Source organism: Lycorma delicatula, chromosome 6, assembly GCF_047948215.1.
Source record: "Lycorma delicatula isolate Av1 chromosome 6, ASM4794821v1, whole genome shotgun sequence".
In the NCBI taxonomy this organism is placed as follows: domain Eukaryota; kingdom Metazoa; phylum Arthropoda; class Insecta; order Hemiptera; family Fulgoridae; genus Lycorma; species Lycorma delicatula.
Genome location: NC_134460.1, coordinates 165617518 through 165761696, shown reverse-complemented (window position 1 = coordinate 165761696; position 144179 = coordinate 165617518). Strand labels below are relative to the sequence as shown.

The following is a 144179-nucleotide window of genomic DNA, read 5'->3' as shown; positions in this document are numbered from 1 at the left end:
ACATGATGCCTGGACTGCAATGAATTGCTTCAATAATAATTTTATCAATAACAGCATCGTGTCGGTTAGATCATTTGTAGCTGATACGAATAATAGGTAGTGAACCAGTTTCCTGAAGATTCCGAAAATTCATGTTAATTGTTTTGATACTGCAATCCTGTGATTCAGAAAACGTATTTCATATTCTACAACAGCAGCTGTAGCATTACCATTACATTCACCCCATATCAGCGTATTTCTCTATTGTAAATAAGTATGGCATTACTTCAATGACAGACCGATTACATTCAAAGTGAAATTCACAGAAAGACTTCGATAACGATAGCGCAGTTTGCTGTACCCGATATACTTAATGTACCTCAAGAATGATTTAAAATCCAGTGTTGCATAATGTTGAACAGTTATTTTATTGGCAACTTTGAAATAATCTTTTAAATTTATTTTATTTCTGTCAATAGTTGTGTAATTTCCACTTTTTTTTTTATTTTTTAACAGCAAATTTTATTTTTACAAATTTTTCACATGCCCAAAAAATAATTTTTCTTTTTTGTTTATATTATGTAAAAACTTTTCTAAGAAATATAGTAATTCTATTACTTAGTAATAGTAGTAATTCTATTACTTATAAATACCTTCCAAGCAAATGAACGTTCATAAATCCAGGAGAATGCTAATGTTGCATCTGAATACAAATGTATTTCATGAATATGTTTATTCAGAGCATTTATTACCTTCTCTAATAAATGTGAGAGTAGTAAAGAACCAGATAATTCAAACCTTGGTAGTGTTATTTGCTTTAAAGAAGTAGGTCTTGATTTGGAACAAAGTAAATTACACAAAATTGTTTGATTAGAAAATAAGAGTTTGAATGTACGACTGTAATCCTTTATGGAGGCATCTGAAAATCCATGTATTTAGATTGAATTAACCTCAGCACCATCGATGAATTTAATTGGACGAATCATCTTAATTAAATCAATTAAGTGCAACTGATTGTATAATTTACATCGTTGAGGTAACATCATTGTGAGTAATCTATCATCCCAATCAATTTTAAGTTGCATTAAAGATAGCATAAAACATTTATGATAGAAAACAATAGGACCAATTAGACCTAATGGGTCAAATATTCCTGCAATAATAGTGAGAATAATTCTTTTAGTATCAATAGATTGAGTAATTGTGTCTGTAGAATTGTTCCATAAAATGCCTAAGATATGTAACTCATGTTCATGGGCTAAAGGAATAGAACAGTTGTGCTCAGGAGTAGCAATATTATGATTACACTGATAGGCAAAAAAAAAAATTTTTTAATGTTTCTCCAAGTGTAATACCATTTCTTGAATTTCATTTTTGCATACAATACAGATCTGTAAATAGAATTTTTCTATCGCCCTTAGTTTTAAGTAAATTACGCTTCAAAAAAAAATGAAAGGAAAATAGAGTTAAAATCTGTAAAATTTATAATTTTGCATGGCCATACCTATGTTAGAATGATTTCACTGATGTTTTTCTGTTATAAATAGCCTCAAGCACATCCCAAATTAATATCCAACAGTAATCGACTAGCATGTTAGTATTCCATTTCCCTTTATAGACAGCTTTCCATCACCAAAATGTCTCTAGAAACATTCACTGTGTTCATCACTATCTGCAAGGTTGTCTGGGAAAAATTCCAAATATTAGTGGAGGAAATGTATTTTCAGACATATTATATACCATAGCTCTTATGAAGTAAAAGTTGATTAACAATATCATGGTAATTGTTGGATTTTTGTTTGCCGAGAAAAATTTTGCAAACGTCTTTAAATGAAGCCCAAGCTACACGTTCTACATTATTTAACATTGTGTTAAATACATCATCTTTGACCTCTCTCTTATTTGAGGACCAACAAATATTCCTTCTTTAAGTTTTCCTTCACTTGCATTCAGAAATTTCTGAATGCAACTATCCTTCTTCATTGCTTTTACAAAATTTTTCATTAGTCCTAGCTTGATTGGGTAGGAGGCAAAAATATTTTTTGGGGTTCAACTAAGGGCTCATGAATAATATTTTTCCCTTTTGGAGTTAAGTTATCTCATTTCTTCTACTCTTTAGTAACTAAATGTTTATCCCTAGCTTGGCTGTCCCGATCGCAAAGAAAACACATGTACTTGGTATAGTCTAACAAAATAGCTATAACTTTCAAATCACCACATATGTTCCAGCTATGTTTTTTATAATTTATTTGTTCAAGGACGTCTTCATCACATCGTATATCTCTTTCAAATTAATATCATAAGTGATTGGTATTGAAGGATATTTGTTACCGTTGTGTAGTAGAACCGCTTTTAAACTATACTTGTTTGACAAATCTATCAAAAGGTGCCAGTCCTCAGGTTTATGAGCTTGTCCTAAGTGCAACATAAGCTCATATATTTTTGCAATAAATCAAATTATTTTCATCAATAAGTACTGAAAATTTCTTTTTGCCGGCTTCAAAAGGCTGAAATTTTGTATTTTTTTGAAGTAAATTCCAACCTTGCAGTCTTAATCCTAACAGTTCAGCTTTTTTTTTTATCTAATCCATTTTAAGAATCTTCAGCTTTATTAGATATTAATATACTTTAAACGATTCAAGTCTCTATCTTCATTAAAAAATAAAACATGTTGTTCTTTACTTTCAAAACATAGAACTAAAATGATTAAAGCCTATGAAAGTGTTAAAAAATTTATATATCTGCACCAAGAAAGTTCAGTTTCCCCCCATAATTATATGATATTTTTACAGTGTACTGATCTTGTATGTTCCAGCACATAACAGATTTTAAAATAAGAATGAAAAAACGATTTGGATCTTCATTCTATGGTAAACTCACATCTAATTTTTTTTTTCATAATCTGTATTATTCAAATACGATTACTAATTAAAATATTTGAATATGGAAAATAAACATTTTTGAATACTTATAATATAATAAACATTTAATGAATCATTACTTCCTTCTCTGAACACAATTCCATGCCTATTTTTGACAAGTAATCTTAAGGTATGTATACTGATAATGGTATATAATATAATAATGATCGTAATTCACCTTCTTTTTTTTGGCTTTTTTAAATATATTATTATAGATAAACACATCAATAATTTTGTATTAATTTCTCAAGCATGATTACTGCTGATATGTTTAATAAATTATTAAAAAAGTGAAATCCACCTTAACAGCAAATTAAATGTGTCTCTAGATCTTTCAGTTCCTTAGAACATCGTCAGGAAAATAAAATAATTTTATAAAATAGTCAAAAATTAAAATGATTAAGCAGTCATTATTCTCCTGACAGTGGTCTAAGGTAAAGATCTAGAAAAACACATTTAATTTGCTGGTAAGGTGGATTTTCACTTTTTTAATAATTTTTTAGTACTAATGGATACAATCAATAAATAAAAAAGGTAATAAAATAAATCTTACTAAGGTGTCAGATTTTTTAACTGTTGATTGTTAAGGCACTCTGTTAATGTTATTAATTTGTTGTCGTCAATGGTTGATATATAAAATTTCGCTTCAATTTTATTCAAGTGACAGTTAGAGTAGGCTGTTGATACATATACAAATGCCTAAAATGAAAATAAAAAAGAATTTGGTTTAATTAACAGCATTTGTTTAATTTGAAATGTAATTAACTTTTGCTATTTATATTTGCATGATAGTCATTGATGAAAATAGATTTTAAAAAATACACAGAATTAAATAAAATATGATTTCAAAACTCATTCTGGAACAGTTTAAGTTTTTTGTAGTAATCTTTGGTGAACAGGAGCATATTTAAAACAGTAGGTTTTATTTTCTCATGATTTTAAACAACTGATTTTATTTTTCTTATATCTGTTTCCTACAAGTATTTTTATACAGTTATATAGTAATAATTTTTGTTAGTTGTTTTTTCATAGTTTGGAGTAAGGCCAGAAAAAGGTATTCATACAACTTTGGTAACGTTTCAAAATGCATTAATTTCCTCTTAAAAACAGGTAGAAATCTGTGCTATAAATCAAATTCGATTATTTATTAAATCAAGAATCTTCTCTGAAAAATGTTTAATAACATATCACCCTTGAAATTGACACAGCCTGACGACATGCTATCCTAAACACCCTCAAAGAATGGGGACTCAAGGGCATTATACTTGCTTTTATTAGGGGTTTCTTAAATGGTCGAACTCTCCATGTTTGTGTGGAGATTCTCTCTCAGGTAGCGTCAACGTGGAGAATGGAGTACCAATGAAGTGTATTAAGTGCCACGTTATTTTCTATAGCCATCAACAGTATTATTAAATGTGTGCAGACGCCTGTTTCATCTTCTTTATTTGTTGATGTTTTTGCTATATATATTGCGTCCTGTTCTACAGCCACAGCGAAGAGACTACTACAGAACACTGTATCTCGCCTTTACATTTTCACCTTAGAAAACAAAATGTGTAGTCTTTTCTTGTTTGCAGGACTCCTTTATTCTGCAAGTCTTTCTCTGTGGAGAGCTAATTGCTATCTCAACTGATGTCGGATTTTTAGGTTTATTTTTGATAGCCGCCTTATGCGGGTCAAGCACATCAAAGAATTAAAAACGAGATGTTCCAAACTTTTAAATATGCTGGCAAGTCCTTAGGAATACCAATCGGGGTGCCATTCAGTCATGTATGTTGTGTTTTTATTATTCCTTAGTTAGTTCCCATTTTGATTACGGGTGTGTCGCTTACTCTTCAGTGCGTAATACCATGTTTAAAATGGTGGATGCTGTACATCATGCTTTCCTTCACTTGCTACAAGCGACTTTAGTTCAAGCCCTGTCATAAGCATCCATGTTGACTGTGGTGAGCCTTCACTTTGGGATAGACAGAACCAGGTTCTAGCATCTTATTTTACCCGTCTTAAGGGACAGCCAAATCACCCGACTTTAGACACAGTCCTTGGAAATCCTTATTTTCAATTAATTCAATTAATGTTGCCAACCTAGCTTTCCAACGGTCTAAACTTATTGTTCTAAAAAGAACTGTTTTTAATTTTTTAATTCCTAGTTCCGCGTAAAGGAAGTTTTGTAATAGCGAAAAATTTCCTTTTCCAGATTTCAACGGAAATATCCATTTTGACTAGTTTCGGCGTGACGTCTGTACGTCTGTATCTCGCATAACTCAAAAACGATTAGCCGTAGATTGTTGAAATTTTGTATTTAGGACTGTTGTAACATCTAGTTGTGCACCTCCCCTCTTGACTGCAATCGACATTTAGAATAATCGAATGTTATATTGGTATTAACCATGTATATTATATCTGATTATGTAATATTAATTAAAAATTATAATATAGAATTGTATTATGTTTGGATTTTCTTAGCAAAATCTCCTAAAAATGTTGTATATTTTTTTTATCGTTTTATTTAATTATTTGACAAAACAATACAATGCGGGTACTAACTGTACATTTTTGAATCGTATTCAATTTAAAGCGATTTTTGGAAATTATTTTATTAATTACCGTTGACATTTGAATTAAAATAATATATATTTTTTTAAATATTTGTATTTACTAGAAAAATTGTTTTCATTAATAATAAGAACGACTTGCAAATTATTAATTTCAAAATACTTACTTTATCCTTCAAATTTATATTTCTGTTTAAGGAAAATGTATGTATATTTCAAATGACATCTTTTTCTTTATGTTACGGGTAAGTGATTCTGGTCGTAGGAAAAGTATAGTACATAATTCGACTTGCAACACGTATTACGCACTCGTGAAAATACGTAAATTGTTTCACTAGTGCATAATATGCTTCTTATAACTCTTGTTACGTAATATACTGTTCTAGATCCGGTATTATTCGTATCTTCGTGAGTTGCTGATTAACAAAAGTTTCAGATTTCTGGTGTGTCGTATAAATAAAAGTTAATAATAATTAAACTATTCCATTTAGTGAATTCCTGTATACCGGTTAAAAATGTTATTTTTGAACTTCCGGTATAAAATATTCAATTTTTATTATCGGATTATTATTTGTCGAATAATAAAATGAAAAAGAAACAATCATATAGGAAAAAGAAAGATAACATGGAAAAATATATCAAAAAAAAAAAATGACTAGATATAATGTCTGTGTTACGACTAATATAATGAGAAAGTAAATGTTGCAAATAAAGAAAGAATAAAAACATTAAGAGAAGATGATAAATATAAAGAGGAAGAAAATGTTAAAACCAAATTTTTGTTTTATTTTGTTGTCGGTTACATCATAATAATTTAAAAACAAGTATTGGATAGACACAAGGTTACATTTATTTAAAGGGTAATAAAGGAACTCTATCCTAATATTTGAGCAAGATTGTCGAATTAATAATCGTATAGATATTTGATGTTAATAAAAACTAATATTTTACCAACTATGTAACTGTCCACTTTATTAAAGAATTGGAGGACCGATTCTCACTTTCAAATGAAATAAGTTTAAATGACGAGCAGCAAAAAATGTATGCATTTAATTTAATAGGCATACAAGGAAGTCGTATTAAATTTTTTAAATTCATGTACATATATATACAAAATAACATTCGCGAGTCATTCATATTCAACGTCCAGCAAAAACTACTGAAGATAAATTGACGAAAATGTTTATACACGTTCTTCTTACGTAAGTGCACATGATTTATTGAAATTTTGATTTTAAAGGATTAAAATCGAGTAGAAATGAAGGGTACTAATTTTGTTTTTTTTTTCTCTAACAAATAAAGATATCAACTTGATTTTTGGTGTGTATAATTTTCATGTGAGTATCCAAAAACCAGTTTCTACATGTTTTGAAATTTCGAGTTTTTAGGGGTTAAAATGGATTTTTGAATTTTTTTTAACCCGACTATTTTTCACATTCTCTATAATAAATGAAGATATCAACTTAATTGTTTGTGTATAAAATCTTCATATGAATATCTAAAAACAAATTTTCTAAAATTCGACCTTGAGAGAGGTGAAGAAAGACAAACAGATTTTGAACTACGATTGCAAATTTTCATCATTTCCAACTATATTAAACGAGATATTCAGTAGATTTGGGTTTGCAGATCCTGTTCAGTTAAATATTTAAAAACCATTTTTGGATTTCTTTGAATTTCTATTTTTTAAGGGTATGGCTGCTATTACTCTATGTGCGAAGCAACTGGCTGTTCTGTATTAAAAATATATAAAATAAAACAAATTATTAAAAAAAAGTGAGAAAAGAAGTGCGGTCACCTCCTAGTGGTGTTTGTCGGGTAACTCTAATAAACGGCAAAATACAGATTTACCCGTACAAAAGAACGGATAAGCAACTACTATAACTAATATTTAATTTTAAGATGGAGGCCGGCTATTTTAAAACTCGCATTCTTCAGGTCACTATCACTCAAAGTTTCGGTTCCTGCACAGCCAAACTGTTGTTCTGAAGGAATTATAATACACTGATATTTTTTATAAATTGAACAGACTTTAATTTTTATTTATCATTATTATTCTCACAAGCATGTGCTTAACGAACACATGGGAACCCAGGGAGCAGAGTCCCCTGGCTAGAAGGGATGGGCTCGCTCTGACCTGCTAAATATTCCCTGACCGCGACGGGAAACGCAAATAATCACATAACAAAATCACGCACAAAAAAATGGGCACACAAGTTACTAAAAATTAGAGGGAACACTGCTTACAATGTGAAATTCAAACGTTACAATACGGTTACAAAAAACCTCAAAGTTTTTACGCTGTAGAAACTTTAAATAATCAGGGAAGACTAAAGAATATTTTGAATAAGGCAAAAATAATTAAAAAAAAATATTAGACCCGAAAATAGTGAAAAATAATAAAATTGTTTTAATATCAAACGAGTAAATTTACAGAAAATTTGAAAACATAATCGGCATTTATTAAAGTAGAAGAATAATGTTTTACACAGAGTTATATTTCTTCCTTAACCTAAAATTTACTTTTTTTTTAACCGAACGTTAAAATTAAAAATTAATACAAATAATAAAAATTTTTATACGATATTAAAATTCAACTCGATGTAAAATGTTTAATTTATTAATATATAATAGAAATATATTAAAAAATAATATAATATTATATATTTTATTATTATATAATAATACATTAATAAATAAAAATATATTTTTAAATTTATTACTGTATTTCTCTAAAACGATATGAAAGAGCGGGCATCAACATCTAAGGTCATTAGCCGGATGGAAATCGGTAACATGTTGAAAGATGCCATGCCTGACCGGGATTCGAACCCAGGACCTCCGCACGGAGGTCAGCAAGATTCAGTCAAGTCTCCCAAGATTCAGTACAAGTCTTATTGACATTGAAGACAACATACTGTGAACGAATCGTAATCAATGTTAAGCTAAAACTATTGAATATAAATCGATGAAAATTTGTATACGTGTTCTTCTTACGGTGTAACTGCACACTAAGAAAGGTTTTTTTTAAATTACTAGTTTAAAGGGTTAAAATGAATGCGGGAATTTTTTTGAAACCCTGCAAATGTTTTTATTTCTCTGTAACAAATGAAGAAATCAACCTGATTTTTGACGAGTGTAATCTTCATGTTGATAAACCGATTTCTAGATTTTTGAAATTCCACCTTGAAAAGCGATAAAGAAAGGTAAAAAAATGTTGAACAACGATTGTAAATTTTCCCAATCCGTGCTGTAATAAACAAAATATTCAGTAGATTTGGGCTTGCAAAACCATTTTCAGATTTTTTAGATTCCGATATTTTTAAGGGGTGAGAAGTTATACAGCGCTGTGACAGCCGTTGCCACTTGTTACTGTATGTGTGACTGGCTGAACCTGCCTCTGGTTATTCGACTAAAAAACATAAAATAAAAATATTGACCGCTACGGAAAACACAAGTAAGCATATAGGACGGACGAAGCTGCGACAGGGAGCTAGTATCTGTTTAAAACTAATAAGTGGGAAATTGGATCGCATCTTACTCCCTTGTCTATAGGGGTGCAGACTGGAAATTATATAGTCTTGCTAAAGACTGTCGAGCGGTGTGGCTGGCCGTCCCGTCCTGTTGAAATCACCGTCTATCTATCCAAAGATTCCTGCCAGGACGACCTTCTTAAATCCTGAATAAATAGCGGGACCGTCATGTTCCTATAACGTTTCTGGGTAACAGTAAGAGGTATACCGTTATCATTCTCGATGAAATACGGACCGAGCACACCGTGTGCTGACACAGCACACCATATCGTCACACGCTCACTATATAACGTTTTCTCGACGATAACATCTGGCCTCTCGAAACCACGGAAGCGAGTTGTTTGGCGATCCAAGTGAATGTGAATTTCGTCGGAGAACCACACAATGAGCAAGAAATCCGGATCTTCGTACACCGTGAACAAAAATCTTCCACAATGCACAATAGATGCCTTCCTGGCATCCATATCTTGGTTCGTGAATCGTTTTCCGACCTGAATTCGGTACAATCCACCTATGTCTTTAAAAACAATCGCCGAAACAACGTATTGCTGATGTTCATTTTCAATGTGTCTAAGATTTTGTTTAGGTGACTCCAAAACCTGATCGAGGACACGTTAATCGTTCTTATGTGTGGACAGTTACTGGCCTACCAGATCTTTCCTTCCGTTGATACGATACACTACCGGTACGACGAAATTTCGTAACGATAGACAGCATAATTGTATAGCTCGGTGCTACCTTATTAAAATACTAAGCTACCACTAGACCAGATTAGGTTTTCTTGTGTTCTTATCAACAGATAAAATGTTTGGCTTGTAAATAGCAGTAGGTCGACTTATAAATCGTTAACAGTATCCATTATCTGTCGTGTAACTGAAAATATGTTTCCAATAATCGATTCAAAAATAATTTACGTACTTATATGGTGTATAAACACGTATCAAAATCTTTTAGTTTTTTCTTTATGATCCTAAACTGTTAATTACAGAGAAAAGATGTCCCCTGATAAAAAAGTATTGATAAATTTTATCAAATTTACTCGATCCTGCAAGACGTAATGTTGTTTTACTAGAAAAAAATGTGAAAAATGTGCACCCTTTTAATCCCTGCATTAAAATAATGTTCAGAAAAATTTTTATCTTAATTTGCCTCCTTTTTTGTAATTCCTTCAAGATTGTAAACAATAAAAAATGAATTTTCAATTTTTAGTTCATATACAAAAAATACTGACTTGCAGTTGGCAGTAACTTGTTCTACGTTCTCGTTGTCGGGGCTGTACACCGATGGGTGCCGGTTAGTCAACCTACATCGCTGCAGAGTGTTACACAAAACAGCGGCGTAGTGTGTTGCAGTAGTGCCACCATCGGCTAAATAAGGACATTTCCTTTGCGTGTGAAGAGTCCCTATTTCATAGTTAATGAGGCCAAGGAAACTTCAGCTCCTCTGGAAGCAATTTCACTCTGACCTTGGCAGTGGTCATATATCGAGGGCATTTTAGCGTTTGACTGTTCGAGCAGGTTTGTGTAAGAACAGACAGCCTTGCTCGGACTACATTTGAAGACAGTCACCTGGTTTTGGGCTCCGGCTATGGATCCCGTGGTCTGCGCAGGGGAGGTACCCCTACCCCATCGTGATCAGGGGCATTGTACAAAAAACCTGCGGTAGCCTCTGCTTCGAGTTGTGGAGGGTAGGCGGTGGCTGGAACTGCACAAGGAAATCACGGTGGCAAGGGGCGAGCCAAGTCGGAAGGTCGTCCGCCTGTAAAGGTGAACTACGGGTCCAACAGTTCAGACGGTCCAAAATCTCCTCCAAGGAGTCGCGTATTTCGGTCGAGTTTCGGCAGCTTGTCGACTCGTACCTGTCTGAATGTAGCTCGATGGCTGCTGAGCCGGCGTTAAAATCTGAGGGCCTCCAGGACGCTAACCGTGCCTTAGATTCAGTCGTTGATCGGCTGTCGGGCAAGTTGCACCAGACGGTGGAAAGAGTCAGGGACTTCAAACCGGCAACGGGAAGAGTCCTCGGTGAGATCCACACTTCTTTGAAACGGGTGGAGGAGAAGGTAAAAAAGCCTGTCTCCTTCGCTGCGGTAACAGCCGCACCTAGGCCTAAACGAGTTAGTCCCCCGCCGCCAGTCCAGGCGCCGGCAAACAAAATTAAGTGGGCCACCGTTAAGGTGGTCCCAGTAACCCTGGTCCGGGGGGACTTGGTCTGCGGTGACGGAGCCGACTCTGAAAAATGTCCTGGACCCGCGGAGCGAAAAGTCCGGGTGAAAGTTCGGGCAGCGATGTGGAAATTGCGAAGAGGCAAGGAGGCCGAGGTATTTGGGATGCGGTTTCGAGCCGGGCCTGTACCAAAGCGGAATGGTGATCACAATGCACCGGTTCTAAATTTCATTCTTTTACCCATCTTCCGCCTGCAGAAGAGGGTTTACAGCCTCACGATGGATGCACGGCAGCAAGAATGGCATACCACGACTAAGGGAAGGTCCTTTCTTGTATGGATTTATACATACAAGGAAGATGGTATGCCTCTCCATTTTTAAGGGCAAAGTTGCCCAAGTGCTCTCCAACCGCATGAACTTGAACCGATATTTGTTTTGGTTCTGCCTGGCAGCTGATGAGCTGTGCGTCTGCGGGAAGGTCCAGTCGAACGAACATGTGATGTTCGTCAACCGCCCAGCTTTTAGGGGGGCCAGAACTCAGGCCACCCTGAAAGTTAGAGGTCAAGGGGAAAATTGGCCACTCAAAAGCAGCGAGTCAATGTGACGTGAGCCGCATTGTCAGACCTTGATTCCGTTGCTTTGTTCAACCGGCATCCGCAGTTTATTTAAGGGAAAGACTCCTACCTTGCTGCTATGGAAGCTACCCGAGAGGTATGGCTGGCGATCAGCCAATTATAGCTCCAAGCGCTTTAATATTGGTGGGCAGGTACTTGCTGGCATTCAGCGACCTAGGCGTGGCAGCGAATTGCTATCATTGATAAGATAAATTTAATTACCGATAGTCGTATATATTTTAGTAGTTGACGGGGTGCGCCTACCCATTTTAGAATAATGACAAGTGAGCAGTGGGACATGAAGCAAGTGGTGTGTGGCACCATGCTTAGTTTGCTAACGCAATTAGGTTAGCTCTAGGAACTATTTAGTTCACCGGTCGCTAAACTGATTTGAAGCTCAGTAGCTGTTTGTAGCACAACCGTTCAGTCTTATGCTTTAAGGCGACCGAATGGGATGGTGGCGGAATAAATGCCGTGTAAATCAATCACAGTTTGCACATATAGAATACCTCTTGAAGGGGAATGCATGGAGAGGGAAAGTTTTGCATGTCAGTTGCATGAAAGTTTTGCATCAGTGCACACCGTGCAATATTTTTATTTTCTTAAAACGATTCTGAATTTCATTTAATCTATTGTAAGATTTCTTACTCTTTCTTATACGGCTAAATCTTTTCTTATAAGGCTGAAATAAAGAAGAAATAAATTATCAAATGTTCACCTGACATACAGTCTTACAAACAGTTTTGTATTGAAAAGGTCACTGACTCATGCCCAACAGATTTTTTCCCTGATGCTTTTCTTACACATTTTCATGTGTTTAGGTGTGTGTAGAATATGAATCCTACATAACCTGAATTTGTCAAAAATTCTAAGCGATGCCCTTTTCACAACAATCGATTCGATTTGAATATATGTTTTGGGAAAATTACAAGATTTATGACAAAGTTTCATAACATAAAATTAAGCTTTTATTTTTATAAAAGCATTTTTGTAGTTTTTTTTATTAAATTACAGGAATACCAGTCGGTAACAGTGAATGTGATATTTCTTTTAATAACCAAATGTTATAAACAAGAGTGGATGATGAAACTTTGCACAAGGATTTTTTCAATTAAAGTACATTGTTAAGGTGATACAAAAGAGATTATATTAATTTATAGTCACAGCAAAGAAATTATATTTAATAAAATATACAAAGATAGAAAATCGCTATATCGTCATTTACTTGTTAAACGCATGATATATGAATTATGTAGTTAAGATTGAATATTAAATCATGTTGGCAGGTTGTGTTTCCTTGTTTTTATATGCAAGAATATTAATAAAATTTTTACATGTAAGATCCTTCTCCTAAAAAACAATGTGTAATTGTCATACAAGGAATAAAAAAATAGTCGTACTTAAGTTAAAAATTATTATAAAGGTATCTGCAGCTGATATACATATTTAATAGATATATATGTTTAACAGTTCAATTTTAAATAACTTTTAATGTAATAAAAATTAAAATTAAAAATACAAATGTACGTTCTATTTTATTTACTGTTCTAAAATCAGAACAAAAATTGGCAGCTCTAAACTGAAAACCAGCAACTGGGCCGCATAAGTTGATATTACTTTTAATTCGATTCAACCAGTTACTTAGAACTGTTCATCTACTGTTACCTTCTAATCTTGTAAATGATACATTGTAAACTTTCTCATGGCGAAATACAACAAACATATAAATGTAATAACCTGCTTTCCTGCTCGGTGGATTTGGAGCCTGGTATTCTGAAAAAATTAACGGTAATATCAGTATGAAAATTTAATGTCAAATTAACAATAAATACTAAGTTATAATGAAAACAAAAAAAATTTACTTACTTCCCACAACTGAATTCGCAGGTAATTTTCCAGCCAGATCATCAATCTATTTTAAATAAAGATAATAACATATTTATAATATTTTTGTATTAGAAATATTAAAAATTTAATAAAATTATAACGGTTATTAAAATAAATATATTAAAACATTTTTATACATTAAATTCAATTTTTTGTAAATTTCTAAGAAAAAAAATACTCAATTTAAGAAATATTACTGCCACCATATTGAAATGGGAAATTTGATCAAAAACTGTTATGCATTCATTGTTTCACCTAACAGCTAAGAACTCCAATTCAGAATTTCATATCAAATCCACATTTGGCTGTAACTGGCTCAAAATCAATGAAATAGTGAAAGTCAAGTCAAGAATCTCAATTTATTTGATCAAATAATTGCTGTAGTGAGCTTCTTATGTAGACTTATCATTGCTACTTTGTAATAAGTGAAAAATGCCACGCCTGACTGCGATTCAAACCAAGAACCTTTTACATCAAAGGCAGCAATGCTTTTATATTCTACTAAAGAAGTCAGTTAAATAAGGGCTCCAAGGAGGTTTCTTGTCTTCTTGGCGCTTTAATAATTTTATACTTATTACTATAGTTGAAATAGACTTGTTTGAACCGTTCAACTGCAGTGTTCATTTATAACAGGCACTTGGAAGTCATTTCCAGTCGTCAGGGAAATTCATGTTGCAACATGCTCATTTATGCTTATTGCATCATTTGGCTTTGCAGTTACAGACTGGTCAGTTTGACGTCAGTCAGTGACCTGTTCACATCTTACTGAATGTCTCAAATTTCATCCTGTGCTTGGAAGTGTTTATTAAATAAATAAGTTTTACTTAATATTATTATAATCTTAAAATCAGTTAAATTTTTACATTATTTTCAAGTAATTTCAATAACAAGGGAAGAACAACATACCATAGGAATTTATGTGAATGAAGAGTGTTAAAAAACATGTATGGTACAGTGTCAAAAGAACTGATTAAAATTTGTGAATTTGGTGATGAAAACCAACAACTTACTTTTTTCCATGTTAATTCAGATGTCACTAGTGTTTGTAAATATTATGAAAAAAGCTTATGTAAAAATTCAGTCACCTGTATGGACACTTCTGTTGTGACCCTTTGAGAACTCATAAAAACAATTAAGAAAAACTTAAGAACAAATAACATTAAAGCAAGCTCTTAAAAAACACATTTTTCCAAATTTAAATTTAGTTCCTGGAATGTCTCTTTGTGTTAACTGTTTCAAAAGGTTTTTTTTTTCAGCAGAACAAACAACTACATGAACGCAAAGACCAAGAAAATTGCATTGTCCCGCATCACAATACTGAACAATTGAATGCTGCTTAAATTATGCGACATATCATTAATAATTAAAAAAAAAAAGCTATTTTAAAAATATTGTGAACATCAACTTCAACAACATAGGGGCTAAATATAAAAAATGTAAAGTGTAAAGAAGACAAGAAACCCCCCCCCTTGGAGCACTTATTTAGCAAATCAAAATGGTATCGCTTTTAACAGGTTTTTCATGAGTTTTGAGAGAGATAATGTTTTTAATAGTACAATACACAAGAAATTTTTTTATTTACCATAAGCATCTACACAAAAACACTGCAAGTTGTGCAAATTTGAGATTTTTATCACCAGCCCCATCAGAGTTATTTAAAGACAAAATTTTAAGTTTTTAATAAAAATTATTTTCAAAAATTCATGAAAATTTAGGGGCAAGTATATCACCATTGATATTACTTATGGTAATAATACTAACATATACCTACACATAAAAAAATAATTCAAACTGTGTTTGCCATCCCTGCATCTTGAAAAATAATTAACAAAAGTGAAATTTCACAATCTTTCATGTTCAAATTTATTTGTAATTTTTTCATAGAAAAAAGGGAGATAGGTAAATAAACCACTGAATCAGTATTTTACCTTGAAAAAATATGAATAAATTGCCTTTTTTCATCCTTCCAGGACCAATAGTTTTTTAGTTATAATTTTTTCTGTAAACCCTTAAAATCACAAAAATAGGTGTGCACACCATAACAAAAATGGCCACCACAGGTAAACTGCTTAAATAAAAAATTTTAAAAAGTAATTTTAAGGTCCTGAAACGTGTAGAAAACAAGTGGGTATTTTGAATTGAATTGAAAGTGGCTTTTTTTTTTAATCGGTGAAGCAACCAGCTTATGTTTTTTTGGGACACTTAAAATGGATTGACCCATACACAAACACTGTGGGTTCTACTCGCAACTGCAAGAACACAGTACTTAGGCCTGAGTTCACAGAACTTTGAAAATCCTAATTTCAGCAACAGATATCTCTGTTTAAACGATGCAAAAGCTTCACGGAGATAACACAAAATTAATTTATTTCTGAACATGCTCAATCTTCCATTTATCTAAAGTGAAATAAAATCTTTTTTCCAGGCATCGATCGATTCTTCACCCTCATACAATTATTTCTTCACTCTCATACAGATTAGTTACTTTTTATGCTCTTATTATCTGCAGTATTACATTTTTCTTTCAATCGGTTGATAATTTCACAGTCAGATGAGAGGAACAGCTTCTTGTTCAGAATCTGAATCGATGTTCAATATTTTGCTTTTCAACATTACTGCTGCTTTCTTAACCTTTTCCTGAGAGTATTTTCTCTCACATAGTCCTTTTTTTCTGAATAGGTGATTCATTTAAAACAATCAAACTTTTGATGAGAGCATTTACAGCTTCATTTTTTCTGGGGTATACAAAGGATCTAATTGTTGAAATTCTTCATCAGAAGTAGTTTCTTCAGCATTATTTTTAGCAGAAGCTTTAATCTGTTTGCGGCAAGTACTACAAATTTTGTAACCTTGTTTAAGAAAAGTAAATGTACGCACCAAATTCTTGCTTGCACTTCTCAGGTTTTTCTTACAGGATTTATGACTTTGACTTTTCAAATGGATTGCAACAGTACATTTTACTTGAAGCTATAGAAGTTGATGGTTCCATGCTGGTCACTGTATTCTGGTCCAAGACTATGATGAATTAGTCATAAAACTGCAAATATGTAGAGAAAAGCAAGCTTAGTAACAAAGAGCGACTGAAGTCTGAAAAAAATATTTTTTTGTTTCACATTATAGATATGATCAATTCTCTTGGGAGTGCACCACCAAACCTTCTTTTCCAAGAGATGATCTAGACTGAATATTACTTTACTTATCTCAACAGGAAGAAACATATACATTCTTTTGTTGGCACTAGGAGTGCATGCTACTCTTCTGTCTATCAAGTGACCCAGTCTGAAAGAGTGGAAGGGTTTTCATTGACTGTATATCAATTAGCAACTGCCACAGAGGAGGAAAAATTGGAATATTCTGGTGTACCTAATTATTTTTTAACATGATCCCATTGCAACCCTATTATGAAATGTACATGTACATGAACAACACAATTGGAAGCAAAAAATATGGTACTTTTAAAGACGCCCCCAGCCGATCTGTAGATAGTCAGTTGTTGTTGTAGTTAGTTGTTAGATAGTGTCACTGAAAGGAGAAAATAAATAAATGGTACATATTTTTTTCTTTATAAATACATACATTGTACTGTAATATCACTAAAATAGTGGTACATTGACACTGTAATAGTAAAATAAAGTACAGTAATTTACTGTATAATTTACAAAGAACCTGATCTGTATTTCTGCAAATTTCTTAAATGTGAGTCAATTTTATCTAGCAATGATCTATAATATATATATATATATAGAGAGAGAGAGAGAGAGAGTTAAAATTTAGAAAAAAATAATTATATCACACTAAAAAGCAGATTTTAAATAATCAATAAATGACACAAAAAATTATTTTTTTTTAACAAAAAAAATAATATTTTAGTAGTCAAAATATGGGTTTACTTACCCCCTTAAGACAAAATAATGGTGACGAAAATCCCACTTTTCGACTCAATTTTTTCTATTTACCCCAGATTCCTCGAAAATTATTAAAAATAAAGTTCTGGGACCTATTTTTTTGTTTAATTTTTCACGTCAGATTTTTTATAAAACTTCTATATTTTCCTTTTAACTGGGTTCCAAAAATTACCATAGGTGCAAAAATCTGGGCGAAATCTTTTGCCAGTTAATGAAGCGTTTCCGAACCTATTATGAACTGAACTCCCTTCTTTATTTTCACCGGTTGATCATGTCCTGAAAGTTTATCACATTCTTCACAAATCACTCTGTGGAAAAAGCCAATAATGATACTCATTCATAATATGCCAAACTACCCGACCTCACATATAATATCTACGTTTAGAAATACGATACACAGATTGTTCAAAAAGCAGTGTCACCTGTAAACCATACAAAAGAATTCAGCATTATAAAATACTTAATACACACTGACATCTCTTACAAAAAATAAATAAAAACAAAAGTAAGCGAAACAAAAAAATATGTCAAATTAACAAACATAAACAATTCTCAGTTAACATTTGCCAGAAATCTAATAGAAACAAACCAGAAGCTCACCAAATGTGGATTTGTCATTTAAAATTTTAGTTTTAAATAATTATAATAATTAGAAAAAATATGGTAACATCACATGATCACTACGGTACAATAAGATCAAATAACTGTTTATTGAATTTATTTATTAATTGTATTTTTAAAAGAATACTTATAATAGAAATGAGAAATAGCATGAGCTTCATTTTTAATGAAACTATTAAGAACCGACTGACATTGTGACAAATTTATATTTTTGTCAAACAGGTTACTATTAACATTAATTTTAATATTTATAATTATATTGAATATTAATAAATGCAGTAATTAACTTACACTTAAATTGTAAACAATCCAATGAATCGTTATCGGGTAATGTGATTTTGTTGTTAAAGAATCTCTCCGTATTGTTCTGTCTGTAATACAATAATTAATTATTTTCATAAAATATAAATACAAAAATTTATTTAAAAAAAAATCCATTTAAGATAAAATAAATTCATCATAGCTTCCAAATCTATGGTTCTAAAGAAAAAATTTCCCCAAAGGATTTTGAATAGACTGAGGATGCTATGATAATCCACTAATCTTTTAAATAGCAAGAAAACAGAAATTGTAGAACCGATTAGATCGCAAGTTGAACAAATCCAACCGTCTATGTTTCACTGACGCAATCCAAAGCAAATCAAATTGCGGAGCGTGAGCATGATTAATTCTTCATACCCAAGTAGATACTTTCTAAAAAGAGCCTCTATAAAAAAAAGGCCTTGATAACTATAGTTGATCTGCCCTTCTTAAAACTGCGATAGGGGTTTAAAAATAAACCGTTCTCCTCAAATAATTAAGCCGGAAATTCATGATATATCCAAGTTTATTTATTATTAGTGTTGTTTTAAATACTATCATGTCATGATATAAATATCAGGACTGTTCAAGTCCTTAAAATGAAAATCCTTAAAAAATATCTAGGAAGAACCCTCTTATCAGTTTAAAAACTGGATATCTACAATAGCCTCGACACTGTTAGCAGTTATTTTGTCTTTATTACACATCCGATTTACAATTTCATTATTGGTATAGCATTGGTAAAATTTTTTAAATGTATTATTGGGAATATTATTTAAATTTCATAAGACTTGCAAGAATTATATGATCCTCAATAAATTTGGCGCTAGTAGTTTTCTTGGCTAATCGCTCAACCGATAGAGTGAATAAGAGTAAACCGGTTCGATATAAACTAAAAGAGTAAAAAATGAATTTCTACTTTCATTAATTTCACTCCTATTTAATCACTCCTCCAGGTTTATAAACTATGAAATTTATAAATTTATTTGGTAAAACTGTTTACCGTAAATGATTTCAAATGATTTAATAATGTTATAGGGATAAAGGAAGATTTTTTCAAACACACCACTGCCACCAAAATAACAAACAGATAAAAATTTTAGGAGGCTAAAGATAAAAATCGATATTTTAGCGTAAATGATGACCACATTTTTACAAAATTTTATCAGAGTTATAGAGCTTGAAAAATATGTTAGCAAAAAAAATAAAAATAAAAATAACGGAATTCAGTTTTCCTGTGATTTCTACATAATGTTGGGTTTCTTACAGTATAAATAATTATTTTTAAAATAATGTAAAATAGAAGTAGCTTTCATTTGGTATAAACTGTTCTAAACTTATAAGGTTGTAAATTTATAATCGCAGAAAGTCAGATGATGCCTTCTTTTGTCGACTAAACAAGTCAAATGAAAGTTAAAACAATGCAACAGTGTAGGCGACTTAAAAATTCCGTGATAGGAAATCTGATACGAACATTAAAATCATATCCCAAATATAAGACTGATGTTTAAGAGTGATCAGAAAAACGAGTTAAAAAAACCATTAATAAAACAGAACAAGTTGATCAAAACAGTACATTGACAATATAGCCAAGGAGGAGCATGCTAGAAACTGGATCTCTAAGTATGGCACATTGCACGTGCAGTATGACATGATTAGTTGGAGCGCCTTAAATATTTTCTTAGTAAAAATTTCTCTTCCGCCAAAATTAAATCAAGTTTTTAATTTTACCTATTACTTTTTTTTTGGAAAGCACATTGTGAATCGATAAAGCCCTAAATCTGTTTTTCTTAGAGGGCACATCGGTAATTTTAACCCGTAAGTGTCAGACCCCACATCTCAGGAATATAGTAACCGTGCCAATTCCCTTTGGTCTAGGCCACTACCTCCTCCTAACCTTTTACTCTCAGTACCGACTTTAATATCGTGCAAGGTCGTTTCTGTTGTGCGTTCTGGTGAGTGAACATCTTTATTTGAGTTTGTCTAGCGATCCCGTAGATGAACGATAGTGATTATGTAACTTTTTTTATGTATTGCGACAGAATTAATCATTTTGATTCGTCTAACTAATTCCTTTTAACTTTTGAAGACGTTCTTTCGATTATTATTTTCATAGAATTACTATAATTATTATTTTCTTTTACGTCATGGACGAAGCGACAGCAGGTACCTTATTGATTTCTTTTATCTTTATCTTGTATTTCTTGTTACATTAGACATCAAATGAGTGTTTGTTATTTTAGATGATATCAAATCGAAAAGAAGAATCACTGGAAGATCCATCTACACAGACTCCTTCCATGCGGTCTGCTGATGGCCCCAAATGTGATATGTTGAACAGATATCGGGTGAAAATAATGAAACGCTACATCCCCTACAGACAGCAACAATGACCCCGACTTTGAAATCCGAAGTGAACACGAATCTGATGATTTAGTTGACAATGAAGGGGAAATCATCGATGACCTAGAAGTTGAACAAGACTTTGGAGAAAAAGGAGGCGAGCCTTAAAATTTATTTTATTTTGGAAAAAAACGTTGCTTCAAATGGAGGAAAGGACAGCCAGGCAGCACAATATAATAACACAATTACCAGGGCCATGGCCTCCAGTAAAAATATTTGGAGAGTCTCCCCGTATGAAAAAATACGGTCACTTTATTTTACCGAGAACATTTTGGAAGAGATTTTGAAATGGACCGACGTGAAAATTGAAAAAGCTCGATACTCGAGGAAAACATCGAACCGGTTTCAAGACCTGAATATCATTGAAGTAAAGGCATTCCTTGGTTTCCTTATTTTCACATCTGCTTTCAAATCAGAAGACGAGTCGGTTCACAGTTTATATGCAACGGATGGTACTGTACAGAACATTTTCAGATATACCATGTCAAAACAAAGATTATTGTTTATTTTGACATGTTTACGGTTTGATAACCCCCGTGATTGTGAAGAAAACCCACCGGGTCGGTCTAGTGGTAAACGCGTCTACCCAAATCAGTCGATTTGGAAGTCGAGAGTTCCAGCGTTCAAGTCCTAATAAAACCAGTTATTTTTACACGGATCGTGGATACCGGTGTTCTTTGGTGGTCGGGTTTCAATTAACCGCACATCTCAGAAACGATCGAACTGAGAATGTATAAGACTACACTTCATTTATACTCATACATATCATCTTCATTCATCCTCTGAAGTATTATCTAAACGGTAGTTACCGGAGGCTAAACAGGAAAAAGAAAGAAAGAAAGTGATTGTGAAGAAAGGAAAATACAAGACCCAACCGCACCGATTTCCAATATTTTTTCTACGCTCATAGAAAATAGCAAACGTTTATATTTCATGGCTGCCTATGTCTTCATAGACGAAAAGTTGGTTTCATTCGGGCGGTGCCGATTTCGGATGTACATGCCGAGCAAGCCGGCCATAATCGGCATAAAAGTGCAACGCCTCACAGATGCAAGGACGAATTATCTATATAATGTTTACATATACGCCTGAAATGATAGTGACGGGATTACCTTGGAAGAGAGAAATGGAAAAAAAATTTCAATACCTACTCAGTCCGTTTTACAATCTATCCCGCCTATTGAGAATACCCGACGAAATCTAACTTCCGTAGATTTAATCGCAGAATTGTTAAAAAGAGGTATTACGTAAGCCGGGTCTACGAAGAAAAATAAAAGGAAGATTCCCCTTCGGTTTTTATCAAACAAAGTCTGTACGGGTTCACAGAAGACATGACGCTGTTATTTGTTTCGGATAGGAATAAAGCGGTCGTGCTGATATCTTCAATGCACCACAAGACTTGTACACACCCGTCGACCGGAAAATAAGAGATAGTGGAATTATAATGTCACGAAAGGTGGAGTCGACAGTCGACAAAAAATTCGCCGACTACTCATCAAGCCGGAAAACACGAAGGTGGCCGATGGCTACTTTTTTCACGTTGCTTGACGCAATGACTGGGGTCAACTCTTATATTTTGTACAGCCGGTACAAATTCACTCCTGAAAATCATACTACTTTCTACAGAAAGCGATTTAATTAAAGATTCAAAATATTGCTACAAGATAAATGACATTGTAAAAGAAGACGTGAACCGTAACTTATTTTACAAACCTAAAAAAAGGTAACTCTTAAGCTTCACTACCGATCCTAGTAATGTAATTTGTGAAAACAGTGAAAGAAAAAATTTTAATCGGTCAAGCGGTTTTTTCATTTTTAATAATATAAATTCAAATAAACAAATATTTTGACATTATCAAAATGACTTTAATATTAAGTGTTGTTACCTCATTAGCATTTAATATGTTTATTTAAAATGCGCTTTATTCACTATTTTATTACACTTTGAACTATTGAAATTAATATTATCAAACGTTAGTAAAACTATATTTTGAAAAGGGCATGCAGATTTGAAAGTAGTGTTTTTCAAACATTCTCCTTTAATCGCGGTTAAGATGATTAAAGTCATACTCAAAGTACGTAAAATATTTTTTAACATTTTCTAATCGATCAAATAACATAACATGTAGGTTTAGTTCCGATCGGAATAATTTGTGGAAAAACTGTATATACTCAGTACGTGTGTGCAGTAAGCAAATGATTACTTTTCAGAATATATTTATGTGCTTTCAGTATTTTATTTACTTGTTTGAAAGGTAATCATTTACATAATTATGTTACGTTTATTAGTTAAATTGAAATCTGTCTTAAGAAGATTTATCGGTAAATTTACAATACAACCGGTACCAGTATTTGTTTACTTTCTGTCAAACTTTTGAACACAGTGTTTATGTTATTCTTAATCAATACATTGTTGAACTATTGCTTTGTCTAACTGCCATTATTTTTTAAAGTGATAATAATATTAACTGTAGTTTTATTTATACAAATCTAGTAACAACTGTTGTTCGAATTTTATAATTAATGAAGATAATTTTGTTTGATATAAAATAACAAAATATACATATATATATTTTACTGATAAATAAAATTCTGCAAAACTTTATTAATAACGAAATAAATTGAGATCTGGGTGAAAACCAAATTTTATTTAAAATTATCAGTTTTGTGTTAATCCTAACATACTGAGGTAATTATTTATCATATATCGTTACAATTCTCACTATATCTGATATTTTCCAATCTGCCACCCGGGTAGTTATCCAAAGGGAAAAGTGTAACACTTTTACAAAACATGAGATTACAAAACACGATTAAAATTTACTAATACACATTCGTAAAAGGAATAAATTACTTTAAAATTTAAAGAATATTTTATCTGTAATTTAAAATAAAAAAAATTAAAATCGTTTTCTTTCTTTCTTCAAGTTTATATCTCTATTAAATATAGTATTGTATTAGAAAAAATCTGTTAGCTAGAAATGCAAGACAAGACATTTTTTATGATGAAAAAAAAAATCTCAACAAAATGTCGAGAGCTCATCACTGACAGTAAATTAAAGTCTTGAGTACGTCTGGAATATGGAATTGTGTTTTATTTGGCCTAAATTTTATAACTATTTTCTTCAAGTTTCATGCGACTATACTTAGAATATCAAATGACATTATCCTTTTGCTGTATATATATTTATAAAATTTGTCGGCTGTCTGTTAAAACCGCTCCGTGGTTTTAAATTAAATTTTTCTTTATCACATTTAATTACAAATGTACCTATTTTATTACATGAAAGTACAAAGTAAAGATTTTTTTTAACCTCTAAATGTAATTCAACATGAGCACCATTTACAGCCTTGCAGACGTCGGGATAATCCAGGTGGATTATCCCGATAATCCACTCTGGCAAGCAAGTATGCAGGAAACGGTTCCACGGCTGCTGTCATTCTTCGGCTCAGATAATCGAGCGACTGAGTTTTTTTGGTGTACAATGTATTTTACGTATATCAAAAAAAAAGAAAAAAGAAAGACCTTGCCGTCAAAACGGAACTTCGTGGTTGCAACCGATGACAACATCTCTTCAGATCCGATCTTCTGGGATCGGATTTTTGTCGATTCATTTTGTCGTTGAGCGCAGTCTGCAAACTTTTTGCTTAATATGGAGAGGTTCTATGTTATTGGAAAATTAGGCCTTCCAAATTATCAGTTTGTCGAAACAAAAAGTTCTCTTAATATGCTCGTAATAGTCTGATCGTGGAAAAATGACCCAAAAATTCGATTATGCATGATACCGTACCAGACATTCACTTTCGGACAGTTGCGGGCGAATTTCACAGATTTGTATGTATATTCTGAGCGCATGCTCACACAGATTCACACGACTCGATGAATATGAAATGATCCTTCATCAAAAAATAAAATGCGCAACAGAAATAAACTAAAACAAGGTCGTTACAAATTGAACTGTTCGTGGCTTATCGTTAGGTTTAACTTCACGAAGTAGCTGCGGTTTATAAGCTCGAAGTTTCAATTCCTTGCAAATACCGTACGCAGCGCTTACGGATGTTTAGTTGACGGACTGACACTACGAACTGAAAGTTTTGGACTTGGCCTCTCTGTCTTTGGCACTTTTTTTACAAAACGCTTTTCCTTTACAAATGACTGTCCTTTCAAAAGGCTTCCTACTTCCGAAAACTGTTCTCGCCACTTACGGTGGCGCCACTTACTAGGCTCATAACAGCTTGGTCCGTGCAACAGTCTAATTCAGCAGCTACATGACAGACAATGCGTAAATTAAATTAAAACCTAACTGTTGTCCACGTAAAACTATATTCGTTCTTGAAACCCCGGATTTCTTTTTCGTACACTCATTATACGAGTATAAAAATAAGATATACGTATGATTAAAAAAAAAGTTGTGTACACACACACACACACACACACACACACAAGTATATACACATAATACACTCACCTAAGTTATCTGGGAAATTTCCTCTACAATATAAAAGAAAAATCAATAAAATCAGGCCAGCATGTGAATCGAATCGAGAAAATCTTTTTGTTAGTCGTGTAAAAGCATCGGTATTTTAAATAAGTTTTCTTCTTATTTTGTCTGTGTATTTAGAATAGGTTAAAAATTCTGGATTTGTAATTTGTTATACCTGTTTGTGTTGATTTAAAGCGAGAATCAAAGAGCAAGGAGGACAGTTTTAGTTGCGCGCATGGCCGTAAATTGATTACCTACTGATTTGAGTGTTATTTTCTGCCTTTTCCAGTTTTGTCACTACTTTTAGTACTACTTTGGATTACTACTTTTAGCACTACAGAGTGCTAAAAGTACGTAGTTTTGAGAATTGAGGTACTCCGAAACGCGTGAACTACGAATGTTGGAGTAACAATACTAGGAAAGGGGGAAAATAATTTACAAATAAATTTTAATAATCTTAACTGAAATATAACATATTTTGAAAAAAGTTTGATTCTCTCTCTATCTTTTCACTCGATAGCTCCTGAACAGAAAGCCTTCTGTCCTTTGCAGTCGGCTAAATGTAAATCTGTAGTTACCGTTCAGCATGCGTTGCGTAGAAAGTTTAATTGTGATCCTTCGAATGATAATAACACTCGCCGATGGCAAAATCGGTTTGAAATGACCTGATGTTTCTTAAAGGGACGATCGACGGTGTCTGAATAAAATATTGAACTTATAAGGGAGTTATTCCTACGTAGTCCTAAAAAACGTCTGTTTTGGAAGGCCGGCCGTGAACCAGCAATGCCGGTGATAATATTGTATAATGTTTCACGCCGTTTGCAGCTGTTACAGGCTCTGAGGCCTATCTATTACGCGTGTCGACTTCGCGTTCGAAATGTTGTAGCATAAAACGATGACTTTCTTGATCGTTACGTGTTTAATAATGCGTCATTTCATCTTAGTGGAAACGTTAACGCTCATAATGTACGTAGGTGTAGGTCAGAAATTCCCCGTCAAGTGTTACAATGCCAAAGGGATTCTCCAAATTAAATGTTTTCCGTGGCATATCCCGATGGCAAGTTCGCCCGGACCGTTCTTTTTCGCTGAGAGAACAGGAGTTGTGTATCTAGATATGCTCCGTACATACCTTTTTCCTCGACCGCAATATGGACCGAAGAATTTAATTTGGCAACAAGATAGTCGTGATCGGTCGAATGATATTTTCTCCGACCGCTGCATCGGTATACATAGACCCGATGACAAAGACCTCTAAGTTACCCGATCTGACCCCGTGAAATCTTTTTCTTTAAGATTTTATAAAAGCTATCTCGTATTTGGCTTCGCTACCTGCTAATCTACTCCGTTTGAGGTAAGGATAGAAGCCGCTGTCGCTTTTGTTACTCCAGATATGCCAGTTAAAGCACGTGACGAACTCTCGTATCGGTTTGATGTTAGCCGCGGGAAAAAGGTGCTCAGACTGAACATATTTGTGATTCGTTACTGCGATAATTTTATCAAACGATTATACAATAATAATAATTTATAAAAACCACTTACCGACAAACTTTTTTTATATATGTTCAAGTACTTTCGGATACCAAATCCATCTTCAGAAACTCAAAATACTTTTATATTATTCTTAAAATGAAAAAACTAAAACTCATTCGTCGTATGTAAGTCGTTATTAAGTAGTATTAAGTCGTTACTAAGGAAAAAACTTGCGAAATGTGTTGTGTGGAGTGTAGCCCTTTACGGGGCAGAGACATGGACTATTAGGAAGGGAGAGGACAGAAGACTGGAGGCCTTTGGAATGTGGATTTGGAAGAGGATGGAAAAGATCGGCTGGTCGGAGAAAGTTCGGAATGAGGAGGTGCTTCGTAGAATGGTAGAAGAGATGGCGATTATTGAAATAATAAAAAGAAGAAAATTCAGTCGGTTGGGACTTTGGCTGAGACGTGACTGTCTGTTGGTGACGGCATTGGAAGGATTTGTAACGGAGAGGAAAGCAAGAGGGCGGAGAAGAATGAAAACGGTAGACGATATAAAAAGGGAAGAAGTTACTATAAAATGAAACGGATGGCACAGAATCGAGCAGAATGGAGGGCGGCCATGTGAAAACCTGCCTTTCGGCAGAACACTTATTATTATTATTATTACTTCAAAATAAAAAAATTTTCCAATTTTCTTTTCTCTTCTGATTGTGTGTAGGATTGCATCGCCTCAACAATCTTTCTAAGCACCTCCTCATTTTTCACTTGATCCAGCAGTTTTATATCTCCATTCTTTTCCAAGATAGAAATTAATTAAAAATGTCTATCTTAACCTCTCTCTCTCTCTCTCTCTCTCTCTCACACACACACACACACAAAATATGTAATTTATATAAAATACCACTTTTATATTCTATTTTATTCCATGTATTTCCTAATGGAATTAATGTTTAAAAAAAGTTTTATGGTTAAGATTTAACTCCTTAACATTTAGTGTTAGAATTTGTTTAACCATTACACCAATACAGTAACGCATAGTAGAATGAGGTACTTTATATAGTACTCAATGTTGTATTTAATCAGTATGTACTGTACAATGTCCTAGGTACACATTAATATACCAAAATTATACATCTAATTTGAACACTCTATAAATTTTCTAACCTACCAACTTTTTTAGACTCAACATTCCACGCTCCTACTCGTAGAATGTTATTTTTTAATTTTCTGGTGACCTCTTCCTTAGTAGTTCCCACCCGGAGATCCGAACCGGGGACTTGTTTACCTCCGGAATATTTTACCAAGGAAGGCGCCTCCATTTTTGTTACGTGAAAATGCAGAGCTACATTTTTTTTGGAAAAAAGACAACAGCAGTTATCCATTGCTTTCAGCTGCGCAGTACTCAGAAGATTGAGTGATGTTTATACGGCCTTTAAGTTATGACCTACGCCCTTAACAACTACTGAAAGAGGTACTCGATCGTGGTAGGACCCCAAGCGGGTAGGGTTCCGGCTTAGGTATTGGATCGGTTGGAGGTAGACGCATTGGCATCGTGCCGCGGTTATATTGGTGTTGTTTATGATTCGATTTGGGGCTCTCGCCGGTGGGGGTGGCCGCGCCGCCGGGGTATGGTAGCCCGTGCTACCGGGGGCGTGGTTTCGTTCCGCCGGTGGCGGTGCTGATGGTGACTTGTCCCACACGAGACTCCATGATGGGACCGGTTGGACGTACGGGGTTTGTCCCCGGCTCCTGCGCGGACCGTAATGAGGTTACGTATCCCTTGTTAGGTGACCTTAAACCGGTTGACTTATTAGGGTGTATGTCTGAATTTCTATGTTGCGCGAGACATAATTTTGCGAGTGTAGCACTGATTTACCTTTCAACTCGTTTGTTTTTTCAGGCGTTCACAGTCACGAAAGGTGCTGTCAAATCTGGACTAGGCGCGGGGTTCGCGCTTCCGAGGTTTCGGTCGGTTAGTTTGAGGGAATCATGTCAAGTTGGATGTGAAGATGTCCGTTTGAGGCCTATGCGAAGGCAAAATTTGATTTGTATTTTACCGATGCAAATGTCTGCCGAGGTATTTACATCGGTGGGATCCCGATCGAGGCCTGGCTGACGGCTGTGAGCTGCAATCAGTTAGAGGGTCTAAAGACGACCTCCGGTAAAGCCCCTCAGGGCTCGCAACAGAAGGGGCGGTGTGGCGACCGGTAACTTTACAAAGTGAATGTCTTCCCCCTACGGGGTTGGGATGCCTTCTTTCAGCAATCATTCCTTAATCTGGCTCTCAACAGATACCTCTCCGATACGGTTGCACCTTCGGTCCAGCTACTCTGTATCACCGAGTGCTCAAGCCCTCTCGCCATCGGCAAAGTTTCGCGATTCATAGAGTAAGATTACACACTTGTAGACAATTTTATTGCGATACTATCGTTCATAATCGATTTCTTTCGACCTATTGATTATATACCTCGATGTCAAACTATAATGTTGTTTTCGTGTTTTTAATGAGCGACGTAGGTTAATAGTTTTACATTTATCTTCGGTTTTTTTGTCTACTACTTAAGTATTGTGTCCGTTAGTCTATAACTAAGAAACACACTAGTTAATTTTTCAATATTTATAAAATCTTTGTAATTTTTTTAGCGTTAGCAATACCGGTATTTTTATTTTTCGTTTTATAGGAACGTTCTGTGTAAAATGCAGTTTGTGCTTATTTTTTATAGGTTAGTGTCGGAATAAAACTAATTTATAAGTTTGTTATTTACTTTGTGATTTGTATTTTTTTTGTACTCTTTTTTATTTTATAATATGGCAAGTACATGCAAAAAACTTACTGAAGCAGAAATTTCTGCATTTTTTGGTACTAGTATGTCTGGTTATAGTAGCTTTAGTTCTTCAGACAGTGATTTTGTATTACCTGCTCTTAAGAATATTTCTGATTCAGAAAACGAATCTGACGATTCTAATGCTGTTTCAATTGTTGTTCCTGCAGCAGGCGGTAATCATGCCCCTGTTTTTATGCGGAACATATATAAACGTAACGGTTCTAATTTTGATATTCTTCTTTACTCATGCGGCAGGGCTATAAAGACCGCAACATTATGAGCCACAATCTTCTCTTGAGTTTATTTAGTAATTTTTCACAGATTAACTTCTGACAGGAGCAGTAAATGAAACTAACCGTTACGCTCAAGAAAAATTAGTTAGAGGCCTGGGAAAGAACCTTCAAGTAATCGATCTGTATGGTATTCTTGGAGTAACGTTACATTCCCTGAAATAAAAGCTTTTCTTGATATTATTTTGAATACGGCATCGAATAATAAACTACATATTGAAGAGTATTTTTCTATAAAATGACTTTATAAACAGAATCGTTTTACTGATGTTTTTTCAAGCGAACGGTTCCGGCAGATATTCTGGGCTTTCCATATCTGTCCTGCAAACCCCATAAATCAAGGGCGTACCAGAAGCGGCAAGATAAAAAATTTAGTCGCTCTCCTTCAGAATAAATTACAACAGTATTTTACGCTTCATATCGTATTTCAATCGATGAAAGTACAGCGGGTTTCAATGGGCAAATTTATTTAAAATCTTATAATAAAAATAAACCGACTAAGCGGGGGTCTTATCAGATGCATGTTCTGGTTATATATTTGCGTTTCTACCACAACTTTGTAGACCAGATCCGGATGTAACTTAAAACTTAAAGTTTATCTCAAAGTTTTCCTGGATGTGGTTTTCACATGTACACGGACCGGTATTACACAAGTTTACCGCTGGCTATGGCTCTGAAAGGAATGAAAATTCATTTCACTGGCGTAGTAACGAGTAATCGTATTGACTTATCGGAAGAAGTAAAAGGTAAAAATTTGAAAGCGCTCCAAAAACTAAAAAAAAAAACATTTCAAAGTCCAGAGGATGACGTTCTTGTTTTTGCATGGCGGGATAAAAGAAACATCATTATTTTGTCTTCTTTTCATAATAATAAATCAAAAATAATTAAAAGAAAGGTAAAAGATAAAGGAGAAGATAAAATATTGAAACCTTACGTAATTTGTGACTATAACATGTACACGGGTGTTGTAGACAAACTTGATCGTTACGTTTCATCGTACAATTTTTCTCGAAAATCACTCGAGTGGTGGAGGTAGTTATGTTTTTGGTTCTTGGATGTGTCCATTGTAAATAGCTAACTGCTGCTTAACATGAATTTACAGAAGCAAGCAAAATCAATGATGGTTCGTAAAGAATATGAAAAATAGCGATAGAGGAACTCATTGACCAACACCGATGTAGAATTAAACAACCTGGTTGTCCATCAAGCCTCGACCGAGAAGAAAGATTGAATCGGCAACCTCCCTTATAAATTTATAAAACACCAGCAAGGACTACAGTCCTTGCAGCAACAAAGCTGTTGCTTATGGGTTATACGGGTCCCTCGTCTGATTAAACGGATTTCAACGCATTATCGCAGGTTTATAGAGGGAGATTTTAGCTATCGTGTGCTGCCACGCCTAACTCGAAAGTACCTTTTGTCTTCGTGTAGCACCCTAGTGTGCAAAATTTAACAGCCGAGCTCCTATTTAGTATCTTCGTGTCTATACGTTTCTATTTCAAATAGTTATTTTGAACTTAAACCGTATATATATTTTACCATCCTCATCCGTCACGGATCAGGCTCATCGGCCTGTTCCGGCATCCATCGCTTTCCTGGGCATCCAATATCTCTTCTTCTCCTCGGTTTGTACCTCCATACTTGAGAAGGAAGTCTACAAAGCGATATACGCATCAAATGGTCGCTCCATTTTTTACGACGGATAAACATATACTTTATTATTAATTGTACATTTTGTGATGCTGCTTTGATTAAGGTTTATCGTTATCTATTTATGACAAAATCTTGCCTTACTTTATTTTTACAAAGGTCTAAAGTAATGTCTAAAGTAATTTTTTATAATAATCTTTGACATCAAAGAAAGAATCAGGAGAGGTATTGGTGATTCCGGTGTTGAAAAATTCTGCTGCTAGCAATCAGCGGTGAGAATTTGGTGGATGTCAAGATTAATCTGGATGTTCTTTCCACTCAAAAATTCCTTTTTAATCTCGGGAAAAAAATTAAATTTAAATGAAAGATATAAATTGCTGTAAGATCATCTTTATATATTTTAATTTTTATAAAAAACTACATTTAAAAAGTCAAATTTATAGTAAGCGAAGAAAATTATTATTGTTGCTATTTAATTAAAAAAGTTATATTTTCCTTCTCCCAATAATTTCAGAATGAAATTATTAAGAAAAAAAGCGGTTTTAAATATACGAGTATGTACTGATTTTTTGCTTGTATGTACTAACAAAATTGCTTAATGTATTCCCTTAACAAATCAATATTTTGTTTAAGTTTAAATAAATAATGGAATTAGCACCATATAATATATTTTTGTTTTTTAATTAGCAAAGCGATGAAGTAAATTGTTATTTTTCATAATACTGTAACTCTTTAAATGTTTTTAGGTAGATTTCATAAGAAAGCTATACATAAATAAAGCTTTATTATATATATATATATATATATTTCACTTTCTTGTGTACACGATAACTGCCGTAATTTTCCACTAATCACTTTCAAATTGTTCCTTAAAAATAACTCGTCCGAAAATCTCGTTCGAGTTCGTTAACGGCCAAAATCGGACCGTGGGAGTAGCAATGGGGAGGCTTTTTCGAAAAAAAAAATATCGCTATAACTTTCTTATTAAGTAAAATATCGAATTCGTTTAAAGTTACTACTATTCTTTGGATAAGAGCCTAAAATTTCTCAAAGTAAATTGTCTTTATATCACCAACCACTGGCCCAGGGGATTGAAAAAATGGGATTTCGAAGACAAAAAGAATCATACCTCCCTTAATAGGCACAGTATCGAATCTGTTTAAAGCGGTCGTTAGTCGTATGAACAACATTACCTAAAACTTATATTTTAAACAATTTTTGATATGACCAACCCTTACGGCAAGGGATGACCAAAATGTTGCTGGAATTGTAAGATGCGCCTTGTCGTATGATAAACATGTGAAATTTTTTTAACATGCAACCGTTGTCGTATCGAGTAAATTTGAAGTTTTTCTTAACTTTAAGGTGGAAATCTTTTTTATCCCCTATTTAGCACCGGTGAAATCTACCTCCGCCTTCCGGCGTGCCGAAAGGAATTATTTTCTTTGTGACTAATATTTATTTGAAAATAAAGTTGCTGTTAGATGTGTAAATAATATTTTATTAAAGATTTTAAGGGGAAAACAGGAATAGGTGTAAACAGGTTTAAATCTACACGAATCGTCATAATCAGCTGAATTAAGCGGAAACAATACCAATTACAACAGATTGTTGAAACGCCTTCCAAAGGATTAATGTAAAAGAACTAAACTATTATTTAGAACTCTTTGATGACAAATTTACGATACAAATGTTAAAAGTTTTAATATTAGATCTCTGATGATATATGATTATACCGCAAAACATGTGTATACACATAGTATTGACTTTTGTAAGTACGATTTATAATACAATACTATTTTGCAATTTAAATGTACTATGCGGTTATTATTAAATTTAAAAATCATGGTTGTTGCATAATTAACATTCTTCATCGCTTATTATTTTCCACTCTGAAAAAATAAAACCGATATGTGTACAGGTATATTTATGTTACAGACATATTATTATCGATTAGTTACACTAAATAGCTTAAAAATAAATAAAACGTTGTTTGTACCAAAAGTAATTTAAAGCAAACTTGTACAAAGGAAAGCTCAATGAAAGAAAAAATTTTTACACTTTTTACCAAGTAATAAGTGACAAAACAGTAAGGAAATTTTGTTACTGTTTTAGTACATTAATGTTTTTTTAATGGCATTTTTTTCTCATAAGTAAACTACTTCTTCCTCTAACCAGTCCCATATTTGCATTGTAATAGCACTTATTGTCTTAGTAAGTGACCTTGTCGGACGCCTTGGCAAAGGCGAGTTCGCAAACAGGTTTCGCAAGATGTTATTAAATACGTATGTGTTCCTGCGCACTACCGACTAAACCTCCACCCCTGGTACAGCTGGTGTGCACTACTTCTGGAAGGGGGGAATGCGCCCTCACACACATTCAGACACCACAGTCAACAGACACTGACCTCACACGACCACAAGTTACCTCACATCAGACTAAAATCACACCACATACTCCACGACATCCAATCATCGCTCCAGAATGCCTCACGCCTCACAGTCCACACATCGTGCCACAATCGATCGGTCGCATCCGATCGCATAAACAAACACCTCACAGGCAATCGAACACTACAGCGTACTTAACTCACGGGTAACTAATCGGACGCGGGAGCGGGGTGCCCACGACCTCATCACACCCAGGCGACTCCCACACGTACGGGGAACCCCCTAGGCTCTCAGCCGCGTGCCTGTCCACCTCCGAACCCTCTGACGACCACTTCTTCTACCCCTGCGAGACTCCTTCCAGATGTACAGCTCCCCCATGATTTTCCTAACAAACCTTGCTACAGCCGTCCAGTTTTCCGCGGTTTCCAACATGATCTGCTGCAATTCCCTTCTATCTATGGTGTCCAATATTTCTCTCCTCGCATCCTCAAATCGGGGACAACAAAGGAAGACGAAATACGCTGTCTCTTCCTCGTTTACTCACACCGGACGACTAGCGGAATGATCAAGCTTAAACCAAAAACTATATTCTCTTAACCCAGCGTGGCTCGCTAGAAACTGTATGAGACTGTAATCCGACGAGCCGTGAGACCTCTCGCACCAACTTCTTAGGTCCCCGTTAATGCGGTATGTCCATCGGTCTGTATCGCTAGTGTCCCACCGCATCTCCCATTCTCTCCTCGTTTCTTCCATAATGGAGTTAGCCACTCTCCTTTTTTCCGCAGGTGTTGACACCCGTTGCTCTTTAAACTTCTTCCTGCGGGTGATCTCCAGGTCGGTAATATTCCCGCCAACACTTGGACTGCCTCTCGAGAAAATGTGCGAAGTGCAGCTGTAATACGGAGGCAGCTCCTTCTGTGTACCGACTCAAAAGTACCCCTGTATACGCCGTATCTAGTGATCCCTCCCCGTATCTCGGCACCGTACAGTAACGTGGAGTATATCACTCCAGACAGAAGCTTCCTCCTCTGCTGCCTCAGTCCCCCGCAGTCCGGTAGTAATCTGGCAACCAGACGCATCACCTTTTCATGCCACAGACCTGCTAAAAAAAATTAAACGTTGAAATTTAAAGCGAATGAAAATTCTTACCTCGATTGTAGTTGAAATGCGGTGATGCTACGCTCCGCTTTAGAGATGGGTGTTTTTTAGATATTTCCGTTCGACAAAGTTTTGTGTATATAAATAATGTACTACAATCTATAAATCTTTAAATATTGTATTCCTTATATAGAAGTTAGAAACTGAAATTAATGCATCATTAAAACACCCTCACAGTGTATCCTTACAGTGTAATCCTCACAGTGTAATTACTTATGAGACTTATGAGACAGAGCGTTTCTAAAACGGTGGGCTGGCTGCACTTTTTAGAATTCTAATCGTAAAACCAAACAAAAAATACCGTTAGGAAAAATGGCAATTTCTCCTTCGTTCTCCCACGGTCCGCCATCTTGTGATTTTTATATAAAAATGTATATCTCAAGTTCGGAAAAACGAACCATATTAATATTTGGTAAGCGTCTTGGTAATAAAGTATTAAAATTAGCGAAAAACAGGTCTTAAATACCTTCGCAAATTACAAAATGGCGGCCATGTTTATTTTCCAATCCGTTTTATCTCAATAAATATTAGTTTTATCAAAATTTATATTATTTGCTAAAATATTAAGCCTTTGAACAAAATGATGTTTTATTTTTTTTTTTAAATCGGTTAACAAATAGTCGAGTTACGGGAAAAAAACTTTTGTGTATAATTATTAGGTGTATTATTGTGAGAAAATTATTACTTATTTGATATAAATTTACAGTACTAGAATTAACAATAAATAGAAACAATATTTCATCGAATTGAACGTAAAGTGGAGGTCATGAAAACACACATAATTACAACATCAATTTTCTCTAGTAACTCGGCTATTTGTCAACCGATTTTAAAAATTAAAATGTCATTTTGTTTAAAATAAAAGGCTTAATATTTTAGAAAATAACATAAATTTTGATAAAACTAATATTTACTGAGATATAAAGAATTGAAAAATAAACATGGCCTCCATTTTGTAATTTGCGAAGGTATTTAAGTCCTGTTTTTCGCTAATTTTAATACTTTATTACCAAGACGCTTACCAAATATTAATATGATTCGTTTTTCCGAACTTGAGATATAAATTTTTATACAAAATTAGTTTTACAAGTAGAATCCGAAAAAGTAAGCCAGCCCACCGTTTTAGAATGCAAAAAATCAAACAAAAAATTTAAAGAACAAAACTCAGTAGATGACTTTTAGAGATGCATTTTTTTTAAAAGGTAACTTTACGATTATTAAAGCAATTATATAGTATATATACATACAAAAAGTGAAATGCGTAATGGCTGCCATGTACAGTCGGCAGCACTACTTTACGCAAAGGCAAACTTGCCACTCCGTCTTCATGGAGCAGTGGAAAGTCGAGGGCTTTTGCCGTAAAAATGTTTTACAAAACTAATGAGAGTTTGGAGGGTACACAGAGGGAATTGTAAAGTTCCCATTCTTTTTTGTGTCATCTGAATTAACGCATAACGTTTTACAGTCAGCATTATTCATCGCGTTAAGGCTATACAATCGTGAAATTGTCTAACTTACTTTGTGATCCAAATAGCTTGCAATTTTTCAGCAACATGTCACAAAGAGAGTCAAAAGTTTTATACGTCATAGTTTTGTCTCCGTTGTATGCGCAAATCGGTTGACATACAAAATAAAGAGGACACTGAAAATCTTTATCGGTGCAGTTTACTTCATACGTTAAATAAGTTTCACTTGTTTCTATATTTAAAATTAACGAAAGTGAAACTAATAAAAAATATTAGTAATTTATCTTTGTTTTATTTCTACTTTACTAGTAAAAAAAGACCTAGGATAAATTTTCTCACTACTTGGGAAATATAATTTTTTTTAGGGAGGGACAGATACCCGACTAACCCACACTTGCATGCTTTGGTGATAAAGTAACAATCAACACTGGAAACTACCAACAATATGTTGTTAAAATTAACCTAATTCGGACGTATATATACGTCCATTTCTCGATTATACAAAAGATATGAAAAAATAAAGTTTAACTTTTGAAAATGACGTCATCCAGAAGACGTATATTTTTCATTAGACATACTTCAAGCCTTTCACCAAATCTCTCATAAAACACAACCGTTTGCGTTACGGTAGCATTTTCCTTTCTTATAGTCTTCTGAAGTTCATCCAAATTAGGGGTCTATTTACGTACACTTTGGATTTAGGAACTTCCTTAGGAAAAAATAACATCTACTGAGGTTACGAGAACGAGTAGGCATTGTTTGGCATTTTTGTTACATTTTGGTGTAACACCAAAATGGTATTAAGGGAACGCTGTTCAAATTCGTTTGTTTTCTTTGTTCTCCTGTCATCTTCTTTCTTCCTTACGACATGATCACTCGAGCGGATAGCCTTGATTAATACTTTTTTATTATCCTTAATCGTTAACGTAGTGCTAATAGTTAAGTGATAGGTGATAAATAAAACCGTATCATTTTCTTACCGTTTCGTTGTAGGGTAATTGCAGTAAAATATTTTACTATTATAATAAAATTTATGAAATAGTTGATAATAGTTGTAATTAATCGGCAGAAAATATGTTTTTAAATATTACACTACCTAATTATTTTGTTTTCTATTACAATAACGTACTTAGTCATCGTACTTTATTAATTAATTTCGCATTTTATCGGATAAATTTGGATTTTAAGTAATACGTGTAGTTTATGCTATAGATAAAGTACCTTATTTTAAGATCGTATTTTGATTTTAATATCAACTAAATATATTAATTAACGAATTCATAATAATTATTTCTAAATTACGTATTAATGAGGTGTATTACGAAATAGTTTAATTTTGACGAATGTTAGTTCTGCAGTTTACATTAGCCGTACTACAGGTGTCAGCCAAGCACGATATTTTCGGTTAGGTTGGTAACGACATGGCTGCAGATATTTTGGCTCAATACTATATACAAGCCACCCACCGGGTTGGTCTAGCGGCATCGCAAATCAGCCGATTTCCAAGTCGAGAGTTCCAACGTTCAAATCCTAGTAAAGGTAGTTACATAATTTTATATGGATTTGAATACTACTAGATCGTGGATACCGGTGTTCTTTGACGGTCGGGTTTCAATTAACCACACATCTCAGGAACGGTCGACCTGAGAGCGTACACGACTACGTTTCATTTATTTTAACACATATACCTTACGGTGGCTCCGGAGACAGAAAAAATCTGATGTGGGAACCACATGACTTCCTTGTACGCCTATTAAATTTCATATACACATTTTTTTTTAATGAAAATGTACATAAAATTTTATTTTATAAATAACTTGTGATATTTTTTCATCCTTTTTTTTGTTATTGTTATTATTAAATTATATTTATCGTATCGATTATTTTTTACAATCAGAGGTTAATAATTATTAATGAATCGATATATTTAAATTAAAAAAAAGAAGAAAAAGTCTGATTTAAACCGCCTTCCCCGTGTAAGATCCAAATATTTCATTAATTAACATTTTACTTGTCTATAACTTTGAACCGATGAAAATAAGTACCGCTTATGATATATCGCTGAAAAGCTCTCTCTGAATGAGGGTTTATTACTGCGGTTAAGAAAAAGTCCAAAATCCAGTTTTTTTTTGTAGTTTGAGCTTTTTTGGACACTTTTGGTCCAGTCGATTGCAATCAAAAGAGAGGTGCACAAATAGATGTTACAACAGTCCTAAATCAAACATTTCAATACCCTACGGCTAATCGTTTTTGAGTTATGCGAGATACATACGTACGTACGTACATACATACATACATACATACATACTTACATACGTGCGTACAGACGTCACGCCGAACTAGTCAAAATGGATTCAGGGATGGTCAAAGTGTATATTTCCGTTGAAATTTGAAAAACGAAATTTTTCGTCATCGCAATACTCCTTTACGTTCCAACGCGATGCAGTCGAAGTGGAAAATTGACTTATTCATTATTTACGGAGATATAAACCGAAAAACGATTCGTAAACTGTTAAAGATGCGACCTGAAGTTTAAGAGGTGATAAATTAATTGTACGGGCTTGTATAAAACTTTGAGCGAGATTCGTAAGAGTAGTTTTTTACGACAAGCGATTGAAATCAAGCTACGCGACAGAAGACTAAAAAACCGGTGCCCTTTTCCATTATGACAGCAAAAATATACATTTAAAAATGAATTTTAAAGTACGTTTAACATCATCAAACGCAGAATGAAATTACGTTAATTTTGATTCGGCTTGTTTTCGAAAATCGGACGGGGAGTTTTGTGTTTTTATAAGGTTTGAAATTCGAATAGTCGAGCGTAGAATGTACTTTCTGATTCCGTCGAATAAAATATTTCCTTTTTGTAAGAGGGTTAAGGTACAACAGTCTACATAGATCACAGGTCTGTCAAGTAATTCTATTTACCGAAAACCATCAAACCGATATAAAATGTTTTTGGTATTTCATTACTTTTACCCTAGTTACAATTTTAGAGAAATTTAATTGTATAAATAAAAAATGCAAAACGCAAATTAAAATTTCGTTTTTTTACGGCTTTAAATTCTGTATGCCTTCACCAACCCGGTAGGGGGAAGACATCCACCTTGTGACGTTACCGGTCGCCGCACCACCCCCTCCGTTTCGAGCCCTGAGATCCTCTAACCGATTACTTCTCTCAGTCGTCAGCCAGGCCTCGGTCGGGATCCCACCGATGTAAATGCCTCGGCAGACATCGTATCGGTAAAATACAAATCAAATTTTGCCTTCACGTAGGCCTCAAACGGACATCTTCACATCCGACCTAGCATGATTTCCTCAGACTAACTAACCGAAACCGCGAATCCCGCGCCTAGTCTAACTTTGACAACACCGTTCGTGACTGTGCACGCCTCAGAAAACAAACGAGTTTTAAGATAAATCAGTGTTACACTCGTACCGATCAAAACGCCTTCACCGACCGGTTCAAGTTACCTCTTTTACGTCGCATTTATGAATTATAATTTTAAAAAAATTTATATTATCTGTACATTGAATTTTTCCTATCCTATCAAAAAATGTTTTTATAATGCGATTCGTTTAGATAAATTTGTTGTTCGCGTTCATATACCGCAAATAATTTTTTTTTTTCACAAAAATAACTTAATTTAAAAACTATATCTAATTACCTGACACATCATTCAACGTTTTTCCTTTAGCCAAATACTCTTTTTTATATAAATTTTTTATCGAAGTAAGAATTAAAAGCAAAAATCATATATCTAATAAAATCGTTTCCGAATGCCGATCGGCTGGTCGGTTGGTGACGATAATTTTTTTAAATCTATATTTAAAAATATACTGTCGTTTAGAATTATTTACATAATTATACTGAAACATGGCGAATGATGATTACTTACAAATTAGTGTTGGATTTAAAAATCCTGATTTTGGCATATTTCTTTTAATAAAAAAATTTACCCGTTTCTGCTTATTTTTAAGAATTAATTGGTAGTACGGCCAACGTATTTATGCGGTACATTAATAAACTGAAATGATAGTTAAGCAAATAACCGATAAGTCACGTACTACACATTACGATTGTTATTTAAATGCCTCTTAAATAATTTTAAACATTACTAATTATTAAACTGAAAACTTTAAATAAAAATGTTATTTTTTTTACTAAAAACTTTACTAAAGCCTTTTACTTAATTTTACTTTTTTAATACAGGTATACGAGTACGAAACAGTTTTTCCCTTATTCACAGCCTGGGTGGTTAGTACTGATAAGATAGATCTGAATCTCTTAACCGGCTTCGCCAACCGCTCTTCACATTTTCATTATCAGTAGCGGCTCGTAGCTAAAATCAGCGGGGATCAGTCCTTTTCAAGGCAACGGTTGAAGTTCTATACGTACGTACGTACAGACGTCATGCCGAAACTAGTCAAAATGGATTTAGGGATGGTAAAATGAATATTTCCGTTGAAATCTGAAAACCGAAATTTTTCTCCATCACAATACTTCCTATACTTTGTACAAGTAAGTAAAAACCTACTTTTATTGCAAATTATAAAATAATTTTTTTAAATATATGTACTGTATTAATAAAATAAATCATTTTTATTTATTTTTAACTTGCAAAATCTCACAATATATAATAATTTAGGTGACAAAAATCAGCGATCAAAATTTGCATTATTATATTACATTATTATCTTTACAAAATTAAAAATACATAAATTATTTTGCCGATTTTGCTACAAAATAATTCCCGGCGATTGGTTTTCCAAGTTTATATTTTTTCACAAATGCGCTCGTTTTGAAACTCTTTCTTTCCGCCATATCACTGAAAAGAGAAAAATACATAAGTAATAAATTATAAACCTTTTCACGCTTCAACCGGTAGACCTGTCTAAAAATCACATAAAAGTATTACATCCCACTATGTAGGTTTGAAAATACAGTTTTAAGATGTTGCGATAGCAGAAGCAATAAATGCGCTGCTATTACACGTCAATAAATGTTTTATTCTCTTTGTATTTCTATATTTGAGCCGACAGTGCCCGACGATTAACATATTACTAATTAAGGTATGCTTTTTTTTCGATAGTTTTATTAAATAAAAAGGAATCTAAAGTTAGGTTCGGCTAAATAATTTTCTTTTACATTTGTTTTACTTATGTAAACAGACAAAAAATTGTTTGTTTTATGATTCACATAAAATATCTATACGGTTTTTAACTTCCAAATTAAAAAATATCGTTTATTATTAGATCGCCTGTTAAAAAATCAACACCCGTATTGGTAGTAACTATTTACGGGATAGAATTATCATAAACATCGCAAGAAGGTCGACACTGTTCTGAAAAAAATTATAAAGCTACAGGGGTTAACTTGTAATAACAAAAATATCTTTTCTTCTTTTTCTTTGATCCCTAGCTGGCGACTGGAGGAAGAGACTGGCCGCGCAACCGGTACGATGCTGTGAGTGCCGCACTTTTCCGAACTTTGTTCACAACACTTTTCCGTGCTTTCCCGTCTATAGCGATGATCCTGGCCTGGTCGAGATCAACTCGCCGATTCCTCAGGTCATCTGCAATTTGTTTTATCCAGATTTTCTTTGGTGCAGCTCTTTGAATTGTAGCAAGTCGCCTACAGAGGAGTCTGTGCGGCAAGCGATCTGGATCCATCCGGTACGCAGTTGACCAAGCCGTCTCAGCCTCCGCAATTGGATCTGCTCTTCGACTGTCGGTTCCTGCCCGCATCTGGTGATCTGATGACTTCATTTCGGATGCGGTCGTAAAGCTAGACCCGTATGATCAGATGCAGGCACCGCATTTGGAAACCCTGTAGCCGGTTCAAGTCTGTTTGGAAGAGGGTCTAAATTTCTGATCCGTAGAGCAGAATTAGGATGATAAGCGTGCAGAAGAGGCGGATTTTTGTCTGCATGGTAATCTTTGCTCGCTTTCGTAGGCACCATTTTAGCGAGACGAAAGCTGTAGCTGCCTGCCCGATCCTGGCGTGGATTTCAGCTGTAGATGCCGCTTTGTTTTACTGGACCGGCGATCCGAGATATGTGAATTATTGTATCTGTTCGATCTCAGCTCCTCCGAGGTAAACGATGGACTTTGAGCCGTCAGTTTTTAGTACCTTCGTTTCGTCAACATTGATCCTCGGTCCAAAGGACTCTGCTACACTGGAGATCTCATACGAAATATCTCGGCATCACTGGCAGCAAATATGGCGCTGCCGACTGCAAACATCAGGTCGGTTAGATAGTTATCCTTATCATACTGTACTCCACACCTCTCTGCAAATGCTTTTTTCATTATAGCGTCGATTAAAATGTTTAATAGTAGCGGAGAGATGACATCCCCCTGGCAAACTCCTGTTTGAATGGAAAACGAATTAGATAATTCGTTTCGGATTCGCACACAGCCGGTTGATCCGTTGCATGATGCTTGGAATAAAGCGAACGGTTTCCTGGGGTACGTGTTCGGCTTTCAGTGCATTCCACAGTGCAGACCGGTCGAATGCTGACTTGAAGTCGATGAACGCAACAACTGTTCGTATTCCGCACTTGATTTTTTTCTTCCATCAGCTGGCGGATGGCGAAGAACTCATCACATCAGCCACGATGCGGCCGAAATCCAGTTTCCTCTTCACGGCTCGTCTGTTCACGATTTTTCTGCAGTCCCACTTGAATGACTTTCATAAAGACTTTGCCGATGATTGAAAGGAGACTGATGTCACGGTAGTTTTTGCAATTTTGACTGTCCCGCTTTTTACGGATCGGTATGATGAAGGCTTTCTTCCATGTGGAAGGTACATACTCTATGAGCCGGATCGACTGAAATAGCGTGTGGAGTCGGTAAAACAGAATGTCTCCTACAGCTTTGATCGCCTCCGCTGTGACGTCATCCACTCCCGGTACTTTTCCATTCTTCAATGTCCTTATTGCTGCTTTAACTTCTTCAATCGTTGGTTGATCACGACCAGTTCAGTCTGGCTATGGGTAGTGACTTGCGCATGGCGCGATGAAGGCGAACATGTATTTTGGGCCGAATTAGGTAGTGTTCAGATCCACAGTCTAGTCCTCGCATGGCACGCATATCCTGAAGCGATTACCGGAATCGAGAACTTTTCAGAACATAGCCCGACGCTGCAGAGTCAATGCCAGATTGATTTTGCCAAGTGATTTGGTGCTTGAGTGGATGTTGGAAGATCCTATTTCCTACAACCAGATTATTTTATGCTGCGAAGGGCAATAAGCGAAGGCCATTGTTGTCGATTTCATGCCTGAAGTTGCCCTTTGTTAGCTTCCATCCAAGCCTATTCGTACCGACGCGGGCATTGAAATCGCCGGCCAGAATGATCATCTCAATTGTTTGGATTAAATCCAGCGTGTGTTGGGGCTGAGTATAGAATTCATTCTTGGCTGGATCGAAGCTTGTTTCAGCAGGGGCACGGACTGACAGGATGTGGGTCCTGATAGAGCCATCAATGCTGAGGACTGCTAGCCGACATGATATTGGCTGGAAGGTGACTACGTTTTAGCCGCTCCTAAAATATATTTTTTTAAATATTAAATCAAACATTAAAAAAGTACATTCATCAGGAAATACACGCAATATTTATTTTAATAGTAGTCTAAAGCACGATAATTGCGGCAGTTCAGTTGTGGCACAACGTTGTTTTTTGCCAGCAAGCATATGAAGTCAGTAAATGAACGATTGCCTTATACGTAAATCTGTTGAGGAGGACGGCAGCAAGCGAAGTACGAGTACGGCCGTGGCGAGCGCTCAAGTCTGTCGTCTGTTGAAGCTGACAGTCAGGTATCTGGTGTCTTGTTGCGCCATGGCGATTTTCCTGCCATTCTGCTGTTTCAGTGAAAGTTCTTTTATGTAAAACGTTTACATTAATTTTTTTAAAAATGTAACTTGCTTTAGTTAAAATCCTAGGATATTCTAGCGCATTTATTTTCTAAGTACTTAGTTCAGTTAGTATACTTTTGGTCTAAAGTTAAGTTTGGTTATGTTATTTTAACCAAAAAAAATGGATGGACGCAAAAGGCTTAGCGGTGCAAAATACCGAAAAGTAGCGGACCAGAAGATAATTAATTTTAATGAAATAGTAAGTAAAACCGTAAAATTAGATAATTAGAAAAAATATTAATCCAGGGTAGACTTCTTCCCTACCTGATTCGATTAAAGAGTATCTACGATCATCGATTGAACGCAGCGATGCTATATTGAACGCACCGTCGAACGCAGCGTTGAACGCAGCGATGCTATATTGAACGCGAATAGATTATTTGTTTCAGTTTTTAATTTTTTTATATATAGAACAACGTATAAGAAGGAGAAACAAATGATGGAAATTGATAGATTGAATAAAGATTTTAAACGTAAACGTGCGGCTTTCATGTTGGGTTTAGCCGAAGAGGAAGCTTTATTTGCTAAACGTTTCAAACCGATAATCGAACCGATCCAACAAATTAGAGAAAAAATAGATAAACCAAAACCGTCTCCTCTACCTCTGACCGATGGAGAAATTGATATAGATAGAGTAGGACGCGAATTGGGCGATAGACTGATGAGTAATTTAGACAGACATGAAGAGAGATGTGAACAGAGTTTATTGGAACAAGATTTAGAACATTCAGATGATGAAGAAGATGTAGCTTCTTCTACAATGTTATCTCAACAAACAACCCTACCATGTGAACAAACTCAAACTGCGTATGAAGGTGACAAAGAGCTTGTTAAATATATACATATTTTGCCAGACACTCCATCTACACAAATTTCTGAGACGCAAGAAACAATTACAGGTGAAGATTATTCAGAAGCTATAAAACCATACAAACAAATGTTGAAGACCGGTCCAAAAGTATCTCTAGATCATGTAAACGGTGTGAAATACGATAAAAATACAGATACGGCTACATCGGGCGATATTAAAATTGAATTTGTCGGTGATAAAATCCATTTGGGAGAGATGATATATTCGGCCACACCGGGCGTTCTCGAGCTGTTGTTGTTTAAAAATCCAGATCTGAGAAAAGTTCACACGGCAGATATGCAAACTTACGGTGAAATGTTGAAGCGTACCGGTGCTCACTTGACGGACGCCGGCGCAGTAAAAACGAATAAATCTTTCAAATACAACGAAGTCATCAGAAAACTGTTCCCTTCAAAAAGACCCGTCAAATCAATTTCACCATATAAGACACCATCGTCATCGTTCAGCGGCACCGGCCTGTTGCACGCGCAACTCAATTATAATCCGGTCTATTTATATTGGCACGATCCAAACGATCTGGTAGCTAGATTGCATACTCTTGTAGGCGAATATGACGCTGGAAACAAGGGCGTTTCTAACGAACTGATAACCATATTAAAGAATTGAAACAAGTTGAATTTGAAGAATAGATTATTTGTTTTTAATTTTAATTTTTGCAAATATAGAAATGTCACGATTAAGATTAGGTCGTAATGGACGTCGAACAGCGAGAAAACGAGGGCCTCCTGGGGAAGGTTTTTCGTCGACTAGTGATGGAAATTATGATATAAATCACCATAGATTGTGCAACGTGTCCGATCCTATCGGTGATTCGGATGCGATGAATTTGAAACATGCCAAACAAATTTCGTCGGGTTTCCCCATCACAACCGATGGAAATTACGATATAAAAAATCATAGGTTGTGTAACGTGTCCGATCCTGTCGATGATGCGGACGCGTTGAATCTGCGTCGAAGCAAAACTATGTTTGATGAATACACAATCCATCTGTATGAAAAGTCTATAGGTTTAGAAAGATTAAAGGCATACGATGAGGTTATTAGAAAATACATAGAAGATGAAATGGAAAGGCTTGCTAACGATACTTTACGATTTATAAATGATGAAAACATCAAGCTTAAAACAAAAGAGACGGCCATTAAGGAAATTTTGGAAGCGATTAACAAAAACAATAATGATGGCATAAAAATAAATTTGGTTCGTCATGATGAATAATTTATTTGAATGAAAAAATAATTTTTTTTATATAGAGAGATATGAAGGTGAAGAAGAAAAATATTTCCAAGAAAAAAGGCGGACGCGGTATAATCGGGTCAGTAATCAATAAGGCTGTAGATTTATTACCGTTTGAAGCTCATATACCAGGTTACAATTATTGCGGTCCGGGCACGAATTTGGATAAGAGGTTGAAGCGTGGTGATAGAGGCTTAAAAAAATTAGATGAGGCGTGTAAACTGCACGATATAGCATATTCGAAATATTCAGATAATAAAACAAGATCACAAGCCGATAAAGCGCTTGCCGAACGGGCTTGGAAACGTGTGGTCGCACCCTACGCAGTAACTAACGCGATGAAACTTAAATCCAAATTTGGCGGTCGATTGAGATTGAAGAAAGGCAGCGGTACGGCTAAGAAAAAAAAAAATAAATAATAATCGATTCAATACCAAATCGCGCTTTGTACGATCACGAAATGATTAATACGTGAAACAATTGAAAATTCCACACTTCCGCGGTGTTTTTATGTTGGACGCTTTACCGAAAATGATTTGGAAAAATGAATGCTCGATAGTGAATTTAGACACTTCAAACGGCCGCGGTACGCATTGGGTTTGTTTCCTAAAAATCGACAAAAACGTAGATTATTTTGATAGCATAGGCGATGCGCATCCGCCTCCAGAACTGATGAATTATTTCAGAAACTCTAACGTAACGTACAACTACAATAGATATCAGACCGATGATGATGTGATTTGCGGTCGATTATGTTTAGAATTTTTATCCGAATAAATTATACGTTTTTTGTTTTTTATTTTTTCTAAATAGATATGTCGTGTCTATTATCGATTGACGGTAACAGTTCGATGATTAAAAAATCATTTTTTCCTCCGATCGATCTTTCAAAAGGCCAATACGAATCGGGTCTCAAATGGTTGATGACAGCCAACACTATCCCGAACGTCGAGGAAAACAAAAATAATAAATTTTGTTTCGCTTTGGAATAGGATGTCAAAAAAGATGAAAATAAGAATTATGTGTTGACAAAAAAGCAATACATAACAATACCAACGGGCAGTTACGAAATTGAAGATATCAGTAACTATATACAGAATAAAATGAATAAAATTAATCAAACCATCACATTGCGAGCTAACCCAAATACGTTACAGTGTGAAATTAAAAGCACCGTATGGATAGACCTGTCGGATACAGATTGCAGTATCGGCAGGCTGTTGGGCTACGGGCCGATAATTCTGAAAGCGAATGCAACGCATCTTTCGGATGAAATAATAAATATCGCTTCCGTGAATATAGTACGCGTGAAATGTAACATTATTTCGGGCAGTTATAGAAATGAAAATCAAGACCGCATTTTATATGAGTTTCCGCTGAGTGTAGATCCGGGTGATATGATTGAAGAATATCCTCCCTATATTGAATTTCTACCGGTAGATGTGAGAGCAATTTACGATTTAGTTATATCGTTGACCGATGAAAATGATAATTTATTGAATTTGCGTGGTGAACGAGTAAACACGATGTTAGTATTGAAAGAATCAAGGACCCATCGGAGTTTCTGAATATAATATTGTAATTTGGATTTTTATTTTGTTATTTTAGATAGACATGCCGCTAGTAGTTGAAAGTGATGATGAAATTAATGTTAAAAAACGTTACAAATTGACCGAAGAAAGCGTTAAAAATTAAAATCTTTAGGTTTTGAAATCGTCGACAGGAAACTTAAAAGCACCATTACGTTATTGAAATAAAAAAAATTAAACTTTCTCTATAGAGATGAATTATTTAACAGTTAACAAAATAGCGCGTTCAGATGAGTCCCTAACATATAATCAATTTCACAATCACTATTCCTTAGCGAATAAAATCGAAAAGGAGATTAAAATCCCTATAAATCAACCAGACGTGTATACCGTTCCGGGTGAAAGTTATTTGATTGTTTCCGGTAAACTCGTCGGAGCAGACGGAAAAAAATCAACTACTTCAGAATTAGTTAATTTTTGTGTGGCCTTCTTATTCCAGGATATACGATATCTTATTAACGCGCAAGAAGTAGCTTCGGTGAGAAATGTAGGCGTGACAACGGTTATGAAAAACGCTCTTTCAATGACAAATTCTACGTTGACATCTGCCGAAATAGCGGGATGGATTAGTGGAAAAAATAAAGTCCATTTAGATGAAAATGGTAATTTTAATTTACGCGTACCGTTATCGATGCTGTTGGGTTTCGCTGAAGACTATAAAAAAATAATCATAAACAACAGACAGGAATCGGCGTTGAGACGTTTTGATAGCGATGTAAACGCGATATGCGCTACGGCTTCCGACCATAAATCTAAGATAGAATTAACAGACATCGTGTGGGTTGTTCCGTACCTCAAGGTGGCACCCGAATATGAATTGGAATTAGCTAAAATAAGAGATCAAAATAAAGATGTGCGTATGGCGTTCAGAGCGTGGGACCTTCATGAAAATACGGCGGTTCCTCAAACGAATTCTTTTATATGGAATGTGACAACGTTGTCGCAAATTGATAAACCGCGTTATGTTATTGTAGGTTTTCAAACCGATAGGAAAGATAAAGCCATGAAGGACGCGTCAGAATTCGATTCGTGTAACGTTAAAAATATTTGTGTAATGATTAATTCGAATAAATATCCGTATGAAGATTTACGAGGGAATCAAGCGTTGATGTATAGAATGTTTATTAATTTTCAAAAATCATATTATAAAAATATAGATTCACCGTACACGTTTTCAGATTACAAAACCAAATACCCTCTGTATGTGATCGACTGCTCGCGTCAAAATGAATCCGTAAAGATTGGTGTAATCGATTTGAAGATTAAAGTTGAAGCGGAAGAGAATTTTAAACCAAATACAGTAGCATACTGTTTATTGATATACGATAATGTAATCGCGTATTCTCCGCTGACTGGTAAAGCGATAAAGCAAGAATAACAAGTGAAAGGTCGCAGATATTTTTATTTTCATTTTTTTGCCATCGATAGATTTTTAGTTTTGTATTATTTATTTTGCGCGAACAAAGGTTAATGCTACAGACCAGGGAATCCCCATGATGTCATGCATACGCTTTATTATGTTATTTGTATGAATGACTTACATTTCTACCGTTTAATCGGTATTTTGCAGCATATCACAAATCTGAAGGAACATATACAATAGATAAATAAATAATTTTTTCCCTCGATAGATTATTTGCATTGAATTATTTATTTTACAATATAGATTTCAAATGGAAATTTTTAAAATTAAGAAATTGAATAATTTCGTTGATTTTCCTAAATACGCTACCGAACAAAGCGCCGGTTTAGATTTAGTTTCAACGATCGATACTATTTTAAAGCCGGGTGAAATAAAAATAATCGCGACCGGCATTGCTATATCGCTGCCTAAAAAGTATGAAGCGCAAATAAGGCCTAGATCGGGTATGGCTATGAGCTATGGCATTACTGTTGTGAATTCACCGGGTACAGTCGATGCTGATTATCGCGGTGAAATTAAAATCGGTCTTATAAATTTGAGCGATAAAGAATTTACAGTGCAAAGAGGAATGAGAATCGCGCAAATGGTAATATCGAAATACAAACGCATATCGTGGACGGAAAGCGAAACATTAGATGAAACCGAACGTAATGATAAGGGTTTTGGCTCGACTGGTCTGAGACAATAATCTGTTACTTAATTCGTATGAATGACTAACATACAGATAAATTTATCATCAAGGCCGCGCTGTTAGATAATTTAACATTAACAAAAAATATAATGTTTATATTTAATTATAATTAATTTTTTATAATGTTTCTGTTAACGATGAATATATTTTATTTTTTCGTTTTTGCAAATGTTTTTCAGTAACATATACAATAATGAATCGTCAATAAGAAAATTGTGATTGCGAAAGAATGTGAAATATGTGATTTCTTCCTGTAAATGCTGCGTATATGTAACTTTTTCTCTAAAACAGTGTGCACGTCTTAAGTAAGTTGATCGATTGAAATTGCAAACTCTACCCACAGTCTGGACGACTGCTCTCTCCGGGCTGTGGCTCGTCTAAAAAAATATAAATATATTTATGCTTTAGACGATATAAGGATGGCCGAACCGTTCGACGATCACCTATGGTCAACAGCTGCCATAGGGACGCTCTTTGTCTGTCTACTGAATTCGGCCGATTTAAAGGTCGGGAAAAAGCCACTCTATATATATACAAACCAAGCGATATATGTTATTGATGTTAGCATTCACTCTATGTATATATAGCCATGTAAAAGATTGGGATTCCCCATGACGTCATAGATCTGACTTTAACATTGAAAACTGCCTTGATAGATAATCTTATTTATTAACATTAAAAATAAATAATCAAAATTGTATAAGTAAAGCGCATTTAGTATAAATCATTCTTTAATGTAGTCGTATAATTTTGTTTCAATATTCTGGGTTGATTATTTAATGTAATGTAAATCGTTCTTTAATGTATTCAATATATTCATGAAAAAATGTTCTCGATAACTGGTTATTTAATGTATTATAAAATCGTTCTTTAATGTATCGCGAAAACGACGTTCAGGTTCTGCTTAAATTGTCTGCCGACCGGTCCTGAGAATTCAAGCACAACCTCCACAATATATACTACTCCTATAAACGTTTATTACTTTAATACGGATTTTATACTAAAAATTGGATACCGGTGTACTTTGGTAGTTTTTTTTAACTCTGCCTCCCGAAACCAGACCCCCCGATTAAGGATGAACACGGTTCCGGGAGATGCCTTTGCCTCTATCCGCCAGATGAGGGAAACGCCAGGCCCGGCTATGCCGTTCCCGGCTACCGTCATCCAGCAACCAGGACTTGGACCTTTGCGCTTTGCCTCTAACAGGGACACCCTCAAAGGGACCGCCCCGCCGGGATTCAGTCTTTTAGCTCAGCGGACGAGAGTACCTGCCCTTCATCACCACCGCCTACCCGTGTAAGAACGGGCAAAGGGCAGCTTTGTACGTAGCCGTCGCTAACCCTTTCTCGCTTCACGATATTATAAAACACGTCTAAGTGTCGAACTTTGTAACATCGTTCCAACGATGGTCCCCCATCTCGAGATGCCCAGTTACGGCAGTACAGTCGCGGCGTTCCTCGTCATACCGAGGCACTGGAATATCACGTGCTCCGGCGTGTCTAACTCCCGACAGTAGGGGCAGAAGGGGTCTTCAGCTCTTCTTCGTCCAGACAGGTACGAACGAAAGACCAAACGGCCTGTCAGGAATTGTGTCAACCGTACTTCGGTGGTAAGATTCAATTACCCGCTCGTCTTAGTAACGGTCGGCCTGAGTCTGTACCAGATTATACTTCATTTACATATCATAGATATCCTCATCTCATTTTACCGTGGGGGATTGCTTATTGTTCACTAGTTAAACAGGTTGCAACGTACACATTAGTAAAATAAAATTAAAAATAAACCCCAGGAAAAATATGCAATTTTTTGTTTTTTTTTATTTCATGTTTTTTTTTTTTTTAATACAATTCTTTTGCATGAAATATCTATTACACACACAATTTTTCGATTACGCGATAAAAATAGCTTTAAAAAAAATAAGTTTTCATATGTAGATTAAATTATAAGCCATTTGTATGCAGAGTACAGTCAATAAATCACACAAAAAAATAATAATAGATAAATGAGATTTACAGATGAATTTTTTTATTAATATTTATTCATTTTTTTTTTAATCACCGGATTAATATTTTATCCTGAATCGTATATGTACGTGATGAAATACTTCCATTATATTTTTTAAAATATAAATTAAAAAAAATAATTTATTTGATTTTATATAACAACTAAGCTATGCATAAAAAAGTTTGAATACGGTATCAAAGATTTATATATATTTTGTGTTAATGTGCGCGCGCGTTGTGTGCGTGCGTGTGAATATACGCGTAACCGGGCATATTTATACGTAAAACAAACACGTAATACGAATTTACCGTATTGTAAATCAAATTTTTGAAAAGAGTTCTACATATAACCGTAAAAAGTATCTTAAAAATAAAAGATTAATACAACGAAGGCTTTGATAAATCTTAATAAATAAATCATTCTACTCGTTCTGTGAAATAGAACTCGTGATGATCGTATCTATCAAAATTAAATTGTATCATTCAGTAGTATAAATTTAAATAAAAATTGGTTATTCCAATTTTTTTTATCTCCGGGACCGGAGATAAATTTTTTTTAACTCCTGATGATGGTTACAAAAAAGACCGAAAGATCTCGAAGATTTAACACTTATTTGCCGGTAAGGTGGATATATAGCTTGTTAATTACATTTAATTAAAATATATTTATCGTTTTATTAAAATATAATATTTCTTCGTTTATTTAATTTAATTGTTCTAACGAAACCGCGTGCCCATAGCGTATTTAATTTGCGCGGATATGGCGGTACCAACTAATATAATTTCACGACTTACAACAAATTTAGCTTGTACGGTCGGCGTAGCCGTGAGGCTTTACGCACCAGACACCGTATCAACCGGGTGATCGAGTTCGCCCGGCCAGAACAAGTACATTTTTAAATATATTTAATTACAAAACTTTAAATCTTATTCGTTTATTTAATTCTGCCGCTCACCTATGGCGTCAGAACATAGCGTACGACTACAATAACATTTTTTGAGGTAAGATGCGATTTCCCAAATCGTTTTAATTTTTTAATCGTAAACAAACGCTCCTAAGAAAAATATGACCGTAATTAGGCGATATCTCGAAATACTGAGGGTGATCTTTCTCTATAGCCCCACCTCTTTGACGTTTTAAGTTGAAAATTCAACGGCATAAATCCCCCATGTATAGAATTAATCTGACCAAGTTTGGTCAAAATCGGTCCAGTAGTTCTGTAAATATAAGGTTATTTAGCGGCCGACACCTAACACATGTACATCAACATCCGTAAAAATTTCTATTCGGTTTTTCGGGTTCGTTAGGTGTCAAAACGTTAAGATCCGGTGAAAACCGCATATGCCGAAATTAGAACGTTTACAATGCTTTTCATTCTAAAGCTATCTAGACGGGAAAGTAAAAATATGCGATAAATAAAATATTATTTTTTTACGATTTTTGGGGAAGGGGGCAAAATTTGTAAAATATGGCATATATTTTACAAATACTTGCGCTCAGGTAAGTACTGAAATTATTATAAAGCGGTGTCATTATGTTTACAAAATTTTGAAAAATGAACCCTCAACCCCCCGCCCCCGCCCGCCCCCACCACATCGGAGGTGTTGATCCAAAACTTCTACCAATAAATTCTCTAACATACGAATCTCTATACAAAATTTCATCAAACTCTATTTATCCATTCAAAAATTATTAAGCTTCCGACACGCCAACAGACGCACTTATATACGTATGAACATTACCCCCTCCCCTCAACAGTTAATTAGGTTTTCTGGGGTTCCTGGGTGATGAAACGTAAAGAAATGTGAAATAACCCATACCACATTTTTTGACTTATTACCATAATTTCTTTCTTCACCACAGCTTTAGAGCAGTGGTCTCGAAAGTGGTGTACGCGTACTCAGTTCCGGGGGGTATGCAAAGTAATAGTTGGGGATACAACAAATAAGTAGTATAAATAATTTGATTTTTGACTATATACACACGTGGACGCGCGCGCACACACACACACACACACACACACACACACACACACACACACACACACACACACACACACACACACACACACACACACACACACACACACACACACATACACACACACACACACACACATACACACACACACACACACACACACACACACTCACATAAACACGCGCAACATACACATCATGAAATACAGACAAAAAAGTGTACATCTTACTGTTACAATAAAAAAAAACCTTTAAATATTAACAAACAAAAAAAAATAGAAGAGTTGAAATTATGAAATATATATATATATATATATATATATATATATATATATATATATATATCAATAAACGTACCTTATTTAACTACACGTACTTCGTTGTATATCCAGCGATGACTAACTAGACCGAGTCGGCTGTTTGTTACATTCGTTCCCTTCCGCGTACAATCGGTCATCTTCGTTCTTAACTATACAACTGTTGACTCATCTTGTTAGCCGAGTTCCAGATGTACATAACAAATTGTTTTTATTACTTTATTTCAAGAGAAGGAAAATAAAATTATATTTTTAAATTAATAAATCTTTTTTTCAAGAGGTCAAATAATTATTAAATTATTCAATAAAAATTAATTTTTGTAATATATTTAACTAAAAATTATTTATTTATTTATTATTATTATTATTATTATTTTGGAAAACAATTTTCATTTACCATATAAATAATATCTGTATCTGTAAAACATTGACTGTACCTAATCGATTGATTCATCATTAACGCCCAGTAAAAACTACTAAAGATAAATTATTGAAAATTTTAAATAATAAACGTTCTTTTTCGGAAGAGCACACTAAGAATAATTTTTTGAAATTCAGAGTGTTTATGTTTAAAATGTAATAACAATGAAATTTACTTTTTTATAATTTCTTGGTAATAAATTAAGGTATCAACTTGATTTTTAATACGTCTAATTTTCAAATGAATATCTAAAAGCTAACATCTAGATTTTTCGAAATTACAAGTTTAAAGAGCTAAAATTGATTTCTGAATTTTTTTTCAAAAACGGCTATTTTTTTTTTTAACTTTTCGGTAAGAGATGAAGATATCAACTTGAGTTTTGGAGTGCTTAATTTTCATGTACATATCTAAAAAAAAGAAACAATTTCTAGATTTTTCAAAATTATTACACTTAACACTTATTACAAATTTTCCCCATTCCCGACTATACTAAACACGATATTCACTAGATTGGAGCTTCCAAATACTGTTCCGATAAATATCTAAAAACCATTTTCGGGTTTTTGAAAATTTTTGAAGGGTGAGACGATATATAACGCAACGGTTCAACCAACGTAGCAACTGTTATTGTTTGTCCGATACGACTGGCTACATCTGCTCCAGTTACTTGGCTAAAAAAATAAAAGTAATTAAAAAATTAAAAATATAAGAAACGAAATACGGTCACCTTGAAGTGGTATTTGTCGAGTAACACTAAGAACCGGGTAAAATACATTTTTACCTTTCCGAAGTACGGGTAACCAGTTGTCTATATAAACAAAAACGTGATGTTCGTTTGTTCAAAATCTTATATCTCCGAAAGTTCTTCAGCAATTGCTTTGAAATTTTCACACAACGTTGCATCCGAGTAATCGCGTGTTTTTGTATACCTACTATTTATATACCTAAGATGTTACATCTGTGACGGGTAAAATGTTTTTTTTTTTTTGAAAAACAACGCTATCTGTTGGACGTAAAAGTAACACACGCTATAAGAAATATTTTACGATTCCATTTCAATGTTTCCGATATGTGTGTCCGCTATAGATTCAAAAACTACTGGACCGATTTACACGAGGGGAAAAGGGGAAAAATCGAAAAAAGGGGAAGAGGGAATGATTCTTCCCTCTAAAGGTTGATTTGGAAGTCGAGAGTTCCAGCGTTCAAGTCCTAGTAAAATCGGTTATTTTTACACGGATTTGAATACTAAATCGAGGATACCGGTGTTCTTTGGCGGTTGGATTTCAATTAAACACACATCTCAGGAGTGGTCGAACTGAGACTGTACAATACTACACTTCATTTACACTCATACATATCATTCTAATTCATTCTCTGAAGTAATACTTGAACGGTAATTCCAGGAGGCTAAACAGAAAAAATAAAGAAAAAGAAAGTAAAATCTGCCAAGTTTTGATAAACGAATTGTTTTTAATAAATTTCGAAATTCTTACGTTTGTATATCTTCCTTTTTCCTGTTTATCTTCCAGGAATTACCGTTCAAGTATGACTTCAGAGGATGAATGAGGATGATATGTACGATTGTAAATGAAGTATAGTCTCAGGTCTATCATTTCTGAGAAGTGTGATTAATTGAAACCCAACCGCCAAAGAACACCGGTATCCACGAACTAGAATTCAAATCCGTGTAAAAATAACAGAATTTACTAGAACTTGAACGCTGGAACTCTCGACTTCTAAATCGGCTGATTTGTGACGACGCGTTCACCGCTAGACCGACCCGGTGGGTTGATATATACATAGATAACTAAAATATACAAAATATTTATACTCGGAGAATATTGATGCTGTTCAGGATCGATCATAAAAGACCCTCGACTTGCTGAGTCAACAGAAAATCAAAATGGACTTAACCTCAAAAAAATTCACTACAGAAAATAAATTATTGGAATGTGTTTGTATAGAATAAAAGTGTGTCCTAATGGACATGAGCTATTAACTATTTATTTTTTAGGTAGATTTCATAAGACAGCTACTTAATGTAATGGGGTACCATGACTCCACTTCCGAAAAATTTCGACATATCTTCGCGTTTCTCATTCCCCAGACCCCAAAACCACCGTCAGTTCAAAAGCTTATATATACAATATATATTTCACTTTTTTGGGAACAAGATAACTACCGTAATTTTGCGCCAATCACTTTCAAACTGAGCCTTAAAAAGATAACTCGTCTAAAAATCTTGGTCGAGTTCGTTAATAGGAAAAATCGGACCATGAGGGTGGAAATGGAATGGGCTTTTTCGAAAAAAAAATTCGCTATAACTTTGTTATTAAGTAAAATATCGAATTCGTTGAAAGTTCCTACTATTCCTTAGATAAGGGCTGATAACGTAAGTAAAGTTTCTTGCTATCACTAACCATTTGCCCAGTTGGTTGAAAAAATTGTGTTTTGAAGACAAAAAAATATGTTTTTTCGATTTTTGAGAAAAGAAAAAATTGGGAGGCAAAATTTTTTTAAAGAACGTAAGCTTGTAAGCATGTATTGAGGTTAATATAATGGAGTTAAGTTAGCAAAATTTTCAGAAAGACGTTTACTAACAAATCGCCCATACACACGAGCCTCTGAGTCAAATTTCATCAAAATCAGTTTATCCGGTCAAAAAGTTACTGTTAAGCTTCAAACACGCCAATACACGTACGTATACAAACATTACAACCTCATTTGTTGTTGTTTGGGGTCCCTGGCTCATGAAAATTTGAGAAATATAAGAAAAAAACACATAAATCATTTTTTGACCGATTACCAACCGTATTTTCCTTTTTTCAGCACGGCTATGATGCTAGGAAATTAAAATGACGCTATAATATAATATAATAGTGAGAATATACATGGTTGTTACCGCCATGCTTAATATGAATGCAGAATGACGTAAACAGCTGTGATCCTAATCACATGGTAAATGCAATTTTTCCATACGTTATTTTCCCTGGTCCCACGTTATGTCAAACTTTCAACAGAATATTTTAATAATAAAATAGATATTACATGAATGGCGTAAATGTTAAATTAAAAAATCCCTACGTTGAAGGAAAGGAGTTAAGATTTAGTTACTAAAATAAAAAATAATACGCCGCCAGTCACCAGTAATAAATGGATTTTTGTGTCTGTATTAGTGATCGGTTCGTAAATAAAAAGAATGTACTTTGTAGATGTTATATTTATGATTCCGTAGATTTTAAATGGAGACTTTAAATCTAACGATCCGAGTGTATACTTATTCGCTTCGTTTCAAAGTCGGTCACGTTCAGAGCTCATATTTCAGTATTCCTGAAATCTGAATAACTAGGCCAGCTCGTTATGTTTTCTGGTGAAATACGATTTCGGAAAATTAATAAACATTGTATTCACTTTATTTGTATTCCCTTTTACACCCTCATCGTTGTACTCATTTTTAATTAGAAAGAAATGATTTCCGTTTGTCATTAGTAGGCGAACTGTTTATACCGATTTTGAGTCTACTATTATATTGTACGGTTTAAATTTAATTTACTAAGCGTTTGGCACCGTTACTATTAATACGATTGTATAAAATAATGTTTCACCGACCGATCATTTTAAAAGTATATATCGGAGTACTTTCGGAGCCGTTACACCGTCATCAGGAATTATCTATTAAATGGACATAATAGTCGCAAACATCTCACGAACATGACGTTACGTTCTTATTGACGTACAATTTAATTTTATTTCTTGCCGACCGACTATTGTGAACGTAACAATTTTACTTTAAACAGAGTTATACATTTGAATTTGAAATAACATCTTTTGGGAAATTCCTGATGATGGAGGAACGGCTCCGAAAGTACTCAGATATATACTTTCATAATTGTTGGTAAGTGGAACTTTATCTTACACACAGTTTGTCATCCATAGGTATCGTTTTACCCTGACCTAACATATTCGATGGCCTACAACAAAAAGAAGATAGTTAATCAGCCTACTCGATTCTTGATGAATAGTTTAGCGCGCGTGTGTGGACATATATATATATATATATATATACTTTTTTTTTTTGTCTTCAATCATTTGACTGGTTTGATGCAGCTCTCCAAGATTCCCTAGTGCGAGTCGTTTCATTTCGGTCAACCCCCTACATCCTACATCCCTAAAAATTTGTTTTACATATTCCAAACGTTGCCTGCCTGCACAATTTTTTCCTTCTACCTGACCCTCTAATATTAAGGCGACTATTCCTATTCCAGAATACCTTAATATGTGGCTTATAAGTCTGTCCCTTCTTATATATATATATATATATATATATATACTCGTACATACAAATATGCACGAGCACACATTTGTTTAATTTTGTAAATTTCAATTTACTTTTACTGTAGATATCAATTTTGTTTTTGAAATATTCTGATGACCGTACGGCGTAGTCACAGATCAGTAAAAAAAACATACGGAAAAATTGGAACTTTCACATGACCTACGTATGATGGAAAAAGGTGGATAAAATTTCTGTATGAGGTTAAAAATTGCTGTACTGACAGAGCAGTATGGGATGGAATTATCGTGATGCAGAATCCAATTATCAGCAATGTTGGCACGGACACGAAGAACTCGTTTACGAAGTCTTTCTAAAATTTATTTGTAGAAATATCGGTTAACTGTTTGTCCAGGAGGCACCCGCTCTTTATGAACAATTCCCTTGGAATCGAAGAAGCACACAAGCATGCGTTTCACTTTTGACTTTGACATGCGAACTTTTTTTGATCTGGGTGATCCCTTTGAGCACCATCGCGAATTTTGGCGTTTTGTCTCTGGATCGTATTGAAAAAACCAACCTTCGTCACCAGTGATAACACGGCTCAACAAATGTGGATCGATTTCCGTTTGCTCTAACAGACCGGCTGCCACATTTTTCCGTGTTTCTCGCTGTTGTGTGAGATTTTTAGGGGCCATTTTTGCACTAATCTTTCTCGTACCAAGATCTTCAGTTAATATTGGACGAACCGTTTCTCGATCGATGTTGAGTTCTTCTGCGATCATTTTCACGGATAATCTTCGATCGGATCGTACGATTTCACGCACCCCGGTCAAGTTGACATCTGTCCGTGAGGTTGACGGTCGTCCACTGCGGTCTTCATCCTCGACATTCGTTCTGCCTTCACAAAAATTTTATGCCGCCGAAAAACTTGAGCTCTTGACATAACCTCCTCTCCAAAAGCCTTCTGAAGCTTACCGTAAGTTGTCGTCCCGTTTTCACCCGATTTAACGCAAAAAGAAATGGCATACCGTCGCGCAATATTTTGCGGTTTCATTTCTGTGCCGAGAAACACAAACACGTGTTCACTTATTACAGCACAACTCACGACCGAGCAGTTGCATCAATGTGCCGCTTGGACTAGAAGTAGCTTATAGACCAAGGTCAAAGATGGTGTGCCTACCCAAGCTGCAGGGTTGCCACATCTTGCAAAGAAAAATCAGTCTCATTACTTTATTATTGCACCTCGTATATATATTTTTATATAAATTTAAAAAATTTGAAAAAATTATCAGACAAACGGGTTGTTTTTGAATAACTCGCATCTCAACGCTTCGTTCTGAATGATTCGCAAACCTCGTATCTCATACGTATTAAATTGTCTTACTAGTGTTTTTACACGACTGTCCAAAAAGGACTGTAATGTATTTAGGATGTATATACTCCTATGTTTGTATGTATATTTGTTCCACCGAAACAGCTCAATGGCTGAACCGATGTAGATGTGTGACTCTCGTGTCGGAATCCTTACGTTACCAGGAATCTTATAGGCTATATATATGTATGTTTACGAAAATTTAAAACAAAATTATACTATATACAAAATTGCCCTTTAATTATTCTATATGAACAAACATGTTCGTATAGATACTTTTTTGTTTTATTCACTTATCTTACACTATTTTGTTCAGAATTAAATTTTCTACAAGTTTTTTTAAAGGTTTTATGCGTTTATTACCCATTTAACAAAATTATCGTACGTCGAACATAAAAAAAGGCGTTTTTACTCCAATTTACTGAATTTCACGCCAGATTTTTCAGAAACTACTGCATATAAGATTCTGGAACCTATTTTATTCAATTTCTCAAGTAAAAAGCCATAAAAATTCACTAATTTTGTCCCTTAATTAACATACTAAAAATTTCAGTACGATCTCATTTCACCGGGTTAGCTGAAATCCGGGAGAAAACTTTCACTTCAGGTGGGATGTATGTCGCACCACAAATGGAAGCCGCATCGAACCAAAGTGAACGTCGGATGACAAACTTGATGTATTTTTCTATGAAATGAGACTTAAACCGAATCTGTAAGTGTTATCTACATAAATTTTTATACGCTTTTAAAGTTGTGAAGTTCATTTTGAATCATCCTTATACCCTCAATAGGTACAACAGGAGAAGAGATGTAGCTCCTGAACGGTTGTGATTAAGGGAAAATGTAAAAAAATAAAAACATGTTATAATATTATATGTCGTATCTAAAAGTACGATAAAAATCGGGAAAGGATTCCATTAAAAAAAATTAAGTTGTTGGCCGCCTTATTGACAAAATGGTGGAAATTTCAAAAATGCCAAGAGGGTATTTTTAACGGAACTCAAAAATCGAAAAAAATTCTCCATTTAAAATTCTTCACAGCTTTTCTTGTGTACGAGATCCCGACAACGGTAGCAAAGTTAAAATGTAAGCTAGGTTTTGTCAGTAACGTTATCAATATTATATGATTTTGCTACAAAAACAATAGTAAGTTAATGATGATGACAAGAAAATGAAATGAAAAAAAAATTCTTCAGTTTTTTAATTAATACTTGCCGATTACGGCAGATGTCACAGTAGCAACGTTTGCTGACGATGAAAATTCTTACTTTCTAAGAAAATCCGACTACTGCGTCTCGTTTTATTCAAGATTATATCTTGGCTTACGCGGTGGAAAAAAAATAATAAACGAAACAAAATCAAAGCGCGTCAAGTTCCTTAGTAAGGAACAGTGTGTGCTACTGTTTCTATCTTCATTATTCCGATTCCGAGATCTCAGGACTGCAAATATTTGGGCGAAACATCAGTTGGATCTCAAGTACTGGCGGATAGGAAATAGAGAAAGTAAATTATCGATTTATAAATGAGTTTTCAAGCCTATTTGGACATACTTGAACGCAACTAGACAAAAACATTGCGAAAAACGCTAAACATACCTTAGTACATAAGCAACAGCCTCATATATTATAATGATCTTAAATTTCGAACCGTTCGGCAGGAAATCTCTCTGATCAGCCTACGGTATCAAAATCGTTTGATCGTCACCCGAATAATTTGGCGGTCAATTTATTGGTTAACACGATCGATGATTTTTCAAGATCGCTAAGGAACAATATTCTTGATCTGCATTATCGTTTCAATCAGGTGACTTTACGGTCTGGCCGTACAGAGTGCTCTTCTATTTCATTATTAAACAAGCCGCTGGGTTTGTGGCTGCTTAATGTTAGTTCAAATAGATCTTATTTACTTATTGTTCAATTATCTTGCTGAACAGATTGTAAAGTTGCTATGTCGTTATAATAAAAAAAAATTAAAACAATGTAGGTTCTTTTTTTTTTTTTAAATTATATTTTACGTGAATATGACAACCGCATCTTAACGCTGAATGATCAAAGCTACTTCGTCGATAATATAAAAGCATTTGATGAAGAGTAATGCTTTAACGGATACACACAAAAAATAAATGGACTGAACTTATAGTCTCTTTCTTTCATGGAAGTCTGTTAAAAACAATTTTTATCGATAACTTTTCTTCCAAAATTATTTCCTGGATAAGATAATACAATAACTATTATGTAGTTTTACCGGATTTGTACAACAATAACTGAAAAATTATAGGTTGTTTCTGATGCACGGCTTATATACGCATACACACAAGTTAATTTAAAATACTTATCGTTATATATAAATATAATATTTTTTCGTTTATTTTAATTCAATTTGATAGATTTTAGAGCGAGTATGGACTGTATTTGATGAGTTTTCATTATCATATCGGACGATTCTTTGCGATGGGAAGTCCTGAGTATCGATGCGAATTTGTCTATACATTTTGGGAATATCTCCTGATAGCACGTAGCTAGGAGTTCTAAAACGAATTAAGATTGAAAATAAATCTTGTTGTATTACTGGACCGTAGCGAGAATTGAATCGAGCGATTAGCCGTTCAAAGTTTTCACCCCACCATCAAATACTACTCTAGGTTTAGTAGCGGTGGAAGATTCACGAAATACTCCGTGGTGAAGCAAATAAAAGGTTTCAGATGGAACCTTAGACTGAAATGAATCTACAGGTCGCATGCGATCTAATTCTTGATATTCCTTCGTGAAACGGAAGTAATCTTCTTTAAGTTTAGCGTTTTTCTGAAATCTACGATGTAACAAATTGAAACGACGTCTCGCATTTTCATAAGAATCTCCTAAAGTACAGTTTTCCTTACGAGGAAGAGATACAACAAATCTGCCTTGTTGATCAGGAAAGATATTTTGAAGGAAATGTTTTTAGCAAAAGGATTCCTCCACAGTCGGTAAACGATCTTCGATCTCTTCAGATCTCCAAAATGTTTCTATTTAAGAGGAAAGTTGTTCGTTACTAACAAGAAGGGATATTGAATCTGAATTATTTTTCCGTTTACTAGGCTTAGTAGGGAGTTGACCAGAGACTATGAAACCAAGACGAGTTTCTTGAAGTACGGTACGATCGGAATTACGAGTCGATCGAACAGATTTAATATTTAAATCGACACTTAGCTTAGATTCAGTAACCTAAACCTAAGCCTGTTTTATGCCGGTGATCGGCATTAAAACAGGTTTGGTTTGAAGATCAAGTTTAGCAGCAAAACGTATGTTAGATCCTTTGCGATGCGGAGGACCGTAAAACCTTTGCGGTTGGTTTTAGAGCGAGTATGGACTGTAGATGATGAAATAAAACAACTCCTTGTCGCCTTTGAATCGTTACGTTTAATATGTCGTTACACTCTTGACATAACAACTAACACGACAAACTAAATTGAAAATAATAAATGCTAATATAACTAGACTTGAACCTTATCAAAAATACTACTAGTAACACTAATCGTCCATCCGGACGAAATCGAAAATACGACTGCTCTTTGCAGGATTCGGGCCCCGAATGAATAGAAGTCGCTGCATCGTAATGACCGCTCCTTGCGGTATTATGACGTAGGACATCGTATGAACATAGCTTGTCGGAGAGCTCTAGCACCCGACGGCAAAAGCGGAACGTAACATAATAATTCTAACTAAAGCACGCGCACATACCGTATTTAATTCGCGCGGACGTGGCGGTTCTAGCGGCGATGATCGGCACTAACTAAACAAATTTCGCTTGTACGGTTGTACGGTAGCCGCGAGGCTTAACGCACCAAGAACCGAGTAAACCGAGCGATCCGGTTCGTCAAGACCCAGCTAGACCGAGTTATTTTTTTACAATTTAAAAAGTATTCGTTTACTTAATTCTGTGACGTTAAAACATAGCAGACGACTACAGTAGTATTTTTTGATCCGGGGTGCGATCTAGCGGAAGGTGATTTAGAGGCCGACACAAAATACGAACATTAACATCCGAAAAACTTCCATCCTTTTTTTTTGTTTTATGGGTTCCTTACGTGTCAAAACGCCATGCCCAAACCGGACCGATTACAATACTTTCCCTTCTACAGCTATAGATGGAAAAGTAAAAGGTAAATTAAATGAAAATAAATTAGACTTTTTACGATCGGTACGTTATAATTACAGGTATACAAAAACAAGCAAAGGAAAACTTAAGGAATAAACGAATGAACTTTTCATGTTAATAATACTGAATAAATTCAAGATATTATAAAAGAAATCCCTTTCGGCATGCCGGAACGCGGAGGTAGATTTCATCGATCCTAAGTAGAAAATAAGAAAATTTTCACCTTAAATTTAAGAAAAACTTCAAATTTACTAAATACAACGACGGTTGCATATGAAAAAAAGTTTCACGTGTTTAGCATACGACAAGCTATTTAAGCATATCTTCTTACAATTCCAACAACATTTTGGTCATCCCTTGCCGTAAGGGTCGGTCATAAAAAATTGTTTCAAACGAAAGTCTTAGGTAATGTTTAGAGGACTAACGACCGCTTTAAACCGATTCGATACCGTGCCTATTAAGCGAGGTATGATTTTTTTTTGTTTTTAAACCCTAATTTTTTTCACCCCCTGGGCCGACGGTTGATGATATCAAAAACCTTGACTTAGATACGTTTTAGGCCCTTATCCAAAGATCAGTAGGAAATTTAAACGAGTTCGATATTTTGCTTAATAAGAAAGTTAGGGCGATATTTTATTTTTTTCGAAAAAGTCCCCCCCGTTTCTATTCCCACGGTCCGATTTTGGCGGTTAAAGAATTCCACCGAGATTTTCTGACGAGTTATTTTTACAGAACAATTTGAAAGTGATCGGCGGAAAATTACGGCAGTTATCGTGTCCACAAGAAAGTGAAATATACATACGTATAACTTTTGAAGTGACGGTAGTTTTGGGGTCTGGAGGATGTAAAAACGCGAAGATATGTCAAAACTTTCCAGAAGTTAAATCACGGTATCCGTTACATAGGTAGCTTTCTTATGAAATCTACCTAATAGATTGTGGAAAACAAAACCGAACATTTTTTTATTTTATATCACCTCTATTTATTTATAAGAACGTAAAAAAATTATCGTAAATAAAAATTAAAGTTTACAAAATCACAGATCATTATATTCGCGTTGAACTTTGAATTTTGTATTCAGATAAATTGAAACGGATAAAAAAGTTAATAAAACATTTTGTACACCTTTAGTTTTAGAATTAAATCCGGTTTGCTCTGTGAAATCGTTTTCCCATTACCTATTTATTTAAAAGTTAAAAAGCACGCGTTGCAAAAAAAAACCGGTTACGGACAAAATTAATTTTATATTTGGTTTATCGTAAAATTGATGAATCATTTTCGCTCGTATACTCCTACTTCCCCTACACCAACGCGCCATCTCGATTGTTCTCTCGCTCAAACTCTCTCCCTCTCCCGTGTATAATATCGGCAAAGTTTTATCCGGGTTAAATTTTCTATAAAAATAATTTAGATTTAAATTAAGCGTTATAATCCAGAGAAGGTTTTTAACGTTCTATGCCGATAGTAAAAAAAAACAAACGTCGATAAATTTTATAAAATGGTTTTGATAAATTTTTAAACGGAACTTTGCATCTCGTAAAAATTACGTCTCGTGAATATTATATAATAGGTATAGTCGTAACAACACTCGCGCCGATAGAAAAATATTGTAATATTCCATTTACGTACATTCACTGATAAAATCTTTTTTAGTTCCACAGAAAACCGTCTACAGTTTTTAAGTAACAAATTATTGACTTCAGAATGTATTAATAATATTTCAATATTTTCACGTCGATATTTCTCAAGCGCATTAGATACATCTAAAATATATGTTATTGCCGTAAAGTCAGTTACTCGAACCCGTACTTATCAGTATTATCTTTAGAAAATTTTCCAAAAAAAAAAATACAAAACAAAACCGAATAACGTAAGTTCCAAGAAACTAACGCAAAATTCAAGTATAAGGCCCTTTGTCGTAAGCCAAAGTATTGCGCTGAGTTAAATGAAACCGGTTCTAATATCGGCTACAGATCTGATTACGAGATCATGGATACCGTCGTTCTTTGGTGGTTGGGTTTCAATTAACAACGATCTCAGGAGCGGCTGACCAGAGACTTTAAAAGAGTTTAGTTCATTTACATTTATACACGTCATCCTCATTCATCCTCTGAAGTAATATTTTACGGTGGTTCTGGAGGGTAAACAGAAAAAGAAAGAAGTTCTTTATCGGCATTAACCGGTCGGGGTCTAGTGGTGAACTTATCATAGTGAATCATTTGATTTCGAAGTCAAGAGTTCTAAGATTCAAACCCTAGTAAAGGCAGTTAGTTACTTTTATACGGATTTGAATACTAGATTGTGGATACCGTGTTCTTTGATGGTTGGGTTTCATTTAAACACACATCTCAGGAATAGTTGATGTGAGAATGTACAAGACTACACTTCATTTACATTCATACATATCATCCTCTGAAGTAATACCTTACAGTAGTTCCAGAAGCTAAACAGAAAAAGAGAGTTCTATTATCAGATTTGATAGCATGGATATTGTTATTTTTTTAAAAAGGGACTATTTTTGGAAAAGAATGCACATTCATAAATATAAACTCAAGGATAACTAAAAATATTTCATTTTCTAAATATCAATCTACACGATTCATATTTATTGTCGCCAAACAATTTTCTAACAGCCTATTTATGCATTTTGAAAATTTGTTTTAACTTTTTAGGGAAACCGTAAAGAGGTTTACTATACTTTAAAATTCAATATACATAAGTATAGTACATATTTAATAATTGTCAAGCGTAAAGTTTTATAAAATACTTCATACGTGTTTACTTTGCCGTTTTTAATAAATTATCAAACGATTTAAAAAATCTTAGCGCCGATTTATTTAAAATACAGACGGTTCAAAGAGCGACACAATCTCACGGAAGAATGTTTTATTCTTTAGTTGCAAGTTTAATCGGGTAAAACGGGTTACAAAATGCAGCAGAATATATTCGTCGCCTCCCAACACATTAGATGTGCCAGTTACGCCCAGACCCAGAACGCCTTCACAGAAAAGTAGTTTCCATCAAGCGGCAGAATCAAAAGAGACAGGGAATGCGATAGACGCAGCCAAAAGCGCTCGAACGAAAACGGTAGCATCAGAAAAGTCGATCGACGTGCAAGCTTTATATTCTGTTAGTGCCAAGAAATCTGTGCGACGTCTATCTAACCGTTTTGATCTTTTTTGGTAACGCCCGCACGGCATGGAACAAGCGTTTAAAGATGCGTTCACGCAGAATCACGGCTCATATAGCCGACTTTCTTGTATCGGTGTTTTCGTGGACAATAGATTTCGAAGGGATTGTGGCCCCCTCGGTCTCCTGATTTATCCTTTCCTGACTTTTTCTTGTGGGGGGATACCTTAAGGATGCCGCTTACAAAACTCATCCTCACACCGTTCCTGAATAGCAGAGCGAAATTAAACGATGTGTCGCGAAACACATCGTTTAAAACGATGTTTTAAACGAAAAATATCTATTTTTCGAAGCGAATGAATTATCAACCCCACGAATTACAAAACGGTTTATTTCAGTATTTTTTTCTGCAATCTAATGTTTTAAGTAGATTTCAAAAGATAGCTACGTATTGTAATGGATACAATGATTTGATTTCAGGAAATTTCGACATATCTTGGCGTTTCACAGCCTCAGACCCCAAAACCACCGTCAACTCAAAATTTTATATATGTATATTTCAATTTCTTGTGAACACTATAACCGCCGTAATTTTTCAAATTGTTCCTTAAAAATAACCCGTCAGAAAATCTCGGTCTAGTTCGTTAACGGCCAAAATCGGATCATGGGACTGGAAATGGGGGAGGGCCTTTCGAAAAAACAAAATATCGCTGCAACTGTCTTATTAAGTAAAATATCGAAAAGTGTTTACTATTCTTTGGATAAGGATTTTTTTAAACTTATCTAAGTAAAGCTTTATGATATTATTTAATTTTATATTATTTTAATATTTTTTCTGATGCCTTTCCCTCAAAAATGATTGCATACCAGCACGAAGCCGACTAAACTATAGCTGATATTCAGCCCTGAAATTAGTCTTTTTACTCTGTTCATCGCATCGAACGGTTATATCGTGTCATAATAAACGTAAAGAAATCAACTTTATATGTTATCACTTATATATCTTGCACGACTTGTATAACACAGAAGTCACAGATCAGGAATTTATAATGTAATAACTTGTTCAAACGCTTCTTCATTCTATTTAGCGCTGGTAAAGAAGCAATCGATGAAAGACACGATGATATCGTCGTTTCCAAATTGTTATTCTGTGTTTTGTAATTCATTTTTTGTGAGCAAGCGAACAGTGAAACTAAAATCGGTAGATGATAATCTCATGTTCATACTAATATTATGAGCGCGACATGACGCCAGAAAATCAGAGAGAAGTGAGCTGTACAGATTCAGATGATATTATTGAACTGAAAAACGATTGTCGCAACATTTCGGGAACAAAAGAATCTACTAACAGAATTGATGGAGCTTGGGACTGCAGCGATATCAGAATCTTATTATGAATTGAAGGATGCTAAACAAATCAAACGGTGCAGGCTGCTCTCGATGGCTGTTATTCGTCTGAATGAAAATGCATAATCTTACCCTGTAGGCCACTTAAAGACTTTAGTTGTCGGTTCAAGTTGGAGATTTTTATTGTCCGGACATGTTTGAATACCTTCTCTTTATTAAGATAAAGATTTGTCTGTTAATCGGTATAATGAACTAACAAGGTGCTCAGAAATGGACGGGTGGTGGATTTCAAAATTCATTTCTACAAAAGTCGGTGTTGCGGTGCAACAAGACTCTCGGGTCCACCCGAGAGTGGAAAGCGACTAGACGAAAGTTTAGGGCAGATATGTTTGTAAGATATAGCGATCCAAATAACAAAATATTTAGACAACGTTTTTTTTTTTTATTACCAGAAATCATAAACATGCTACATTTGTCTATACATTGAGGAGAAAGGACTTTTCACGATAGCTTTAGATTTTTACTAAAGTAAAACTTGCCGGTTTTTATCAGTTTGTCCTAACATCGCATAAGAAGAGCCGAACAATTTTTTGTAATTAAGAATTACATTAAACCCGATTGAAGTTTAGATATTTATTTTAAAACACGATAGATAATCGCAGCCGATACGATAATTTTTTTTTATTTCTAATTGTTTAAGAAGAAATTGTAGTTTGAAAAAAGTCAATAAAATATTTATAGACATTTATACATGTCCATTTGCTTATTTGCCGTAAACAAAGGATCGAATGCGACAAGATACGTGATACAAGTCCCACAAGACGGCATTGCCGTTCTCAAGAAAAAAGCATTTCACGACGGGCATAATAAGGAAAGCGAGGGCTGAAGCGATTACCCGTTGTCTTCTACCCAGAGTAGGCCACCCCACTAAAACGCAGGAAATCTTTCACCTGTACAAGCGACACCTTCGCTCTGTTCAACACTGGGACCGATCGCGTATGTAAATCAATATTCTTAATGAAAGCGAAAGCAATTTTATCTCTTGCATGTGTTGTGCTTTATATGCATCACCGCATTGTGATTGCGACAGATTATGTAATTAAACAACTTCTGCTAGGTCACAGATAACGAATCGCAAAACGTACCTCACAGTCGCGAACAGTAACATCATGCGATGCATCGACTCCATGTACGAAATTTAAACCATCACTTGACCTAAACATTCTCCCATCTAACAGCCAATCGTCAGTCACCAGATGCGTAACAACAGAAGAGTTTTTGTAAAGTTTTCATATATAGCCCTATCCTTTTTCACAAATAAGTCACACTGATATCTATGACTAGATGTCTAACGGAAATTAAATTTTAAATAATCTCAAAACTGTAACCGATTTGTATAACAAAAACAGTTTACCTCATTTTGTTCTAAGTTAGTAACTCACCGGGTCGGTCTAGTGGTGAACGAGTCTTCCCAAATCAGCTTATTTGGAAGTCAAGAGTTCCAGCGTTCAAGTCTTAGTAAAGTCAGTTACTGTTATACGGATTTAAATACTAGATCGTGGATATCGGTGTTCTTTGGCGGTTGGGTTTTTTCAATTACCCAAACATCTCGGAAATAGCCGAATTGAGACTGTACAAGACTGCACTCCATTGAAACTCATAAGCAGCATCCTCATTCATCCTCCGAAGTATTATCTAAACGGTAGTTACGGGATGCTAAACAGGAAAAAGAAAGTTAAAATGTTCTAAATAAGTAATCGTTTTCTGTATGTCTGTCCAAATACGAATCTGAACTAGAATAGTTAAGAGAACTTCCGAGAATTAATTATAATTTAGATTTGTCAAATGAAAACCCCAAAGGGTGTAGAATAAAGTTGCTCGCTTCCTTAGGTTTCTGGCCTCGCAGAGGATGGCTAAAGGAGTTTGTTGCTCTAATAGACAGAGTGAAACCCGGATGGCTAGGGGCCGGTTTGGGCGTTTACTTCACCAAGGTAGGCGTTTTGGCATCGAGCCACGGTTAGTTTAGTTATTCGTCTTCAAGACAGAAGTAGAATAAGTTAGAAATTCGGTGATGGAGCTAAAGTGCGGGAGGGTGAAGGTTTCCTCGTTCCCAAAAACGAATCAGAACAGAGTAAGTTAGTGTTTGTTTCGTGTTAAGATTTCATAATTGTCTTTGACAGACTGAGATGGATTTGGATATATGTTGAACAAAACTGTCGTTGTTGCAATAATCATTTATTAAAGAAGTATAAGAATAAAAATTTAGATGTTTCTAGTAAAGTCGAATGAAATCTTATATATAGATAACGATGTCTAGTTTGAAACTGAGTTATGGGAAACGGTTATTTTGTTACCTTCGGTCACAAAATAACCATTTTCCTGTTATATAATCAAAATTTCCCATAACTCAGTTAGGCGCGTGGATCACGCTTCCGCGAAACGGTTATTTAATTAGTTGAGAGTTACAAATAAGAGTAGATGAGCAAAAATTTGGAAAAGCCAGTAACGAAAGGGATAGTAAAGTTGAATTAAAACACTGGAAATGTCTGCCCAGGAATTCGCATCGATGGTATCCCGACAGAGGCCAAACTAATACTGTGATACGTAATCAAAGTCAGAGGGTCTATAAGATGATCTCCGGTAAAGCCCATCAGAACTAGGAACGTAAGGGGTGTTATGGCGTCCGAGATCTTCCTCTACGAGGGTCAGGATTTACGTGAATGTATTTATGTATTTTCAACTTTTTCGAATGATAATAATTGATAAATATTTAAGTTTTTTTTGTTTTGTTTTTGGTTGATGATTAATTCACCACGTAAGCTCGAAGCTTGGGCATGGGATGATGAAATACATATTATCTAGCGTGTGAAAAAACGTCATGGAGGTTTAACATTTTTGTCCTACTTCTTTTTCTCTAAACTTTTAACCAAAAAGCGGGAGAAAAATATTTTTTTGTTACGAGTTGTACGAGACTCCTACTAATTTCATGTTGAAATTTTTCTCAAATTTCAAACAGGATTAAAATAGATTTATCTAGAAATTTTTATTAAAATTTGTACATATTTTCGTCTATAATCTCTAATAAGAAAGTCGAGGAAATGGACTTTTACATTACGGTTTTACGTTACGGGTTTTTATCTTACTGAAAAATAAAACTTTTGTTTTATATGAATAAATATATTTGAGTCGACTACAAAAACCGTCTCGCTTGCCTGTTACTTATGAAGATAGAAATAATTAATTTTGTATTATATTTTCAGAACGGATAGCTTTTTTTTAAAGTAACAATGCAAAAAAGAAAAGTTTAAGATCGTATCGTAAATATTAATTATGACAGTCGTGTAATGATTGACTTTTTTCTTAGAGGAAGTAATTTACTCGGCGTTTCAAAATATCACTACACGAATAATAAACGTTTAAAACTTGTGATTATCTCGATTTAAGTTACTACTTAAAAAATTATGAAGTTATCCAAATAAATTTAAAATTAAGCAGTTTAGATGGTAAAAAATACATACTTACAGAACCATTAGATCGTTTCAAATCATATAATTCACAACAAATATCGGTACAAATACACAGACATGTTTACATGTATATTAGGTACGACACAAAAATTTGATTGTAACTAGTTTTCTGTGAAAATATGAATTATTCTACTGTTATTTTTAACGCTCTTATATTAACTCGCTCTTCGACTATACGTGAAATTCACGGTACGGAACCTTCCGATCGAATTTTGAAGCCCTTCCGCTTAACCATTCGCTCTGTAATTTTTCATACAGGTTTGCTCCTGATAATGACATATTTTAACAACATTTACAAGTCTCTAAGACGCCCCTAAGTTGCTAACTGAAAAAAAAATGCCTCTCGAACTTACGCAACCTCGTATACATGCATATTTTCTTAGTGAAAGAATTATCCGTGTTTAATTTATCCATTAAACATGAATAATTCGTAACATGATATTGTCGTTTCAATCGATTAGATTGAATGAACGTATTTTTTCTACCGCCGAGAAAAAAATTCAAATTTCATATAATCGCTCAAACCTGTGCGCTAGTGCAGCTGTAAAGTATCAACTTTTGAAGACTAAGAAGTAGAAATGAACAAATAAATAAAAACAACTTTTTTAAAAAACAGTGTTATATTAAATGAACTAAAACATAGAAATTAAAAAAAAATTAACGCATTACTCTTAAATTAAACGTGCTAAAAGGTAAAAAATAATTTTTGGACGATATCTCAGAATGGATTTGACAACAAGCTTTGATGATGATATGTAAGATTATGTGAAAGTCATAGCTTCAAGTTAAAAATTTGATGTTTTTGTCAATTTTTTCATACGCGTGATGAATGGCCCAAAGAGTGGGGTGCCCATGTTAAAGTACAAATCTTTGCATTATTAAGTAGTATACTAATTATTATAGTTTTTTTTTTTTTTTTAATTAATATTGGTACCAATTTTAGGCAATTTTTAAAAATGCTCAATACAAAAATCTATTTCAGTTAGATTTTATTTATCCTAGCTTTAAATTATTTACATTTTGTTACTAATAATAATATTTTACGTTCAATAAAATTTTAAACTAAAAACAATTTATTCAGGATTATTATATATATATTTTTTGTTTTAATTAAAAAATTTCAGATTATATGCATCCAGTTTAAACAGATCGAACCTCAAGTCCCATGCAAATACAATACAAGGAGAGAACGGCGTATAATAGGTATGTGAAATCAATAAAACCAGGCGTAAATGGAAATTCTTTGGAAATAACTAAAACCAACAATATATAATGAATAAAGAATAAAAATTTAATAACAATAATACTTGCCCGGTACTAGTACTTGTATTGTACAGTTTTACTTTATTCTAATTTACTTGTTAAGTTTTTATATCGCTAAACAACAAGCCTTTAATTCAATAGCAAACAATATATGGAACACTGAGGAAGTTATTTAAAGTGCAGTGTTTTAAATCTGTTTATTTACACAGATCACAACGAATGTGGACAGTTTTAAATTTGCTAATCGTATTTGGTGCGTAACAACACATCTACTGTTCATTAATTATTTAAGAAAAATACTTAAAAATTGGCTTAATTTACAAACAGCAAATTTTGATCCTGACGAGCCATCTTGAAAACTTGTTTAGAATTGCAGATTCAATGACAAATATTGATAATTTTCTCAAATTTATTTTGATTAGGGTTTTGAAAAAGAATTTTTATTTTTATTATTAGAAACGAGTTGTTTTTAAAATCACTGAAACTTCGAGGTTTATGTAAGCTTCCGAAAAACGACAAATATTTAAATATATATACTTTTTCTTTTTATGAAAGAACGAGTATCAACAGCTACGGTCATTAGCCCGGTGAAAATCGATAGCGTATGAAAAGTTACCGTAGCTGACCGGGATTCGAACCCAGAACCATCGCGTTATTTAAATATTGTTTTATTAAATTACGTGAAAAAAAGATTAATATGGCTCAATCTTTTAGTTAATTTTAATGAAAATATATTTGCAAATATACCGAACTAGATATTACATTTTATTATAAATTTAGATTTTTTTTAGATATAATTAACATAGCACAGTTCAAGAGAATTAATCTAAGTTATTTCAATTATGTCCATTTTATACACATCTTTTAATGGACTTCAGAAACCTATCGTACATACATTGCATTTTTTTTCTTTCACCTCTTGGACCACCGCTAGGTATTGCTTCAGAAGATGAGATGAATAATTTGTAGCGTGTGAAAATGCCATGTCTGACCGAGATTCGAACCCGGGACCTCCGGATGAAAGGCCGAGAACTACCTCTCGCGATACGGAGGCCGGCAAAAACTAAACTATTTAGATATCTCTATATGTTCTGCGAATATCTCGTCTGAAGCGTAGTAAAATAATCCTAAAATAAGATAGAGGCTGCCGATGCAGCTTTTAGTATCTTTCGTAATTTTTTTAGGTTCAGTTCAAAATCATATTAAACTGCTATTCAAAAAATGAATTTTTCGATTATAAGCAGGCATTTTCAACAAAGTAAAAAATAAAAATAAAAAATGTACGTTTTTATTATTTATATACGTAACGTTTTACATCCTCTGTATGTAATTAAATTTGTCTTTCACTACTCAAAATCGTAATTAATGGCCCAAGTTTTTAATACGTGACCTGCAGATGAATTTCACAAAACTCTAACACCAAAACCTTTTCCCAAAAATGGGAGGATGGTTAAACATCTCCCATTTGATACTGTTAATTTAGGGTTGAGTGCATACGGCAGTATGCAGATTGCCGTTGTCATGAAGAAAACAATGCTTGAACTCAGCATGCCGCGTTGTTTGTTTTGTATGACCTTTCTTAATTTCTGCAACATCTCACAATAAGTTTCAGGATTATTTCAGTTCAAGGTTATTTAGAAATTAACTTCTAGGACTCGGTATTGTGAGGAGTTGAAAAACAGTGTTGTTACCTGGATTAATTCAGACAGTAGTTTTATGATGAGGGTATTCAAAAACTTGTTTACAGATATGACAAGTACCTTAATTTAGATGGCAATTATGAAGAAAAGTAGCTAAATAAAAATAATAACATAAATATATATATATATATATATATATATATATATATATATATAATTTATAATAAATTTATTTATTTATTGGTGTTTTTTTTTAAAACGATTCGGAAGTTACTTTCTGAACAGCCCTCATAGAACTTACATTTCAAAAAAATATATTTCCCTTTTAAAACAAAATTATAAAGTTTCATTTGGAGATAAAGATTGCATATCCTTTTATAAAATGTTCTGAGATTTTGTGTGATAAAGTTTCTTTAATTTACTGGAACTGTAAGGTAACAATAAACAATCTATGACTTTAATTCAGCTTCTAAAAGGTGACTTACTTTGATGGTAAACAAACTTTTATATTGTAATCTGCTTCAGCCTTTTGGTTAACCGCCAAAATGCTATTACTTGGATCCTTAAAAATAAAACATCCTTAATATCAGTGGAATTTAAAATTTTTTCCAGAAACAGTAGTTGAAGAATGATAGATAAAAAAAGGAAATAAAGAAAAGTTCAAAGAATCAGGACATCTGAAATGTAAATGTTAGGTTGAAATCAATATGCAGCAATAATTGTTTCAATACAAAAAAAAAAGTTAAATAACAGGTTTTTATTCATTCAGCAGATAATTAAAAACCATGAATTAAACCGATATGCTTACCCGATTAATAAGTTCTTTAAAAAAAGGACTGTCAATATTGCCAGACAATGTCGCTTGCAATAACTCTGGTTGTTGATGTATTAAATTTATTGCATCATTTACAGCATTATTAGTGTGCCTTAAAGCTTCGATCGCCATAAAACGAGAAAATCCCATTGCTTCTAACTGTTTAACTAGTCTAGATTCCACATACTGTTGACCATCTGAACAAAGACCCAATTAAAAATTAAAAATAATGAAAACTGCTTCATTGTAACATAAATATTACAATATACAGCAGTTATTAATCCTGGACCTAATCAATAATACTAACTGTATTATTCATATAAGTGTCTCATTGAATCGGTATGGTCATTAGTTATTAATAAATAGCAGCAAACTAACTTTAACTTGAAAGCTCTAAGAGAACAACTTTATTAAATGTCACTTTGGCTGTTGATCTTATTTCATATCTTCTCAACTATTTAATATTTAACAATCTAAACTATTTATATTTTATTTTCTAAACTATTTACACTAGGGTTGAGTACTTTCAGTCGGCAATCAAATTTAATATGGCACTGAATTTTTTTAATGGTTTTGTCAGTCATAGTGATTTTTGGGATGTCCTGAGTATTCAACATCTTGAATGGAATATATACGACCATGTTTAAATTCAGCAGCCCACTTTTCTACAGTCAAAAATGAAAGGGAATAATCTTTTTAAGCGGAAGCTAACTCTTCTTTTAAAACAAAGTACTTTACATCAGCTTGAACTTCAACTTTAACTATGTTATCATTGTCATTGTCATTGTTGATAATATGCATACATTATTAAAATATTCTATCAAGCAGCATGTATGCTATGTAAACTTCTATATTAAGATTTCATACAACACCAATTTTGACTGTAAGTATGAAACTTTCTTATTTTATAAGTAAAATTTAATAGATTGCTTTACTTTATAACTTTTAATTATACAAGGAAGAGGTAATGTCTACATACTTACTTAAGGTACTATATTATAAAAAACAATATCAGCAAAATAAGTTTTTTTATAATGAAATGTATAAAAGAAAAAAATCTTCTTCCATCACACTTACTTTTCTTTTTCTCTAATTTCCTCCCGTTCTTGTCTTCTTTTTTGTATATATTCGACAGCTGAATTTACACAACCATTAGTAGCTCGTACACCAATTCTGGCTTCAGCTGGAGTAAAACCTAAGAAAAATATGAAATATTAAGTAATAGATTATTAGTATAAGTAACTTCTATTATGTGGGGGCTTGTTTTTAATACAAGGGACTCGATCAAAACTATTCTGTTCAATGAGATTGAAAAGCTGATAATTCCACAACGTATGAAACATTTCACAGACCAACTTCTGATATTTGATAGTTGTAGAGTAGATATAAAAAAAATGTAACAGCCCAAGCTGCATTTAACAAATCAGTTTTATAGATAACTGTTGTTAAACAATGTTGGGTGCAGTTTCTCATGTTGTTATTTACTTGTTGTTGAGTTTACACATGTTGGTATTTACTAATTGGATCATGCCGTGACATTTTGACTGAAAAATTGAACGTGCATTGAGTTACAGCAAAGTTTGTTCCTCATTTGATGACCAAACAGCAGAAAAAACATCAAGTGGACGTTTGTCGGCAACTTCTTGAAGAATCCGATGATGATGTAACATTCATGCAAAGGATCATAATGGGAGATGAAAGTTGGTTATGGCTATGACATTGAAACAAAAGTTCAAACAAAAACTGCTACCAGCACTTAAACACGTTGCACTGAAATAACAATAACACGAAAACTAAATGAGAAATAAACAATCCAAGAACATGTGCTTACAGAGGAGATTATGTGAAACACAATGCTGCCAACCACATGTCACTAAATATCTCCACTGGGGCATGTAATTAAAAACGTTTGTTTATTTTCTGAGTAGACCTCATATGAAGCATACACAAAGAAAAGAAAAATGCAGGAAGCATTTGAAGAATGAACATGGAAGAGATTGGAGAAGATTAAAGGACAGACTAAATGAAAAATGAAATTATGGGAAGAGTAAACAAGAATAGAACATAATAAAAACAATTAAAAATAGTAAAGCTGACTGTAATGTCTCATGAAAGGAGAATTGCTTAAAATAGTATTAGAAGGATCAGCAGTTTTATAAAAGAGAGGCTATAAAAGTAAAAAATTGTAGAAAGTCTAATGGAAATGGGAGCTCTTGGGATTGTAAGTTTAGTACGAAACAGATGAGAATGGAGATGAACATGTTGCAAGGAACGTGGCTCAAGGTTCTTCATATAAAAATGATGTGAACATATCATGCATCATCTACATCAGTTTATTATAATATTTAATTATATTAATCTTATCAACAAAGATAAGGAATACTGATTATACATCAGATACATTTTACTGTAGATTTACAAATTTTTCAAACCTAAACAAATAAATATTAATTTTCAGTATTATTGATTTCACTGCGGAACTAGTATAGAAATCCATTAACAAATTGCAAATGGTATATAATCCAAATTAATATATAACTTCATGTAGTCATAATATTTCGATAATATTTTGTCCATAATGTAATAGCGGGGTTTCAAATAGTCATCGTTTTGGAATAACCATGATAAAGTCATGAAGTATACGTAAAAATATTCTTTCAAGAATCTATGAGTCACAGGGCAACTCCTTTAGTTGTCCTGCAGATAGCAAGACAGTATTCATTTTATTGCAATAAAGACAGAGAATGTCTAGTGATCCATTCTTTTAAATGGCTCAAATTTCAAATTTGAACAGGAAATACTTGTTATTTGCGTAAATGAAGTCGACGATTCAAATGTATCACCTTTGGAGCTGAAATGTTATTACTCTGATCAGAAGATCCAGGCAAAGAACACACAGATGTATCACAACTACCGTTCTCACAACTGTTGATCAAAGATTTAGTCTGTAGAGTCAAAGTACCACCGGGAGATAAAAAAGCTTTCAGTAAAGGCTGAGAATTCCTTATCTTAATTATTTCATTACACTGCTTTGCTTTATTGTGCAAAGTCACAATAGCCTTTCAGCCTATATTACCATGTCCAAAAAGTTTTGTTACACACATCACAAAAAGCATGTATCTCTCTTCTCAACAAACTGAATTTTGGTTGTAAGTTTATATCTAACCGCTGATCATTAAACGGCCTTTTTTTATGCTATTTAAAAGCAATTAATTACTAAAAATACAAAAAAAAGAAATTCATGGTGGTTTTAGAGAAATTTCCAAAAACAGTTAACAACCTTTAAATTTTTCAATGGTAACCTTTTGTTAAAATGTCACCGGTGAATAAATTAACTGCAATTAGAAATATACCTCCTTTAATATAAAATAATAATTGGGGGAATGTAAGTAAGAACAGGACATGTTAATGGCTGCTTGAAGCACGTAGTTGCAAAGTGCTGGGTGATGGAGGTTATTTTAGGTCATATTATGCAGAATTGTAATCTCTTGAAATCACTTTTCATTAATACATATAGAATGGTGCAAAATTTAAAAATAAACCATAACATGAAGAACACATCGTCCTACATTATGAGTTAAATCTTATGGTTTATGAGTATGTCAATACTCATTAACCGTTAGATACATTTAACGATTGTTTACCAGATTCTATATTACATTTCATTAATTTTTTTTTTTTTTTTTAAATATACTTTTTCGTATATATAATTTAAAATCCGGAGGTAAAATAGTCCCCCGTTCGGATCTCCGGGTGGGGACTACTAAGGAAGGGGTCACCAGAAAATTAAAAAATAACATTCTACGAGTCGGAGCGTGGAATGTTAGAAGCTTAAAAAAGGTTGGTAAGCTAGAAAATTTAAAAAGGGAAATGGGTAGGACAAATTTGGATATAGTAGGAATTAGTGAGGTTCGGTGGGAAGAGGAAGGCGACTTTTGGTCAGGTGATTTTAGAGTAATTAACTCAGCGTCAAATAATGGGCAGGCAGGAGTAGGTTTCGTGATGAACAAGAAGATAGGGAGGAGAGTGGAGTATTTCAAAACGCATAGCGATAGAATCATTGTAATAAGGATAAAATCAAAACCTAAACCGACAACGATTGTTAACGTCTATATGCCTGCAAGCGCCCATGATGATGATGAGGTAGAGTGTGTATACGAAGAGATTGATGAAGCAATTAAACACGTAAAAGGAGATGAAAATTTAATAATAGTTGGAGATTGGAATGCAAGCATTGGAAAAGGCAAGGAAGGAAATATAGTGGGTGAATACGGGCTGGGCAAAAGGAATGAAAGAGGAGACCGACTTATAGAATTTTGCACGAAGTATAATTTAGTAATTGCCAACACCCGATTTAAAAATCATAATAGAAGAATATACACTTGGAAAAAGCCAGGCGATACTGGAAGGTATCAGATAGATTATATCATGGTTAAGCAAAGATTTAGAAATCAACTCGTTGACTGCAAAACTTACCCTGGAGCAGACATTGATAGCGACCATAATTTGGTGATTATGAAATGTAGATTGGGGTTTAAAAACCTGAAGAAAAGGTGTCAGATGAATCGGTGGAATTTAGAGAAGCTTGAGGAAGAGGAGGTAAAGAAGATTTTTGAGGAGGACATCGCAAGAGGTCTGAGTAAAAAAGATAAGGTAGAAAATGTAGAAGAAGAATGGGAGAATGTTAAAAAGGAAATTCTTAAATCAGCAGAAGCAAACTTAGGCGGAATAAAGAGAACTGGTAGAAAACCTTGGGTTTCAGACGATATATTGCAGCTGATGGATGAACGTAGAAAATATAAGAATGCTAGTGATGAAGAAAGTAAAAGGAACTATCGGCAATTAAGAAATGCTATAAACAGGAAGTGCAAACTGGTGAAAGAAGAGTGGATAAAAGAAAAGTGTTCAGAAGTGGAAAGAGAAATGAACATTGGTAAAATAGACGGAGCATACAGGAAAGTTAAGGAAAATGTTGGGGTACATAAATTAAAATCTAATAATGTGTTAAACAAAGATGGTACACCAATATATAATACGAAAGGTAAAGTCGATAGATGGGTAGAATATATTGAAGAGTTATACGGAGGAAATGAATTAGAAAATGGTGTTATAGAGGAAGAAGAGGAAGTTGAGGAGGATGAAATGGGAGAAACAATACTGAGATCTGAATTTAAGAGAGCATTAAAAGATTTAAATGGCAGAAAGGCTCCTGGGATAGACGGAATACCTGTAGAATTACTGCGCAGTGCAGGTGAGGAAGCGATTGATAGATTATACAAACTGGTGTGTAATATTTATGAAAATGGGGAATTTCCATCAGACTTCAAAAAAAGTGTTATAGTTATGATACCAAAGAAAGCAGGGGCAGATAAATGTGAAGAATACAGAACAATTAGTTTAACTAGTCACGCATCAAAAATCTTAACTAGAATTTTATACAGAAGAATTGAGAGGAGAGTGGAAGAAGTGTTAGGAGAAGACCAATTTGGTTTCAGGAAAAGTATAGGGACAAGGGAAGCAATTTTAGGCCTCAGATTAATAGTAGAAGGAAGATTAAAGAAAAACAAACCAACATAGTTGGCGTTTATAGACCTAGAAAAGGCTTTCGATAACGTAGATTGGAATAAAATGTTCAGCATTTTAAAAAAATTAGGGTTCAAATACAGAGATAGAAGAACAATTGCTAACATGTACAGGAACCAAACAGCAAAAATAACAATTGAAGAACATAAGAAAGAAGCCCTAATAAAAAAGGGAGTCCGACAAGGATGTTCCCTATCTCCGTTACTTTTTAATCTTTACATGGAACTAGCAGTTAATGATGTTAAAGAACAATTTAGATTCGGAGTAACAGTACAAGGTGAAAAGATAAAGATGCTACGATTTGCTGATGATATAGTAATTCTAGCCGAGAGTAAAAAGGATTTAGAAGAAACAATGAACGGCATAGATGAAGTCCTACGCAAGAACTATCGCATGAAAATAAACAAGAACAATACAAAAGTAATGAAATGTAGTAGAAATAACAAAGATGGACCGCTGAATGTGAAAATAGGAGGAGAAAAGATAATGGAGGTAGAAGAATTTTGTTATTTGGGAAGTAAAATTACTAAAGATGGACGAAGCAGGAGCGATATAAAATGCCGAATAGCACAAGCTAAACGAGCCTTCAGTAAGAAATATAATTTGTTTACATCAAAAATTAATTTAAATGTCAGGAAATGATTTTTGAAAGTGTATGTTTGGAGTGTCGCTTTATATGGAAGTGAAACTTGGACGATCGGAGTATCTGAGAAGAAAAGATTAGAAGCTTTTGAAATGTGGTGCTGTAGGAGAATGTTAAAAATCAGATGGGTGGATAAAGTGACAAATGAAGAGGTATTGCGGCAAATAGATGAAGAAAGAAGCATTTGGAAAAATATAGTTAAAAGAAGAGACAGACTTATAGGCCACATACTAAGGCATCCTGGAATAGTCGCTTTAATATTGGAAGGACAGGTAGAAGGGAAAAATTGTGTAGGCAGGCCACGTTTGGAGTATGTAAAACAAATTGTTGGGGATGTAGGATGTAGAGGGTATACTGAAATGAAACGACTAGCACTAGATAGGGAATCTTGGAGAGCTGCATCAAACCAGTCAAATGACTGAAGACAAAAAAAAAAAAAAATAATAATTTAAAATATTTTAAATAATCATGGTGACCAAAGTTTTATTAATCCTGATTTTACAGAACTATCTTATAAAATCGTTTTTTTCAATTTCTTAGTTTAATTAACAAAGAATAAATGTAACAAATAAATAAATAATTATTATTAAAAAAATGTCTTGCGTACCAAATTCAACAAGTTCACAAAGGCTTGTGTCATCAACTTTAAGTAAAGCTAATTCATGCTGTGTTTCTTCAAGAATTTTTCTAGCTTCAGAATGTTTATTTTGATGAAATAAAACGATACCTTGAAGTAAATGTAATCTCATTAGAAGTGCTGACTCATTTCTTAAAAAAAAAAAAAAAAAAAAAAATATTTAAATAAATATAATTACAAATAGCATGAGAAAATGTTAAAAGATTTTCCAGCAGATAAATTTAATCAGCTAGGAAATTTTGACAGGTGAATGAAACCGTTCTGAAAATTTTAATTACAAAATATAAAAATGGGTAAATACATCTTAATAAATGATTAAAAAATGTAGTTTGCTTAAAAACTGCTATAGGTCTTGTTAAATTTTACATTAGGAAAAAGATATTATATTTTTCCCTTTACGTCATTAATACAAATTCCATAAACAATTTAAATTCCCTGTACACTATTTTTGCAGAAAAATTACACAATGATGTAACAGGGATGATAAAATTTCATGATTATGTTTCTTAGTTGATTATAAAACTAAACAAAATTAGTGAAACTAAATAAGGTTTTTATTTTAAAGGTGAATAAATATATAGTTAGAATCTTGCAATTTTATGTTCCATGCTAACTGTCTACTTAAATAAAAATAATATTTTCAAAACTTATAAATATTTATAAATAACAGGATAACCCCAGTAAAAAAATGTTGATTCATATTTTATAATTATGATAATGTACTACTATGCCAGTTTTGAGATTGAATTGTATCAAATATCAGCTCCCTGGCAAATCATTAAGTTACAATAACTAATATAAGTGTAAGTTAAATGAGAATAAAAGAAAATATACAAAAAAAAAAAAAAATACCCCGTAAATCATAAACTTAATAGAAATTTTTCCCAGTATATAAATTCTTGCTTCAAAAAAGTTTTATAAGGATAAAACCATAGTATGTAGTGAAGTTAAAATAGGATTTGCAAAATAAAAAAAAAAAAATAATTTTAACCATCTTTTTTTTCCAATCTGATTCAAAACTGAATAAAAAAGTAAGATGCTAATAAACAGCAGAATTAATAATGCATGTAGTGAATTGAAGAGATTTAGCTGCAGAATGAAAATGAATAAAAGTTAAAATTAAAATGTTAAAGTTAAAGTTAAAATTAGAGTACAAATGAGGTTGTCAATTTTAACTGATTGTGAAAAATCCAATCAATGCCAAAAATAATTTTACAGTATGCAACATTATAACCACTGTTAGTACGGACACTGAATATAAATTAACCGATGACTTTTGATTAGTTACTTTCGCTATATTTATAGTTTTTTTCCAGTTATTTTACTGTAATATTTGCAATAAATATTCAATGAAATTAATAACTGCAAAGTATGATGTTCAAAGTGTACCTGCTAGGCAATAACTTGGTAAGTAATGTCCCTAATCAACACTCTTCCAATGATTATACTGACTATCATTTAATGTAGGTGCTGATTTTAAAACAGAATGATTTATGAAAAATTATAAATGCTGTTTTGCCTAACAGCAAGAACAACAAAAGTTACTGCTGGAATATTCTGTAAAAATTGGAAAAAATACATAGATGAATTATGAAAAGGTTAAGTAGAAATAGAATACTACTTTGTTTTTGCTTGACCAATGAAGTAAGCATTTACAAATTCAACACTGCTGTGCGTAATCCTGAAACTAACCAATTAGTAAAAAAAAAAAGATTCTGATGTATGCATGAGTTATCAGAATACACTAATAAAGTTTACTCTGATGGGAAAAAAGCAGTTTGTTCAGTGGTCATGCAATAAACCTAATTGCTGAAGTAATTATGACGAAAAAGTCTCCTAAAAAGATGAAAGTGAACAAATCTGACAATAGTCTGTATTCTAAAATGCAGAATAATTAGTCTTACTCTTTATTTTATTTAATTTTGACAAAATACATCTCTATTTACGACAAGTGACTGGTAAACCAATGTTGTAAAAAAAATATGGGGGAAACTTTATTAAAATTTACAAATAAAAAATTACTTTTAACATTTTATCATAAATGACACTACTTTAAGGGAAGAATTAAAAAAAGTTCTGTTATTTTCATAGACTATCCTAGAATTGTTTTTTCTCTAAAACAAAAGAGAAATTAACAAAATAAAAGAAAAAAAACATAATATTTTTTTAAAAAAATTATGACAAAATTTTTCAGGTATATTTTATTCTGCCATGGATTTAAGAGAACTTAAAAGAGTTTGGCCAAAACATTCAATGATCTGAAGAATGTGGGTTTCAAAATAGTTGGCCTCCATCCTAAAAATAATAGTTATAACTGGTTATCTATCCTTCATATGGGCAAAATTTTACTTTGCTCGGTTTTTAGTGTTACCCAACAAACACCAATAGATATGACCACACTTCATTTCTAATTTCTTAATTGATTTTATTTTTTTTTTGTTTTTTAGTCAAGTAACTGTAAGCAGATGCAGCCAGTTGTGTTACACATACAATAACAGTGGCTGTGTTGGTTAAATCACCACATCGTACACAATCGCACCTCTTAAAAACTCGAAATTCTAAAAAACCTGAAAGTGATTTTTAGATATTTATCTTAAGAGTATTTGCAAGACCCAGTCTAGTGAATATCTTGTTTAGTATAGTTGGAAATGAGAAAAATTTGCAAGAATTGTCAAAACTTTTTTCACTTTTCGTTACTACTTCAAGATTGAATTTTGTAAAATCTAGAATTGGATTTTAGATATTTACATAAAATTTACACACAAAAAATCTGGTTGATTTCTTCATTTGTTACCAAGAAAGTACAATAAAAAAAAAGGCTCTTCAAAAATAAATTTTAAATCCATTTTAACCCTTTAACATGGAGATTAAAAAATCTAAAAATTAGCTTTAAAACATTCACATGAAGATTAGACACACTAAAAATCAAGTTGTTATCATTTGTTACTGAAAATTAAAAAAAAAAATTGTAAATTTCATTGATACTCCATTTCAACCCTTTAAACTTGGAATTTAAAAAAATCAATATACAAATTTTCATTAATTTATCTTCAGTAGTTTTTACTAGGTGTTAATGAATCAGCCAGTTAGGACAAGTTGCTTTATAGTTACAGAAGATATAAATATTCAATATTTATACAAATATTTACTACAAAAATATTGGTATGTTTATAAAAACACAGGTTATTTAAAAAAAAACAAAATTTTATTTGATGATCCAGGTCAATTGTTGAATCAGAATCTCTTAGAAAAAAAAACATTTTATTTCAAAATTTAACCGATTATATTTGGCATTTAAATCACCTCTTTGGTGGACATACTTTTTATGATTAAATTAATGATAAGCCTCAGAAATATTTTTTCTCTACAGAATAATTTAAAACATTAATATAAGCAGGTTTAAAAAAATCCTAAGTTTTTAAAGCTAAATCAAATAAATATTAAAAACAAGAGGGCTGACTACCAGAAAAATTAACATTTCTAAACTGTTTTTGAAAAAAATTACCAAGAGGAAAATGCAGACAATCTATAAAAAAAGATAAGTGCACTTTTTAACTGCTTAATAATCATCATCAATAATAAAGTTTTCAGAAACTATTGCACTGACACAACTTATACATTACTTCCTTTCACACGTCACTACAATTATAGATAAGGAGTTTCCTTAGGAAATCCTGAGTATGTTTCATGCTTCTAAACTTTAATTTCTGAGTAAAAAACATATATATATGCTGCCTATTGTCATCTTTAAGAAGTATACATTTCTTGCTAGAGGGTATTTGATATCACTCCTCAAACCCTTATTTTATAATTTATTTTTTATTTCCTTGTACGAAGTAAAGGAAGTATTGTGATTGCAAAAAATTTCAGTTTTCAGAATTCAACAAAAATATCCATTTTGATCATCCCTGAATCCATTTTGACTAGTTTTGGCATGATGTCTGTACATACATATGTATTTCGCATAACCCAAAAATGATTAGCTGTATGATGTTGAAATTTTGGATTTAGGTCTGTAGTAACATCTAGTTGTGCACCCCTCCCCTTTTGATTGCAATTGACTGAAAGTGTCCAAAAAAGCCCAAAATCCCAAAAAAAATTGGATTTTGGGGTTATTTCCATTGGTTCCAGAGTTATAGTCAAATTAAATTTTAATTAATGAAATATTTGGATCTTAAAAGGGGAAGGCACATCAGTTTGAATCAGACTTCATCTCCAATTTTTTAACTTTTTATTTTAATTTAAATATATTGATTTATTAATAATTATTAATATCTGATCGTAAAAAAAAATATAATAAATAATAATTCAATAATAACAATAAAAAAAAGAGAAGTTATTAATGAAATAAAATTTTATGCATTTTTCATTTAAAAAAATGTATATATGTAATTTAGTAGGCATACAAGGAAGTCATGTGGTGTCTAGATCAAATTTTTTTCAGTCGGATATGTACAAAGATATCTCTCAACCCTATTCCAGTGACTTCCATTTCCAATCTGGGAGTTACACAATAATTGTACTCGGCGACTATAATACAATTTGGATGAGGCTGGGTTTCCTTCATCTACTTAAGTATACCTTTATGAAATAATCATTGAATAGATAGAATGATCTACCTTGTTCTAGTATTAAACTAATCAACTTACCAGAACTTCCTTTTAAAGCTACAACTCTTTCCAAGTTAGGTCCATAACTATATTTGAATTTTGATTCGCATATTTTCAATCTTTCTTCAGCGTCTGGTAACTGGGTAACATTTTTCAAACAAAGATAACACCATGCAATATCCAAATTAAGTAATGCATAATTATCAACAGAATTCAGCAGCTGAGAATTACAAGAACTGTAAAATAAATATACATAATTATAAACAGTTTATTTTTGTTTTTTATATAACATTTAATAAACAATAAATATTTATATAATATTCTGTCCATTTACTATATTTACTAGAATATTACTACTAATTATTATTTAGTTAATAAATGACAACCAACCTAAATTCCTTAACTGCTTCGAGTAGAAATATGAGTGCAAGAGCAAATTCATCCTTTTTAAGAGCAGCTTTTCCTTTTTCATGTAGTGCCATTGCTGATAACAAAGCTTTTTTCTCTTTATGTGGAAGAACAAGAGTTTTACCAACCTGGTCAGTTATCTGTTACAAATTAATAAAAACAATAAAGAAAATTTTTATTTATTATTAAATTTTATAATACTTTTATTAACAACCTATTACTTTATATAAATACAATTTACTATGGAGAGTACAGTAGTTCTTTCATTTAGTAATAGAAATAAAATTAGAATTACATCTTTTATAACAGAATGGAACATGAAGTTCTCCCAGGACTTTCATAACCTATTCTATTATATAAATAAAAATGTAAATGTTACTTTGTTCAAAATTTTCAATCTCCGAAAGTTCTTCACCGATTGCTTTGAAATTTTGACACACTGCATTCGAATATGTGCGTGTTTTTATATACCTAAGATGTCACACCTGAGACAGGTAAAAACATACTTTTTTTGAAAAACATTGCTATCTGTTAGATGTAAAAGCAATACACACGATACCTACTATATTTTACGATTTAGACTAAAAAACTACTGGAACAATTTATGGGTGGGGAAAAGTGAGAAAGGCAAAAATTGGAAACAGGAAAAATTGAAAAAGATAAAAGAAAAAAAGGGGAAAATTGAAAAGGAAAAAATGGGAAAAGAAAACAGAAAGGGGAAGGGAGACAAAAGAAAAGGGGAAAGGAAAACAAGGAGAATATAAATGGGGGAAGGAATGGGCAGAAAAGAGGGGAAATGGGAGAAAGTGAAAGGGAATATGGTAAAAATGAAAATAGGTAAAATGGAAAATGGGAAAAGGAAAGGGAAAAAGGGGAAGGTTATATTTTGTGAAGTTCTGTAATGTTCATTTTGTTTTATTGTTTTAATGTTCATGTTTTATCAGACTTTCAATTGTGTACATTTAATCTATATATACGAGGTGCGACAATAAAGTAATGAGAATGATGTGAAAAAAATGTTGCTTACTGTTTTAGTCATGTTTAGTGTTGTCTCCTTCAAAGTAGTTTCCTTCTGATTGCACATACTTATTCCAGCGCTTCTCCCATTGATGGTAACATTTGTGGAACTCATCTTCTGTAATATCCTCCAAGACCCTCATCACAGCTTTTTGGACATCTTGTGTTGTTTGAAAATGGTGTCCCTTGACCGCCATTTTGACTCTTAGAAATAGAAAAAAGTCGCACAGAGCGATATCTGGTGAATAAGGTGGCGTGGTAGTACTGAAATTAGTTTTGAGGTTAAAAACTGCTGTACTGACAGAGCAGTATGGGATGGCGCATTATCGTGATGCAGAATCCAATTATCAGCAATGTTGGCACGGACACGAAGAACTCGTTTACGAAGTCTTTCTAAAATTTATTTGTAGAAATATCGGTTAACTGTTTGTTCAGGAGGCACCCGCTCTTTATGAACAATTCCCTTGGAATCGAAGAAGCACACAAGCATGCGTTTCACTTTTAACTTTGAAATGCGAGCTTTTTTTGGTCTGGGTGATCCCTTTGAGCACCATCGCAAACTTTGGCGTTTTGTTTCTGGATCGTATTGAAAAACCCAACAATCATCACCAGTGATAACACGGCTCAACAAATCTGAATTGATTTCCGTTTGCTCTAACAGATCGGCTGCCACATTTTTCCGTGTTTCTCGCTGTTGTTGTATGACTTTTTGGGGACCATTTTTGCACAAATCTTTCTCATACCAAGATCTTCAGTTAATATTAGACGAACCGTTTCTCGATTGATGTTGAGTTCTTCTGCGATCATTTTCACGGATAATCTTCGATCAGATCGTACGATTTCACGCACCCTGGTCAAGTTGACATCTGTCCGTGAAGTTGATGGTCGTCCACTGCGGTCTTCATCTTCAACATTCGTTCTGCCTTCACTAAAAATTTTATGCCACCGAAAAACTTGAGCTCTTGACATAACCTCCTCTCCAAAAGCCTTCTGAAGCTTATCATAAGTTGTCGTCGTGTTTTCACTCGATTTAACGCAAAAAGAAATGGCATACCGTTGCGCAATATTTTGCGGTTTCATTTCTGTGACGAGAGACACAAACACGTGTTCATTTATTACAGCACAACTCACGACTGAGCAGTTGCATCAATGTGCCGCTTGGACTAGAAGTAGCTTATAGACCAAGGTCAAAGATCAGTCTCATTACTTTATTGTCGCACCTCGTATATATTCAGTTATACCCTGATAAAATGAGGTCATACTGAGATTTTTAAGATGTTAATTAAGTGGCAGAATTAGTGATTTCTTATCGGTTTTTGACTGGAAAAATTGAATAAAATAGGTCCTAGAAGAGTAATAGTAGAAACTACTGCACTGTATATGCAGTAGTTTTTGAGAAATCTACGGTGAATACCAATAAATTGGGGTAAAACCCTGTTTTTTATACTTGGCGTATAACTTTTTTAAATGGATAATAAACACATAAAACTTTTAAGAAAAACTTGTAGAGAATTTCATTCTGAATAAAATATTGTAAAATAAGTTGAATAAAACAAAAAAAAGGTAGAAAAATTCAAATTTTATTTAGAAATAGTACACTAGACCAATGTGGATTATACATACAAGTTTACAGTAAATGTTCAAAAATAAAACACACCATTTTCAACACGATTCCTGGCACGCTTTTGTATCGATTTTTAGTTGTTCAGGACTGCGCTTAAGTTGTTCAGTGGCATCCATAATGTGGACAATTAATTCCTCACGAGAACGTATTTTTGTTTTGTATATAATATTTTTCATCCATTCCCAGACACAAAAATCTAAAGGTGTCAGATCAGGTGATCTTGGCGACTAGGAACATGGACTTCAATGACAATTCAATTTCTCAGGGAAATGATGATTTAGGTGAGTGGAAATGGCAGAAGAGAAGTGAAGTGGCTCAGCGCTAGAGAAACATCTTGTCGACGCCATTTAGACCGTCCGGCCCCCCCCGGTGGTGCCTATGCCTTCTGCATCGGCGTATTTTTTTCGGAAGACCGAGAATTCGGCCGAAACGAAAATTGACGTAATCGAGTATATGTCAGCCAGAATCGATAGTATTCGACCGGGAGGGACGCCATTTAGATCGTACGGCCGCCCCGGTGATGCCTATGCCCTCTGCATCGGCGTATTTATTTCGGAAGACCGAGAATTCGGCCGAAACGAAAATTGACGTAATCGAGTATATGTCAGCCAGGATCGAAGCTATTCGACCGGGACCGACGCCATATCGACCGTCCGGCTCCCCCGGTGATGCCTATGCCCTCTGTATCGGCGTATTTTTTTTCGGAAAACCGAGAATTCGGCCGAAACGAAAATTGACGTAATCGAGTATATGTCAGCCAGGATCGAAGCTATTCGACCGGGACCGACGCCATATCGACCGTCCGGCCCCCCCAGTGATGCCTATGCCCTCTGCATCGGCGTATTTTTTTCGGAAGACCGAGAATTCGGCCGAAACGAAAATTGAAGTAATCGAGTATATGTCAGCCAGGATCGAAGCTATTCGACCGGGACCGAAGCCATATCGACCGTCCGGCCCCCCCAGTGATGCCTATGCCCTCTGTATCGGCGTATTTTTTTCGGAAAACCGAGACTTCGGCCGAAACGAAAATTGACGTAATCGAGTATATGTCAGCCAGGATCGAAGCTATTCGACCGGGACCGACGCCATATCGACCGTCCGGCCCCCCCAGTGATGCCTATGCCCTCTGTATCGGCGTATTTTTTTCGGAAAACCGATAATTCGGCCGAAACGAAAATTGACGTAATCGAGTATATGTCAGCCAGGATCGAAGCTATTCGACCGGGACCGACGCCATATCGACCGTCCGGCCCCCCCAGTGATGCCTATGCCCTCTGCATCGGCGTATTTTTTTCGGAAGACCGAGAATTCGGCCGAAACGAAAATTGAAGTAATCGAGTATATGTCAGCCAGGATCGAAGCTATTCGACCGGGACCGAAGCCATATCGACCGTCCGGCCCCCCCAGTGATGCCTATGCCCTCTGTATCGGCGTTTTTTTTTCGGAAAACCGAGAATTCGGCCGAAACGAAAATTGAAGTAATCGAGTATATGTCAGCCAGGATCGAAGCTATTCGACCGGGACCGACGCCATATCGACCGTCCGGCCCCCCCAGTGATGCCTATGCCCTCTGCATCGGCGTATTTTTTTCGGAAAAACAAGAATTCGGTCGAAACGAAAATTGACGTAAACAAGTATATGTCAGCCAGGATCGAAGCTATTCGACCGGGACCGACGCCATTTAGACCGTACGGCCGCCCCGGTGATGCCTATGCCCTCTGCATTGGCGTATTTTTTTCGGAAGACCGAGAATTCGGCCGAAACGAAAATTGAAGTAATCGAGTATATGTCAGCCAGGATCGAAGCTATTCGACCGGGACCGAAGCCATATCGACCGTCCGGCCCCCCCAGTGATGCCTATGCCCTCTGCATCGGCGTATTTTTTTCGGAAGACCGAGAATTCGGCCGAAACGAAAATTGAAGTAATCGAGTATATGTCAGCCAGGATCGAAGCTATTCGACCGGGACCGACGCCATATCGACCGTCCGGCCCCCCCAGTGATGCCTATGCCCTCTGCATCGGCGTATTTTTTTCGGAAGACCGAGAATTCGGCCGAAACGAAAAATGAAGTAATCGAGTATATGTCAGCCAGGATCGTAGCTATTCGACCTGGACCGACGCCATATCGACCGTCCGGCCCCCCCCAGTGATGCCTATGCCCTCTGCATCGGCGTATTTTTTTCGGAAGACCGAGAATTCGGCCGAAACGAAAATTGAAGTAATCGAGTATATGTCAGCCAGGATCGAAGCTATTCGACCGGGACCGACGCCATTTAGACCGTACGGCCGCCCCGGTGATGCCTATGCCCTCTGCATCGGCGTATTGTTTTCGGAAAACCAAGAATTCGGCCGAAACAAAAAATGACGTAAACAAGTATATGTCAGCCAGCATCGAAGCTATTCGACCGGGACCGACGCCATTTAGACCGTACGGCCGCCCCGGTGATGCCTATGTCCTCTGTATCGGCGTATTTTTTTCGGAAAACCAAGAATTCGGCCGAAACAAAAAATGACGTAAACAAGTATATGTCAGCCAGCATCGAAGCTATTCGACCGGGACCGACGCCATTTAGACCGTACGGCCCCCCCCCCCCCCCCCGGTGATGCCTATGCCCTCTGTATCGGCGTATTTTTTTCGGAAAACCGAGAATTCGGCCGAAACGAAAATTGACGTAATCGAGTATATGTCAGCCAGGATCGAAGCTATTCGACCGGGACCGACGCTATTTAGACCGTACGGCCGCCCCGGTGATGCCTATGCCCTCTGCATCGGCGTATTTTTTTCGGAAGACCGAGAATTCGGCCGAAACGAAAATTGAAGTAATCGAGTATATGTCAGCCAGGATCGAAGCTATTCGACCGGGACCGAAGCCATATCGACCGTCCGGCCCCCCCAGTGATGCCTATGCCCTCTGCATCGGCGTATTTTTTTCGGAAGACCGAGAATTCGGCCGAAACGAAAATTGAAGTAATCGAGTATATGTCAGCCAGGATCGAAGCTATTCGACCGGGACCGACGCCATATCGACCGTCCGGCCCCCTCAGTGATGCCTATGCCCTGTGCATCGGCGTATTTTTTTCGGAAGACCGAGAATTCGGCCGAAACGAAAATTGAAGTAATCGAGTATATGTCAGCCAGGATCGAAGCTATTCGACCGGGACCGAAGCCATATCGACCGTCCGGCCCCCCCAGTAATGCCTATGCCCTCTGTATCGGCGTATTTTTTCGGAAAACCGAGAATTCTGCCGACACGAAAATTGACGTAATCGAGTATATGTCAGCCAGGATCGAAGCTATTCGACCGGGACCGACGCCATATCGACCGTCCGGCCCCCCCCAGTGATGCCTATGCCCTCTACATCGGCGTATTTTTTTCGGAAGACCGAGAATTCGGCCGAAACGAAAATTGAAGTAATCGAGTATATGTCAGCCAGGATCGAAGCTATTCGACCGGGACCGAAGCCATATCGACCGTCCGGCCCCCCCAGTGATGCCTATGCCCTCTGTATCGGCGTATTTTTTTCGGAAAACCGAGAATTCGGCCGAAACGAAAATTGACGTAATCGAGTATATGTCAGCCAGGATCGAAGCTATTTGACCGGGACCGACGCCATATCGACCGTCCGGCCCCCCCAGTGATGCCTATGCCCTCTGCATCGGCGTATTTTTTTCGGAAGACCGAGAATTCGGCCGAAACCAAAATTGAAGTAATCGAGTATATGTCAGCCAGGATCGAAGCTATTCGACCGGGACCGAAGCCATATCGACCGTCCGGCCCCCCCAGTGATGCCTATGCCCTCTGTATCGGCGTATTTTTTTCGGAAAACCGAGAATTCGGCCGAAACGAAAATTGAAGTAATCGAGTATATGTCAGCCAGGATCGAAGCTATTCGACCGGGACCGAAGCCATATCGACCGTCCGGCCCCCCCAGTGATGCCTATGCCCTCTGTATCGGCGTATTTTTTTCGGAAAACCGAGAATTCGGCCGAAACGAAAATTGAAGTAATCGAGTATATGTCAGCCAGGATCGAAGCTATTCGACCGGGACCGACGCCATATCGACCGTCCGGCCCCCCCAGTGATGCCTATGCCCTCTGCATCGGCGTATTTTTTTCGGAAGACCGAGAATTCGGCCGGAACGAAAATTGAAGTAATCGAGTATATGTCAGCCAGGATCGAAGCTATTCGACCGGGACCGACGCCATATCGACCGTCCGGCCCCCCCAGTGATGCCTATGCCCTCTGCATCGGCGTATTTTTTTCGGAAGACCGAGAATTCGGCCGAAACGAAAATTGAAGTAATCGAGTATATGTCAGCCAGGATCGAAGCTATTCGACCGGGACCGACGCCATTTAGACCGTACGGCCGCCCCGGTGATGCCTATGCCCTCTGTATCGGCGTATTTTTTTCGGAAAACCGAGAATTCGGCCGAAACGAAAATTGAAGTAATCGAGTATATGTCAGCCAGGATCGAAGCTATTCGACCGGGACCGAAGCCATATCGACCGTCCGGCCCCCCCAGTGATGCCTATGCCCTGTGCATCGGCGTATTTTTTTCGGAAGACCGAGAATTCGGCCGAAACGAAAATTGAAGTAATCGAGTATATGTCAGCCAGGATCGAAGCTATTCGACCGGGACCGAAGCCATATCGACCGTCCGGCCCCCCCAGTGATGCCTATGTCCTCTGTATCTGCGTATTTTTTTCGGAAGACCGAGAATTCGGCCGAAACGAAAATTGAAGTAATCGAGTATATGTCAGCCAGGATCGAAGCTATTCGACCGGGACCGACGCCATATCGACCGTCCGGCCCCCTCAGTGATGCCTATGCCCTGTGCATCGGCGTATTTTTTTCGGAAGACCGAGAATTCGGCCGAAACGAAAATTGAAGTAATCGAGTATATGTCAGCCAGGATCGAAGCTATTCGACCGGGACCGAAGCCATATCGACCGTCCGGCCCCCCCAGTAATGCCTATGCCCTCTGTATCGGCGTATTTTTTCGGAAAACCGAGAATTCTGCCGACACGAAAATTGACGTAATCGAGTATATGTCAGCCAGGATCGAAGCTATTCGACCGGGACCGACGCCATATCGACCGTCCGGCCCCCCCCAGTGATGCCTATGCCCTCTACATCGGCGTATTTTTTTCGGAAGACCGAGAATTCGGCCGAAACGAAAATTGAAGTAATCGAGTATATGTCAGCCAGGATCGAAGCTATTCGACCGGGACCGAAGCCATATCGACCGTCCGGCCCCCCCAGTGATGCCTATGCCCTCTGTATCGGCGTATTTTTTTCGGAAAACCGAGAATTCGGCCGAAACGAAAATTGACGTAATCGAGTATATGTCAGCCAGGATCGAAGCTATTTGACCGGGACCGACGCCATATCGACCGTCCGGCCCCCCCAGTGATGCCTATGCCCTCTGCATCGGCGTATTTTTTTCGGAAGACCGAGAATTCGGCCGAAACCAAAATTGAAGTAATCGAGTATATGTCAGCCAGGATCGAAGCTATTCGACCGGGACCGAAGCCATATCGACCGTCCGGCCCCCCCAGTGATGCCTATGCCCTCTGTATCGGCGTATTTTTTTCGGAAAACCGAGAATTCGGCCGAAACGAAAATTGAAGTAATCGAGTATATGTCAGCCAGGATCGAAGCTATTCGACCGGGACCGAAGCCATATCGACCGTCCGGCCCCCCCAGTGATGCCTATGCCCTCTGTATCGGCGTATTTTTTTCGGAAAACCGAGAATTCGGCCGAAACGAAAATTGAAGTAATCGAGTATATGTCAGCCAGGATCGAAGCTATTCGACAGGGACCGACGCCATATCGACCGTCCGGCCCCCCCAGTGATGCCTATGCCCTCTGCATCGGCGTATTTTTTTCGGAAGACCGAGAATTCGGCCGGAACGAAAATTGAAGTAATCGAGTATATGTCAGCCAGGATCGAAGCTATTCGACCGGGACCGACGCCATATCGACCGTCCGGCCCCCCCAGTGATGCCTATGCCCTCTGCATCGGCGTATTTTTTTCGGAAGACCGAGAATTCGGCCGAAACGAAAATTGAAGTAATCGAGTATATGTCAGCCAGGATCGAAGCTATTCGACCGGGACCGACGCCATTTAGACCGTACGGCCGCCCCGGTGATGCCTATGCCCTCTGTATCGGCGTATTTTTTTCGGAAAACCGAGAATTCGGCCGAAACGAAAATTGAAGTAATCGAGTATATGTCAGCCAGGATCGAAGCTATTCGACCGGGACCGAAGCCATATCGACCGTCCGGCCCCCCCAGTGATGCCTATGCCCTGTGCATCGGCGTATTTTTTTCGGAAGACCGAGAATTCGGCCGAAACGAAAATTGAAGTAATCGAGTATATGTCAGCCAGGATCGAAGCTATTCGACCGGGACCGAAGCCATATCGACCGTCCGGCCCCCCCAGTGATGCCTATGTCCTCTGTATCTGCGTATTTTTTTCGGAAAACCGAGAATTCGGCCGAAACGAAAATTGACGTAATCGAGTATATGTCAGCCAGGATCGAAGCTATTCGACCGGGACCGACGCCATATCGACCGTCCGGCCCCCCCAGTGATGCCTATGCCCTCTGCATCGGCGTATTTTTTTCGGAAGACCGAGAATTCGGCCGAAACGAAAATTGAAGTAATCGAGTATATGTCAGCCAGGATCGAAGCTATTCGACCGGGACCGAAGCCATATCGACCGTCCGGCCCCCCCAGTGATGCCTATGCCCTCTGTATCGGCGTATTTTTTTCGGAAAACCGAGAATTCGGCCGAAACGAAAATTGACGTAATCGAGTATATGTCAGCCAGGATCGAAGCTATTCGACCGGGACCGACGCCATATCGACCGTCCGGCCCCCCCAGTGATGCCTATGCCCTGTGCATCGGCGTATTTTTTTCGGAAGACCGAGAATTCGGCCGAAACGAAAATTGAAGTAATCGAGTATATGTCAGCCAGGATCGAAGCTATTCGACCGGGACCGAAGCCATATCGACCGTCCGGCCCCCCCAGTGATGCCTATGTCCTCTGTATCGGCGTATTTTTTTCGGAAAACCGAGAATTCGGCCGAAACGAAAATTGAAGTAATCAAGTATATGTCAGCCAGGATCGAAGCTATTCGACCGGGACCGAAGCCATATCGACCGTCCGGCCCCCCCAGTGATGCCTATGCCCTCTACATCGGCGTATTTTTTTCGGAAAACCGAGAATTCGGCCGAAACGAAAATTGACGTAATCGAGTATATGTCAGCCAGGATCGAAGCTATTCGACCGGGACCGACGCCATATCGACCGTCCGGCCCCCCCAGTGATGCCTATGCCCTGTGCATCGGCGTATTTTTTTCGGAAGACCGAGAATTCGGCCGAAACGAAAATTGAAGTAATCGAGTATATGTCAGCCAGGATCGAAGCTATTCGACCGGGACCGAAGCCATATCGACCGTCCGGCCCCCCCAGTGATGCCTATGTCCTCTGTATCGGCGTATTTTTTTCGGAAAACCGAGAATTCGGCCGAAACGAAAATTGACGTAATCGAGTATATGTCAGCCAGGATCGAAGCTATTCGACCGGGACCGACGCCATATCGACCGTCCGGCCCCCCCAGTGATGCCTATGCCCTCTGCATCGGCGTATTTTTTTCGGAAGACCGAGAATTCGGCCGAAACGAAAATTGAAGTAATCGAGTATATGTCAGCCAGGATCGAAGCTATTCGACCGGGACCGAAGCCATATCGACCGTCCGGCCCCCCCCAGTGATGCCTATGCCCTCTGTATCGGCGTATTTTTTTCGGAAAACCGAGAATTCGGCCGAAACGAAAATTGACGTAATCGAGTATATGTCAGCCAGGATCGAAGCTATTCGACCGGGACCGACGCCATATCGACCGTCCGGCCCCCCCAGTGATGCCTATGCCCTGTGCATCGGCGTATTTTTTTCGGAAGACCGAGAATTCGGCCGAAACGAAAATTGAAGTAATCGAGTATATGTCAGCCAGGATCGAAGCTATTCGACCGGGACCGACGCCATATCGACCGTCCGGCCCCCCCAGTGATGCCTATGTCCTCTGTATCGGCGTATTTTTTTCGGAAAACCGAGAATTCGGCCGAAACGAAAATTGAAGTAATCGAGTATATGTCAGCCAGGATCGAAGCTATTCGACCGGGACCGAAGCCATATCGACCGTCCGGCCCCCCCAGTGATGCCTATGCCCTCTGTATCGGCGTATTTTTTTCGCAAAACCGAGAATTCGGCCGAAACGAAAATTGACGTAATCGAGTATATGTCAGCCAGGATCGAAGCTATTCGACCGGGACCGACGCCATATCGACCGTCCGGCCCCCCCAGTGATGCCTATGCCCTCTGCATCGGCGTATTTTTTTCGGAAGACCGAGAATTCGGCCGAAACGAAAATTGAAGTAATCGAGTATATGTCAGCCAGGATCGAAGCTATTCGACCGGGACCGAAGCCATATCGACCGTCCGGCCCCCCCAGTGATGCCTATGCCCTCTGCATCGGCGTATTTTTTTCGGAAGACCGAGAATTCGGCCGAAACGAAAATTGAAGTAATCGAGTATATGTCAGCCAGGATCGAAGCTATTCGACCGGGACCGAAGCCATATTGACCGTCCGGCCCCCCTTAGTGATGCCTATGCCCTCTGTATCGGCGTATTTTTTTCGGAAGACCGAGAATTCGACCGAAACGAAAATTGAAGTAATCGAGTATATGTCAGCCAGGATCGAAGCTATTCGACCGGGACCGACGCCATATCGACCGTCCGGCCCCTTCAGTGATGCCTATGCCCTCTGCATCGGCGTATTTTTTTCGGAAGACCGAGAATTCGGCCGAAACGAAAATTGAAGTAATCGAGTATATGTCAGCCAGGATCGAAGCTATTCGACCGGGACCGAAGCCATATCGACCGTCCGGCCCCCCCAGTGATGCCTATGCCCTCTGTATCGGCGTATTTTTTTCGGAAAACCGAGAATTCGGCCGAAACGAAAATTGACGTAATCGAGTATATGTCAGCCAGGATCGAAGCTATTCGTCCGGGACCGACGCCATATCGACCGTCCGGCCCCCCCAGTGATGCCTATGCCCTGTGCATCGGCGTATTTTTTTCGGAAGACCGAGAATTCGGCCGAAACGAAAATTGAAGTAATCGAGTATATGTCAGCCAGGATCGAAGCTATTCGACCGGGACCGACGCCATATCGACCGTCCGGCCCCCCCAGTGATGCCTATGTCCTCTGTATCGGCGTATTTTTTTCGGAAAACCGAGAATTCGGCCGAAACGAAAATTGACGTAATCGAGTATATGTCAGCCAGGATCGAAGCTATTCGACCGGGACCGACGCCATATCGACCGTCCGGCCCCCCCAGTGATGCCTATGCCCTCTGCATCGGCGTATTTTTTTCGTAAGACCGAGAATTCGGCCGAAACGAAAATTGAAGTAATCGAGTATATGTCAGCCAGGATCGAAGCTATTCGACCGGGACCGAAGCCATATCGACCGTCCGGCCCCCCCAGTGATGCCTATGCCCTCTGTATCGGCGTATTTTTTTCGCAAAACCGAGAATTCGGCCGAAACGAAAATTGACGTAATCGAGTATATGTCAGCCAGGATCGATGCTATTCGACCGGGACCGACGCCATATCGACCGTCCGGCCCCCCCAGTGATGCCTATGCCCTCTGCATCGGCGTATTTTTTTCGGAAGACCGAGAATTCGGCCGAAACGAAAATTGAAGTAATCGAGTATATGTCAGCCAGGATCGAAGCTATTCGACCGGGACCGAAGCCATATCGACCGTCCGGCCCCCCTTAGTGATGCCTATGCCCTCTGTATCGGCGTATTTTTTTCGGAAGACCGAGAATTCGGCCGAAACGAAAATTGAAGTAATCGAGTATATGTCAGCCAGGATCGAAGCTATTCGACCGGGACCGACGCCATATCGACCGTCCGGCCCCCCCAGTGATGCCTATGCCCTCTGCATCGGCGTATTTTTTTCGGAAGACCGAGAATTCGGCCGAAACGAAAATTGAAGTAATCGAGTATATGTCAGCCAGGATCGAAGCTATTCGACCGGGACCGACGCCATATCGACCGTCCGGCCCCCCCAGTGATGCCTATCCCCTCTGCATCGGCGTATTTTTTTCGGAAGACCGAGAATTCGGCCGAAACGAAAATTGAAGTAATCGAGTATATGTCAGCCAGGATCGAAGCTATTCGACCGGGACCGACGCCATATCGACCGTCCGGCCCCCCCAGTGATGCCTATGCCCTCTGCATCGGCGTATTTTTTTCGGAAGACCGAGAATTCGGCCGAAACGAAAATTGAAGTAATCGAGTATATGTCAGCCAGGATCGAAGCTATTCGACCGGGACCGACGCCATATCGACCGTCCTCCCCCCCAGTGATGCCTATGCCCTCTGCATCGGCGTATTTTTTTCGGAAGACCGAGAATTCGGCCGAATCGAAAATTGAAGTAATCGAGTGTATGTCAGCCAGGATCGAAGCTATTCGACCGGGACCGACGCCATATCGACCGTCCGGCCCCCCCAGTGATGCCTATGCCCTCTGCATCGGCGTATTTTTTTCGGAAGACCGAGAATTCGGCCGAAACGAAAATTGAAGTAATCTAGTATATGTCAGCCAGGATCGAAGCTATTCGACCGGGACCGACGCCATATCGACCGTCCGGCCCCCCCAGTGATGCCTATGCCCTCTGTGTCGGCGTATTTTTTTCGGAAAACCGAGAATTCGGCCGAAACGAAAATTGAAGTAATCGAGTATATGTCAGCCAGGATCGAAGCTATTCGACCGGGACCGACGCCATATCGACCGTCCGGCCCCCCCAGTGATGCCTATGCCCTCTGCATCGGCGTATTTTTTTCGGAAGACCGAGAATTCGGCCGAAACGAAAATTGAAGTAATCGAGTATATGTCAGCCAGGATCGAAGCTATTCGACCGGGACCGACGCCATATCGACCGTCCGCCCCCCCCCCCCCCAGTGATGCCTATGCCCTCTGCATCGGCGTATTTTTTTCGGAAGACCGAGAATTTGGCCGAAACGAAAATTGAAGTAATCGAGTATATGTCAGCCAGGATCGAAGCTATTCGACCGGGACCGACGCCATTTAGACCGTACGGCCGCCCCGGTGATGGTGATGGTGATGGTGATAAAAAATTTTTTTTTTTATCTCCGGGACCGGAGATAAATTTTTTTTAACTCCTGTTGATGGTTACAAAAAAGACCGAAAGATCTCGAAGATTTAACACTTATTTGCCGGTAAGGTGGATATACAGCTTGTTAATTACATTTAATTAAAATATATTTATCGTTTTATTAAAATATAATATTTCTTCGTTTATTTAATTTAATTGTTATAACGAAACCGCGTGCCCATAGCGTATTTAATTCGCGCGGATATGGCGGTACCAACTAATATAATTTCACGACTTACAACAAATTTAGCTTGTACGGTCGGCGTAGCCGTGAGGCTTTACGCACCAGACACCGTATCAACCGGGCGATCGAGTTCGCCCGGCCAGAACAAGTAAATTTTTAAATATATTCAATTACAAAACTTTAAATCTTATTCGTTTATTTAATTCTGCCGCTCACCTATGGCGTCAGAACATAGCGTACGACTACAATAACATTTTTTGAGGTAAGATGCGATTTCCCAAATCGTTTTAATTTTTTAATCGTAAACAAACGCTCTTAAGAAAAATGTGACCGTAATTAGGCGATATCTCGAAATACTGAGGGTGATCTTTCTCTATAGCCCCACCTCTTTGACGTTTTCAAAAAACGGTCAAAATCGGTCCAGTAGTTCTGTAAATATAAGGTTATTTAGCGGCCGACACCTAACACATGTACATCAACATCCGTAAAAATTTCTATTCGGTTTTTCGGGTTCCTTAGGTGTCATAACGTTCAGATCCGGTGAAAACCGCATATGCCGAAATTAGAACGTTTACAATGCTTTTCATTCTAAAGCTATCTAGACGGGAAAGTTAAAATATGCGATAAATAAAATTTTTTTTTTCGATTTCTGCGGCAAAATTTTTAAAATATGGCATATATTTTACAAATACTTGCGCTCACGTAAGTACTGAAATTATTATAAAGCGGTGTCATTATGTTTACAAAATTTTGAAAAATGAACCCTCAACCCCCCGCCCCCACACACCCACTCCACATCGGAGGTGTTGATCCAAAACTTCTACCAATAAATTCTCTAACATACGAATCTCTATACAAAATTTCATCAAACTCTATTTATCCATTCAAAAATTATTAAGCTTCCGACACGCCAACAGACGCACTTATATACGTATGAACATTACCCCCCTCCCCCCAACAGTTAATTAGGTTTTCTGGGGTTCCTGGGTGATGAAACGTAAAGAAATGTGAAATAACCCATACCACATTTTTTGACTTATTACCATAATTTCTTTCTTCACCATAGCTTTAGAGCAGTGGTCTCGAAAGTGGTGTACGCGTACTCAGTTCCGGGGGGTATGCAAAGTAATAGTTGGGGATACAACAAATAAGTAGTATAAATAATTTGATTTTTGACTATATACACACGTGGACGCGCGCGCGCACACACACACACACATAAACACGCGCAACATACACATCATGAAATACAGACAAAAAAGTGTACATCTTACTGTTACAATAAAAAAAACCTTTAAATATTAACAAACAAAAAAAAAAGTAGAAGAGTTGAAATTATGAAATATATATATATATATATATATATATATATATATATATATATATATCAATAAACGTACCTTATTTAACTACACGTACTTCGTTGTATATCCAGCGATGACTAACTAGACCGAGTCGGCTGTTTGTTACATTCGTTCCCTTCCGCGTACAATCGGTCATCTTCGTTCTTAACTATACAACTGTTGACTCATCTTGTTAGCCGAGTTCCAGATGTACATAACAAATTGTTTTTATTACTTTATTTCAAGAGAAGGAAAATAAAATTATATTTTTAAATTAATAAATCTTTTTTTCAAGAGGTCAAATAATTATTAAATTATTCAATAAAAATTAATTTTTGTAATATATTTAACTAAAAATTATTTATTTATTTATTATTATTATTATTATTTTGGAAAACAATTTTCATTTACCATATAAATAATATCTGTATCTGTAAAACATTGACTGTACCTAATCGATTGATTCATCATTAACGCCCAGTAAAAACTACTAAAGATAAATTATTGAAAATTTTAATTAATGCACGTTCTTCTTAGGAAGAGCACACTAAGAAATAATTTTTTGAAATTCAGAGTGTTTATGTTTCAAATGTAATAACAATGAAATTTACTTTTTTATAATTTCTTGGTAATAAATTAAGGTATCAACTTGATTTTTGATTCGTCTAATTTTCATATGAATATCTAAAAGCTAACATCTAGATTTTTCGAAATTACAAGTTTAAAGAGTTAAAATTGATTTTGAATTTTTTTTCAAAAACGGCTGTTATTTTTTTTTTTAACTTTTTGGTAAGAGATGAAGATATCAACTTGAGTTTTGGAGTGCTTAATTTTCATGTACATATCTAAAAAAAAAGAAACAATTTCTAGATTTTTCAAAATTATTACACTTAACACTTATTACAAATTTTCCCCATTCCCGACTATACTAAACACGATATTCACTAGATTGGAGCTTGCAAATACTGTTCAGATAAATATCTAAAAACCATTTTCGGGTTTTTGAAAATTTTTGAAGGGTGAGACGATATATAACGCAACGGTTCAACCAACGTAGTTCTCGTAGGTTCAACGTAGTAATATAATTTCTTAGACGGAACCTCTTTCTGAGGTCCTCATATATTGTACGCTCTTCTATTAGATGCTTAATTGTAAGTGTTTTATTGCAAACACCGCACATCGGTCTCTCATCGCCGGTTAACAAATATGAATTTGTTAATCGCGTGTGACCGATTCTAAGTCTGGTCACAGCTACTTGTTCTCGGCGAGTCAACTTCACGTCGCTTTTCCATTTATATGGAGAAGTTTTCACCGAGTTTAATTTTGTATTTAAACTCCTCCACTCAGTATTCCACTTGTTCTTTTACTACGTTAGTTAGACAATTTTTAACGTCTGCCACTCTTACAGGAAATGCATCCAAATCATCGCAGACTGTTGCCTTTCTGGCTGCTTCGTCTGCGCTCTCATTACCTGTAACACCAGCATGCCCTGGAGTCCATACAAATATGCATCGCTGTCCTCGTTGATTTAAAACGTATAAAATGGACAGGATGTTTGAAATTAAGACATCCTTAATGTTTTTGTTCCGAATTGCAACAAGTGCACTTAGAGAATGGGAACAAATTAGCACTCTCTCTTCTAATTAAATAATTAATTTAATTATTTACTATATTTGAATTTGAACGGGAGTTTTTTTTTTTATTATTTCAGCTGATTACTTTAATTTTTTTTTTTCATTTCTTGATTCAATTGCATTCATTAATATAATATTAGCTTTGATTAATTACTTTTTTTCATTTGTATAATTTCTGAATTGTTACTTTTTGAATTTGTAAGTCGCTGTCACTGCTTGTTAGCAATTTTAATTATTACTTTTATTATTTGTCGATTTTATAATTAATTTTAATTTTATTGTAATACGTATTAGTAATTTTTTTTTGTTATTCTTCGCCCGTCCATAAAAAAAAAGATTCTATGAACTTAAATGTAAATTATCGTAAATCTAATAATTAAAAAGCTAACTTAAGTTATGTTACATGTATATTGTTGAAATTGGGATGAAAAAATTAAATATTAATTAATAATTTCGAAAAATAATTATATCATCGGTGTACATTAATGGATAAAAATAAAATATATTACTTGTTTACGATGCTTTCGTTTACTAAATAGTAGTTATTTCATATGTTTATTCTTTTTTAGGTAGATTTCAATAGAAAACTACCTACTGTAACGGGTACAATGATTCGACATCCGAAAAATTTCTGTATATCTTCGCGTTTCACATCCCGCAGACTCCAAAACCACCGTCAGCTCAAAAGTTTAAAATACATTTATACATGTTATATTTCAGTTTCTTGTGGACAGGATAACTGCCGCAATCACTTTCAAATTGTTTATTAAAAATAACTCGTCCCAAAATCTCAGTCGAATGGCCAAAATCGGACCGTGAGGGTGGAAGTGGGAAAACCTTTTTCGGGAAAGTTATATCGCTACAACTTTCTTATTAAGTAAAATATCGAATTCGTTTAAAGATCCTACTATTCTTTGGATAAGGGCTTAAAACTTATATAAATTTGATGTCAGCAACCGTCGGCCTAGGGGGTGGAAAAAATGGGGGTTCGAAGACAAAAAAGAATCATACCTCCCTTAATAGGCTGTGTCGAATCGGTTTAAAGTGGTCGTTAGTCCTCTAAACATTACCTAAAACTTTAACTGAAATAATTTTTGATATGACCAACCCTTACGGCAAGGCAGACCAAAATCTTGCTGCAATTGTAAAAAAAGGGGCTGTCGTATGCTAAACATGTGAAACTTTTTTTCACATGCATCCGTTGTCGTATCGAGTAAATTTGAAGTTTTTCTTAACTTTAAGGAGGAAGGAAATCTTTTTTTCTTTTTACTTAGCACCGGTGAAATCTATCTCCGCCTTCCGGCGTGCCGAAAGGGATTTTTTTTTTAATTCCTGGATTTAAATAAAGTTAAGGCAGTACGACTAGCAATATTAACTTGCACTGCTGCGGGATAATATTTTTCAAAGTTTACCTATATCTGAAAGGATAAACAGCGATTCTCAATAAGCCTGATTTTAAACAAAAATTTATTCACCTAAGCGGCAACATAGTAAGAGGAATTTTTATAAGGTTATACTTTTTGATTTTATTTACATTTCACATCCTAAGGAAGTCTCACGTTAAAGTTTAGTAATCGCAATAGTAAAATAATATTCTGATCGCGTGTAACTGACCACCGATCGTGATTTAATATAAAATTTCTAATGAAATTTATCTGTAATTTAAGCTATAAATGGAGCGATGAAAATCCCTCTCCGCCTACTTTATAATTACTAACAGTCAGTTACTTCTCGTGAGGGGCGTGAGGCTCTCAAATAGAAAAATGAGATATAACAATCGATCACTCCATTTCAGTTATATTATTTCGACTTTTATAATTCCAGTTCGATCGGTACATTATACTTCATATACTAACTGAAATAAACAGCGTCCTTTAAAGAACTTATTTAATTTCCAACCGGAAAGAAAACATTCATTTAAATTTTAAAAAATCGATATTATTATTATCGTGTGAAATCTGTGACGCCAACTAGTGGATTACAAAAACACAACGTTCTACCAAAAAGAGACGTTTTTGAAATATCAGAAATGTTCCTATTAAAGATATTAATGCATATTTAGATGAAAAATAATGCGAGTATTAGCAAACATCTTTATTGACGAGTAGTTAATTTAATTATGCAAATACTTTTCGATAACAAAGTTGACTGTAACACAAAAAACTCCAATAAAACCAAGGATCCACCATTCTTCATCGGTCATTAGACCGGTGTGCAACTCAAAGCTATATTAAAAAAACAAACATTCGTAAATAAAAACCGTCTCGCAATCACGCGTAATACTCATATCCACATAAAGATTGTTTTTTTTAATTCTACTTGGTTCAATTTTTATTCCTATGTTTTTTTTTTGTTTTTTTATTTGTCTATTACTTAGCGATTTGTTCGAAATGAAAATTTTCGTGAAAATCAATCTGTAGAATCCGTGTTTGAAACATTTCCTGTTTTATTTACTGAAATTTTATTTTAACAAACTTCACCCTTAGCGGTTAAATAAAAAATAAAAAAATTACTCTTGAAAAGTTGTAAAAAGTTTCTTTAAAGTTTTCCTACGATTATTCTCGGTGAATAGATCACGAATAAAAGCTTTCCGTTGGTACCGATTAAAAATCCCGTTAAAAATTATTTACTGTTATTTACGTACGTACATAAATATAAATACATGTGTTTTTAACCGATATTATATGCGAGGACTAACACCGAAAATACACACACACAATATTACCGATAAACAGAAAACTGTTTTCTGATGCGCGGCTTACACAAACAGTTACACATTCACAGGAGAGAAACAGAGAGACAGACGCAGATAGATAGATAAATAGAGAGAGAGAGAGAAGAGAGAAATTTTTTTTAAAATATTTCTCAATTTATTTAATTTTTTTTTTTTGTCATGCTGACAATATTATAAGTGGTTGGACACCCTATAAATATTTTAATAATATAGCTGAAAGCATGTATGTAATCTTTACAAGTTTCATTAAAATCTGTATTATTTCCCGGGCAAATACGGAGACGCATGACGAGAAAATAAGTTAATTTAATTTGGGATTATATGAAACGTAAACATCTGATAAGCAGCTGCTAGAGTTAACTTTATTAAACGTTCAATAAAGTAGCTACGCAAGCGCTGTTATTCAAATTATACTTCAGGTTTATATCTAAAGATTATAAAATCGTTTCGTTATCTTCTATTTGTTAATAAGTCCACTGTAAAAGGGAAAATGAAATAAGAGTCCTGCTTTTCGCTACAAGCTGTAGCAAAAACAAAGGATGTGATCGTTAAGTAACCTTTAATTATTATTAATAAAGTTATATCGTAACATGGAACGATGGTTTTAGTCGATGAAATAACAGTTAAGGCTAGCGGTGAAGACCGTTATTCCTATATTCTATACAATTATTTTTTTTTTGTCCAGTCATTTGACTGGTTTGATGCAGCTCTCCAAGATTCCCTATCTAGTGCTAGTCGTTTCATTTCAGTATACCCTCTACATCCTACATCCCCAACAATTTGTTTTATATACTCCAAACGTGGCCTGCCTACACAATTTTTCCCTTCTACCTGTCCTTCCAATATTAAAACGACTATTCCAGGATGCCTTAGTATGTGGCCTATAAGTCTGTCTCTTCTTTTAACTATATTTTTCCAAAAGCTTCTTTCTTCATCTATTTGCCGCAATACCTCTTCATTTGTCACTTTATCCACCCGTCTGATTTTTAACATTCTCCTATAGCACCGCATTTCAAAAGCTTCTAATCTTTTCTTCTCAGATACTCCGATCGTCCAAGTTTCACTTCCATATAAAGCGACACTCCAAACATACACTTTCAAAAATCTTTTCCTGACGTTTAAATTAATTTTTGATGTAAACAAATTATATTTCTTACTGAAGGCTCGTTTAGCTTGTGCTATTCGGCATTTTATATCGCTCCTGCTTCGTCCATCTTTAGTAATTTTACTTCCCAAATAACAAAATTCTTCTACCTCCATAATTTTTTCTCCTCCTATTTTCACATTCAACGGTCCATCTTTGTTATTTCTACTACATTTCATTACTTTTGTTTTGTTCTTGTTTATTTTCACGCGATAGTTCTTGCGTAGGACTTCATCTATGCCGTTCATTGTTTCTTCTAAATCCTTTTTACTCTCGGTTAGAATTACTATATCATCGGCAAATCATAGCATCTTTATCTTTTCACCTTGTACTGTTACTCCGAATCTAAATTGTTCTTTAACATCATTAACTGCTAGTTCCATGTAAAGATTAAAAAGTAACGGAGATAGGGAACATCCTTGTCGGACTCCCTTTCTTATTAGGGCTTCTTTCTTATGTTCTTCAATTGTTATTGTTGCTGTTTGGTTCCTGTACATGTTAGCAATTGTTCTTCTATCTCTGTATTTGAACCCTAATTTTTTTTAAATGCTGAACATTTTATTCCAGTCTACGTTATCGAATGCCTTTTCTAGGTCTATAAATGCGAAGTATGTCGGTTTGTTTTTCTTTAATCTTCCTTCTACTATTAATCTGAGGCCTAAAATTGCTTCCCTTGTCCCTATACTTTTCCTGAAACCAAATTGGTCTTCTCCTAACACTTCTTCCACTCTCCTCTCAATTCTTCTGTATAAAATTCTAGTTAAGATTTTATTATACAATTATTTATTATAATCTTACTTCGCTCTCTATAATCTTGAATAATAGACAAACATATTTAGAAAAACGCTCTACATTAAAAATTAAATCGTATTTGGAACAATTAGGTTTGGCGTCCAAGAGGTGATGTGGGCGCAGTGTGGAAATAACGTGGTGATAGTGGTGTACGTCGAGTAGGTGGGTAAAAGAATTTACAAGCTTTCAGTCGTAGTGATATTGTCTTCTGATAACGAATATGTTTTATCTCTTGCGCAATTGAACAGCAAATAACAAAATTATAAACATTTTTACAAGAAATATCTGTTACAAGAAATAAATAAAAGAAGTATTTATAATAGAGATTTCTTTAAATCTGTTTATATGATCGGCGCATCAGTTTTTGGCAAGAGAAAAACATTTCGGATTATTTAATGCGTTTAAACTGATACGAAAGGTTTTAATTATTCCACTTTCTGAAAATATAAATATTCACTATTACTTTCCCGCCTTGCGCTTATAACAGAGCTATAACTACAGAAGGGAAAGTATAGTAATCGGTCCAGTTTTGGGGTATGCGGTTTTCACCGGAAAAAAACAAAAATCCGGATGGAAATTTTCCGGTTGTTGGTATGTACGTGTGTGTGTGTTCGGTGTTAGGTCTCACACCCTTGCCGGCCTCCGTGGCGCGAGTGGTAGCAACTCGGCCTTTCACTCGGAGGTCCTGGGTTCGAATCCCGGTCAGGCATGGCATTTTTCACACACGATACAAAACATTCATCTCATCTCTGCGGATTGAATTGCTTAACTGCGGACCCGGAAGTAAAACAAACCAAAAAAAAAGTCTCACACCCTAAATCACTTCGTATTTCCAGAACTACTCCACCGAATTTGACCAAACTTTGGCATATTACATCTACGACGGTTATTTTTTTTCAAGGTCCGATCGGTCGCGAAATAAAAACCCTCGCAAAAATCGGATGAACCTTTGCGCATATGTGTTACGCAGCGTTTCTAGTAAGGCCTTCAATCACGCCGCGTCACTTCGTTTTGTTCTGAACACGCAGCTAGCGCGTAAACATGTCTACAACAATAGCATCTCCCGCCGAGTGTGAGGTGCGTGCGTTAATTCGATTTCTTCAGGCTGAGGGGTGTAATGCGGCTTAAATTCATCGACGAATAAGTAACGTGTACGGTGAAACTTTAATGAGCGACAGCAAAGTGCGACAATGTGCAGTAACATTAAAACAGGACGTACAGATGTTCATGATGCAGGCGATCTGGGAAGGAAGCGAGTGTCAACCGATGATCTCGTTGAGCGAGTGGATGAGGCGATTCGAGAAAATCGTCGTTCACAATTTCTGTATTGACCGATTCGCTTCCTGAAATTTCAAGGTCAGCTCTCTACACCGTTGCGAGTGAGAGACTTCAGTACCGTAAACTGTGTGCGAGATGGGTCTTGAGATGGCCGCTGTCCGACCATCACAAAACAATGAGAACGGACGCCTCCCTAACGTTTCTCCAGGGTTACCACAATGAAAAAGTTTTTTTAAACAAAATTGTCACAATGGACGAGACACGGGTCCATTTCGAAACTGAAGAAACAAAAGAACAATCCAAACAGCGGATGCATTCTCATTCTCCCGGTAAATCAAAGAAGTTCTAGCGAACCTTCTCCAACAGAAAGCGTACGGCTACTGTGTTCTGGGACCGGAATGGAATTCTCTTGGTGGAATTCATGGAACGCGGCACGACCATCACTGCAGCCTCATACTGCGTTACTCTTCAACGTCTACGAAGGGCGATTCAGAATAAGCGGAGAGGAATGTAGTCATCAGGCGTTGTCTTTCTCCACGACAATGCTCGGCCGCACACTGCGCTGTGTAACAAAGAAGCTCCTGCAGCGTTTTCGTCGGGAAGTGTTTGATCACCCACCGTACAGCCCGGACTTGGCTCCGTCCGATTTTCACCTCTTTGCTCACACGAAACGCCGGCTAGGAGGACAAAATTTTGGCACAGACATCCAGCTGCAGACCGGCGTAGAAACACGGCTGAAAACACAGGCGGCTCCGTTCTATGACGAGTGTATTGGAAAGTTTGTACCGCGCTACGACAAATGTCTAAATCGGAGTGGCGACTATGTAAAGAAATAGCGTAACTATGTAAGTACTTGTTACAAATAAAAAATTTTTTATTATCACCGTGGTTTTAATTTCGTGACCGATCGACCTTGAAAAAAAAATAACCCTCGTATAATAATCGATGAAATTCTTTTCTTAAAACAGACAAAATTTTGGCTTTGTACATAAGATTTATCGTTAACATTACTTAATACTGGAATGTTATAATATAATAACATGCTAACGTACATTTTGTTGTCATTTTTCTTTCGGACCTCGGTGGTCCCCCTCGGTGTGTAAATATATCAATTCCATACCAGACTGCAATATCCTCATCTGAATTATTACATTGTAATAAAGCAATCGTTAAGATGAGTTAAATTACATTCTTTAAAAAACATATCTGAAAAAAAAAGATTATAATTCAGTTTGTTTGTAATATATTGTGAATTATAAGATTTAACACACGCATTGTAATTATGCAATATTAAGGAGGTTTTTTTGTAGAAATTTTGTTAAAGACAGAATAATCCTCTGTTGAACTGAAGCATAAATAAATAAAATTTTTATCCTGATCGATTCATAACAACACATTATATAGATGATTTCATAAACGGTACTCGTATACTATTCCGTGTAAAAAGAAAAGGAACTGCATCAGCCTTTGCCGGATGAATCGTAGAAAACCAAGGTAAAACCATCCAGATTAGCGTCACAAAATAACCGTTTACATGTATTTATATTTTAAGTTTATTAATAAGAAAGTGGAGATTGAAATTCCTGGGTCGTGTGTACAGAATGGACGAACAGCGACTAAATAAACAGATTTTCATTAAAATCTGTGAACAAAAGAGCGACTTTGGGACCTACAACGATGAAAAAAGAATTACAGAACTTAGGGATCCGTGAACAGGAAACGAAAGATAGAAAGCTAATCTGACAAAAAATACGTAAAATTGAGTTAGAAATGTGCGATGAAGGAAAAGACATACCAAAGTGAAACGGTAAAAAAAAAAATAAATGCCAAACATATATAAAGAACAAAAGAATGTTGAAGGGAATGAAAAAGAAAACGGAAGAAATGACATTTGTGTGGTTTGTAGTCGGCCTAAATGCAAAAAATAAAAACATGAAATAATGTTATGGTATTTTAATAGAGATACAAAGTATAAAAAATAACTAACAATTTAGAAGGCATAACGAAAATTATTTTACTCCATATTTACGTACATATTAATAATAAGCTGAATAAGGTGCAGAAAATTTAGAGTTTTTTAAACATTTTCAATTATTATTTAGAAATTTATTTTCAGAATTAATATTATGTTTTAGTAAAACAGAATATTTTAATTCTATTTAAAATAAATTGTCGGGAGAAGTTTTTAAACGATTTGGTAATCTATTTAAAATCGCAACAGAAGCATAAGGCCCTTTGCCGTAAGCCAAAGTATTGCGCTGAGTTAAATGAAACCGGTTCTAATATCGGCTACAGATCTGATTACGAGATCATGGATACCGTCGTTCTTTGGTGGTTGGGTTTCAATTAACACCGATCTCAGGAGCGGCTGACCAGAGACTTTAAAGACTTTAGTTCATTTACATTTATACACGTCATCCTCATTCATCCTCTGAAGTAATATTTTACGGTGGTTCTGGAGGGTAAACAGAGAAAGAAAGAAATTCTTTATCGGCATTAACCGGTCGAGGTCTAGTGGTGAACTTATCATAGTGAATCATTTGATTTCGAAGTCAAGAGTTCTAAGATTCAAACCCTAGTAAAGGCAGTTAGTTACTTTTATACGGATTTGAATACTAGATTGTGGATACCGTGTTCTTTGATGGTTGAGTTTCATTTAAACACACATCTCAGGAATAGTTGATGAGACTGTATAATTGACCGGATAATTGAGACTGTACAAGACTACACTTCATTTACATTCATACATATCATCCTCTGAAGTAATACCTTACAGTAGTTCCAGAAGCTAAACAGAAAAAGAGAGTTCTATTATCAGATTTGATAGCACGGATATTGTTATTTTTTTAAAAAGGGACTATTTTTGGAAAAGAATGCACATTCATAAATATAAACTCAAGGATAACTAAAAATATTTCATTTTCTAAATATCAATCTACACGATTCATATTTATCGTCGCCAAACAATTTTCTAGCAGCCTATTTATTCATTTTGAAAATTTGTTTTAACTTTTTAGGGAAACCGTAAAGAGGTTTACTATACTTTAAAATTCAATATACATAAGTATAGTACATATTTAATAATTGTCAAGCGTAAAGTTTTATAAAATACTTCATACGCGTTTACTTTGCCGTTTTTAATAAATTATCAAACGATTTAAAAAATCTTAGAGCCATTTATTTAAAATACAGACGGTTCAAGGAGCGACACAATCTCACGGAAGAATGTTTTCTTCTTTTGTTGCAAGTTTAATCGGGTAAAACGGGTTACAAAATGCAGCAGAATATATTCGTCGTCTCCCGATACATTAGATGTGCCAGTTACGCCCAGACCCAGAACGCCTTCACAGAAAAGTAGTTCTCCATCAAGCGGCAGAATCAAGAGACAGGGAATGCGATAGACGCAGCCAAAAGCGCTCGACCGAAAACGGTAGCATCAGAAAAGTCGATCGACGTGCAAGCTTTATATTCTGTTAGTGCCAAGAAATCTGTGCTACGTCTATCTAACCGTTTTGATCTTTTTTGGTAACGCCCGCACGGCATGGAACAAGCGTTTAAAGATGCGTTCACGCAGAATTGCTGTCGTTCACGAGTCGTTACCTGAAGACACTGGAAAAGGTGTAGCTTTCTGTCAGCGGTTCACGTCATAACTCGGACGGGGATGAATTTGACGATCGGTTTCGATCCGACGAGGCACGGTTCCAGCAATACGGAACTACCATGAACGCACAGAATTCACGCATCTCGCGTACGGAAATCCACATCGGTGCACTAGTCTCCTCTCCGCGGACAAAAAATGGGAGTTTCGCGTGCAATATCAGCAGTCGAAACTTCATACATTCTTTCCGGCACTGTGAAATATGAGTGCTACATACAGACGGTGCAACAATTTGTAAACACTATACCTGCAGACCGGATAGATTACACGTGGTTTTAATAGCACAAAGCTACGGCTCATATAGCCGACTTTCTTGTATCGGTGTTTTCGTGGACAATAGATTTCGAAGGGATTGTGGCCCCCTCGGTCTCCTGATTTATCCTTTCCTGACTTTTTCTTGTGGGGGGATACCTTAAGGATGCCGCTTACAAAACTCATCCTCACACCGTTCCTGAATAGCAGAGCGAAATTAAACGATGTGTCGCGAAACATTTTTTAAAACGATGTTTTAAACGAAAAATATCTATTTTTCGAAGCGAATGAATTATCAACCCCACGAATTACAAAACGGTTTATTTCAGTATTTTTTTCTGCAATCTAATGTTTTAAGTAGATTTCAAAAGATAGCTACGTATTGTAATGGATACAATGATTTGATTTCAGGAAAATTTCGACATATCTTGGCGTTTCACAGCCTCAGACCCCAAAACCACCGTCAACTCAAAATTTTATATATGTATATTTCAATTTCTTGTGAACACTATAACCGCCGTAATTTTTCAAATTGTTCCTTAAAAATAACCCGTCAGAAAATCTCGGTCTAGTTCGTTAACGGCCAAAATCGGATCATGGGACTGGAAATGGGGGAGGGCCTTTCGAAAAAACAAAATATCGCTGTAACTGTCTTATTAAGTAAAATATCGAAAAGTTTTTACTATTCTTTGGATAAGGATTTTTTTAAACTTATCTAAGTAAAGCTTTATGATATTATTTAATTTTATATTATTTTAATTTTTTTTCTGATGCCTTTCCCTCAAAAATGATTGCATACCAGCACGAAGCCGACTAAACTATAGCTGATATTCAGCCCTGAAATTAGTCTTTTTACTCTGTTCATCGCATCGAACGGTTATATCGTGTCATAATAAACGTAAAGAAATCAACTTTATATGTTATCACTTATATATCTTGCACGACTTGTATAACACAGAAGTCACAGATCAGGAATTTATTATGTAATAACTTGTTCAAACGCTTCTTCATTCTGTTTAGCGCTGGTAAAGAAGCAATCGATGAAAGACACGATGATATCGTCGTTTCCAAATTGTAATTCTGTGTTTTGTAATTCATTTTTTGTGAGCAAGCGAACAGTGAAACTAAAATCGGTAGATGATAATCTCATGTTCATACTAATATTATGAGCGCGACATGACGCCAGAAAATCAGAGAGAAGTGAGCCGTACAGATTCAGATGATATTATTGAACTGAAAAACGATTGTCGCAACATTTTGGGAACAAAAGAATCTACTAACAGAATTGATGGAGCTTGGGACTGCAGCGATATCAGAATCTTATTATGAATTGAAGGATGCTAAACAAATCAAACGGTGCAGGCTGCTCTCGATGGCTGTTATTCGTCTGAATGAAAATGCATAATCTTACCCTGTAGGCCACTTAAAGACTTTAGTTGTCGGTTCAAGTTGGAGATTTTTATTGTCCGGACATGTTTGAATACCTTCTCTTTATTAAGATAAAGATTTGTCTGTTAATCGGTATAATGAACTAACAAGGTGCTCAGAAATGGACGGGTGGTGGATTTCAAAATTCATTTCTACAAAAGTCGGTGTTGCGGTGCAACAAGACTCTCGGGTCCACCCGAGAGTGGAAAGCGACTAGACGAAAGTTTAGTGCAGATATGTTTGTAAGATATAGCGATCCAAATAACAAAATATTTAGACAACGTTTTTTTTTTTTATTACCAGAAATCATAAACATGCTACATTTGTCTATACATTGAGGAGAAAGGACTTTTCACGATAGCTTTAGATTTTTACTAAAGTAAAACTTGCCGGTTTTTATCCGTTTGTCCTAACATCGCATAAGAAGAGCCGAACAATTTTTTGTAATTAAGAATTACATTAAACCCGATTGAAGTTTAGATATTTATTTTAAAACACGATAGATAATCGTAGCCGATACGATAATTTTTTTTTATTTCTAATTGCTTAAGAAGAAATTGTAGTTTGAAAAAAGTCAATAAAATATTTATAGACATTTATACATGTCCATTTGCTTATTTGCCGTAAACAAAGGATCGAATGCGACAAGATACGAGATACAAGTCCCACAAAACGGCATTGCCGTTCTCAAGAAAAAAGCATTTCACGCCGGGCATAATAAAAAAAACGAGGGCTGAAGCGATTACCCGTTGTCTTCTACCCAGAGTAGGCCACCCCACTAAAGCGCAGGAAATCTTTCACCTGTACAAGCAACTCACTCTGTTCAACACTGGGACCGGTCGCGTATGTAAATCAATATTCTTAATGAAAGCGAAAGCAATTTTATCTCTTGCATGTGTTGTGCTTTATATGCATCACCGCATTGTGATTGCGACAGATTATGTAATTAAACAACTTCTGCTAGGTCATAGATAACGAATCGCAAAACGTACCTCACAGTCGCAAACAGTAACATCATGCGATGCATCGACTCCATGTACGAAATTTAAACCGTCACTTGACCTAAACATTCTCCCATCTAACAGCCAATCGTCAGTCACCAGATGCGTAACAACAGAAGAGTTTTTGTAAAGTTTTCATATATAGCCCTATCCTTTTTCACAAATAAGTCACACTGATATCTATGACTAGATGTCTAACGGAAATTAAATTTTAAATAATCTCAAAACTGTAACCGATTTGTATAACAAAAACAGTTTACCTCATTTTGTTCTAAGTTAGTAACCCACCGGGTCGGTCTAGTGGTGAACGAGTCTTCCCAAATCAGCTTATTTGGAAGTCAAGAGTTCCAGCGTTCAAGTCTTAGTAAAGTCAGTTACTGTTATACGGATTTAAATACTAGATCGTGGATATCGGTGTTCTTTGGCGGTTGGGTTTTTTCAATTACCCAAACATCTCGGAAATGGCCGAATTAAGACTGTACAAGACTGCACTCCATTGAAACTCATAAGCAGCATCCTCATTCATCCTCCGAAGTATTATCTAAACGGTAGTTACCGGATGCTAAACGGGAAAAAGAAAGTTAAAATGTTCTAAATAAGTAATCGTTTTCTGTATGTCTGTCCAAATACGAATCTGAACTAGAACAGTTAACAGAACTTCCGAGAATTAATTATAATTTATAGATTTGTCAAATGAAAACCCCAAAGGGTGTAGAATAAAGTTGCTCGCTTCCTTAGGTTTCTGGCCTCGCAGAGGATGGCTAAAGGAGTTTGTTGCTCTAATAGACAGAGTGAAACCCGGATGGCTAGGGGCCGGTTTGGGGGTTTACTTCACCAAGGTAGGCGTTTTGGCATCGAGCCACGGTTAGTTTAGTTATTCGTCTTCAAGACAGAAGTAGAATAAGTTAGAAATTCGGTGATGGAGCTAAAGTGCGGGAGGGTGAAGGTTTCCTCGTTCCCAAAAACGAATCAGAACAGAGTAAGTTAGTGTTTGTTTCGTGTTAAGATTTCATAATTGTCTTTGACAGACTGAGATGGATTTGGATATATGTTGAACAAAACTGTCGTTGTTGCAATAATCATTTATTAAAGAAGTATAAGAATAAAAATGTAGATGTTTCTAGTAAAGTCGAATGAAATCTTATATATAGATAACGATGTCTAGTTTGAAACTGAGTTATGGGAAACGGTTATTTTGTTACCTTCGGTCACAAAATAACCATTTTCCTGTTATATAATCAAAATTTCCCATAACTCAGTTAGGCGCGTGGATCACGCTTCCGCGAAACGGTTATTTAATTAGTTGAGAGTTACAAATAAGAGTAGATGAGCAAAAATTTGGAAAAGCCAGTAACGAAAGGGATAGTAAAGTTGAATTAAAACACAGGAAATGTCTGCCCAGGAATTCGCATCGATGGTATCCCGACAGAGGCCAAACTAATACTGTGATACGTAATCAAAGTCAGAGGGTCTATAAGATGATCTCCGGTAAAGCCCATCAGAACTAGGAACGTAAGGGGTGTTATGGCGTCCGAGATCTTCCTCTACGAGGGTGAGGATGTACGTGAATGTATTTATGTATTTTCAACTTTTTCGAATGATAATAATTTTCGTCCATAATCCCTAATAAGAAAGTCGAGGAAATGGACTTTTACATTACGGTTTTACGTTACGGGTTTTTATCTTACTGAAAAATAAAACTTTTGTTTTATATGAATAAATATATTTGAGTCGACTACAAAAACCGTCTCACTGGCCTGTTACTTATGAAGATAGAAATAATTAATTTTGTATTATATTTTCAGAACGGATAGCTTTTTTTTAAAGTAACAATGCAAAAAGGAAAAGCTTAAGATCGTATCGTAAATATTAATTATGACAGTCGTGTAATCATTGACTTTTTTCTTAGAGAAAGTAATTTACTCGGCGTTTTAAAATATCACTGCACGAATAATAAATGTTTAAAACTTGTGATTATCTCGATTTAAGTTACTACTTAAAAAATTATGAAGTTATCCAAATAAATTTAAAATTAAGCAGTTTAGGTCGTAAAAAATACGTACTTACAGAACCGTTTAGATCGTTTCAAATCATATAATTCACAACAAATATCGGTACAAATACACAGACATGTGTACATGTATATTAGGTACGACACAAAAATTTGATTGTAACTAGTTTTCTGTGAAAATATGAATTATTCTACTGTTATTTTTTACCGCTCTTATATTAACTCGCTCTTCGACTGTACGTGAAATTCACGGTACGGAACCTTCCGATCGAATTTTGAAGCCCTTCCGCTTAACCATTCGCTCTGTAATTTTTCATACAGGTTTGCTCCTGATAATGACATATTTTAACAATATTTACAAGTCTCTAAGACGCCCTTAAGTTGCTAACTGAAAAAAAAATGCCTCTCGAACTTACGCAACCTCGTTTACATGCATATTTTCTTAGTGATAGAATTATCCGTGTTTAATTTATCCATTAAACATGAATAATTCGTAACATGATATTGTCGTTTCAATCGATTAGATTGAATGAACGTATTTTTTCTACCGCCGAGAAAAAAATTCAAATTTCATATTATCGCTCAAACCTGTGCGCTAGTGCAGCTGCAAAGTATCAACTTTTGAAGACTAAGAAGTAGAAATCAAAAAATAAATAAAAACAACTTTTTTAAAAAACAGTGTTATATTAAATGAACTAAAACATAGAAATTAAAAAAAAAAAATTAAACACATTACTCTTAAATTAAACGTGCTAAAAGGTAAAAAATAATTTTAGGACGATATCTCAGAATGGATTTGACAACAAGCTTTGATGATGATATGTAAGATTATGTGAAAGTCATAGCTTCAAGTTAAAAATTTGATGTTTTTGTCAATTTTTTCATACGCGTGATGAATGGCCCAAAGAGTGGGGTGCCCATGTTAAAGTACAAATCTTTGCATTATTAAGTAGTATACTAATTATTATAGTTTTAGTTTTTTTTTTTTTTTAATTAATATTGGTACCAATTTTAGGCAATTTTAAAAATGCTCAATACAAAAATCTATTTCAGTTAGATTTTATTTATCCTAGCTTTAAATTATTTACATTTTGTTACTAATAATAATATTTTACGTTCAATAAAATTTTAAACTAAAAAAAATTTATTCAGGATTATGTATATATATATATATATTTTTTAATTAAAAAATTTCAGATTATATGCATCCAGTTTAAACAGATCGAACCTCAAGTCCCATGCAAATACAATACAAGGAGAAAACGGCGTATAATAGGTATGTGAAATCAATAAAACCTGGCGTAAATGGAAATTCTTTGGAAATAACTAAAACCAACAATATATAATGAATAAAGAATAAAAATTTAATAACAATAATACTTGCCCGGTACTAGTACTTGTATTGTACAGTTTTACTTTATTCTAATTTACTTGTTAAGTTTTTATATCGCTAAATAACAAGCCTTTAATTCAATAGCAAACAATATATGGAACACTGAGGAAGTTATTTAAAGTGCAGTGTTTTAAATCTGTTTATTTACACAGATCACAACGAATGTGGACAGTTTTAAATTTGTTAATCGTATTTGATGCGTAACAACACATCTACTGTTCATTAATTATTTAAGAAAAATACTTAAAAATTGGCTTAATTTACAAATAGCAAATTTTGATCCTGACGAGCCATCTTGAAAACTTGTTTAGAATTGCAGATTCAATGACAAATATTGATAATTTTCTCAAATTTATTTTGATTAGGGTTTTGAAAAAGAATTTTTATTTTTATTATTAGAAACGAGTTGTTTTTCAAATCACTGAAACTTCGAGGTTTATGTAAGCTTCCGAAAAACAACGACAAATATTTAAATATATATACTTTTTCTTTTTAAGAAAGAACGAGTATAAACAGCTACGGTCATTAGCCCGGTGAAAATCGATAGCGTATGAAAAGTTACCGTAGCTGACCGGGATTCGAACCCAGAACCATCTCGCTATTTAAATATTGTTTTATTAAATTACGTGAAAAAAAGATTAATATGGCTCAATCTTTTAGTTAATTTTAATGAAAATATATTTGCAAATATACCGAACTAGATATTACATTTTATTATAAATTTAGATTTTTTTTAGATATAATTAACATAGCACAGTTCAAGAGAATTAATCTAAGTTATTTCAATTATGTCCATTTTATACACATCTTTTAATGGACTTCAGAAACCTATCGTACATACATTGCATTTTTTTTCTTTCACCTCTTGGACCACCGCTAGGTATTGCTTCAGAAGATGAGATGAATAATTTGTAGCGTGTGAAAATGCCATGTCTGACCGAGATTCGAACCCGGGACCTCCGGATGAAAGGCCGAGGACTACCTCTCGCGATACGGAGGCCGGCAAAAATTAAACTATTTAGATATCTCTATATGTTCTGCGAATATCTCGTCTGAAGCGTAGTAAAATAATCCTAAAATAAGATAGAGGCTGCCGATGCAGCTTTTAGTATCTTTCGTAATTTTTTTAGGTTCAGTTCAAAATCATATTAAACTGCTATTCAAAAAATGAATTTTTCGATTATAAGCAGGCATTTTCAACAAAGTAAAAAATAAAAAATAAAAATGTACGTTTTTATTATTTATATACATAACGTTTTACATCCTCTGTATGTCCCGAAAGAGAAGTAATATTACATCGTATAAGTTAAACGAAATTTTAAGTTATCTCATTACATTAAACTACTAAATTTACTACGGGGTTTAACATTTAGGTCGCGTAAATGTTAGATACGGCGTTAAACTGATATTATGATTTTAAATGAAGGTATCGCAAGTTAAGAAAGGACGGAGTATGAAATTTTCCTATAGTTGCCGGGATGATGAGAGAGAAGAGAATGATGTAACGTGTGCGAAACAGAAAGATCGAGTGAATGAGGAACAGGCATGAGACACGACTAAAATTAATAGAAGTAATGTTGCAGAATACTATAAAGTTATTGTAACTTGGTCTAGCCGAATAGCCGGACATGTCTTCCTGCCAACGATTCCCCATTACATCCAGCTAACTCAGCGATATACACGTGTTAACCTGTATATGTACCGACTACATATGAATACACAAGTGGTATTGCGGTTGAATGTGCGTTTGTTCACACAATTATCTATAAGATAAAATTAAACGAAAGAAAGAACGAAATAGTAAGACTTGTGGAAGAAATTTACGTAAAAACGTATAGGCGTAAAATATTATAATATATTACTACGTTAATAATGAATCAAAATATTTGCATATATGTACAGTATAATAGAAGTTACAGAAACAATAAAGTTGCTATACTTAACGGCAATCAGATAAAGCTTACAAATTAGCATCTGAATAGTAAAGTTTTAAATAATAACAAAATTTTAACTGATTTGTTAAGTAGTAAAATATTAGACTTATTCAACCGTACAAAGTACCAAGTTACCACAAATATAACCAACCAAATTAATCTTAAAATTTACAGTTTTTTTTTTTTGTTTTATTCTTAACTATTTTTTATTTTTTTTTTTATTCAATTTAATTTTGATTAGTGAAATGAGTTAAATTAACATACATTACCTGAAGAGTTAAACTGTAGAATTAATGCCAAGTAGTAGTTGATTACATTCGGCCTTACAATTTGTGTCTATAGAAATTACATTATTTCCAACGTTTATAAAACTTAATATTTTATATATTAAATTTTTAAAAAATAAACGAAACTAAACAATTTTCGACATCAACAACAACACGCGTAAAACGAGAAAATACATTAAACTCTATTACATATTAAACATTACAAAAATTAAATCAGAAACACGTAACACAACACGCACGTCTCATTTTTTAATTCAACAGTATAATAAGAATCCGTCAGACAGCGCGCTTTCAGTCATTCCCCACCCCGTCAATGTTCAGTCTAATGTTCCGTTTTGTTCATAGACAACACATGATACCTACCTAATTTTTGTAACTAGTAACTAACTGTTCTTTGTAGTTGTATAACCGCACGTCAAGCAAATAAAATACGAATTACTTTGTTTTAACATTACTCCATCAGTTTGATGTTCATCTTTATATTAGTAAAAAAAAATAAAATAAATGCCATAAATGTATTCGTAAAATAAATATAGTACATTAAATAATACCAGTGACATGTGCAAACATGTTAAGTTTAAGTGAGAGTTGTAATAAAGCTTTAATTTCTCTTTTTATATATATGTATATATCTACATAAAAGCGCAGGATGTAATCTTAAAGAAATAGAAAAATATATTAACTGCGTTCATGGCTTATTTGTTACCGTAGGAATACAAATGAAGGTTTATATAGTGTAATCACCCCTTAGTAAGACAATAACCGAAACATATAGTTACTATATTAAACGACTTAAGAATAATCAATTCTATATTTTTATTTATAACAATCGGTTCTTACGATAATGAAAAAAATTTAATTTGTCTTTCACTACTCCTCAAAATCGTAATTAATGGCCCAAGTTTTTAATACATGACCTGCAGATGAATTTCACAAAACTCTTAACACCAAAACCTTTTCGTTAATTTTTTATTTGAAGTACTGTCCATCGTCAGCTGTTTTATAATTATTGAATACTTCATGTAGAAATTGTAATTTGTAGAAACTACAATCACCTGATATTTTTATATCAGGTGACATAATTAAATGAAACTTGTACTATTTTGGTCGGATAATATATAAACGAAATACAATTCCCAAAAATAGAATAGTTTTTTCTTGCGATACCCATAGGGTTGGTCTAGTGGTGAATGCGTCTTCCCAAGTCAGCTGATTTAATAACTATTGAATTTAATAATAATTAATTTTTTTTCGGATAAATAATTATTTTTATTATATAACTTTAATAGGTATATAAAAAATTTAAAGCTTTTATAAGGAGATGATTCAATTGAAATCAAAAGGAGTTATTTTTAGTCGCCTACATAAATATATGACTTTTAATTAACTTTTAAAAAAAGAAAGTTTGCCGTAAAAAAATGTAACGTTTAACACAACTGTTATAATTATTATAGGGTTATATATATATAGGGAATTTCCCACTGGGATTTCCTATTAAATTGCATATATAGATTTTTAAAAGTACATAAAATTTTATTTCATTATTAACTTTTTTTAAATTTTATTATTGACTTATTATTTATTGTTATTTTTTTTTACAATCAGAGATAATAATTATTAATAAATCAATATATTTAAATTGAAAGTAAAAGGAGATGAAGTCTGATTCGAACCGATATGCCTTCCTATTGTAAGATCCTAATATTTAATTAATTAAAATTTTATTAAGCTGTAACTCTGGAACCGATAAAAATAAGTACCGCTTATGATACATCGTTGAAAAGCTCTCAACGAGGGCTTACTTCGATTAAGAAAAAGTGAAAAATACTTATTTTTGATCGGTTCCAGAGTTATAGCCAAATAAAATTTTAATTAATGAAATATTTGGCGAGGGGGCGGAAAATCGCAATTTTTTTCGTTTTTAGGCCACATCTCTTGAACGGAGGGTCAAAACCTATGAAAAAAATCACATCGGCTAAAAAAGCTTAGATCGCCTTTAAACGCGTTTATCCGGAGTCTGGCGAAATTTTCGTTTGCGCGATCGACCGCAGACTCGGTGTGGTGAAAGTAGAGATCGGAAATTGGACTTAGCCCGTATCGGGAATACGAGTGCTGTTATCCCTTCCCTATCGGGGCTCGCTTGTCTGTATCGAGTTTGGTCCGAATCGGTTTGTCCGATCGCGAGTAAATGGGTTTATTAATTTTTTTGAAAATGTATAACCTTTTTTTCGGACGAACCCTAAGGTTTACGCAATAATGTTACGGACAAATGTTTTTGGGCTTGCAAAAAGAAAATTTTTGGTTTTTTGTTTGATCGCGATCGGACGAGCGGTTGTCTAGATACGCGTTTCCGACCGTATTCGGGCAGGGGCCCGATTGTGGGGGGGATAATTTTGTTACCGATCGGAAGCCGAGTCGAATCGAAACGGCAGATTTTTTCACGTGTCGATAGGCCTAACGGTTGCCGAGTTATTGGCGGTGAAAAATCGGCAAAAAAGCTCCCTTACCGCGTCGAAGCGATTTTTCCAAAATCGTTGTCGTCACAGTTAAAAAGTCGAAAAAAACCCAAAAAATACTAGATTTTCTGCTGAATTTTTTGACGGCAAGCACGTTTTTGTCGCGCGACGAGGGTCCGGGCAGTTAAGTTTTGAAAAACGGCCTTAAGGGCTGATTTATAAAAAAATCGTAAACGAACGAACCGAGCGTCAGAGTAAGAAAAGGAAGCTACCCAGTAGGTAAAGTCGGCTCGGAAATCCGATTTTTCAACTATAAATGGATTATCTCTAACCGTTATCGGTATAGAACAGTGCCGTTAACTGAACCAAAACCGATAGTAGGATCGAGTTGAAAATACGGTAGACTGTTGAAAGCGATCGGTCGGCCGGTTTTTCGGAAATTCAAGTACGAAATCCGATTTCACGTTGTCTCAGGCGAAATCCAAACTTACAGCGTTTCCGTATACCCGACATATGCATTATGACGGAGAGAAACCGTTCACGACTAAGTGAGTTAGTTAGAAGATAGTACAGACTGTATTACACAGAGTGATCTTTTAGTCCTGTTACCCAATTGTTAATGGCTGGAAATTTTTTTCTAAGAAAGGGAAACTTTGTTCTGCGACACGAAGTTGGTACCGATATAGATACGGCAGCCGGTATAGATACGGCAGTGTGAGTTGATTCTCCTTGAGCTGTGTAAACTTTTGTACCGTTTCCGGTCGTGTTACGAACAGAATGTCTTTTACCACAGAACAACGAGTTTTCATTCTCGAACGATATTTTGTTACGAAATCGTACGCGAGTGTAAAAGAATCATTTCAAATTAAATTTGTCGGTGTTCCTCCGCCAGAAAAAATGTCAATTTCTAGGCTAGCAAACCGATTTCGAGAGACAGGTAGTGTTTGCGACAGAAAACGTAACGGTCGACCGACTCGCTTGACAGATGACGTTTTAGAGAAAGTGAAAATAAGATCGCTCAATTATCCACGGAAAAGTTTACGAAAACTTTCCACGCAAGTCGGTTTGTCATATTTGAGTGTTCAGAAAGCCGCTAAAAAATTGAAATTGTATCCGTATCGCGTACGATTAGTCCAAGATTTTCAGCCTCCAGATTTTAAGCGATTGCAATATTGCCGTCGGTTTAGGTCTCTCGTAAACGATAACTGAATCGAATTTTTAAACGCAGTATTCTTTAGCGATGAAGCTTGGATCCACTTCGACGGTTATGCGAACAGTCAAAACTGTCAAATTTGGGCGGTTGAAAATCCTAACGCTTTACAAGACAAATCTTTGCATCCTGAAAAAATTGGTGTGTGGTGTGCGATATCTCGTCATCGTATAGTCGGGCCCGTATTCTTCGAACAGACAGTAAACGGTGATGTATACAGGAATATTGTGCGCCAATTTTTGTCCCTCCTGGAACCTCAAGAACGGTATTGCTGGTTTCAGCAAGACGGCGCTACATGCCACACGTCCGAGAAACCTTGGGTTTTCTGCAAGAGTTCTTTGATGATCGAATAATAAGCATGGACTTATGGCCTCCAAGGTCTCCAGACTTCACATCTGGCTACTTTTTGTGGGCTATATTAAGTCCGAGGCCTTCAAAAACAATCCTCACACTATCGATGAACTTAAAGTCAATATTACAAACTTAATCACGAATATTTCCGAATATGCTGAAAAGAGTCCGTGCGTGTATAACCGCAAGCGGTGGGCATTTTGAGCATATTCTTTAACAATTATGTAAGTAATAGCTTTTTATTAAATCTCTTTTGTAAGTTACAAATACATTTTTTATTCCACCTAAATTCCCCTTTCTTAAATTACATTTAAAATCGGGTAACAGGATCAAAAAATCACTCTGTACTATACACTCATATATACGTATATATATTCTCACTCTATGCCTTTTTCTCTTTCATATATATGCGCTTAGCGTCTTTAATTACGTTACAGATTTTGATTACGAATCACCGATTTTTTTTCCACGTTCCCCTGTAAATCGTATGTACAAAAAAGTCTGACACAACGCGGCTAAAGAAGTTTCACTTCAGAAATTTCAACATCCTACGGCTAATCGTTTTTTAGTTATGCGGGATACATATATGTACGTACAGACGTCACGCTGAAACTAGTCAAAATGGTTTCAGAGATGGTCAAAACTGATATTATCGTCGAAATCTGAAAACCGAAATTTTTCGCGATCACAATACTTCCTTTACTTCGTATAAGGAAGTAGTAATGTTAAATTTTTTATTAAATGTTTGTTCGAAATATCCTTATTTAAATTTTATGAATTCTATAAAAAATTATTTACAAATATTGCAGCGATAAAGTATATAACATAAAAATTTATTTTAAGTATATTTTTTTATCGTCACGGTATTATCTTTCATTTTAATGAAACTACGGAAATAAATTATTAAAACTACCTGTAAAATATTACGGTTTTTGATTTATAAAATATGACTTTATTACAGAAATAGTAGAAATAAATTCAAAAATTTTCAAATTGCAGTCGACAGAGATAAATTAACACTCATTAATGAAACTAATGCTTTTATTTATATATTATATATGCATTGTACAGTGCGATTATTTTATCGCACAAACATCTAACGGGATGGGTATAACGGGTAATGTGTTATTTTAGTAATACAGCATATTTTCACTTAAGCGGTTACATCAGTAGTCAGTACAACAGATGTTGGTCAACGTCAATTAATTTAATGCAATCTGAATTTGAGCCGACGTTTCGTCAGCTACACTGTGTCTAGGTAACGAAAGAAGAACCCACCGGGTCGGTCTAGTGGTGAACCCCTCTTCCCAAATCAGCTGATTTGGAAGCCAGTTATTTTTACACGGATTTGAATACTAGATCGTGGATACCGATGTTCTTTGGCGGTCGGGTTTCAATTAACCACACATCTCAGGAACGGTCGAACTGAGAATTTACAAGACTACACTTCATTTACACTCATACATATCATCCTCATTCATCCTCTGAAGTAATACCTGAACGGAAATTACAGAAAATTAAACAGGAAATAGAAAGAAAGAAATAATAAATATTTGCAGTAATTACTGAATTTATTATATATATACTCAAAAATTACTGTGTTAATTAGTTAAGGTTAACGAGCAAAGCGAGCTTAGGTAAAGTTTGGTTAAATTATATTTATAAAATAAATAAAATACGGTCGAACTGAGACTGTACAAGATTACACTTCATTTACACTCATACATATTATTCTCATTCATCCTCTGAATTAATACCTGAACGGTAATTCCCAGAGGCAAACAGGAAAAAGAAAGAAAGTTAACGAATTAATACCCCTAAACTGCTATAATTCTACTAATTCTTTTATCTTCGTGTAATTTTAAACTAGATTTTTTTTTAATACTTTTCCTCGATTATTTGATCATTTGGTTCTAATTTGACACAAACCAATTTTTTTTTTTTAATTTTATTGCAAAACTAACAATACCGTTTAAAAAATCATTTTGATATTTACTCGAGATGAAAATATCTCTGTTTTAAAAAATCCCAGTATTACCGAAATAATTAACAAAATGACGGAAAATCCCATGTGGATACAGATAAAAATCTACATCTTAACATACTTTTTTTTTAAATTTAACATGTTTATTTTGTTACCCACCGGATTAGTCCACTTGTGAATTAGTCCTCGCAAATCACTTGATTTCCAAGAAGAGAGTTCTGAGGTTCAAATGTTAGTAAAGGCAGTTACTTTTATACGGTTTAAATATTAGATTGTGGATACCCGTATTGTTCGGCGGTTGGGTTTCAATTAACTACACATCTCAGGAACGATCGACCTGAGACTGTACAAGATTACACTTCATTTACATTCATATATATGATCCTCGATCATCCTCTGAAGTAATACCTTACGGTGGTTCCGGAGGTAAACAAGGAAAGAGCAACATATTTATTTTGTTGAAGTTATAGAGGTAAAAAATTTCATGTATCCGGAAAAGAGCGTAAATCTAGGTTTTCTAAAGATTTAACCGACATTTTTCTTAGATTTTTAAAAAGTACTTATTCTATTTCAGAAAAACCCCTGAAACCTAATGATAATCTTTTTTAATTATAGAGTTTCGTAGATATGAAATGAAAATTCCAAAAAAAACAACGTGGTTACGGGATCCGGATTTATTTGACGGGGACTTTAGCGTTTAAATTTGCTGTAGAGTAAGCAGACAAGAAACGGAAGAGGGAGAAGATGAAGATGAAGAAGAAGGAAGACCAGCCACTCGTCTCAACATCACGGACTGGAGTCCGGAACAGAGCCCAGCAGAGATGCGTCCTGAAGGGCAGCCATACCAGAAGCGGATGAAGAGCTTCTACACAACCTCTCCTTTTTAAAAAACTTACAGTAAGACAAAATAACCCAGCAATCGCGACTCCTCCGGAAAAGGGGACGCATTGCTCCCTCCTTATAGCTAGTGCCCCGTTATGGCGTATTCCTGCTAGCCTATTAAGAGTTAGCACCGAAAGGACTTCAGTGGACGGTCTGAAGGGGAATTACGTCGGGAGGACAGGCTTTATAAGCCTAGCCTTCCGCGGTCGGCCCATGAAATGGGTTCGATAACGCTGGTTTAACAACGGATTGGAATGCAATTAAATCCGTCCTTAAAACACTAAATAATAATAAACAAAACTTGGAAAAAATTAGACCCGCTATTTAAAATTAACCCTTTTAAAAAACAAGCCCGATTAGAATGATCCAGCAGCAAGGGACTCTGTCCAGGTTCTGCGATGGAGTAGGGAGTAATAAACTCCTGCCGACTTTGCATTCCATTCCATTCCACAAGAAACGGAATCTTTGTAAAACCTCCCGAACAGATTTCAAGAATCCGTTAGACTTTCAGATTTCGATGTACTCATTTCATTATAAAGAATCTAATCGGTTCAAAACAAACGTAGAATCGATAATGAGAAAGAAGGGATTAAGAGTAAAAAAAAAACTGTGATGGGTAGCGAGGAAAAAACAACCGAACCTAAGAGAAACCACAATAAAAAAAAACCAACTACTCGGAGTAATGTTCAAGGTTTTGCTCAGGTTGCAGACACCCATTTCGTTAATTATTACTTTGGATATTGAAGAACTTCTCCCGAGACGGTTTGATTTTGCGTCGACCGGTTGAAACGCACGCTACAGGAAAATATTATAATCCAGGATATAAACCGTTCTTTATGATAAACGATAACATCTACTGTAAGCCGGTACTCTATTCTCCATAATTTTTATATATGATTTTGATTATAATCTGGATCTAATAAATATACTATATTTCACTCAAAATTACTGAATAAACTAGGACAGTGGTTCCCAAACTTTTCGGAGTCGCGGCACCCTTTTTCGATTAACATTTTTCCACGATGCCCTACCCCTAAGTAAAAGTACGACTACTCGTAAGTAAGGGATAAAAATAAATAAAACTTCTGAATTTTCATTATTTTTTTACCTTATTAACATTAAATTAATAATTTTAAATGTCTCGATTCAATTAATTATGAAGCCTTTACAATATTTCGCGGCGCCCCTTTTAAGAGGCCGTGGCTCCTCGGAGCGTCGCGGCGCACAGTTTGGCAATCACCGAACTAGGATATTATGGTATAAGGATATTAAGGTCGCATATCTTAAAAATAAATTCCGATTCCGTTAACATGTAGTTAAATTATATTACGATTTACCACAGGGAACTGTACTGTCACTTATTTTCTTCAAAATATATGTAAACGACCTTCTAAATCTTGATGTATAAAACGGTATAACTATTTCGTTTCGGTGGTAATTTTTTCAGAATATTTATAAAAGAAAGTTTACTCTTCGGCTAAGAATAGTCGATTAACGATAACGGATTAGTCGAACGGTAGTAGTTTGGGATTGAACGTGAAGAAAACAAAATATATCACGCTTAGTCTTTATTAAGACAAGGCGACCAAATTTAAATAAACCTCTAAAATTGCGTATTAATTACATTAATTTCTTAGGTAATAACATATGTAATTGTTCCGCGTTAGAGAAGATAAACGTAAATAAAATATCTTGGAATAATGATAAATCGAAACCGAAATGGGATCTCTATAAAAACTATATAGAAAACCAATATATATAAAAGATAAAATTCATCGATCGGTTCTGCAAATACAGTTTGGTAATACGTGTTGGAGCATTTCACTTTCATTTAGTGGACTTATTTACACCGCTGAAACTAATTATAAAAACAATACCTAAATAAACCAAGAACGAATCCGACTTGAGGTATTTTCTGTTTTTCCCCCGGAACGGTATTTTTTTCACATTGCGTATTACGTATTGTATTTCATATCTTTTTCTTTCAAATCGGTGCATATTTGAAGGTATTTGTAGAGAAATTATAAATATAATCTAACCGAACTTAAAAAACGCTCGCTAACCTATTTTTTATTATTTCAACTCGACAATTTTTTTCAAATATAGGTCTTCAAATGTACCTAAGAGAGACCGATATAAGCATTACGTTAATAATTATTATAAATATAATTTTTTTCCTGTTTAGCCTTCGAGAATTACCGTTCAGATATTACTTCAGCGGATGAATGAGGATGATATATATGAGTGTAATCTTGTACAGCCTCAGTTCGACCGTTTCAAAATGTGTGGTTAATTGAAACCCAACCGCCAAATAACACCGGTATCCACGATCTAGCATTCAAATCCGTACAAAAGTAACTAACTTTACTAAAACTTGAACGTTGGAACTCTCGACTTCCAAATCGGCTGATTTGGGAAGACGCGTTTACTACTAGGTCAACCCGAAGGATTTATAAATATAATCTAACTAAACTTAACCTACGCTCGCAAACCTTGGAGCGTAGCTTAAATTTGGTTAGATTACTATCTAATTTTTAATGTCAATATGTATGCAAGTTACTGAAAAATAACAATTATTATTTTCTTAATGCGTTTAGATAGTTATTCTTAAAAAAATCATTGTAGGGGTGAAATAGAAAACATGCATAATATTTAAGGAGTTCAGTGTCATGATATTTAAGGGTATCTTTTGAGTATAATTAATTTTTTTTTACAACTATAATAATGAATTTGAATTATCATATGACTGTATTTATTAATGTAACGAAAAACAATTATAAGAATTTCAGATATTATCTACTTAATTTCAAAATTATTAGAAGAAAGATAATCTGTATAAATGAATTTTTATAAATTTCATTCCGTTTAATTTAAATTATAATAATAAAAAAAAAACATTTAATCCACTATCATTCATGCGATTAACAATTTTTTTTTTCAACTTGTTTTGATATGAATCTGTTGCATCATAATTCTTTTACTTTTTGTATTCTATTATTTTAATCTGTTGTAATAATAATTAATATAGTAATTAATTAGTTATACGCTGGCAAAATTTTAAACAGGCGTGATTAAAAATATAACGACTTCAACCAACGAACGAGTCTTTCTTTTGTTGGATGTCGTCTTGTTATTTATTTATTTATAAACATTGTTATTGTAATGATTTTTACTTCCTTGTACAAAATAAAGAAAGTATTGTGATCGCGAAAAATTTCGGTTTTCAGATTTCAACGGAAATATCCATTTTGACCATTCCTGAATCCATTTTGATTAGTTTCGGCGTGATGTCTGTACGTACTACGTATGTATCTAGCGTTACTTAAAAACGATTAGCCGTAGCACGTTGAACATTTTTATTTAGGACTATTGTAACATCTAATTCTACACCTTCCCTTTTGATCGCACTCGACTCGACTAAAAGTGTCCAAAAAAGGGGCAAAATTAAAAAACAATTCGGATTTTGAACTTTTCTTAATCGTAATAATAAGTCCTCGTTTAGAGATTTTCAACGATATATCGTAAGTGAAATTATTTTCATCGGTTCCAGAGTTATAGTCAAATAAAATTTTTATTAATGAAATATTTAGATCTTACAACGGTAAACACGTCGGTTCAAATCAGACTTCATCTCTATTTTTTAACATTTTTTTTTAAATTTAAATATACTGATTTATTAATAATTATTAACCTCTAATTGTAAAATAACGTTTTACAATAAATAATGATTCAGGAACAATTAAAAAAAAAAGAAGAAAAATATCAGAAGTTATTAATGGAGTAAAACTTTATGTACTTTTCATTTAAAAAAAAAATATGTATATATAATTTAATAGGCGTACAAGGAAGTGATATGGTTTCCACATCAGATTTTTAAATTTATAGTTAAGTAGTAATTATAAATAAAAAAATTTATTAATAATCTGTTATTGAAATAAATGATTAGACAGATTATTTACGATTAAACAGATTTACTATGGAAAAGTGAATTATTTATTTCGCTTCTAGACAGTAGCTTTACGTGAGAACAAACAAAACGGGTGCGTATACGTGCGAGCGCGTACGCACACACCCATACGCAGTAGAATACCCATACCAAACGCTAAAATCTGCTCGCTTGTAAACTATCACAGCATAAATTTTAATCTTTAGCCTTCTAAAAGATAATGCTTGTCGATGTATTTAGGGATTATTTTATATCGGAGCACTTAAAATGAACAAAACAAATTAATTACGTGGACGAGCGCGTGCAAACACATATATAAAGGTACAAACAGATGCGTTTCCATAATCCTTTCTCTTTCATTTTTATACTAATATTTACAATACAAAAATTAAAATTATTTTTTATGACCGACAAGAAAGGATGTCTGTTGTAGATTTTCAGGCGATTAAAAAAATACATTACGTTTATCTTCATTCTTTTCTATTTAATTAAAATAAACATTTACTTAGTAATTGTAAAATAAATAATAATTAAATATCACGATAACTTCTGAAATGTTTTTTAACCGGTCACCAGTGTAAGCTCAATAGAAAAAAGCTAGAACTCTATCCTTACTTTTAATTTCAATTTTACTAATTGTAATACTTAAAACGATAGTTTCATTTTTAAAAAAAACAAAAAACTAAGTGCAATAAAACCCAGAAAAGATTCACTGCAGGATTAACAAAAACATTATAGTAATTTTTAAACTTACAGTTCAATAATAATTAAAAATCACCATATACGAAATTACAATTTCTATCAGATTAAACAAACTTTTATCGATGTTTAAGATTGTACAAGGTGACTGAAATAGAAAAACATATATACTTTCAATATAATGGTGTTTAGTTATAAATAGTAAACTGTAGACGGCAATAAAATTTACTCCGATTGTGTCTAGAACCGTAAGAGAGCGTTTGTTAACGAATAAATGCTTTCTTCGGTTATTGAACTTTGTCCTTGAGCTCACTGAAAATGCTTAGCTCGAAACACCCTAAAATAAATAAACTCTATATTCAATATCGATGTTATTTAAAATATTAACATATAATTTACAATTATCGTGAAGTTTTTCTGGTACTTACGTATTAGCGCCACCGCAGCTTCAGCTTTAATTAAAAACAAAGAAGTCGATCGGATTTCGGTGGAAAATGGGCCGATATAGAGTTTAACATAGATTCAAAACAGTCTCTTTATTAATTTTAATATATTTAGTTTATAAATATAATTTAACCAAACTTAACCTACGCTCGATTCGCTCGCTAACCTTGACTAATTAACACCGTAAGTTGTTGAATATTTATTTAATAAATTCAGTAATTATTGCAATTATTTATTATTTAAATAATCAAAACACTCCTGTTAATTAGAGAAGGTTGGTAAGCGAAGCGAGCGTAGGTTAAGTTTGGTTAAATTATATTTATAATATAAATAACCATTTCTTAAAATTAATTTTAAATAAAGCTGTAGCTGCGGTGTCGTTAATACGTAAGTACCGTTTTTCTTATCGTTAATTAAAAAGGCGAATTACTTATGCGAAAGGATACCAGAGTTTTGAATTCTGGATAACATGAAAACGGACTTTTACAACCTGAAGGTTTAGATTTTAATCGGAAAATCTTGAGGAAATCTGGAAGTTTAAAAATGTAAAGTTACTCACTTAACCAGAATCACGTTTAATAAACCGATTCACATAGATCACCGAAGTTAAATCGGGTGAGTTCTACTTCACGGTAATATCATTTATTACCACGAGCAGAATAATCGATGCGATTTAAAGATTATTAAAAATAAAAAATTAACCGTATTCTTAATCGGTATTTACTCCTAAATCTGACCTACCTGTACCGGTAGGTAGGTACTGACCTACCTGATTTGAGGCGCAGGAATGAAACGGTTGTGGCTTCCATTAGTCCAGATATGTCGGTTAAAGTATGACGAACTGCCCTATAAGTCGGTCGAGTGCCGCGTAACGGAAGTTGTTCGCATTGAATATTGTAGGAAAAAGTGTAAGAGTTACTCCTTCGTTTTATCGGTTATTCATAACCGAAAGTCAAAGTTAAGAGATATTAAATAGTTTTAAAACTATAATATTTTTTTCGTACACCTGCGTTTTTACTGCCGAGATTTATAAATTCACTTTATTTCATAATAATTGTAAAATATCAAGAGCGGATTACTTTATTTATCATACACACACACGCACGCGTGTTAAAATATCGGGTACTTTTTTGTTTTATGCTACCCAAAAATTCTTGCCGATATCAACTCAAAATTTTATAAGCGTTATTGCTTTTAATTATAGATATAAATTAACAAAAGTTAACCTACGCTCGCTCACTTCGACTAATTAACAGTAATGTTTTAATTATTTAAATAATTATTGAATATATTATGTAAATACTCTAACATTACTGTGTTAATTAGTCAAGGTTAGCGAGCGAAGCGAGCGTAGGTTAAGTTTGGTTAAATTATATTTATAAAATAAATAAATGTAAATGGTTATATCAAACGAGTACATCTAATGACATTGAATTTAAACGGACGTGATAGGTGGCTATGCAAAAAATGAACTTGTAGATCAGAAATTGGTTTACGCAATAATACATTGGTTATAAGATACGCAATTATCATTTGATACTAATATTAGGTTTTTTTTACTACTGCTCAAAGGAATATACAAAAAAATAATTATTATATTTCTTTGATTTAGTATAAAAAACTGAAAAAAAATTGTTTGATAAAAAAAGGTATTTTTATTACCTTTTTTGCCTAAAATTGTTTTTTTTTTTTTCAATATAATAATTATTTTTGCGTGTTTTTGAGTTGATTTGGGCAAGAATTTTTGGGTGGCATAAAACGAAAAAGTACCAAATATTGAAGATTTGATTAAACATTTATAATGAGAATTTGTAAACAAATTAACCTGACTACTGATTTATTGTAAGTACAGTATATTTCACACTAAGTATTATAACAAGTATAGAATGTGTACAAACTTGTTTTAATTGATGTAAAAAATTATATTTGAAATTATTAGAAAGAAATCATTTAAGAATTGCATTATATTAGGAATATATTTCAAAAAAAGTGTTATAGTCATGATACCAAAGAAAGCAGGGGCAGATAAATGTGAAGAATACAGAACAATTAGTTTAACTAGTCACGCATCAAAAATCTTAACTAGAATTCTATACAGAAGAATTGAGAGGAGAGTGGAAGAAGTGTTAGGAGACCGATTTGGTTTCAGGAAACGTATAGGGACAAGGGAAGCGATTTTAGGTCTCAGATTAATAGTAGAAGGAATATTAAAGAAAAACAAACCGACATACTTGGCGTTTATAGACCTAGAAAAGGCATTCGATAACGTAGACTGGAATAAAATGTTCAGCATTTAAAAAAAATTAGGGTTCAAATACAGAGATAGAAGAACAATTGCTAACATGTACAGGAACCAAACAGCAACAGTAACGATTGAAGAACATAAGAAAGAAGCCGTAATAGGAAAGGGAGTCCGACAAAGATGTTCCCTATCTCCGTTACTTTTTAATCTTTACATGGAACTAGCGGTTAATGATGTTAAAGAACAATTTGGATTCGGAGTAACAGTACAAGGTGAAAAGATAAACATGCTACAATTTGCTGATGATATAGTAATTCTAGCCGAGAGTAAAAAGGATTTAGAAGAAACAATGAACGGCATAGGTGAAGTCCTACGCAAGAACTATCGCGTGAAAATAAACAAGAAAAAACAAAAGTAATGAAATGTAGTAGAAATAACAAAGATGGACCGCTGAATGTGAAAATAGGAGGAGAAAAGTTTACGGAGGTAGAAGAATTTTGTTATTTGGAAAGTAGAATTACTAAAGATGGACAAAGCAGGAGCGATATAAAATGACGAATAGCACAAGCTAAACGAGCCTTCAGTAAGAAATATAATTTGTTTACATCAAAAATTAATTTAAATGTCAGGAAAAGATTTTTGAAAGTGTATGTTTGGAGTGTCGCTTTATATGGAAGTGAAACTTGGACGATCGGAGTATCCGAGAAGAAAAGATTAGAAGCTTTTGAAATGCGGTGCTATAGGAGAATGTTAAAAATCAGACGGATGGATAAAGTGACAAATGAAGAGGTAATGCGGCAAATAGATGAAGAAAGAATTATTTGGAAAAATGTAGTAAAAAGAACAGACAGACTTATAGGGCACATACTAAGGCATCCTGGAATAGTCGCTTTAATATTGGAAGGACAGGTAGAAGGAAAACATATATTATAATATTATATAATCGATTATGTGTAATAAAATATTTATAATTATTTTACGTTAATAGTTGAGATTACGACAAAATATAATTATAAAATTACAATAATTATTATTTTTTATTTTAAGTTTTAATTTCTTAAACGATTTGGAAATAAAATAAAAGTATATACATATATATTTTTTGTTTTTATATTCTGTAAAAAAAAAGAAGAAAGTTATAAAAAAGATAATTATTAATCGATATTAAAAACGTAAGTGTCCTGCATCGTTTTTCCTTTTTATTATTTTACTTTACGATGTTTTTTTGTTCTCTTCATAATAGTTTTATCAAACACGGCCCGACGGTTAAAATATAAAATCCACTTACAAAAACAATCTTTTAATGCATTTTACCGGTTTCGGAAACGAATTCCATCTTCAGCGACTTAACATTTTTTTATCGACTAAACCCTTGTCGTTAGTAGCATAATTGTTATGTAAAGTGTGTAAAATATATAAAGGTGGTTGTCACGTGTTAAACTTGCGTCGACTTAACGTTCTGTCGTATTGATGTCTCCACCGTTATAATTTGATAACGGTGGAGACATTCATTACGCACTGCCGTTCATTTAACACTGCAAACAAATACTCGAGTGGGTCTGTGTCGGGGCGCACGGCCGTTGGTTTAACGTGAAACATTACAGTCCTCGGATGAAGTTCCTCCGAGATAAAGACCGACCAACGTCTCTGTACAGTTAAACGGGAGACCCACCGTCGTATTTTTTTTTTTTTTTTAACAAAACTGAAAGTCTCCGACGGATAATTCTAGTTCCTTCATTTTGCCGACTGCGGTCGTTCTGTACGTCAACCAGTCGCTTTTAGAGTATCGGATCGAAATAAAAACGAGATATTGAGCGCCAACTAAATTTAATTTTAACATAAAACAGACGCTAAACGGTATACGATATTTATTTCGACTAATATTTGACGACAATTTTGTTCAACATCGGTCTGTAATGAGAGGAGTAAGAGGCGTAAGGCTAAGCTGCGGTACAGATGCTCATGCCGGCGGCGTCGTTCACTAAACGCACCGTGCCGGCTTTGCAACGCTCCCGAAACGGTCTCGCTTGCTCGCCAACGGACATCGGGGTAACTGTGCGCGACCCATAACCTTCCCGTTCTAACGATACGCGTAATTTATATTTTGTAAATTTTTATTTGCGCGGGCCGAGGCCGGCGTTCAATTTTTATACTTTTTTACACGTTTACTTTAATTTTTTACGCGTAAATATTCTCCAAAATACACTTAATATTATTTAAATCGATATATCTGGACAAACTAAACACAAACACGCGAATCACCGCTCTATCACGTCTAAGTCGTGAGCTATACAGAATGGAAACGAGCGAGAGCGCCAGTTTTGGTCGATCTCCGTTGTTCCCCTCCCCGCCGACCGATTCGCCATCGATGCAAGCTCAAAGTCGTATCGGTGAACCGACCGTGTAATTTATAAAATGACCCCGCACGAGACTAGTAGTTAGGGAGTTATTAAGGCAGGACGATATAGACTTATTCGTTACGCTACAAATTTCTGTTCTGGTACCCGTATCTTTCGGTCAGATCTTAAACATTCATAAAGATATTGACGAGTCGCTAACGGCTTTAATTGTTGATGCGACTATAAATAAAAATGTCTAAATCAAAAGTTAATTGTAAAAGTTGCACGAATCGCTTTATATCTTTGCCTATAAGTTATATATTTTGTGAATACATATTTTCTAATATGTCGGCCTAACAAATCGAACGTAAGTGTTTTTTACTAATTTTTGAAAACGACTATCCCTTTCTCAAATAAATTTAGTTAAGAAACTGTTAATAACCAGAAAACCGTTGATTTAAAAACCCGTATGTCGGATTATGTCGATTAAAAACGGTTGGTTATTTAGTTATAAATAAGAAATAATTTTAGAATATTTTTGGTCGTTCCACTCCGATAAGATTAAAAAGGATTATGTTTTTCTTAAATTTTAAAAAGTAAAATTATCTTAAGAATTAAAAATCCCACGGGTTAATAGAAGAGGAAATAAAATTATGCGTATCAGTTTTTTACCGCTTATATTATGCAAGTTTTTAAGTTTATAAACCGATTAGAAAATATAACTTATTTAATATTTTAATTTCAACATATTTGGCTCTTGAATTTTTCAGCGGTTTTGAAAAAAATTAGTGATATTAATCTGAGAAGTTTAACGCATGAGAATAAGTTAATTTTGTTTTAAAATTAAAGATATTTCCCAAATCGTAAGAAAAATAATCTAGATTGCACGATTTGTGTAATAATTAAAAAAAATGTAAATCGACAAAATTAAATTTAGAACTGTTTATTGTATTAAAACAAATGTAATTTTAAATGCTAAATTAACGTAACGGTTTTTTTACTTACAATTTAAGGGTAGATTTTAAAAATATATTTCACTGTTTCTCTACGCAAAAGTATTTATCTTTTCAAAAATATTTATTCGCATTCAAAAATATATTGTATTATACCCGTGGTGAAGTATTGTTTTTGTTGAGCGTAATAGGCGACGAAATAATTAATAGTTCTGTAACATTAATTCCGAGGGTGGATAACTATGAATTTTACCCGAAGAGATTTTTCTTTCATTTTAGCCGCGTTGTACTAAAATGTGTGTGTTGATCTTACATATTAAAAAAGAGCTCGTGCTACGATGAAGGTTATACGATATATATTTCTTTCCTCACTATCTGTCTCGCTCTTTCTAACTGTCCTAGTCAGAATCACGTGATGTTTTGTCGTGTGAAAAGGAGACTGTTTAGTCGACTAGCAGACCTGACCTACCCTATTTCTTTTATCTGTCGATAAGGCAACCCCAGATTGCTTCTATCATAAATATTTTGATTTATTGAAATCGATTGCTTTTTTCTTATTAAAATTTCTCTCTTTTCTTTATTGCTTTCCTATTTCCACATACCTTTTTTTATATGGCACATCTAAAAATTATAAACACATTGAAAATGCTTTATATTAAGCAATTTTACCATTTTACATTTCATTCTTATTTTTCCTGTTTTAAATGCGTCAAAAGGTTTAATTCACGGATCATATTAGTAAACGCTTCCTAGCAATTGTTTACATTATTTGTTGTAGTGCACTATTACTACATAAGTATATCTAATATACAGAGTGTATCACGAAGTTTTCCTAGGACTTTATGACCTATTTTACTTTTGAAAATAATGGAAAACGGTCACATAGACGTATGTCCTAAAATGCTACGTTTGCGAGTTGCGGCTAGCGAAAGATTTTGCTGGATTGAAGCTAATCCGGTGAAATAAGGTCGTACTGAAATTTTAAAGACATTTGTTAAGGAGCAGAAGTGGAGATTTATTATGATATTTGAACTAGAAAACTAGAAAATCTAGCATAACTGACGTAACCGGTGAAATTCGTCGCGTCTCACCGCACTTAAAACATTTTTCACGATTTTCAGCTTAGGAATACATCTTATAAGATATTTTTTATAATAATAATTAAATTACATTATAAATATAACTTTAATTTTTGTACTTTTTTACGCGGTACCGTTACGAGAAAATTAAAATGTAAAAAAGAGAAAAAGTATTTAATAAATAAATAATTTACATTTTATGCCAAAGTATAAACTCGGCGTTTGGCAAAGTACAAACTTGTTGCAAACTTTCTCGCGACATTTTTATCGGAATAAAAAACATCATATCGCATATATATATATATCAGGGAAATTACGAGGGAGCTGGGGAGAAAAAAGTGAATCTGTTAAAATAACGTAGTCCATTATGTCCAAAACAAAAACAAAGAGGTACAATGAAATGTAACGATTGATATTCACATTAATAAATATCATATACATCTTACAATCTTGTTTAATCGGCTGTTATTTAATCCCTCTCAGCTTTCTTGTAAGAATACACTTTTATTACAGTATATTAAAATGATTATACGGCTGTTATAAAAATACTAATAAAAAGAAATTAACTATGAATAATCGTATTAAAAAATTTCTAAAATATTAATCTAAATAAAAAAATTGTTTAATGGAAAACCGAATAGTTAAATCGATTTTTAACGTTTATAACTTATTTTAAGATTATTTCTTATTACAGGTATAAAAAAGTACCCACCGGGTCGGTCTAGTGGTGAACGCGTCTTCCCAAATCAGCTGATTTGGAAGTCGAGAGTTCCAGCGTTCAAGTCCTAGTAAAGCCAGTTATTTTTACACGGATTTGAATACTAGATCGTGGATACCGGTGTTCTTTGGCGGTCGGGTTTCAAAATTAACCACACATCTCAGGAATAGTCGAACTGAGAATGTACAAGACTTACACTTCCTTTACACTCGTACATATCATCCTCATTCATCCTCTGAAGAATTATCTAAACGGTAGTTACCGGAGGCTAAACAGGAAAAAGAAAGAAAGGTAAGAAAAAAGTACGTAAGACCGGTTTAAAACTTATATATTACAGGTAATAAGTTTTCTTATTAAAGGTTTTTAACATTCGTAATTTATTTTAGTTTTATCGTATAATTACTACAAAATTTAGTTTCATTTTCTCTCTTTTTATAGATCGATTGCTACAAAAATATTGTTACAGTACTAAAATTTTGGTCAACGAAGCAAAGAAGTCGGCTTTAAATGTATCATCAGATGTTATGCGGCAAGTATACCGTAATTTCTGACTCGTCAGACACAAAATGTACAGAAAACGTTTTACAACTTTAATCGGCGTGATTATACATTTACGCCGATTAAATGTACTTTGCCGCGATTATTAATTACTACTTCTTTGGTTATTATACAGTAATATTTTACAATAAAATTAAAATAAATTACAAACGTTAAAAACTCTTTAACAACTGTAAAAATTAATTTTCTAATTTTATTTAATTTACTCGACCGGTTGTATAAAAAAAAAAAAAAAAAACTGTAACCGGAAGAGAGACATTAAAGCAATGTATCTATCTCTTTTTATAGTAGACAAAACAATGACAGTTGTCCAGTGTAATATTAAAAAACGTCAAGGTTAAAAGTTTCGTATATCACGTACATGTGTCATACGTTTTAATAAATATATCTGTAGAGAGAAAGAGAGAGGAGTGAGAGCGCTGTTTCTCGACATAAAGGATTTATTACATATAACTAAGAAATTTGTTCTCTTATTTTATTCTTCCCTTTCGGTTTTGTCTATGCGATCTAATTGTGTGTCATTCTACTTCAATACAAACACACGCACGCGCGTAAGCAAAGCAAATAAAATGTTTAGACAGCAGAGTTTAAAGGAAAGGACTATTATAATAATTTTAATACTATACGAATATAATTTTATAAATGTGTCTTGATTAAATGTTTTTAAAAATTTCGCATTTCCAAGCGTACAACGTAGAAGGGATAAAATATTAAAAACCGCTAATTTTAATTAATTTACTCTTATTATTTTTTATTAACAATATTTATTAAGTTTAATTGAGGAAACAAAAACAAGCAAAAGTTATCACCTTGCATTACGGTGCAAATGTGTACGTATATCGGGTTACTTGTTTGCAATAACTCGATTGTTTGTCAACGGAGTTTTAAAAATGGGGTA

General features: G+C 34.9%; 1 protein-coding gene across 1 annotated transcript; it reads right to left on the bottom strand.

The window, feature by feature from the left end:
• Positions 1 to 41337: 41337 nt before the first annotated feature.
• LOC142326973 (NEDD8 ultimate buster 1-like) lies at positions 41338 to 104221 on the bottom strand. Its single transcript, XM_075369706.1, has 7 exons — positions 103932 to 104221; positions 88429 to 88586; positions 88078 to 88274; positions 84877 to 84898; positions 83399 to 83559; positions 77643 to 77760; positions 41338 to 41443 (listed from the first exon to the last, which is right to left on the bottom strand). The coding sequence occupies exons 2-7, from the start codon at positions 88518 to 88520 to the stop codon at positions 41338 to 41340; spliced, it is 696 nt and encodes a 231-aa protein (XP_075225821.1). The 5' UTR covers positions 88521 to 88586; positions 103932 to 104221.
• Positions 104222 to 144179: the final 39958 nt, after the last annotated feature.

What these genes read in the sequence shown, in the direction of transcription:
- LOC142326973 (XM_075369706.1), bottom strand. Translation starts at nt 88,520, where the DNA reads ATGGCACTACATGAAAAAGGAAAAGCTGCTCTTAAAAAGGATGAATTT. An exon ending in CCTACATTAAATGATAGTCA is followed by an intron (nt 83,560 to 84,876) that starts GTATAATCATTG and finishes TTTTTTTTTAAG; the next exon opens with AAATGAGTCAGCACTTCTAA. An exon ending in GAAATTAGAGAAAAAGAAAA is followed by an intron (nt 41,444 to 77,642) that starts GTAAGTGTGATG and finishes TTCTCTTTTCAG; the next exon opens with TGATATGGCGGAAAGAAAGA.